The 108,638-nt window shown below is 43.0% G+C and overlaps 4 protein-coding genes across 4 annotated transcripts; 2 read left to right on the forward strand and 2 right to left on the reverse strand.

The window, feature by feature from the left end:
• Positions 1–5,535: 5,535 nt before the first annotated feature.
• Positions 5,536–61,970, reverse strand: LOC124142187 (hemicentin-2-like). Its single transcript, XM_046510492.2, has 38 exons — positions 61,655–61,970; positions 58,266–58,532; positions 57,774–58,064; positions 56,508–56,792; positions 54,604–54,777; positions 54,077–54,187; positions 53,358–53,633; positions 51,767–52,075; positions 49,929–50,225; positions 48,761–48,925; positions 48,044–48,154; positions 46,540–46,797; positions 44,138–44,413; positions 42,290–42,604; positions 40,149–40,415; positions 37,312–37,560; positions 36,160–36,453; positions 34,930–35,178; positions 33,202–33,486; positions 31,844–31,937; positions 30,706–30,926; positions 30,048–30,221; positions 26,493–26,612; positions 24,094–24,369; positions 23,031–23,154; positions 20,991–21,175; positions 20,388–20,494; positions 19,478–19,685; positions 17,594–17,878; positions 16,158–16,454; positions 14,215–15,219; positions 12,471–12,498; positions 12,032–12,159; positions 10,823–11,023; positions 10,356–10,490; positions 8,052–8,246; positions 7,137–7,229; positions 5,536–6,030 (listed from the first exon to the last, which is right to left on the reverse strand). The coding sequence occupies exons 1-38, from the start codon at positions 61,713–61,715 to the stop codon at positions 5,744–5,746; spliced, it is 8,703 nt and encodes a 2,900-aa protein (XP_046366448.2). The 5' UTR covers positions 61,716–61,970; the 3' UTR covers positions 5,536–5,743.
• A 2,354-nt stretch (positions 61,971–64,324) lies between these two features.
• On the reverse strand, positions 64,325–64,798 carry LOC125381954. The gene has a single exon (XM_048399336.1). The coding sequence runs from the start codon at positions 64,796–64,798 to the stop codon at positions 64,325–64,327; it is 474 nt and encodes a 157-aa protein (XP_048255293.1).
• Positions 64,799–67,761: 2,963 nt separating this feature from the next.
• LOC124142188 lies at positions 67,762–72,196 on the forward strand. Its single transcript, XM_046510494.2, has 4 exons — positions 67,762–67,936; positions 70,295–70,409; positions 70,967–71,046; positions 71,959–72,196. Exons 1-4 carry the CDS (start codon positions 67,877–67,879, stop codon positions 72,106–72,108), a joined length of 405 nt encoding a protein of 134 aa, XP_046366450.2. The 5' UTR covers positions 67,762–67,876; the 3' UTR covers positions 72,109–72,196.
• Positions 72,197–81,424: 9,228 nt separating this feature from the next.
• On the forward strand, positions 81,425–102,757 carry LOC124142189 (serine/threonine-protein kinase STK11-like). The gene is made up of 9 exons (XM_046510495.2): positions 81,425–81,876; positions 83,232–83,315; positions 83,795–83,884; positions 94,275–94,407; positions 94,864–95,000; positions 96,104–96,231; positions 97,569–97,626; positions 99,531–99,721; positions 101,133–102,757. Exons 1-9 carry the CDS (start codon positions 81,542–81,544, stop codon positions 101,258–101,260), a joined length of 1,284 nt encoding a protein of 427 aa, XP_046366451.1. The 5' UTR covers positions 81,425–81,541; the 3' UTR covers positions 101,261–102,757.
• Positions 102,758–108,638: the final 5,881 nt, after the last annotated feature.

A 108,638-nucleotide genomic window follows, 5' to 3' on the forward strand; every position in this document is an offset into this window, starting at 1 on the left:
TCCAAATACTGTACCTCCTACTGCTTGGTCTGATCTTACTTTTGTATTTGATGATTCAGCGCAGGTCAAATCAACCACTGTCATCTTTAAAGCCGATGTAGATGAATATGATGATGGTTCAACGACCCTCTGTCAACTTATGACACAGCGTGCTTTGGCTCGAGCCTTGGCTAAGGTCACTGCAGAAATAGTCAGTGTTAAGCGGATGACCAGGGGAGATGTTAGTGCCACAGCCAAAACTGTTGAGGCTGCCAAAACACTTTTGCAGGTCACAGAACTTGATGAACATTTTGTCACCACACACGAACCTGTATCATTAATGAGAACACGTGGAGTCATCTATGGTATTGATCTGGATATTGAGATGAATGAACTTGAGGATGAGTTAAAACCTGTGTTACCATTAATGTGCTCTGCTGTGCGTCTGACTCGTGGGCCTGATAAAGTTCCCACCAAATCTGTTCTTCTTACCTTTACTGGCCAATCTTTACCAGATCATGTTGTCATTTTCTTCCAGAGATTTCCGATCCGGATGTATGTTCCTCCTGCTCTGCGATGCTTCAAGTGTCAGTCCTTTGGGCATGTCTCTGCTAAGTGTAGGAGCACTCATCATGTGTGCGCTAAATGTGGAGGGAAGCACAAATACGAGGAGTGCAATGAAAGTTCCCTTAAATGTAAGAACTGTGGTGGTGCAACACTCTGCGGCTTAAAAGGTTGCATTAAATACCAGGAAGCTGTCGAGATTCAGAAAGTCCGAGTTGAGGGTAAGTTGTCTTATTCTCAGGCTGTTCGACAGGTGCGTGGAGATTTTGATGTCGCTCAGGTTCCAGCAGTCCCTAAACCACCTTCTGCAGCTGAACCACTGTCTCAGGTTGTTACAATTTCGGATGTTGTGTCTTCTCCAGTCATGGTGACTGCTAGTACTCAGACTGAGACTCAGGAAGTTGAATGTCAGACTGATCCTGTTGTTGACATCATGCCTGAATCATCTTGCAAACCTCTATTTAACAATGTCTCTCCTGTTGATTTTCTCAGCTTTGTTATTTGTATAGTTGCTAATCTTGGCACTGCTCGTGCATTCAAGTCTGATGGTCTCCAGACGATAGCGTCAGCTGCCCAGTCCCTCTTGGGGTTAAAATTGTCCCCTGATGATCTGACGAGCATGGTTAAGTGAGTGAATATGGTTTTACGCCGCTTTTAACAATATTCCAGCAATATCACGGCGGGGGACACCAGAAATGGGCTTCACACATTGTACCCATGTCGGGAATCGAACCCGGGTCTTCGGCGTGAAGCATGGTTAAGGGTCAACAATGGAAGTCTTAATCCATCCTTCTTATGGTTTTCTTCATGCTAGATCACTAAGTGCTAACGGTACAGGATTTAAAGTTTGTATTAACAGTCTTGACCCAAAGCCAGATGTTTTGTCTTCAGGGGACATTCTTAACTTCTTACCAGCAATTCCGTTGGGAAGGTTATGTCTGCCTACGTAAAGTTCGTCAGTTTGGTTTTACAGGTGGTAGTGCTAAACTCACTCACTCACTGTCGTTTAGTGAAATAAGGCTCCACCATCCAAATTACAAGGGAATGAAGTCCATATTCATTTGAAGGATAAAAAAATCAGTCTCCATTTGTAATGTCTATAATAATGCTATTGCTATCTATGATGACCATAGGTCTCTGTTGAATATGTCAGCCAATCTTAAAGTAGTGTGTGGTGCTTTTAAAGCGTATGGCAGTTTCACTACTCTATGACCTATCTCGGTAATTAGCAAACCTTTATTATGGGCAAGGTGTAAATGGGCCCAGTTGCCCGAACACCTATAAAACTTTCTAAAAATAAAAGATTAGTTACCTTATTTTTTGTCGGTAGAATACTTTTAGTGTGCTACAAAGATGAGATGTTTATTATATTCCCCTCAAATTGAATTTGGAAATTATGCGGTATATCTAATCTCCTCCGCTCGTTGTCGGATTAAGGCTCGTAATTACACAGCGCAATCCCGTGAGAGAACGTGATACAACCATCATTCCAGTAGTCATAAAAACAGTTTGTGTTTACGTCTATAAATTTGTAAACATTACCTTTGGGAATCATTAAAACAAAATGACGTATGTTGTTTTCTCAACATTGAATTTTGATAGAGTGTGTAAGTCTACGGATGACAGATAAGGCTAATGTTTGTGTGTACATGCGAAACAGTTACGAACCCCCCCCCCCCTGTTATGGAAGTGCATGTCTTGGGAAGACTCCCTGCGTCGCGACTCGTCAGGTGGAGCATATTTAATCGTTTTGGCAACAGAACCTCAGGATTCTTAATGAGTGAGTGAGTTGGGTTTAACGCCGCACTGAACTGTATTCAAGTTATATCACAGTGTACCAACGTAATGTGGGAGAAAGCCCGACGTGATGCAGGTCTCAGACGTTTCCAACTTTAGTGAAACCCACGAGCACGGATGTATTGGGCAGACAAAGCAGGAAACATTATCGGGTCGAACCGGAATTCGAACGGACGATCAAAGGTTTCTGGCGTGCCCATGGGACGTAACTCTACGCAACGAATTGCGGCGCCTTAGACGACTGGTCATACAGTTATATATAACTAAATGCGGCATAAAACCATACTCATTCACAATAACTTTTTACCTATGACATTGCATCGTTCTAAGTACGTACTTAACAGGCAACATTGTATGTACAATGGATTTCATGCGATGCAAAGTACGTGTAACACAACAATGGTACGGTGTTATCATCTATCTGGTCCTGATTTTGCGTTCACATTTCGTACTATGGCATTTTTCAATAGTTTTTCAGCACAATTCGAGACGGTATGTCACTATAGAGTATTTAAGCGCAATCCCTAATTACACAACTATTAACAGCAATATTAAATATACCTTTAGCTACCCTGTGTATCGACGAATGCCTACACTATAGCGGGAATGCATCTTGGTTGGTTGGTTGGTTGGTTGGTTGGTTTGTTGTTTAACGCCGCACTCAGTAATATTCCAGCTATATGACGGCGGTCTGTAAATAATCGAGTCTGGACAAGACAATCCAGTGATTAAGATCATGAACATCGATCCACGCAATTAGGGATCGATGACATGTATCAACCAAATCAGCGAGCCTGACCACGACCGATCCGATCCGGCCCGATCCCGTTAGTCGCCTTTTACGACAAGCATAGTTGCCTTTTACGGCAAGCATGGGTTGCTGAAGACCTTTTCTACCCCGGAATCTTCACGGGTTGGTTGGATAGTATTAGAGTTTCGGGCCAACATGGACGATCAAAGCCTCCAGACACTTGAGAAGGTAAATCAGGAAGGCAATATGACCCACCATTAGGAACCCCGTCCGAATTCGCAGAGGCATCCGCCAAATGTGTGTCAAGTTGTTCAGACCTTGCACGAGACCAATCGCATACACATACCCAACACAATTAGGAACAACATCATTAGCCTAATTCTTGTTGGTTCCAGGTTCCAGTTTCAAATACTATTTGATAGACAGGAGTTCACGACGATGAGTACACGCCAGGCGAGCTAAAACCGGAGTTGTTTCAAAGGCACAACGTACATTCGTTAACTTAGACTGAATTCGGTCAAGTACAGAAAAAGGACATTTTGATGTAGAAATAAATACCCAGCATCCTCAAACCTTGGTCGTATTGTCACTCATTCGTTTTGGCAATTCATGTCAACTGATTTATAGGTGAGGTGAAGTGGGGTTTAACGTCGCGTCCAAGATTACTGCACTTATATAGCGACGTGCATGTACGTGTGTGTGTTTGTGTGACTGCTTGTACTAGTCCGGACTGATGCCGATTTATAGTGCTAGCTCACTGAGATACCATGCCGCAGTTTAACATGAATATCCCACTCAGACACAATATACTGACTCAGAGCCGACCAGTCCTTGTTTTAGCCCCTTAATGCCGAGCGCCAGACAGGGTAACAACAAGTACTATCTTTTAACGTCTTTTGGTATGACGAGGCCGGGGATCGAACCCCGGACCTTCCGCTCTCCGGGCGGACGCTCTCTCACTAGACCACGGAGGCGGTCCTACTGATTTATAGATTTATAGATTTAAATTATTGCTTTATATGTTAACAACAAGATGGGAAAAGCCCATGTTGTAATCTGGTCAAAATAAACGACAAGAAATTTAAATTCGTGTACAATTTTCTATTGTTACGTAACCATGAGTTTACTCCATACTGGACTGTTTTAGGTCGAGTTATCATCATTGCAACGGATTTAGATATACCAATGGAAATTAGTTAAGCAACACCCGTATATTCTCAAACTGATCCTCATTCTTTGGATCAATCTCTGGATTGGATTCTGAGGTATATTGTCCCATTCTGTCCCATTTACGGCCGTCGTGTTCGACAAAGAGACCCACCTGTCTCTCAGACTGCTGCTTTGCATGAGAAATGGGACAAATTCCTCAGAATCAAATCCAGAGATTGATCCAAAGAAGGAGGAGGCGTCTTGAGGCAGTTGTTCGGGCTCAGGGAGGTTACATAAGATACTGATGGAAGTCAATATTTGGACTTGCAGGTCATTGTTCTTCAATTCCGTGAACCACAAGTGTGCATGGTACTTTAGTCTGTGCCACAAACATGATATTCGTAATTATTTGGATGAAATTAAGTCATTTTCCAAATCTGTAACATCTAAACAAAACAAACACATTATTTCATGGTAATCTTGGCTATGATCCTCCTCAACCTTTTCTTTTCACTAAATAATTTATTTGGTATGGACATCCTTTACAAATTTCAAGCATTACTTCATAAAAGTTGCCCGGTCTCAGAACATACGGGTGTTGCTTAACTTATTTCCATGTGTATACATAAAACCCTACTTAGAACACCACACATTAATGATGTTTCGGCAGTTTTGAACTGATTTAGTGACAAACTTGGAATTACCAAACCGTCACCAAACTAACCCATCTTCAACCAACTGCGCGCATGTCATCTCCTCTAGTGGAGTTGTTTGTTTGTTTTTGATATTACACTATAAAGTATCGCCTGAGAATGGATGTTTACGTCAGAGCTACAGTCCAAAATGGCAGCAGAAATGTCAGGTTAAAATGTGGTTTCATATAATTCTTTGAGTTCTTGGATTTCGCTCAGGAAGTTATCAGAGCTACTATTTTCAATTGTTCAGCTGGAGTATTTAACTTGTAGACATGTGGCGTTATATTGCGAGCCTAAAACATGTCATGGGGGTGGGGCGGTCGGGTAGCCCAGTGGTTAAAGCGTTCGCTCGTCACGCTGAAGACCCGGGTTCGATTCCCGCCATGGTTACAATGTGTGAAGCCAATTCCTGGTGCTTAAAGCGTCGTAAAACCACACTCACTTACTGACACGGGGGTACTAAACAATACATCTGATCATATGACGAGTGGTCTCCCTTAGCATGACCACCTGCCGGGGAGATGCGGCAGTCTTGTTTTTGTTTCCATAGAAACGTTTATTGACCGGATACTTTCATTAATATCAACAATACTGAATTACGAGACGTTTGTTTATTATATTATAAACAATTGCACAATTATATACATTACTTATTACACTTGAAGAAAATATATTTCCTTTTACATGAGTTTATTGTCTAAATGTCTTTGAAACCTGACAAGAAAATCATGACAATTTCTAGCACTACCCCTATACACAAACGAACTCGTAGGAATGTCCTTCGAAGAGAGTTATCTCCCTGGAACCATCAGCCTGTCCTGACGGATACCTTCGGGGACCATGGCCCCACCCCCGCCCTATTCCTGGCAGCGATCTGGAAAACGTATTCTGTCCTTGGCTCCACGTTCTGAAGGACGAGACCTGGGTTGCCCACCTGGAAGGTCTGGTCAGATGAGGGGCTGTCAGCAAGGTACACCGTCACGACGTACTCCCCGAGCCGGCCGTTGAGGAGGGCGCGACTAGGGGGGTCCCAGGTCAGCTTTATAGAGGTAGCGTTAGCTGACCCCTCCACGTTCTGGGGGGCGCCCATTGGTACTGAAACATTCATGTTTGTATGTACATACATAGTGTTGTATACACGAGAGGTAATGTTGGAACGGGTGCCGAGTTGTGTCCCCTCCCTGTACATGGATCCGTTGATCATTGTTTCGAAGGCCATCCTCGCCCTGTTTATGTTCCTTGGAATTTTAGCATCACACTAGACTAACATCTAGTCTCTGAGATGAACATAATTTACTGTAAAAACAGTTGTTAAATTATAATTATAACATAGAGTAGATTGGAACCAAGAGACTTTCTTCATTTTCCTGATACTGCAGTAACCTAGACTTGCCAAATATTATAGACTTGCACTGGCTGTATTGGATATATTTCTTTCAGAGTCTAGTTGACAGACTAGCACTAGTCCTTGTTTTCATAACAGTGAAACCTTTTTGGCATCAAACTGACACGCTTTGCTATAACTGAGAGTTAGGCTATTAGTCAGTAATGTTATATAACAGGTAAGGGGACAGCTGAGCACCTTGAGGTCCACTTGTGGTCTCTTTTTAAGGTCCCCCTGTAATGTTTCGCAAAAGGTCTTACCTTAAAATCTAACCTTGAGATCTCATTTGAGATCTAACCTTGAGCGCTAACATTAAATATCACCTTGGTTCTCACCTTAAGATCCACTTGATGATCTCTCTTCACATCTCACCTTGAGGTCTCGTTTGGGACCGCCTTGGGGTCTCACTTAATACATACCATTGAGGTATCACTTAAACTATCACCTTAAGGTCTCAGCTTAAGGTGATTTTGAGGTACTCTCTTAAGATCTCACCTAGAGGTCTCACATGAGGTGTCACCTTGAGTTCTCACCTTAAAACAACATTGAGGTTTTCTCTTAAGATCGCATCTTTAGGTTTTGTTTTTGGAGCACCTTGAGGGCTCACTTGAGATCTCACCTTGAGGTCTCACTTTAAGAGCTCGCTTTTTGACCACCTTTAGGTCACACTTGAGGTCTTAAGGTGCTAATTGGGAGATGTTCCACAGAAATGGTTTCGACATACCAAACGTCTTTTACGACAACCATGGGATACATGAGCACCACGGGGCCTGCGTATTACGGGATTGAACATAGCAATACAACCACGTGATATTACCTCCTTCCGGAATGTCGAGCGCTGCTCTGATTGGCTCACTCATCCCGGCTTGGTTCATAGCTCTCACTTCGAACTCGTAGCGCAAGCCTCGATCTGAAAGATGTTGATGCACTCTATATGTACATGTACCTTAACTGCCATCTTTGCATCTTACTCTACACAGGCGCAACCACTGTCTACAGTCGTCTGTAATAATAGTAGAATATAGTTCTTTCTCTAATACTTCGTTCAAACAGTGCCACACGTTGCAGGGATGACCCAGTGGATTGGAAGCCACAACTCGCTGTGCTGAGATGCGTATTTGCCAGGATCCGCAGACGTTGGGCTTAACTTCTGATTCGCCAAACTATAATCCCTGTTCTGAAGTACGTGTAGGCTTCACCTGAGGGATAAACGCCAACAAGCCTCGTCACCGAAACACGGTTTCTTAACGAGTTGAGCCATTACCAGCTTACAGAACCATGTTTTCATGCACATGTTTGGTGTATGTATTAATTTTCAGAAAAATCCAAATTCTCGTCTGATGATAATAATTTCAAGAGTTCAAGTACGTTTCCTAGTTATTGAAATGCACACTGCACTGCAACAACCACGGAGATGACAAGGAATCTGAGACCTGTGAAGATCCGGGGTAGAATAGGTCTTCAACAGCCCATGCTTGCCTTAAAAGGCGACTATGCTTTTCCTAAGAGACGACTAACGGGATCGGGTGCACGTGGTCAGGCTCGCTGACGTGGTTGATGCATGTCATCGTATCCCAATTGCCTAGATCGATGCTCATGATGTCAATCACTGGATTGTCTGGCCCAGACTCGATTATTTTCAGACCACCGTCACATATCTGGAATATTGCTGAGTGCGGCGTTAAACAAAAAAACAAAAACAAAAAAACCAATGGAGGAGATGCGCACTCACACAAAGCCTTGGTCTCGAAGACAAGCTGGTTTGCCGGCAGCAGTTTCTTGTACGTGTCCCCCGCGCCAGTGGACCATGCAACCTCGTAGCCGGTGATGTCTCCGTTAGGCTTATGGGGTGACATCCAGACGAGGCGGACGCGGTAGGGGGAGCGAGAGACGGGATTCACCGCTAGACGCTGGGGGCTGGACGGGACTGGTAACATAGATAGAGACTCTGGTATAGATATGTCAATCTGGAAACAGCCTACAGTGTATAGCTATGTGTTGTGTGTGAGAGGTGTTCACGCAAATTCATTGCACTCAGACGTATTGCCCCGAGATGACACATCTCTGCATGAAGATATAAAAAACGGCACTTGACCTTATAATCAACCCATCTGCGTTGAAGCTTCTAAATTCACTGTACAAGCGAGCGAAGGATTCAGAGCAGAATATCTTATTTATGTTTCTCGAAAGCGAATACAAACGGGCAGTCCGAGAGGATATTAATAATGACCGCGCTATATATGTTGTAGATATTTATACACAATACCGTTTCTGAGGTAAAGAAATTGACCGAATCGGGTCAGAAAACTGACATCCCATTTGCTAAAGAAACCACTTCATTTCGATTGACGCGACCTGCAAAGGAGTTGACTCAGATCTTCAAGCAGATTGGTATCGTATAGGAGAAAACGATCTGATTTTAATGAGATTATGTGTTTATGTATACGGTCCGTTTAGATCTTTGTAAAGGGTTGTGCCGTACGGTTCAAGTCATGTACATGGCCAGTATGCTGGAGTTGTATTTAAGAAATAATCGACGAGTGGGAGTCGCCCCCCTGGTTTATTCTCCCTTCAGTGTTTAATTGTAAGATAAACAACGACCACGAGTCGTTTATTTCTTATATGAAATATCAACATTCTGTTCAGCCTCTTTAAGGGCGTTTAAAAATATTTACCCATTTTTTTAAAATGATGACTCCCGGAATAGAATCCGACCTCGGAAATGTCGGACAATAATATTTTACGGTGGGTAAAGTTTAGCATACCCCGCATATTCTCACAATCCTCACGTCGATTATCTGTACTTTTTCTCCTAATACCGATTGTCATATCTCTACCACTTTTGGATGCGATCGTTCTGCCATCGCGTTTATCTGCGCATGCGTAGCCCCGCTACAACTATGGGGAAGAACATTCGTCACCACTCGTTTCCGTAACCTGTCCCGGAATAACACGAGTTGGTCACGAATGTGGGGAAGAACTTACTAGACACTTCCCTCTCAAAGACAACGTCGTCCAATATATGACGTCATCAAGTTGCGAGCGCATATTCGAATCTCCCGAAATGACGTCATGATAGAACAATGTTTTATCGTGAAATAAACCACGCTTCGTTCTTCATTGTTCCTTGCGATATATCGCGTAGCTATATTATATTACACAATATCGCAAAGACAAGTTCCCTATGTTCCCTACTGTGACGTATCAATGCGGAAACATATTGCTTTATCGACCCGTGAAGATCCGGGGTAGAATAGGTCTTCAGCATCCCATGCTTGCCATAAAAGGCGACTAACGGGATCGGATGGTCAGACGCGCTGACTTGGTTGATACATGTCATCGTATCCCAATTGCGTGGGTCGATGTGCATGATGTCAATCACTGAATTGTCTGGTCCAGACTTGATTATTTACAGACCACCGTCATATAGCTGGAATATTGCTGAGTGCGGCGTTAAACAACAAACAAACAAACATACTGCTTTATCACCTGTTTGATGTTATTTACCTCTACCTTGTCAATATAAGAATCAGAGTAGTATGTGTATGCAAGGCATTACTGTATGACTTTGATCATGTCTGGAGCGTTCGTTCATGTGGATGTAGGTGTCTGCATGTGCAAGGCGAATATTTTCCTGATGGTTTTTGTTGTGTGTGTAAGTACTAGTAAAGCGTGGGGATATGTTTAAAGAGCACTGCTTGAAATATGTATGCGTGTATCTGAGTAATATAAGGTAGAGTAGGTCTTCAGCAACCCATGCTTGCCGTAAAAGGTGACTATGCTTGTCGTAAAAGGCGACTAACGGGATCGGGTAGTCAGGCTCGCTGACTTGGTTGATGCATGTCATCCTATCCCAATTGCGTGGGTCGATGTTCATGATGTAAATCACTGGATTGTCTGGTCCAGACTCGATTATTTACAGACCGCCGTCATATAGCTGGAATATTGCTGAGTGCGGCGTAAAACAACAAACCAAACCAAACCAAACCAAACCAAACCAAACAAGTTAAGGAAGTTAGATACCGATTTAACATACCTACGTTTCTCGACTCTCCTCTTCTGGACCCAAACCCGGACCCCGGGGCGAGACCTGTGATGACCCGCACACAGGTGCCCCCTGAGGAGACGCTGCTGGTCCTGAGGGTGTTGCACTGGGGGACCAGTTCATCGCCTGGGGGGTAACCAGGACAACTTACTACCATACACCCTTGTGTAGTCGCAAACGTAGTCTTTATGACGGTTCAAATGTAGACCAGTTTGTCCATTATGCTGTTCAGATACTCATAATGCATTATATGTTATATTATGCAGACCTGTTAGAATTCAGCAACCCATGCTTGTCGTAAGAGTGAGTGAGTGAGTTTATGCTTTACTTCACATCGGCATATTTCAGCCATATCGTGACGAGCTTGTCGTAAGAGGCGACTAACGGGATCGGGTGGTCAGGCTCACTGACTTGGTTGATGCATGTCATCGTATCCCAAATGTTTGCCCGATACCTACCGACGAGGGGGTTGGCTCTGACGAGCGCCAACTCATCCCGGCACTGCGAGTCCATGGAGTAGCAGTCCTCCCTGCAGACAGCCCGGGGGGTGGGGACGTTGCCGATCGCTGTACAGGGGGGGAACGCTGTGTAGCACACGGTCTGTAAGGCCAGGTTGGCACACCTCTGATTCAGGCGGTTGCCTATGTATGTCACGGCAGCTGGAAGAGCCAATACAGTGTTCATGATACATCTAGTTAACTATCGCTATTTCAACTTGGTTATCTGGAAATAGTCGCTGACGTCGACTCATGGCGATACTTGCGTAGTTATTAGAACCAGCTGGGCGGAATACTCATCACGGAGTTCAGAATGCAATTAAAATACACACTGATCAGTTTTCAGGGGTTATGATGACATAAGCTTTGAGCATACGTAGATATTGTCATGCGCTCTTAACATACGAGGGGTGGTCATTAAAGATTTCCCCTGACCCACTTCCGATGGACCTAGTGGGATGGAACTTGGCATAGGTATTAGTCTTTCTCCACATAGGAACCACCAAGAGTTACACACTTCTCCCATCGTTTTATGCAACTATGGAGACCTCGCTTGTAAAAGCCCTCATTTTGCGTCTCAAACCAGGACTTGACTTCAGAAATCAGTGTATCATCATCTGTGAAACGTTTTCCCTTCAAAAATTACTTCATGGTTGGAAAGAGGTGGAAGTCAGATGGTGCAAGGTCAGGAGAGTAAGGAGGATGTGAAAGGATTTCATAGCCACAGGACCGCGCTTCTGTCTGGGCAACATGAGAGTTGTGTACTGGAGCATTGTCCTGCAGGAGACGGACATCCTTGGTCAGCATGCCACGCCTCTTAAGCTTGATAGCGTCCCGCAATTTCCGCAGCAGTGAAGCATGATAAGCTCCTGTAACTGTGGTACCCTTTGCCAAGAAATCCATCATCACTACTCCGTGCTGGTCCCAAAACACTCCACATGCTTCCATTGCATCGACTGAACTTTAGTCTCAGGATCATAGTGATGGACTCATGTCGTTCTGACGTGACCCGTAATGGGATGTCCTCAGATCTTTGTTTAGCGGTAGCGAGAACTAAGATCTGATTTTAATGAGTGCCAGACTGCTGTGCTCACTAAAAATGCAAGTCTTTATTTCAGCAAGAGAGTGTAATGGACCTATGCTATAACGGCTACCGACGTTAACTCTTACCTATGACCCGCTCTTCTTTCTGGGACTGCTCGAACCGGGATTTTACGAAGACGCTCTTATTGCGCAGATACCGGGAGCAGATGGTTCCCAGATAGATCTGACAGAAGCCAGTGGCTGGCGGTTGCTCTCTGAAAGAACACGGAAAGGGGACATAACTCTATTGTGTTCGGGTTCACTCGAATCGGATCGGCTCGGTTCGGTAATATCGACCAAACTTGGAGCAGTCAGTATTGAAACGTGTTTCGTGAGACTTAGTTGTGAGATTAATATTGAGATTTAAACAGTTTGCATTTGAATTTTTTCTTAAATTCAAAGTAAATACTTAATTCAGTAATGTACTAATCGGGACAAGTGTAATGATTGAAACACGTCCATAGAATGTCTTCACATTCATTTAAAGACCTTTGACATCGGTATAAAAGTAGGGAATATGATTTACCTTTCCTCTGTTCTACCACGAACTACATCTGGAAATAGATGGTATAACATATATCAAGAAATGCGACAAAGACATGTGCGTGTGATTACCAAAATCATGATGCTTTAATGAATACTTCTTTATTGTTTGGGGGCACGGGTGGCCCAGTCGTCTAAGGCGCCGCGATTCGCTGTGCAGAGTTGCGTCCCTTTGGCACGCCAAGACCTATGATTGTGGGTTCGAATCCCGGTTCGCCCCGATTATGTTTCTAGGTTTGTCAGCACCATATCCGTGCTCGTGGGTTTCACCGAAGTGGTAAACGTCTTAGACCTGCATCACTTCGGGCTTTCCTCCCACATTAAGCTGACACGCCGTGATATAACTGGAATACTGATAAAAGCGGCGTTAAACCCAACTCACTCACTCATTCTTTATTGTTTGTAAGGACGTTACAGGGCTACTTCAAGAGAATACTGAGTAAACATTTTGTTTGTTTGTTGTTTAACGCGGCACTCAGTAATATTCCAGCTATGCGACGGCGGTCTTTAATTAATCGACTCTGGACCAGACAATACAGTGATTGACATCATGAGCATCGATGTAGGCAATTGGGATACGATGATATGCATCAACTACGTCAGCGAACCTGACCACCCGATCCCGTTAGTCGCTTCTTTCGACACCCTATATATATCGAACCCCGTTATCCCGAACCTAGCGGGACCGTGTTGTAACTTAGAGATTCCGGATATTCGAGATAACGAGGCATGAACACGAGGCGGTCTGGGGCGGAGAACAGGTTCGTACGGTGGCCCATAAGGGACATGGAGTCTGTTTTTCAATATTTTGATGTTTAACTTACTTTTATCTTGACCTTTTGCAAATTAACACAATCTGCCATACAAATATGTGATAAATCATGTATAAAAACATCCGAAAACATAGAAAATGTACTTTAAGTAGCTTCTGTGTCGCTGAAATGTGAAGTGAAAATGTCCAAAACTAAAATGGAAATGTCAAAAACCATAACGAAAAGGTCAAAAACTAAAATGAAAATGTCAAAAACACAAAACGAAAATGTCAAAAACTAAAATGAATACACAGAAAACTATTTCCACCGCGGTGTAAATATTATCACCGCGGTGGGAATATTTACACCGCGGTGGAAATAGTTTTCTGTATTTTCATTTTAGTGAAAGGTGAAAACTATTTACATCGCGTTTTGTGTTTTTGACATTTTCATTTTAGTTTTTGACATTTTCGTTTCGTTTTTCAGCGATTCAATATCTTCTTTACACATGATTTATCACATATTTGTAAGACAAATCGTGTTAATTTGCAAAAGGTTACGATAACAGTAAGTGAAATATCAAAATATTGAAAAACAGACTCCGTGTCCCTTATGGGCCACCGTAGGTTCGAGATATCGTTGCATTCGAGATATCGGTACATTCGAGATAACGAAAGGGGTTCGATTTTATATATATTTACAAACTCAATACCTCACTCAGTATTCACCTAATAAAGGGGCAAGAAGCAGCCCTGAAACGTCAATAAACAATAAAGAAGTTATTATTCATAAAAGTGACGCGTCTTTATGTTCTTCTAAATGCCTACAAAGACAAATGTTTACCAGTGCAAGAGATACCAGTTGGAAGACGTCTTCAAGTAATTGAATATTGCAATGTCAGAATAGGAGCATTGTAGAAACAAATTGAATATATTAAAATACTTTAAACTGTGTCTTCGTTAGTCTAAAACTCACTCTCTGTTGTCTCGGTTGTCATAGCCTCGCTCTGAGATCCTTCCCCAGCAGGACCAAATCCAGACACCCGGATGCGGTACTTCCGGTTCCTTTCTAATCCATTTATTGTCAACTGTTGTCCTGCTGGGAGTGCGTTAGTCTCGAATTTAAACTCCGATTTCCACTTCCCTTTATTCAACACTTCGACATACAGATAGTACCCGTGTATGTTGCCGGCGTTAGGCCCAGTGTCTGCGCGGGAAGGCCGCCACTTGACTGAAACGGAAGTGACGTTGATGGCGCTGACTTCATCCATTACAGGAGGACTTGGCAGAGTCACCGATCCGGATCTTTTCGGATTGACCTGACCCATGTTTTCGTCGATCCTCGGCGTTTCCACGACCAGCTGGTCACTCTTTAACCCTTCTCCATTCTCAGAATAGGCGCTGACAGTAACGCGGTACCTTGACTTTGGTTTTAGAGAACTTATTATAAACAGCTGACCCTCTGGGGGAATATTGGTTTGATATCTGGACTCCGGGATCCAGGTGGAGCCTGCCATCCGCTCAATGTACACGTAATACCCCTTGATCTCCCCTTCAGGCATTTCTTCATCTGGAGGCCACCATGTGACGAGGATGGACGTGGCATTCATAGCAGTCACCTCTTCAAGGTACGGGGCGCGGGGGAGGAAGTCAGGAATGGGGGTGGTCACTACCTCCCCTGTAGTGGACCCTGTCATGGGTTCACTCTTTGGTCCCTCCCCGTCGCTGTTGTACCAAGCCACCTCCACGCTGTACTTCGTTCCCGGGGACAGCTGTCCCATGGCGATCTCGTGGTTGGTGCCGGGTCTGACGTCCATGATGTAGCGCACAGTGGAGTCCCAGGGACCAGCTTTGACCTTCTCAATGTACACGAAGTAGCCTTTAGGGTCCACATTACCGGCGAAGGGCGAAGGTCTCCATCGGATGAAAAGGGATGTTTGATTGACGCCGGCAACTTCTTCCAAAATAGGGGCCTGAGAATCTGAAAATGGTCTTTACATAATTCTTCAGAACCTTTTTAAATAATACTAATACTACTACTAATAATAATAATGATGATGATGATGATGATGATGATGATGATAATTATCATAATAGTTTGCTTATGAAGAGCACAGCACCATTCGCAATGTACACTCGAAGCGATGCATTATTACCTGGATCAATGGACCACAGTGCACTCGGTTTTTCATTCTCAGCTCCCTGGGAAGTGTACAACCCTAAATGAGCCTAACTGGTCAATATTGTAAATATCAATTGGTTTTTTTTGTCATGTCATGTTCACACAATTCCCTAGTGAAAATTTCGGGGATGACATTGGCTATGCTAGTGATAAGATCAAATCGAGAATGACGATCGGGTGATTACAATGTGTGCCTGGCCTATTGTGTGTAATCTTTAACTGTAGCCTAGTGGCTAACAACTAGGCTAGGGGTAGCCTCGTGGTTAAAGCGTCCGCTCGTCACGCCGAAGACCCGGGATCGAGTCCCCACATGGACAAAACGTGTGAAACCCATTTCTGGTGTCACCCGCCGTGATATTGCTGGAATATTGCTAAAGGCTGCGTAAAACCAAACTCACTCACTCACCAAACTGTCGTCGTGACAATCCATAATTGGCACCAGTGGTTCTCCTGTGGTTGATTAGTGACAGGCAGTCGAGATAGGACTGAAATATTTCTAAACCGGCGTGGGGGGGCGGTCGGGTAGCCTAGTGGTTAAAGCGTTCGCTCATCACGCCGAATCTCGACATGGGAACAATGTATGAAGCCCATTTCATGTGTCCCCCGCCGTGATATTGCTGGAATATTGCTAAAAGCGGCATAAAACCATACTCACTCACTAACTAAACCGGCGTTAAACAAGATTCACTCACTAACTCACTTAACCGGCGTTAAACAAGACTCACTCACTCACTCACCTCTGGAGTTGGTGGACACAAACAGTGGGTCAGAGCTGGGCCCATCCCCCTGATCTGTGATGCCGGACACCCTGACACTGTACCTGGTGTCCGCTGTCAGCCCCTCCACCACCGCCTGACGGTCGTCACGATCCACACTCACTCGTCGACTCTCGCGACGTCGCTGGTTGTCGACGGACACAACGTACCCCTGAATCAACTGCAGCTGCGGAGATTCAGAAGGAGGGGTTTCCCACGTGACCATGATCGCGGTCGAGTTCAAGGGAGATAAGTCTGTTATAGTTGGAGCCTCTAAAACTGCGATGAAAAATATCAATGAAATGTTAGATATACATGATATAAGATGTTACCGGAAAATGCCGACGGAATCTTGTGTTCTATAATAGTCTCGCGGAACAGTGATCGGACGCTCGTCAGTTTTGGTTTTTTTAATTGTCTCTGATGCTTTCAAATGTTTTATTTGTTTATTTGTTGTTTAACGCCGCACTCAGCACTATTCCAGCTGTATGACAGCGGTCTGTAAATAATGGAGTCTGGACCAGACAATCCAGTGATTGACATCATGAGCATCGATCCACGCAATTTGGATACGATGACATGCATCAACCAAGTCAGCGAGCCTGACCACCCGATCCCGTTAGTCGCCTTTTACGACAAGCACGGGTTGCTGAAGACCTATTCTACCCCGGATCTCCAAGTGGTTGCTACACTTGGTTTGAGACATGTAGTTAAAACAGATAATGTACCGCCAATTAAACAGTAAGAACACAGTGTCCCTTGAGGATATGAAGATTAGTTCTTATCATGAAAGAAATACAAATACTCATGTGTATCGGCACTGGATGCATTGTTCAACTCTTCGACGTTAATTTCAAGCGACACACGAATATAATTATGTTTCAACCTCCTATTTCTAATCAAATAATGATAGAGCTATCATTGCCGTAAATATATACAAATCATTCGACGGTTTCTTGAAACAGGGACCGCCTCCGATGTCTAGTGGTAGAGCGTCCGCCCGAAGAGCGGAAGGTCCGGGGTTCGATCCCCGGCCGCGTCAAACCAAAAGACGTTAAAAGATGACACTTGTTGTTATCCTGTCTTGCGCACGGCATTAAGGGGCTAAAACAAGGACTGGTCGGCTCGGAGTCAGTATACTGTGTGTGAGTGGGGTATTCATGTTAAACTGCGGCATGGTATCTCAGTGAGCTAGCACTATAAATCGGCATCAGTCCGTACTAGTACAAGCAGCCACACAAACACACACGCGTACATGCACGTCGCTATATAAGTGCAATAATCTTGGACGCGACGTTAAACCCCATTTCACCTCACCACCTTGAAACAAGTACAAGCTTGCGCTGAGACAACAGGTTGCAATCGTCTACATCTCAATGACTACTATCGAAATACTCAGGAAATATGATGATGCTTACCGAAGCTGGGGAGTCTGATACTCATGGGTTCGGTTTGTGGTCCCACGCCATACTTGGTCCTACGGGCGATCCTGACGACATACCCGCCCCCAGGTAGGAGGCCACTGAGGACGTAGGAGTTAGCTGCCCCTGTGATGCGGATCTGCTCCTGGTAATCATTGCCGTCGTCGATGGACAACTCGTACCCCTCCGTCGGCTCCACGCTGACCGGGTTCTTCCAGTAGATCTTGACGCTGGACGGGCTGAGTATCTCCCCCTCCAGGTTGCTGACACGGAGCTGGATCTCTGCAACGACAAACATTGATCTTGATAGTCGCGAAACTGTTCACAACATTACGGTGAATTTAAATGATTGTTGTGCAAAACTGTTTTGCGTTACACCGAGCATTTTTCAGCTTTATCATTGCGACATTTAGATGAGTTTCGAGGGGATGTCAGTTGATCCAGGGACGTCAGCAGCTTCTGGCCCCACTTGCACAAAGCGCTAGACCTTAGCGCTAAGATGATCGCAACTCCCATACCTTAACATAGGCTTACGATAGTCTTAGCGCTAAGACCGCTTTGCGCAAGTGGTCCCTGGTCAACACTCAAGACCATGCTCTTAAAAAGAGCATACGTCTGAGCTCTCTTGAGCAGAGTGTGTCTGGATAAGATGCGATATATATATATTTCTTAAATCTATTGATAAAATATCGATTCAGTTTACATATCAAGGATCATAATCAAGTAGAATGCGGCATCACTGTATCCTGGATGCTATTTGACACTGATCTTGTGATTCTCAATCCTAAAGAACATCTGGATAGCTTGGTGTCCATCTTCCCGAGGCAAGAGAGTTCACTGACTATTAATGTCCAGTTTCCACCCTTGCCGAACTAGGATGGAATTATGGAGTTACATTTTGGCTGGACTAACGAGTCTATGCATAGTCCAATCAATATCTCGCAACGAAATCGAAATCCGGTTCGTAAACTGTCGTGCAGATTTCGGTCGATTGCAGGATTTGCAAAGAATGTGAACCGCCAACTCGTTGTCAAAAGATATTTTCCAAACCTTTTCATGTTTATAATCAAGGTGCTCGCGTGATTTGGTGCACTTCGCGATGTAAGACCCGTTTTATAATCATATAGATCTTGACTATCGATCAGATCGTCTTGACTTGGCGCCGCCATTCTGTTTGAAACAAATGCAAGTGATGGAATCTGATTGGTCCATAGGAGAGGTTTAGAAGGGATATAACTCATGTAACAACTGGTGGCGCTACTATCGAGCCCAGGAATTCCAGCCTAGTTCAGCAAGGGTGGAAACTGGACTTTTATTGTCAGATAACTCTCTTGCCTCGGGAAGATGATTGGTGTCCCGTAAAGGGCTCATATGAAACACACTCTGAAGTGAAATATCTCAAGTGATGGAGTGATTACATGACATAGCCAACCAACAAGCAGCTTTCTCGAGCTTTATGACACTGGTTTCAAACACGGGACTTCCGATCCAGACTACGCTTTGAAAATATATCATTCACACTGAACAAAAGAAAATTATGTTTGTCTAATAGATGGCCAAGATTGCATAGGAGGACTTCCAACGGGCTGTGGGAGGTGTCTTCCGTTTCAAATGTTTATCCCATTGAAGCGAGAGATATAATATGATTTTAACGGAATCAATTTACAGCTGATTTTTTCTGAATATCCCGTGTTAACCTTTTCAAATTTGCATAATTAGAAAACATATTCTGACCGTCACTTTTCCGATCTGGTAAACGATGTTCTAATTGTTCAAATCAAAGGTCGTTCTGACCTAACGCGTAATTGGAGGTCCTCAGGTTATTGTTTATCGGTACCAAGAACTAAGACCTGATTTTATTGAGATTAATTGTCTTCCCACCATCAGCTGAAGAATCTTTGATAAACAATTCGATGTCGTTGGATTCAACTCTCTGGCCGTCGTTGTAGGTTGCCTGTATTCTGAAGGTGTACGTAGCGAACTGGCTCAGGCCCCGGATAAGAGCTGATGTCTGGTCACGTGGTACAGACATGTTGTTCCAGTACTGGATAGGAGCGGAAGGGTTGATGGTGTAGAGGACACGGTATTCCTTAAACAGAGGAGAGTTAGTGAGTGAATTGGTTGTTACGCCCACAGTTGGAGTAAGTGAGTGTGTTGGGTTTAACGCCGCTTTTAACAATATTCCAGTTATATCACGGCGTGTCAGCTTAATGTGGGAGGAAAGCCCGAAGTGATGCAGATCTCAGACGTTTAACACTTCGGTGAAACCCACGAGCACGGGTATGGTGCTGACAAACCTAGAGTGAGTGAGTGAGTTGGGTTTAACGCCGATTTTAACAGTATTCCAGTTATATCACGGGTATGGTGCTGACAAACCTAGAAACATAATCGGGGCGAACCGAGATTCGAACCCACAATCATAGGTTTCTGGCATGCCCAAGGGACGCAACTCTGCACAGCGAATCGCGGCGCCTTAGACGACTGGGCCACCCGTGCCCCCACAGTTGGAGGTTTACCAATAGTGAGACGTTACACAAACAGTCAGGTTCCAACTTACCTGTAGAGATTCCACATCATCGATTTCGGCAGGTACCAACTTACCTGTGGAGTGCTGGGGTAGCCGAGTGGTTTAAATGCACGCTCGCCGCTAAACCGGGTTCGATTCCCCACATTGGTACAATGTGTGAAGCCCATTTCTGGTGTCTCCCGTCGTGATATTGCTGGAATATTGCTAAAAACGGCCTAAAACAATACTCATTCCTCCAATATACTACGGCATATTCCAGCTTACCTGTAGCGCTTCTGTATCATCTACTACGGCCGGTTCCGACCAGCTTATCAGACCCCCATCGCGCATCACCAGCCTCGCTTTCACATTATGGGGAGCGGCACGTGAAACTGGAAACGGGAATTTGAAAAGTTCTTGCATACTGATGTACAATAGTCTAGGAAGCACGGGTGGCCCAGTAGTCTAAGGCGCCGCGATTCGCTGTGCAGAGTTGCGTCCCTTGGGCAAGCCAGAAACCTATGATTGTGGGTTCGAATCCCGGCTCGCCCCGATTATGTTTCTAGGTTTGTAAACACAATACCCGTGCTCGTGGGTTTCACCGAAGTGGTAAACGTCTGAGACCTGAATCACTTCGGGCTTTCCTCCCACATTAAGCTGACACGCCGTGATATAACTGGAATACTGTTAAAAGCGGCGTTAAACCCTACTCACTCACTCCCTTACTACAATAGTCTCACAATAAACGAGTCATGAGTATTCATATTACCTGCACATTTATCATGGTAATATTGCATTAGTTAGTTTTCTGTCTGGTCTTGTCATGATACTTGCCACAAAGCATTATATTTTTCAATCTCGACTTAAAAACTCTCGAAAAATCCTTACCCTTCTTCCGAGTGTAGAACTTCTCACTTGGTTCCCCCTCGGGCCCTGCTCCCTGCGAGTTTTTAGCGGTCAGTCTGACCTGGTGGCACGTGCCGGGCTTGAGGCCGCTGACCACTACTTCTTGAACACCGCCACTAACTATGACGTCATGAGCCGTGTTCTCGTGCCAGTCTTTCTTGCACTTCCTGGAACAAAGTCAGTGATAACGTATAACAGCGTGTAGCCCTCGGGAACGTATCAGGGTGATGTTGTACATAACAACCTAAGCGCTATACGACTGTCTATGTAAAAGTATGGGAATTACGATCACCATAGCGCTATACGACTGTCGTAAGTCTATGTTTAAGTATGGGAGTTACGATCGTCTTAGTGCTATACGACTGTCGTAAGTCTATGTTTAAGTATGGGAGTTACGATCGTCTAAGTGCTATACGACTGTAGTAAGTCTGTGTTAAAGTATGGGAGTTACGATCGTCTTAGAGCTGTACGACTGTCGTAAGTCTATGTTAAAGAATGGGAGTTACGATTTCCTTTGTGCTATACGACTGTCGTAAGTCTATGTTAAAGTATGGGAGTTACGAGCACCCTAGCGCTATACGACTGTCGTAAGTCTATGTTAAAGTATGGGAGTTACGAGCACCCTAGCGCTATACGACTGTCGTTAGTCTATGTTAAAGTATGGGAGTTACGATCGTCTTAGCTCTGACAACGGCACCGAGGACATCAACCTGAAGTTTTATAGATTTGGCCATCTCGTCTATCTGTACCTGATCAGTGTGAGTATATCAGTGTGAAACTATCAAGTATATCCCTTTAGTATATCAGGATGTAGTTAAAGAGCTTATCCCTTAAGTATACCAGTGCTCAAAATATTTTTTCTCTATGCATGTAGCTGTTTTTAATATATCAGTAGTATTTCAGCGTGTAGCTATAGAATATATATCACTAGTGTATCAACATGTAGCCGCATAATACATCATTAGTATATCAGCATGTAGCTGTAGAATATATCATTAGTATATCCGCATGTAGCTTTAGAGAATAGCATAAGTATTCCAGCATGTATATATAGAGTATATATCATTTGTGTATCAGCATTTAGCTATAGAATATATATCATAAGTATATCAGCATTTAGCTATAGAATATATATCATTGGTATATCAGCATTTAGCTATAGAATATATATCATTGGTATATCAGCATTTAGCTATAGAATATATATCATTGGTATATCAGCATTTAGCTAAAGAATATATATCATTGGTATATCAGCATTTAGCTATAGAATATATATCATTGGTATATCAGCATTTAGCTATAGAATATATATCATAAGTATATCAGCATGTAGCTATAGGATATATATCATTAGTATATCAGCATGTAGCTATAGAGTATATATCATTAGTATATCAGCATGCAGCTATAGAATATATATCATAAGTATATCAGCATGTAGCTATAGAATATATATCATAATCATATCAGCATGTAACTATAGAATATATATCATAAGTATATCAGCATGTAGCTAAGGAGTATATATCATTAGTATATCGGCATGTAGCTCTAGGGTATATATCATTAGTATATCATCATGTAGCTATAGGGTATATATCATTAGTATATCAGCATGTAGCTATAGAGTTAATATCATTAGTATATCAGCATGTAGCTATCGAATATATCATTAGTATATCAGCAAGTAGCTATAGAATATATCATTAGTATATCAGCATGTAGCTATGGAATATACCATTAGTATATCAGCATGTAGCTATAGAGTTAATATCATTAGTATCAGCAAGTAGCTATAGAAAATATCATTAGTATATCAGCATGTAGCTATAGAGTATATGTCATTAGTATATCAGCAAGTAGCTATAGAAAATATCATTAGTATATCAGCAAGAAGCTAAAGAAAATATCATTAGTATATCAGCAAGTAGCTATAGAAAATATCATGAGTATATCAGCATGTACATGTAGAAATAGAGTTTATAGTGTATCAGCATGCAGCTATGTATGACACAGTACCTGACGTGGATGATGAAAACGGTAATGGGGGAGATGCCCTCTTTGTTTGCGTCCGCCCAGCTCACCGTCGCTGTATCTTGACCGACGTTGGTCACGTTGGGCTGTCCCGGCGCCGCAGGCACCGCTGGTAAAACAAACATAAGAAAAGTACAGGTCATCGACGTGAGGATTATGAGCAGGAAATATTAACCTGTGCATAAAATTGGCTTGTCTGACATTGCCAGGTCGGATTCTATCCCAAAGTGGGAGAGATATCATAATGACAATCGGTATTGGGAGAAAAGGTGCTCATTATCGACGTGAGAAATTGTGAGAATATGCGGGAAATACGATACTTTACCTCTATGTTCATAATATGGAGGTCGGATTCTATTCAGGGAGTCATCATTAATAAAATACGGGTAAATACGTTTAAAGCTTTGATCAACATCCTTAAGGAGGCTGTACAATTTGGCTATCTCATCTAAGAAATATACCACTCGTGGTCGTTGTTTATCGTACAATAAAACACTGCAGGGAGAATAAACCACAAGGGATGCGCCCCTCATGGTTTATTCTCCCTGCAGTGTTTTATTGTACGATAAACAACGACCGCGAGTCGTTTATTTCTTAAATATCTCACAATAGTTCACTATATAGTCTATATCTCACAATACCTCACACTGTCTCACGATCGGTCACAATATATCAGTATTTCAAACATATCGCCAAAAACAAAGTCTACACATTGCCTCAAAACGAAAGGACCCGTGAAGATTCCGGGGTAGAATAGGTCTTCAGTAACCCATGCTTGCCGTAAGAGGCGACTATGCTTGTCGTAAAAGGCGACTAACGGGATCGGGTGGTCAGGCTCGCTGACTTGGTTGATACATGTCATCGATCCAAATTGCGTCGATCGATGCTCATGATATCAATCACTGGATTGTCTGGTCCAGACTAAATTATTTACAGACCGCCGTCATATAGCTGGAATATTGCTGAGTGCGGCGTTAAACAACAAACCAACCAACCAAATCAAAACGAAAGAGCAAAGTCCTCATCTTTAAAGAACACGGGCTCTCACCGTCTGGGTCCTCCACGATCACCCGAGCTGTATATTCGATGTTGCCAAGCAGATTCTCTGCAGTACACACGATATTCGTAGACTGCTGAACGTTCTTCAACCTTATGACGTCACGTCCGTTGGCTGGACCCACCCTGTTGATAGGACGGCCATTTTGGACCCATCGTACCAGAGGTACAGGTGAACCAACCGCAGTACACACCATAGTGACGTCATCGCCTATGCGCACGCGTTTATTTTCTGTAGACCTTGTGAACTGTGGTGGAAACTGTCTTCCTGTGATTGAAACAAGAAAATGTATCACTCACCCGCGAGATCACCACTTTCTTAAAAATACACCATTTCAATTAGAGTGTCACAGCATCACGTGCGGACGGAACTTATTTTGGCATCAGCTAGTCATTCGAATGTGGGCGATTCTTCTAACTTAATGATGTTTATATATAATATTTATGTTATTATGAACATAAGGAGGAGAATTTATGAATGTCAACTGCTTTATTAGGTGTGAGTGAGTGAGTTGTGTTTAACGCCGCTTTTAACAGTATTCCAGTTATATCGCGGCGTGTCAGCTAAATGTGGGAGGAAAGCCCGAAGTCATGCAGGTCTAAGACGTTTACCACTTCGGTGAAACCCACGAGCACGGGTATGGTGCTGACAAACGTTGAAACATAATTGGGGCGAACCGGGATTCGAACCCACAATCATAGGTTTCTGGCGTGCCCAAGGGACGCAGCTCTGCACAGCGAATCGCGGCGCCTTAGACGACTGGGCCACCCGTGCCCCCGCTTTATTATGAGGAACAGACATATATATATATATATATATATATATATATATATATATATATATATATATATATATATATATATATATATCCAACAGATAATTGGCGCTGATAGGTGAATAGCCATAGACAATTGGAAGCCAAAACGTAACAGTAAATTAGCGCTGACAGCTGATAGCGATGGACAACTGGAAGCCAGGACTTTAATACTCGCGTATTGTTCCTTATTATAAAGAAGTTGACGTCCATATATTCTCAGCCATACGTATATCCCTTCTAAATGCCCCTCAAATACGTATCATGAACATGATTTTAGAATCGGTTTCATGGTGTTTCTTGTAACCAATCTCGGAGAGAACACTCTTATGTTGTCGCCATACGCCACCCTTATACCAGCAACGATTTCTTTCAACGTTGAGTTTTCAAGTGGGCAATAAATATATGACTGCTACAAACTCACATTCCATTTAGAAAGTGGTCAAATGTGACAAATGTTATATTTGGGATAACACTGTCTTGGTAAAGTACAGTTTCTCGTACTTTTTCTGGGTTGAGTCCCATCCGTTAGATACGTTTGGGAAAAACTCGTAAAACACGGGCAGTTAGTAATCAAGATGTACCAGCAGTAAATACCTTGGATGATATTAACCAAACAAATAGCAAGTGGTTAGGTCACGAAATAGGGGAGAGAAAAAAGAAAATGTAGATGGGCGAGTCTGATTTATAACAGATTTCACAATTATTTCACATAAAGCCTTGAGAGCTCAATGTGACCCAGGTGATGTACATATGTCGCCTCTGAGAAACCTACGAGATTGGGATAGTGCTGATAGACAAGATTCTTCTCAGGGCGAATCCGTGATTCGAACACATAACCAGCGAATCCTGGCACGGTTAAGGGACGTAACTCGACGAAGACCAGTAGGCTCAAGGACGGATGTATTTTGTTGAGTGAAAGTAGGGATTGTTGTCAGTTTATGTGTAATGATTAGCAGTGGCAGCAGATGATTGAATCACTAGTAAAATGTGCTGTCGTAGACAGATTTTAGCGGCAGCCATCGGTCGGCAGCGAGTAAGTTAGAGTTACTGCCTCTGGGTGTTGTTGACAAACATGGCAGACCTGATCGTTCGAGAAGTTTCGTGATGGGGCAGTTTCTGAAAACTGGCCGTACCTATTTAAGACCGACATGTGGACAATTCGAGGCCTTTTACGATCTGAGTTCAGCCTCATCTTGGAAAGTGTAGATGAGATACACCGAATTCCTGCCAGCTCCCAGCAATATTCCGGATTCGGGAACAACCAGCCAAGTTTTTCGACAGTGAAAAATCTGGACATTTCTGACAACACTGGCATATATTCTAGGTCATGCTGCTTCTTGCTTATTTTTCTTGCCATTTTTTTAAAAACATTTTTAGGATTACGGATTTTTCAGCCCAAAGTCCAGGGTTGGAGGAGGGGAAAAAAGCCAGATGCATTTTTTGTAATGCAGAATGTCTCTGGCATACTTTATGAACATATACTGTGCTCAAAAGACCGCCATTTGTGACGATAAAGACAATTTGAGTGTACTGTGATGCTACACAATAAAGATGAAGGCTATGGTGATCTTACCCCGGACGTAGAGGCTGGCCTCTTGGGAGTAGGCTATGCCTGCCTGGTTCTCCACAGAGCACTGGTACACTCCCTCGTCCGTTGTCTCTACACCCGACACATTCAGGGCACTTCTCTGATCTGTAGACAGAGCACAGGGTAGTATATTATACACCAACGGATCTGGTCACCAAGGTAACAAGAAGTGAAAAGCATCGTTATCAGTAGCAGACACTATATATCTATCAACTACCAATGATTGTACGACCAAACCCTATTAATGCGAACGGTGCCGTTTCCAGAACATCGTAAAGATTAGCTAGGTTACGGTTTACGGAATCTTGGTAACGTAGTGATGTGTATGATTATAAAAAGAAGTTCCAAGCAATAGGTATTCGGAAGTGTCCTACTAACCGGGACTGGATGTCCGTGTACATGGATAAAGCGTTCAGATAACTCTCAAGGACATTCCTACAAATCCATGTATACCCATCTTCGACAAGGTGAGGTGAGGTGAAATTGGGTTTAACGTGGCGTCCAAGATTATTCCACTTATATAGCGATGTGCATGCACGTGTATGTGTGTGTGTAGCTGCTTGTACTAGTCCGGACTGATGCCGATTTATAGTGCTAGCTTACTGAGATACCATGCCGCAGTTTAACATGAATACCCCACTCAGACACAGTATACTGACTCCGAGCCGACCAGTCCTTGTTTTAGCCCCTTAATGTCGAGCGCCAGACAGGATAACAACAAGTACAATCTTTTAACGTCTTTTTGTTTGACGCGGCCGGGGATCGAACCCCGGACCTTCCGCTCTCCGGGCGGACGCTCTACCACAAGACCACGGAGGCGGTCTCATCTTCGACAAGACGTAGACAATAACAATGACAGAGCACATGTTTGATAAAATATAGTGGTAATGTTTGTTTGTTGTTTAACGCCGCACTCAGCAATATTCCAGCTATATGACGGCCGTCTGTAAATAATCGAGTCTGGGCCAGAGAATCCAATGATTGACATTATGAGCATCGATACACGCAATTGGGATACGAAGACATGCATCAACCAAGTCAGTGAGCCTGACCATCTGATCCCGTTAGTCGTCTCTTACGACAAGCATAGTCGCCTTTAACGGCAAGCATGGGTTGCTAAAGATTCTAACCTCTAATCTGGATCTTCACGGGTCAGTAGTAATTGTAAGTGCTATCTGACCAATGATACTAGTGTATCGACAGCAACACATCAACGTGACCCCGCTGTGTGGACAATACGTTTACATCCTGTTAAACGACAGTGTATTTTATTGTTAAACAATTATTGTAACTGTATTACATTGTTTCTGTTAAGATTTGATAGAAGCTCATTGTATTTGGACAATGATTAGTTGTCAGGAATGTAGTACTATTGATGTAAGCAGTGGTGAGGCAGTTACTACATTTATGGTTTAATTTTTTAAACATTCTGTCAATATTCTACACCCATACCTTGAATTACTGTTTAATATGATTTTAGAAACATCCTATTTCCCAAAAGAGTGGACTATCGGTGTGATTATTCCACTACATAAATCCGGATCATGTACGGATACAAACAATTATCGAGGAATTACCCTTCTGGGTGTTTTTAGCAAAATATGTGTTTCTATTATCAGTAAAAGGCTCACCTTTTGGTCAAATTCATTAGATAAAATTTCGGAAGAACAAGCAGGTTTTAGACAAGGGTACTCAACTACGGATAATATTTTCGTACTTAATGCGATTATTCACAAATACATGCAGAGAAAAGGTGAAACATTTTATGCTATTTTTTGTAGATTTCAAAAATGCTTTTGACTGTTTTGATTTTTTTCTTGCCCCTTCCTGTTCTGTTTTTTTTTCATCAATGAACTGGCTGCACAAATTACGGCTGGTATACAGCTGTATCCAGATATTGTTTCGATATTTCTGTTGCTTTTTGCTGATGATATAGTTCCGTTCTCTAGTACGATAAAAGGTTTACATAATTTGATAGATCAGCTGGAGCTGTACTGTTCTTATTGTAAACTCCAAGTGAACACTGAGAAAACGAAAGTGTTATTTTTTAAAAAGGGAAATAAACTATCAAATAGGGAAAAATGGTTCTTCAACTCAGAACCGTTACAAATTCTCACTTCTTATAAATATCTGGGGGTAACCTTCACAGGAAGATTATCGTGGAATTACCATACCAGTAATGCAGCAATGCGGGCAAAAATGATGGGAATCATACATAGAATAGAAACTTTCACTGATCTTTCATATGAAACTTTTTTTTAGATATTTGATACGCAAATTACTCCAATTCTTTTATATGGAGCAGAGGTCTGGGATCATGCTGAATACAGAACTATTGAACTGGTCCATCTATATGCTTGTAAACGATTCCTTGGCGTAAAAAACTGTACATCGAGTGTTATGGTATATGGTGAATGTGGACGTGTACCACTTTACATATTTCATCATATTAGAATTATCAAGTATTGATTCAAGATTCTTAAAATGCCTATTGATAGACTATTAGACTATTCCCCAGAATACTATTTGTTTGATATCAATTTTAAAAGGTTCAGAATATATTTAGCACAATTTAGATGCAGCTCTCATAAACTTAGGATCGAAGTAGGCAGACATAGAACAGAGCAAGAGATATGAGAATAAGTGAGCAATATGGTTTAAATGTGATTAGTTTCATTTTCTGTTAGTTTGTCCAAAATACGACCACCTAAGAAGAAAATATATTGATCTGCCTTTTTATGGACATCCCATTCAACAAAAAAATGTATCGATCATGTCAACAATTGATAAAGATACTCTAAAAAAATCTGTCAATGTTCATTTATCATGCTATGTTAATTAGAATATGACCTGTTAAACGGATCTGTAACCACTCCCGAAAACAGAATTGTTCTGTGGGCCTGAGGCCTTTCAGTATGGTATAAAACGTATCCTTGTCCTTATTTTTGATGCTAGTGTAATTGCTAACTTCCAGAATACCGTGGACTGACATAGAACGTTATAGAAATATGTGGAATATTCTGTGATGTGATGGCACTGTGTGGAAATTTCAAGAAGCTAGTTTTGACTGTATAAGGAGAAAAGAGCGTGTCTCTTGTCTCTTTCGCGTTTCATCACATCAAGACCATTGATATCATAGAAACATGTGGAATATTCTGTGATGTGATGGCACTGCGTGGAAGCTAGTTTTGACTGTTGCATCACATCGAGACCAGCTTTCGTGTGAGGATCACTTATCACCCTGGATTCTCCGCCTCGGTCCATCTCGGAGGCTTGACCACTGGGTGATTAATTACATTATTATCACTGACTTTTACTATCACCACTGTTTTTTTATATTTGATACTGACCACTGCCATCATATTGTTGGTTTTTTTTGGGTGTCACACAAAATTCTTTAACATACATATCTGGATTTTACATTTTGTTTCAATTTGGGTATCGACACGAACCAATCCATGCATCGACACCCGCTACTTCACCCCACCTCGACAAATTGACAACTGATGACCCACGACAGTGATGTACACCTAGACCCACCTCCAGGTAATACCGTGTACCGCCCGCCAGTAGAGATGGGGAATTGGTCCTTGTACCAGAGTATGCTGGCGTTTTTCGTGCCTAGAGCCTCGCACTGGAATACAGTGGTCCGCCCTCGCTCCACCGCCCGCAGAGCAGGGTGTTCCGTGATGGCGGGAAAGTCGAACGGGACGGCTGTAACGAAGTGAGAAAGTGGGTTAAACTGTTATGCGAATTGAAAGGTATTTCCCGTTCATATAAACCTTTATTACTTTTATAAAGAAAAAAACCCCTTCAAAACGTGTTATTTCGTCAAGACCTAAGACCCCCTCCGTGGTCTAGTGGATAGAGAGTTTAGACTGGAGAGCGGAAGATCGGTGGTTCGATCCTCTCGGCGCGTCATACAAAATGATGTTTAAAATGTTACTTGTTGTTGCCCTGCCTGGCGCTTTGGAAAAAAGGGATAAAACAAGGAAGGTTGGTCCGGAGTCTTCTATATTCTACAGAATACTGTGTCTCAGAGGGGCATCCATGTTATCTTATCAGCATGTTATCTTAATGGTCTAGTTTTATAAACTGGGCACCCATCAAATTAATGTCCCAAAGGTACATGGAAGTCCGGATCGTTTGACTTAAGGGGTGATGCTCAACAATTTCCCAACCGTAAATTCTCACTCACTGGTATGGTCGTAGATGGTGAGACTGGCGAAGTGGGACTGGGTGGGCCCGCCACTGTCGTCCGCTATACAGGCAACCTGTCCATCGTCCTCACCCAGAACCACAGGGTCGATCTCAAGAACTGACTCATCTCTGTCTCCCCTCACCGAGAAGCGACCCCTGCTTATCACCCTCCGGCCCTTCGTCTCCCAGTGTACCGACAGTGCAGAGGAGCCCGTGGCGCTGTAGGTAGGGTACGTCTAATATGTATATTATGTTCACATTCATCAGATCACACTATTGGAATGTTTTAACCAGCAATATTGTGTTTTATTATTGAGACAGGGATATATATGTTTGTTTGTTTGTTTAACGCCGCACTCAGCAATATTCCACCTATATGACGCGGTCGGTAAATAATCGAGTCTGGACCAGACAACCAGTGATTGACATCATGAGCATCGATCCACGCAATTGGGACACGAAGACATGCATCAGCCAAGTCAGCGGGCCTGTCCACCGATCACGTTAGTCGCCTCTTACGACAAGCATGGTCGCCTTTTATGGCAAGCATGGGTTGCTGAAGACCAACCCTTACCTGTCTTCACGGAGACAACGAAACCAAAAGTTGTATTTCACTTTGGTTCATGATGAATAACAGTATAAATAACACAACGCAGCGATGCTGTCACGTTCTAACATTTGCTAACGTTCGAATTATGAAGGAGATACACATTCGACTCTGTCAGGGCAATTATGAACTTAAAAAAAAGGATGAGACAACTGAGAAATCGTCACATCAGATTTCGACATAACAGTGTTCAATTGTACCTCAGTGAAGCCTATACAACCGTATAGACGAGTCCTACTACGTACCCGTGAAGATCCAGGGTAGAATAGGTCTTCAGCAACCCATGCTTGCTGTAGTAGGCGACTATGCTTGTCGTAAAAGGTGACTTACGGGATCGGGTGGTCAGGCTCGCTGACTTCGTTGATGCATGTAATCGTATCCCAATTGCGTAGATCGATGCTCATGATATCAATCACTGGATTGTCTGTTCCAGACTCATATACAGACCGCCGTCATATAGCTGGAATATTGCTTAGTGCGACGTTAAACAACAAACAAATAAAGTGCTGCTACAAAACTGTATACTCACCCGCAATAGAATCTGACAACGGCTCCATCTTCAACGCTCTTGTCCTTGGGTGGTACCGTTATCCTCGTCCCTGCCTGGCCCTTCTCTTTCGACACTGCATGGGAACATATACCATTACAGGCCTTCCAGGAATGAATTGCATTTGATATATTAAAAGAGGTATTTATTTTCATTGCCGTTGATGAATGCATCGAACGTTGGCAAATTTAAAATCCAAAGATATCTGTCAACAGAAAATAGGTCCAAAGAGCCCCTACACGAAATAGACGAATGATGGGGTGCATCAGTACAAGAATGGGGTGTATCAGTACAAGAATGGGGTGCATCAGTACAAGAATGGGGTGTATCAGTACAAGAATGGGGTGCATCAGTACAAGAATGGGGTGCATCAGTACAAGAATGGGGTGTATCAGTACAAGAATGGGGTGCATCAGTACAAGAATGGGGTGCATCAGTACAAGAGGATTCTGTTCGTGAGTGAGTGAGTGAGTGAGTGAGTGAGTGAGTGTGTGTGTGTGTGTGAGAATGGTTTTACACCGCTTTTAGCAATATTTCAGCAATATTACGGAGGACACCAGAAATAAAATTCACACATTGTACACATGTCGGGAATCGAACCCGGGCCTTCGGCGTGACGAGCGAGCGCTTTAACCACTAGGCTAACCAACCGCCCCAATATGTTTGAATATATGTGAACACAATGTAGTGCTTAGGCGACTGTCCTATATCGGAAAATGAATTTAACACACATAAAAACTCTCAGCAAAGTATAATCATTGGTAACTTCAGGGAAGTTTTGTCTCGCGTAGGGTGTGACTTGAAGAGCAAATTTAAATCTTGCACGAGATACTACTACTTGGATGACCATTTCAAGTGAGTGAGTATGGTTTTACGCCGCTTTTAGCAATGTTCCAGCAATATCACGAAGGACACCAGAAATAAAATTCACACATTGTACCAATGTCGGGAATCGAACCCGGGCCTTCGGCGTGACGAGCGAGCGCTTTAACCACTAGGCTACCCCAACTCCTGACCACTTCAGAGGGTAAACAGAAGACCCCAAGTGGTGATAAACTGCATACTTGAGAGTTAAAGTGAGTGAGTGAGTGAGTTGGGTTTAACGCGGCCTTTAACAGTGTTCCAGTTATATCACGGCGTGTCAGCATATTGTGGGAGGAAAGCCTGAGAGAGTTAAAGAATAGAAGCACATAGTTTGTTGACACCTATCCGCCGACACACGTATAACACTTCAACCACTGCGGGTTTTAAGATCTACACGATAGTGGTCAGTACGTAGTTTTTTTCGGCAGACCCTTCCTAGCCCTTGCTTTCTTAAATAAGTCTCCTTATTGAATCACCTTCTTTGACCTTGACCTGGAAGGTTGACGAGTCTCCGAGCGTGCTCTGACATACGTATGTTCCACTGTCCGTTGTCTGGCTGTTGGTCACTTCAAGTAAGGCATATAGCGTCAGGTCATCCGGGCCAATAAGCTTTGTCTTGATGACAGTCTCCGATTCGTGAAGTTCTTCCCCGTCCTTGAGCCAGACAACGTCACTGGGAGCCGACGTTCTGCCCGTAGCGTTGCAATGTAGTCTGACGGTGGCACCAACAGTGATAGACTGCGGACCGCTGATTGTTACACCTGTTCACGTCACATGACAAGTCATTATCCTCTACATGTCAATGTTATAGTCTTTATCGCATGAGTGTAAGTGAGTGAGTTGGGTTTAACGCCGCTTTTAACAGTATCACAGTTATATCTCGGCGTGTCAGCTTAATGTGGGAGGAAAGCCGGAAGTGATGCAGGTCTCAGACGTTTACCACTTCGGCGAAACCCACGATCACGGGGGTGGTGCTGACAAACCTTGAAACATAATCGGGGCGAACCGGATTCGAACCCACAATCATAGGTTTCTGGCGTGGCCAAGGGACGCAACTTTGCACAGCGAATCGCGGCGCCTTAGAAGACTGTGCCACCCGTACCCCCTTTAATTGCATGAAATAGTGGACAAAATTAATATACCTCATGAATATACCCGAAGTAGCTAATTCGAATATGACCTGTACACAATATGTAGTAATTATTTAGTGAATCTTATTTCTTGTGGATATGAATTGGTTTTTTAACACAATTGGAAATTATTATTCTTTAATTGATTAACAGTTCAGAGTGAGTGAGTGAGTGAGTTGGGTTTAACGCCGCTTTTAACATTATTCCAGTTATATCACGGCGTGTCAGCTTAATGTGGGAGGAGAGCCCGAAGTGATGCAGGTCTCAGACGTTTACCACTTCGGTGAAACCCACGAGCACGGATATGGTGCTGACAAACCTAGAAACATAATCGGGTCGAACCGGGATTCGAACCCACAATCATATGTTTCTGGCGTGCCCAAGGGACGCAACTCTGCACAGCGAATCGCGGCGCCTTAGACGACTGGGCCCCCCCATGCCCCCTTCACAGTTCAGATGTTAACAGCATACGTTTATCACCTTTTAATGACAAATAATATGTATATGCCAATCTTAAACTTCAGAACATGTAACAATAATTTACCAATTGAAACCGGTCGCTGGAATAACATAAAGCTAGAAGATTATGCATGTGAACTGTGCAACTCTCCTTCAGAATTTTCATTATCTGTTTAGAAACCAGGTTTTGTCATAACATAGACCTGTATACGTACCAATTGCTTACCAAAATAAATTTGTCTAATTTGTAAACATTTAAGAGGTTATTGTCCAGTCAAAACACTAGAGATCTTATCGCGATTTATTGATAAAATATTTAAAGTAGTACGAACACACAAAACAGAAAGATATAATATATCCATGCATGACTTACTGTCACCTTGTCACATATTAATACTTCATGTGTACATGCTTATTATTGTGTACTCTTTTGTACCACCGCGACTGGTTTGGAGAATAATAAACTGTTCCGTTCCGATCCGATCCGTTCCGTTCTGTTCTGGTCTGTTTTGTTCTGGTCTGTTCTGGTCTGGTCTGGTCTGGTCAGGTCTGGTCTGACTATGCATGCACACGTCGTGGTTTGGAGTGTGTGTGTGTCGGTGTGAAAGTACGTACCTGCCCTGCCTTCCACGATGACCATGAAGGTTGCTTTGGAAGCACCTGCCGATCCCTGGGAGATGCAAGTGTAATTAGATGACTTCTGAATCTTGTTCAGGGAGAAGAATGACTCCGTTCGACCTTTGATGTAAGCGCCATTCTTCTGCCATACGTACATACTTGTTCTTGAACCCGGGGTCACACAGGTCAAGTTCACGTAGTCGCCCTTGACAACCCGCAATTGCTTCACGTGGGGCGTGACATCATCTGATGCATATCGAATATTTGCACACTTGTGGGAGGATCTATGTTTTTAATAAATAAATCTTCTAGTTCTAGCCTCGCATCTAAAAATAGTTCATGACGCTTCTTGGGAAGTAAGGATATGAACAGAGAGGCATAATTACAGATGAAGACACACGCTTTATCTGAAAGGCAGCTGTACTCGTGTTTGCAATGTTAATAGTGTAATGCAATGTTGATGATGTCTGACTGACTGACTGAGTTGGGTTTAACGCCGCTTTTAACAGTATTCCAGTTATATCACGGCGTGTCAGCTTTAATGTGGGAGGAAAGCCCGAAGTCATGCAGGTCTCAGACGTTTACCACTTCGGTGAAACCCACGATCACGGGTATGGTGCTGACAAACCTAGAAACATAATTGGGGCGAACCGGGATTCGAACCCACAATCATAGGTTTCTGGCGTGCACAAGGGACGCAACTCTGCACAGCGAATCGCGGCGCCTTAGACGACTGGGCCACCCGTGCCCCTGATGATGTCAAAAGTGTATTAAGGTGGCAACAACCAAACACAATATGACAAACTACATTTGTTACTCAAATACTTAGGACATGAAACAGCAAAACAGTTTTAAAACAGGTGGCCCTGAATATGGACAGCTGTCATATTATGTCTTTGGCTGGAGCTCTTTAAGTGCCCCACGACCCGTGAAGATCCGGGTAGAATAGGTCTTCAGCAACCCATTCTTGCCGTAAAAGGCGACTACGCTTGTCGTAAGAGGCGACTAACGGGATTCGATGGTCAGGCTCGCTGACTTGATTGATGCATGTCATTGTATTCGAATTGCGTGGATCGATGCCCATGATACCAATCACTGGATTGTCTGGTCCAGACTCGATTATTTACAGACCGCCGTCATACAGCTGGAATATTGGTGTGTGCGGCGTTGAACAACACACAAACAAACAAAACGTAAGTATATGATCTCAGGGTTGTGGAAATGTACCTCTGAAAACAAACACGTCCATACTCCGCAGGTGTCCGCTGTTCGGAGTTCGACAGGCGTACACTCCCGTGTCCCTCTTCCGGCTGCGAATAATGGTGAGTCTGCTGGTGAGAAGATCGTGATCGCGGAGCCTGATCTTGACGATGTGGATCTCAGGGTCAGATTCGGCGTCTAGTCGGGACCCGTCCTTAAACCACTCAAGATCTGTGACGTCAGCATATTCCCCGGTTGCGTTGCAGGTGAGTGACAGAGTGTCCAACTCCTCGACATATTCAGTCCCCCCGATCACAAGAGCTGCAGGCAGAGGACGTATCATAAAGAAGTCATCTCCGCATCTTACTTTTAATCATGTTTTGTTTTTTCATTATCTATACAAGATGAAGCAGTAAATCCCAAACCGCAATGAAGAACGAAGCGTAATAATCTCACAATATCTCACTAAATAATTTGCATCTCACAATATGTCACATTATATCGCTATATCTCGCTTTATTTCACAATGTCTCACTGTATCTCACAATATCTCACTATAACAGACAGCTACGCGATACAACGCAAAGAACAATGAAGAATGAAGCGTGGTTTATTTCATGATAAAAACTTGTTCTATTATGACGTCATTTCTGGAGATGCTAACATGAGCTCGCAACTTGATGATGTCGTCATATTTTGGACGACGCTATTTGTGAGAGGGGAGTTTCTAGTGAGTTGTTCCCCATAGATGTAGATGTGGTACGCAGATAAACGCAGTGTCCGAACGATCGCATCCAAGATCAGGAGAGATATGACAATCGGTAATAGGAGTATAGGTACAGATAATCGACGTGAGGATCGTGAGAATATGCGGGAAATGCCAAAATTAACCCACCTGTTCATAAAATGGACTTGTCCGACATTTTCGAGGTCGAATTCTATTCAGGAAGTCATCGTTATTAAAATTAAGGTAATTTAAAGCTTATCAACATCACCAAAGAGGTTGTACATAATGTTGATATCTCATATATAAGAAATAAACGACTCGAGGTCGTTGTTTGTCGTACAATACAAAACTGCCGTGAGAATAATTCATGAGGGCTACAGTGTTTTATTGTACGATAAAGAACGACCACGAGTCGTTTATTTCTTAAATAATCAAGAAAAGCTGTCTCTCACCATGTTCCGCCTCCATGACAACCATGAACGTCGCCTCCGACCTCTTGTTGGGGCTCTCCGCTCTGCACGTGTAGTTGACGGACATCCGCACGTTTGGTAGTGCGAGCACAGCCCCGAAAACCGGAATGTCCTCCCCATCAGTTGACCAGGAATAGATAGTGTTCTGTGGGTCCTCGGTCACGCAGGTCAGATTTACAAACGACCCGGGAACAACCTTAATCTCCTTAACCTTTGCCTTCTTTCTGGTCTCTGAAAGGTTTGAAGAAATGTATGATCAGGTGCCCAACCTCGCGGAGCACAACTACATGTAGTTCAATCAGTGAAAAACAACTGGTATACTTAAGTGCAGCAAAAACAGTTTCTCTTTGATCATGGGGGTAGTGGTGAGTTGGTTTAACGCCGCTTTGAACATTATTACACTCAGTTATATCACGGCGTGTCAGATTAATGTGGGAGGAAAGCCCGAAGTGATGAAGTCTTGGACGTTTACCACTTCGGTGAAACCCACGAGCACGGGTATTGTGCTGACAAACCTAGAAACATAATCGGGGCGAACCGGGATTCGAACCCATAATCATAGGTTTCTGGCGCGCTCAAGGGACGCAACTCTGCACAGCGAATTGCGCCTTATAGACGACTGGGCCACCCGTGACCCTCGTTTGTCATGTATGAGTGAGTGAGAGAGATTTTACGCCGCTTTTAGCAATATTCCAGCAATATCACGGCGGGGAACACCAGAAATGGCTTCACACATTGTACACATGTCGGGAATTGAACTCGGGTCTTCGGCCTGACGAGCGTACGTTTTAACCACTAGGCTACCCGACCGCCCCAATATCATGTATGATGAAGATTGAGAGCTGGTACTTGCACACGTGATGTTTACATTGACAAAGAGAAAACACAACGCGCCCCATTATGATTAAGTCGGTTTACTTCTCGTCATTATGGTTATGCATTTCACATAGTTAAATAGCATTGAAACGGGCGTAACTTGGAGTGAAATTCCACTGAAAGATGTATAACCTACGATGTGCTCCTCTACATTGCCAGGCACGTTTTTGAGCGAGCAATAGCTGTGAGGAGCTGGTAGAGTAAAAGAGCGGTAGGAGCTTATTCTGGACTCGTTTGTTTAAAGAGGTAAGGTGAAATGGGGATTAATGTCGCTTCCAAGATTATTCCACTTTTATACCGACGTCCATGCACATGTGTGTGTGTGTTTGTGTGTGCTTGTGTGTGTGTGCGTGCGTGCGTGCGTGCGTGCGTGTGTGTGTGTGTGTGTGTGTGTGTGTGCGTGTGTGCGTGTGTGCGTGTGCGCGTGTGTGTGGCTGCTTGTACCAATCCACGCCGATTTTATAGTGCTAGCCCACTGAGATACAATGCCGCAGTTTACATGAATATCACTCAGACACAGAATACAGACTCCGAGCCGACCAGTCTTTGTTTTAGCCCCTTAATGCTGAGCGCCAGGCAGGGTAACAACAAGTACAATCTTTTAACGTCTTTGGTGTGACGGGGATCGAACCAGGGACCTTCAGCTATCCGGGCGTACGTTCTGTACCAATCCACGCCGATTTTATAGTGCTAGCCCACTGAGATACCATGCCGCAGTTTACATGAATATCACTCAGACACAGAATACAGACTCCGAGCCGACCAGTCTTTGTTTTAGCCCCTTAATGCTAAGCGCCAGGCAGGGTAACAACAAGTACCATCTTTTAACGTATTTTGGTGTGACGGGGATCGAACCAGGGACCTTCAGCTATCCGGGCGTACGTTCTACCGCTCTCTTCAAATAGTGAGTGAGTGAGTGAGTATGGTTTTACGCCGCTTTTAGCAATATTCCAGCAATATCACGGCGGGGGACACCAGAAATGGCCTTCACACATTGTACCCATGTCGGGAATCGAACCCGGGTCTTCGGCGTGACGAGCGAACGCTTTAACCACTAGGCTACCTGACCGCCCCCTCTTCAAATAGAACATGGAGGTTCAGGTGATGAATGTGTGAGTTGGATCGTTTGAACACTATTTCAGTTATGTATGCACGACAATGTAGGACGACAGTCCGAAATGACAAAGTACGTTTACGTTTTCCATCTTGGGTCTGTTGCTGACCATAGCATCACAATGTACAATATTAAGGATTCAAATCAACATTTAGCGGATCCTGACGGAGAAAGGTGTCGCAACTTTTAATGAATTGCAGGCCTAATCCACTTGGCCCCTTGTACCTACCCGCTAACATAATTACCGTATCCGTCATAATAAGCGCCCCGCTCTAATAAGCGCCCATGGCGATATTTGCTAATATATTGGCTAGTGAACAATCCCAATTAGCACCCTTCCGATTGATTAATGTACACAAGACTTATTTATTCGTGTATAATACACACTCGTGTGTTGTATGCATCCTTAATTATGGGCAATTAAATTCTCGAAAATATATCTATCGTGTATAATACACACACATTCTTCTTTTATATCATTTCAGGCTGTCAGCATAAACCACAAAATTTACAATCTTTCTACTCTGTCTTTTCTCTCACCAAATAAATATTCTAATAAGAGCCCCCTATTTCTAATTTTGAGAGCGCCCTGGGCGCTTATTACGTCGAATACGGTAATATAAGGATTGTAGACCTTTTCGAAACCAATTTCGTTACAAACAATTGATAAAGCAGGGAGATGCCCGTCCTTCTGTTATGACAACTAATCAAGCAGCCGCACACCGTTAGAGCATATGAAAAAAATGTTTTAAGAGTCTGTTAATACATTCTTACACGATATCAGGTTCGTTTTAATAATATTGAATTTTTAGAAACCATGATTATTTACCTTCGTAGCCTCCGACCCACACCGGAAACACTGCCTGTGTTCTGCCCACTGTATTGTGGGCCACGCAAGTATAGTTGGCTGACCTCTTTACGTTGCGCAGAATCAGAACGTTACTTCCGGCTCGTGAGGCGGCTTCCTGCAAGTCCTGGTTGTTGAGCCGCCATGTTATCAGCGGCTGAGGAGGCCCAACCGCCGTGCACGTCAAGTTCACACTACCGTCTCGCCTGATCTTCACTGGTTTGGGTTGGGTGGTGATTCGTGGGACGGCTGTAGCAACAGATTCAAGAGGGACTAGCGTCGGGAGTTTGACAGTCTTAACTTGCTCCATTTAAGTCATTCAAAACCCACCTTGTCAGCGACACAGGAACTCGATGATAGCGTGTATAACATAATATATTAATCGTATAGAGAAAACAATCACAACCCTCTATATACATATACACAAGGAGTGACACACGCCATCTTGGTTCTTTTTCAAGATTTCGCACTCAGTTCGAATCACAGCTCGATATCGCATGAAATATGAATGTCACTTATTTCAACCTATTGGAACTTGCTAAACAAACCATAGGCTACACAATCGTGTTAATCTGTGGTCACCCTACCTCGTATTTATTTTAAAACAACCATCAAATATCAGCTCTGTGCTGCGCCGCTGAGGTAAACAAGAAAAAGGTGGACGGAACTTACGGCGTTACACGGGCTTGAACACGGCAAACGTTTCTGATTGGTTAAAATGTGTATCATAATATTAGCACATGGTGAGGGGAGGGAAATTCAAGACGTCAATGATAATCTGCTTCGAAATATTTAATTTTGCTGCAGATTTCCTTGTCAACCGCAACATCTTGCAAGCAGGCTTGCCATTGGCGGTTTTGAATTTCCCTCCCTTCACTGTGTGCTAATATTTAGATCCACTATTTTTTTATTTTAGCCAATCAGAAACGTTTGCCGTGTTTAACCACTAGCCTAGCCCACCACCCCATGGTGACAGGTGAGCAGGTAAATCAACGGATCTGACCACCCGATCACCTTTAGGCATCCCCGTACACCACTCGGGGCCACTTCTGTTGTTCTTCTATCCTGACGTTCTTGGCGCACACACACACATACACACACACACGCACGCACGCACGCACGCACGCACGCACGCACACACACACACACGTACACACACACACACATATATGTTAGTTAATGTATGGAGAATTATTCATATTCAAGAGACCTCAGATTGGTTCGATGCACAAACGAACATACAGTTGTGTGAATCGAAGCTTATGAGCGCATCACATGTGACGTCATAGATCCATGACTTGAGATGCTTCATTTGTCTCGAGCAGAATTAGCGTGTAAAGTTTGGAAATAACGTGCAGCATATCGTGATAAGAATAAAGACACTCGGTGGTAACACTTGGCTGATTGTTAGTTTGGTCATTAATTGCTACACATTGGAAACATATCTTCTTAACGTAGACACTTCTCTGTACGTTCGATGGTTCGCGTTTCTTTTGGCGGTGAGTATATTTCATTCTGACAATCAACTCACAGCACACATTTACACAGAGGCATTGTCAGACGTTCACAATACAACTCCCTGGTGGTGTTTCCGGGTTGGAATTGACCCCAAGCAGCCGATCGTAACAGGTGAGTGAGTGAGTTTGGTTTAACGCCACTTTTAACTGTATTCCAGTTATATCGCGGCGTGTCAGCTTAATGTGGGAGGAAAGCCCAAAGTGATGCAGGTCTCAGACGTTTACCACTCCGGTGAAAACCACGAGCACGGGTATGGTGCTGACAAACCCAGAAACATAATCGGGGCGAACCGGGATTCGAACCCACAATCATAGGTTTCTGGCGTGGCCAAGGGGCGCAACTCTGCACAGACGGCAAACAAAAAGGTCAGAAGTCAGACCTCTACTTAATCAAGCGTAAGTAAAACGTAGAATTCAGTCTTTAATACATCTTTTAAAAAATGGACAAGTCATGCTCATGATGTCAGTCACTGGATTGTCTGGTCCAGACTCGATTATTTACAGACCGCCGTCATACAACTGGAATATTGTTGATTGTGGCATTAAACAACAAACAAACAAACGTATGATATGACAAAGGGATCTCAATATCTACAAAGCACATACCGGCTATCTGTAAAGTGGCGTATTTGCTGATGGTGCTGCCGAAGACGTTTGTAGCATTGCAGTAGTAGACACCAGCGTCCGACACCTTCTCATTGTGGAAGACCCGTAGAAAGAAGAGCTTCCCTCCCAGAAGAATTACCTTTGGGGAGAGGGGGTCTTCCCGAGTCGTCAGGACTTTCTTCCCGTCCTTGTACCACGTGACGATAGGGGCAGGGTCGCCTTCAGCGTGACAATCAAGTGTCGCGGGCTGCTTTGCGAAGGCGAAGACGTCCGTGGGGTTAGTGACAATGATGGGCTTGTTGGGGTTAGTTTCTCCTGCAAAAGTGAGTGAGTGAGTTGAGTTTAAGGCCGCTTTTAACAGTATTCCAGTGACATCGCGGCGTGTCAGCGTAATGTGGGAGGAAAGCCCGAAGTGATGCAGGTCTCAGACGTTCACCACTTCGGTGAAACCCACGAGCACGGGTATGGTTCTGACAAACCTAGAAACATAATCGGGGCGAGCCGGGATTCGAACCCACAATCATAGGTTTCTGGCGTGGCCAAGGGACGCAACTCTGCACAACGAATCGCGGCGCCTTAGACGACTGAGCCACCCGCGCCCCCTCTCCTGCAGAAGAGTCCTCCAGTCTTACATATAGCGCCCTATTGCGGAACCTCTATTATATTATGAGGGGATCACTACTGGTACAGTACTTCTCTCAGTGTTCACCTCAAAAGCATATCCGGACGTATCCTATTTACGAACAGTTAAGATGGCACTGCTGATGGCACTGCTGATGTTTTCAACAATAGAATTCAGCTACTTTCCGGAAGAAGGAAAAGTCCTGGATAAAAGGCGTGTAGATAACTACACAAAAAGTATAATAAATACGATATTCTATGTATCACGTTAAATATCATGTTTCTCTAATCGATTGACGGGGAAAAGAGATATTTCCCCCGTCACTCGATAAGAGAAACATAATATTTCACTCGACACATGAAATATCCTCTATTTATTAAAGCCAATACAATCACTGGTGTAATTTTGATACAGTTAAGTTTAACAAAAGTTTCAAATGGGTATCCAGTAGCATCATAAAGGCAACTTGTGGTTGCCCACATACCTTTTATCGACAAACAATTACATCATAGATATGTCTTTTATATGCGAAACCAGTGCAGGGTACCCTCCCCAAAAACTAAAGCTATAAATAAACCATATAACGACTTCATCTGGGGACATGTTTTCAACAAAACACTACGTTTGCCGTAAACTGCTTCACGAATGTCATGCAATCATCTAGCATGTTGTTTCGTAATGCACTCTTCATTATTCTGAAAGTCTGTATTCGTGATAGCAAAAACCTAATTATAATATGCCAATTACATTTAACGGTCAGTGCATTTTAAACATAGTCAGTACTTCCCCAAGCAAAATGTCAGTTTAAACTTTACGTACCTCCATGTAACTCTTATAGTTTGTTGGGTTGGGTTTTTTTAACGCCGCACTCAGCAATATTCCAGCTGTATGACGGCGGTGTGTAAATAATCGAGTCTGGACCAGACAATCCAGTGATTGGCATCATGGGCATCGATCCACGCAATTGGGATACGATGACATGCATCAACCAAGTCAGCGAGCCTGACCACCCGATCCCGATACTCGCCTGTAACGACAAGCATAGTCGCCTTTTACGGCAAGCATGGGTTGCTGAAGACCTATTCTACCCTTGATCTTGATGGGTATGTAACTCTCATAACCGGTATCACCATCAACCCTACCTACAACTTGTAGGACGGTCACGTACTCAGAAAGAGACCTCTTATGTCACGTGTAATAATCAATCTGCCACCAATGTCACGTACCTCCAACTACGACCACCTGGAAAACTACCTCGGCGTTTTCCCTGGCGCCGACAGCAACACACGTGTAGTTCTTGTCGTGCCTGACGTTGGTGAGGTAGAGGACGCTGCTGTTGATGTTCTCCCCGCGGTTGTCCTGGAAGATGACTTCTCCACCCACCAGCCACTTGAAGTAGAGCACTGGCACCCCACCGGTGCCGCACGTCAGATTCAGCCCCAGCCCCGATCTCACCTCCACACGGTTCGTGTCGGTCACAATCACTGGCTTGCCCTGGGCAACTGCACACAACACACAGAGTTTATGTCAATCTCATTAAAATCAGATCCTAGTTCTCGCTACCGGTAAACAAAGATCAGAGGACATCCCATTGCGGGTCATGTCAGAACGACCTTTTATCTGACCAATCGCTTATCAGATCATGAAAGTGACAGTTAGAATGTGATTTTTGATCGTGTTCCGAATAACAGTTATGGGCATTATGTCTGTATTCATACAATCTAAACCACCCATTAGCCATTCCAGAATGTTCTTTTGTTCAGTTTTTATTTTTATGCCCATTGATGGATTACCTAGAAATATAATATAATATGATGTTATTGTATGAAAAACACGGAATTTGCAATTGGGTAGATGATTTTAAGTCGTTATTAAATGAATGCGGCTATTGGTATGTTTTGCATAATCAATGTGCACCTAACAATCCAGTTTCGTTTTTTAGCGTCTATACACTAAAAACTTCAGGATAGTAATCTACTTACAAAAATGATCATCGCATGTTTTAAGTTCAGAAAAATGCAATTATTACATGCTTTTAAAGACAAATATTTCCCAGAATACTATTTGTTTGATATCAATTTTAAAAGATTTAGCCAAATTTAGATGCATCTCTCATAGACTCAGAATCGAAGAAGGCAGACACGGAAACATAGCGAGAGAATTGAGAATATGTGAGCAATTTGATTAATATATGATTGAAGATGAGTTTCATTTTCTGTTAGTCTGTCCAAAATACGACTATCTAAGAAGTAAATATTTAAAACTCCCTTTTTATATACAGGCCACTCAAAATTCTCCGATCATGTCAGCAACTGATTAAGATACCCTTAAAAACTCTAAATATTCATTTATCATGCTATGGTAATTAGAATATGACCTGTTAAACATATCTGCAACCACTCCCAAATAGAATTGGACCTGAGGCCTTTCAGTGTGGAATAAAACTTATCCTATCCATACAGAGTATAAGGCCAAGCATGTTATCCTGTAGGTCTCAACTTGCAACCTGAATTGTGGCGCCAAAGATAGTTTTGCAACCTGTGGCTCCCACAGTTGAGCTGCGAATGTGGCTAATCTATACCCAAAAGCAAAAGTTATTTGATTGCTTAAACTTACAAACCTATTAATCCCATGTATTTTTAGGAAATAACCAATATTCGGGGTGGGGGGTTGTTTCAAAACCATACCATTTCCAATGAAAGAGGGGCGGTCAGGTAGCCTAGTGGTTAAAGCGTTTGCTCGTCACGCCGAAGACCCGGGTTCGATTCCCGACATGGGTACAATGTGTGAAGCCCATTTCTGGTGTCCCCCGCCGTAATATTGCTGGAATATTGCTAAAAGCGGCGTAAAACCATACTCACTCACTCCAATGAAAGAAATCGTCGGAAGTGCATGCAACCACCAAGAGAAAATAAATGACAGATGGCCTTGGACGACTGGGCCACCCGTGCCCCCTCTTATGGCAGTAAATCATTTCAACCGATTCTCCTTGTTTTTGTAATGCCACAATAATGTTTGCTTTTGAGTATATATTTTGCCATCTTCCCAAGGCAAGGGAGTTAACTGACTTTAAAAGTCCAGTTTCCACCCTTGCCGAACGAGGCTGGAATTTCTGGTCCAAATCCTAGCGCCACCAGTGGCTATTATGAGTTATGTCCCTTCTATGTCCCCCCTACTGAACAATCAGATTTCACCTCTCATATCACTTGAATTTTTATTTCAAATAAATTGGCGGCCCCCAGTCAAGTTGATGTCACCAAAAATAAAAATCTTGTAATAAAACGGATTTTATCTCGCGAAGTGCATGACATCACTTGAGCACATTGATTAAAAACAAGAAAAGATTTGGAAAATACGTGTCGAAGCCCAGTTAAAAGTACACATGCAGTGCAAATCCTGGAATCGAAAGAATTCGGCACGGCAGTTACCATGGTGTTTATGAACCGGATGTCGATATCGTGGGGTTATGGGATTTTGATTTGACTATGCAGAGATACGTTAGCCCAGCCAATATAAAACTCCATAATTCCAGCCTAGTTCGTCAAGGGTGTAAACTGAACTATTATAGTCAGTTAACTCACTCGACTCGGGAAGATTATTATTTTTCATCAGCATACGTCTATCTTACCCCTACTCTTTCCTTCCACAGTGAGGACAAAAGTGGCAGGGCTTTCCCCCCATTCAGTGCGGGCCACGCACGTGTAGTTGCGAGATTCCCGGATCTCCATCACCTGCAGCACGGGACTGCCTCCATTGTCGATCTCCTCCCCGTCGTACATCCACGTGACCTGGGGGAGGGGCTTCCCCACCCCAGCACACGTTAGGTTAACGTTTGATCCCGGGTTAAGACGAACATACTTCACTGACGGGCGGTTAGAGGCTGGAGCTGGAAAATTGGACAAATAAGTTGGATGTGACACACTGGATCAGACTCATGCCTTATCTCAAAGCCGATATACAGTACGATCTAATTCGTTCTGGAGGGTATATATGTATAGTTCATAGGGCATTACTCCCGACAGTGTTACGTTCTGGAGGGTATATATAGTTCAAAGGGGTATTAGCCCCAACAGTGTTACGTTCTGGGGGGTATATATAGTTCACAGGCGCATTACTCCCAACAGTGTTACGTTCTGGAGGATATATATAGTTCACAGGGGCATTAGCCCCAACAGTGTTACGTTCTGGAGGGTATATATAGTTCACAGGGGCATTACTCCCAACAGTGTTACGTTCTGGAGGGTATATATAGTTCATAGGGGCATTACTCCCAACAGTGTTACGTTCTGGAGGGTATATATAGTTCATAGGGGCATTACTCCCAACAGTGTTACGTTCTGGAGAGTATATATAGTTCATAGGGGCATTACTCCCAACAGTGTTACGTTCTGGAGGGTATATATAGTTCACAGGGGCATTACTCCCAACAGTGTTACGTTCTGGAGGGTATATATAGTTCATAGGGGCATTACTCCCAACAGTGTTACGTTCTGGAGGGTATGTGTAGTTTAAAGGGGCATTACTCGCAACAGTGTTACGTTCTGGAGGGTATATACAGTTCATAGGGGCATTACTCCCAACAGTGTTACGTTCTGGAGGGTATGTGTAGTTTAAAGGGGCATTACTCCCAACAGTGTTACGTTCTGGAGGCATTACTCCCAACAGTGTTACGTTCTGGAGGGTATATATACTTTATAGGGCATTACTCCCAACAGTGTTACGTTCTGGAGGCATTACTCCCAACAGTGTTACGTTCTGGAGGCATTACTCCCAACAGTGTTACGTTCTGGAGGCATTACTCCGAACAGTGTTACGTTCTGGAGGCATTACTCCCAACAGTGTTACGTTCTGGAGGCATTACTCCCAACAGTGTTACGTTCTGGAGGCATTACTCCCAACAGTGTTACGTTCTGGAGGCATTACTCCCAACAGTGTTACGTTCTGGAGGGTATATATAGTTCCTAGGGGCATTACTCCCAACATTCATTCTTTAGTCTAACTAGTCGTTTATCTGAATTATTTTACAGTAACGATACGATTCAGATAAATGGGTCTTCTCTGTCCTCTTGATATGATACCGAGATAATGATACTGTCAAAATGAGGTCATCGTTGCTATGGAAATAAGCTTACCCCTCTTTGTGACTTCTAGGTTGGGGGAGAAAACATCCCCCTGTTCGTTTGAGCCGCGACACTGGTACTCGCCTTCATCTACTCGAGACAACGAGTTGAAATAGAGTCGTCCTGAAAACATACATACACCATAGATTTTAAAACAGGGGAAACAGTAGTCTACGTCTTATGATTAAATGTATATGAAACCAGCTACGTCACAAGAGTTACGTCCCTTAAACGTGCCAGGAACCTATGATCGATGGCTCGCGTATCGGTTCGTCCTGATTGTGTTTCACCAACGTGGTAAACATCTACGACCTGCATCAATTCATGCTTTCCCGTTTAATGTTAACACGCCGCACTCAGCAATATTCCAGCTATATGACGGCGGTCTGTAAATTATCGAGCCTGGACCAGACAATCCAGTGATTGATATCATGAGCACGATCCACGCATTTGGGATCGATGACATGTATCAACCAAGTCAGCGAGCCCGACCACCCGATCCGTTAGTCGCCTCTTACGACAAGCATAGTGTCCTCTTACGGCATGCATGGGTTGCTGAAGACCTATTCTACCCCGGATCTTCCCGGGACCGCCGTGATATAACTGAAATACAGTTCAAAGCTGTGATAAACCAAACTCACTCACAAACCATAAAAGATGACATAGCTTTATGTGGTTACTTGATCTATTCACGCTATCTGAGCTGCAAGGGGCTGTGTCTGTACAAACCTTGTTCTTGGAGTATCCTGGAGGAGTCTAGAACTGGATAGGAGTCCTTGTACCACGTGATGTTCACATCCGGGTAGCCCTCAACAACACACTGCAGAAACTGTTGGCCACTCACGTTCATCTGGCGTGGACCGCCCGAGATCTCGGGGAACCCTTCAGGTAGATCTACATTTAAAAAACAAAATATGAAGCCATCTTTCTCTTTTCTTCTCCAGCACTGGGACAATAGCTTGGATGGATTGTTTGTTACTTCCATGTATCTAATTTAGTATTTGCGAAATGAGGCCTGCGCACTGGCCCTATTGTTAATCGACACAGACTGTCTGGAATGTTCTGAAGTGTATAATAGATGTCATAGATGAATGTCTTGGTTGCTGTGTGTGTTCTTGTTTAACGCCACACTCCAACTGTGTGACGGCGGCCTATAAATATCCAGGCAATCCAGTGATCAATATTGTGAGCACCGATCCACGCCGTCGGGACACAAACACGCAACCAAGTCACCCAGACCAACCACCCGATCCATTTGAGCATCTCTTACTACCAGCATAGGATGCTTGGGACCTAGTTTAATACGTAATTCCCACGGGGAGGTGAGGTGAGGTGAAATTGGGTTTAAGGTCTCGTCCAAGATTATTGAACTTATATAGCGAATTGCATGCACGTGTGTCTGTGTGGCTGCTTGTACTAGTTCGGACTGATGCCGATTTTTTGGTGCTAGCTTACTGAGCTTCCACACCGCAGTTTGATATGAATACCCAACTCAGACACAATATACTGACTCTGAGCCGACCAGTACTTGTTTTAGCCCTGTATTGCCGAGCGCGAGACAGGGTAACAACAAGTACCATCTTTTAACGTCTTTTGGTATGACGGAGGCGGTTAATTCCCACGCAAGATATTATATCATATTATAGAGTGTTTGACGGAATGTTGTTTTACGACGCAATTCGAGTCCCTCAGAGAGACCAGTGGTTGATAGAATGAACAATGGGGCACGATGACGCCCACATTGTGACCTGATTTCCGATAAGCCGGTTTTTATACAGCATGGGGTACATGAAGCCTATTCTGCCCAGGAATCTCAATATGTACAGAGCGGAGAAGCGTTCCAATCATATTGGGTTTTAGTCGTCCTGAAAGATATATATAAAACTGTTTGTGAGACCTTCTCTTGGTAGTACTTCTAGGGTAGCTGCTTGTGACACGCTGAGTCTCAGGATGTTGTTGGCGGCGATGCAGGTGTATGTGCCGGAGTCTGCAGGTACAGCGCCGTCGACCCGCAGCATACTGTAGCCATCCTTCACCTTCATTTTGAAGCGGAAGTTGTCATAGTTTATACGATTGCCTCCCTTTGTCCAGTACAGGAGAGGAATTGGCTTCCCGGATGCTTTACAGTGGAAAATGGCACTGCTTCCATTGGAGATGGTGAGAGGCTGAGGAGAAATGACAATCTCGGGCTGACCTGAAGCAAGGAAGGGGCATTTTCCACATTCTGATATAATTAAACGTTTAATATAGATACATCTTTTCTCCTCTGCACTCATTCCTGACATATTTCAGGAAAAGTCGTCTGCTCCATAATCAAGGGAGATAACTCTTATTTGCACATTCTTAAATTGAAGAAGAGTTGCTTCCCTTTGACCATACCTCAATTTTAAACACTTGTCAATATTGATATTTTATGTATGCTTTCTTGAATATGACATTAAAATTCTCAATAATTTTGAACCAGACAATACATCTTTCATATGCAGCCTATATCCATCTTCCCGAGGCAAGGAGGTTAACTGACTATAAGAGTCCAGTTTCACCCTTGCCGAACTAAGTTGGAATTCTTGAGTTACTTTTAGGCTTGACTTACTAATCTACGCAAAGCCCTATCAAAATCGCGTGACGAACTAGACATATTGTTCCAAAACAACATGGGTTTTAACGTGCAGATTTCGGTACACTGCAGGCTTTGAAAGCATGTGTTCCCCCAAACTTAGCGTCGACAGATATCTTTTCATGTGTTTAATCCAGGCGCGCAAGTGATTTGATGCACTTCGCGGAGTAAGACCCGTTTTATTACAATATGGATCTTGATTATCGATCAGATCGTCTTGACTGGGCGCCGGAATTTTGTTTGAAGCAAATGCAAGCGATAATAGCGAGGGTCATGGAAGGGACGTAACTCGTAATAGCCACTGGTGGCGCTACGATCGAGCCGGGAATTTCCAGCCTAGTTCGGCAAGGGTGAAAACTGGACTTTCATGGTCAGTTAACGCCTTTGCCTCGGGAAGATGCCCATATCAGGAATCTCATCCCCATGTATTTTTGAATATATCATCACGGGCCGACACAAGTACTACCTATACTGTCTTCGGTAGTTGATACTTTTGACATGACTGACACGAGAGTTATAATTAATTATCCAGCATCACACTTTATCATTGATTTAACAGACACTATTTAGGCTTGATGGGGAAGATGCTTTCATAGACGATGCTGACGCGTAAGGACGCTTCATGGAGAATGAACTCTAACCACATGCAACCTATAACGTTGTTTTGCTGTGACGTTCCAGCAATGGACCTTTGTCTTTGCACGCATTAAAGTTCTCCTTCCGAATACTATTTTGAAGGATACCTCGCTACACTGTCAGTAAAAACGGATTTTTTTAATTTCTGAAAGAGAATCTCTCCTCATTGTAATTTGAACACGTACCCTAACGCATAATGTGTCAATCAATGATCAGGAAAGGTAACTTCACCATAGATATCACCTGATCTAAATTTTCGATATCTCCAATGGGTGTGCACTGGATAATTAATGTTTGTTTGTTTGTTTGTTGTTTGACGACGCACTCAGCAATATTCCAGCTACTTGACGGTGGTCTGTAAATAATCGAATCTGGACCGGACAATCCAGTGATTGACAGCATGAGCATCGGATTATTGGTGCATCTCACGGTTTGTGTAATGCTTACGAATAATGCTGCTGGGAAATGGCGTAGGCTCTCACCGACTGCTGGTATAAAGGCTGGCTCACTGGGAGGCCCCGACCCTGCCTGGCCTTCAGCCTGAACCATGACCTTGTACCGATAGCCCCCTTGTAACCATGGCATCAGGTCTTTCCTGTCGGAGGCATCATGGGACACTGAATGTTTCGGGGCATCGATGACCCTGTCGGACGCGTCTACGGGGGAGTAGTTGACGGTGAAGCCCGTGATTCCGGGGTAGCTGCCCTGCTCCTCCTCCGCTGCTCGCCACCGGATGAAGCCCGCTCCCCCATCCAGCCTCTGTGACGTGAAGATGACAGGCTGCGGTAGGGCTGAGATATCACGATAAGTTATTACGATATCAAGATAACACGTTACGACATCACGATCACAAATTAAGATATCAATATCACACATTAAAATATCACGATCCCATATTGATATAACAAGATCACACATTAAAATATCACGATCACACATAAAGATATTAAGTCCACACATAATGAAATCACGATCACACATTAAAATATCACGATCACGCTTTAAGATATTAAGTCCACACATTATGAAATCACGATCACACATTAAATATCACGATCACACATAAAGATATTAAGTCCACACATAATGAAATCACAATCACACATTAAAATATCACGATCACACTTTAAGATATTAAGTCCACACATTATGAAATCACGATCACACATTAAATATCACGATCACACATAAAGATATTAAGTCCACACATAATGAAATCACGATCACACATTAAAATATCACGATCACACTTTCAGATATTAAGTTCACACATAATGAAATCATGATCACACATTAAAATATCAAGTTCACACATTATGAAATCACAATCACACATTATCAAAGCACGATCACACATTTTGATGTTTATGTCCCATATTAAGATTTCACGATCACACATTAAGATATCATGATCACATATTAAGATATCACGATCAAACTATAATTATAATTCACAGTAAATGGATTTAGCTGATCTCTTTAGGCATATTTTTAATTATCTGATGTACTGGTGATCTGGTCATTTATGCTCAGAGAATGCTGTGTAACCTTAAAGACCGAAAAGACATAACCATATGAATGGTAAACATTTATTAATAATATAATAATATAATTGTTGGGTAGTTTAAACAAAGAAAAGGCGAGACAAAAGAAAGACGTAAAAAGTGTATTTTCAACTCAAGACAAATGGCTTCTTCCGTTTGAACCTACTTTGAATTATTTTCGCCAGAAAGAAAAGAAGACTTTATTTTTGTTCAATATTTGTGAAACTTAAGGTCGCCGGATCTGTAAACCAAGTAATTTAAATTAAATCGGCCTACTTAAGACGTTGAAGTTGTATTTAAAATAATTTTCAGCAGTATTCCAGCAATATCACTGAGGGTGCTGTTTTGGGTGTTGTTTAACGCCGCCCGCAGCAATTCTCCAGCTATATGACGATCGGTAAATAATCGAGTCTGAACTAGACAATCCAGGGATTGCCACCATGAGCATCGACCTAACGACAAGCATCAAATGCTGTTCTACATAAGGACTTTGAAATTTTATGAGGGCTTCAGTTGTATTTATTTTTACCCGGAAGGTCAACGATGACTTCATAGTTCTGTGTGATGGTATCTTCTCCACTCGAGGCCAGACATTGGTAACTTCCAGACGTGTGGACATTGGTCAAGGCCAGAACATATCGACCCTGGCGTTCTGTTGTTGTCGTCTGCTCGTTCACCAGAATCCACTTGACAAACGGCACGGGATCTCCGCTTGCCTCGCACGTGAGGTTCACAGCGCCACCATACGGTACACGCAGAACTAACTCAGCGGCCTTGAAAGATGCCGGCTCGATTATCGAACGATCTGTTCGGACAAAAAAGAAACTGATCATGACAACACAAAACAATGACACGTACCATAACGTCTATTGTCATCCCAAACTGACTCCCACGGGAGATATCGCTTGGGTGAGATCAATGAAATTGCATCACAATGCTTAACAGACCATTGTGACGTCATTGTTACCATAACGTTACAATCAAATGACATCACTAATGGCTCTGCTACTGAAGCTGTTAGCAGTACTTTTTACGCTTAAGCCTTATTACTGTCTAATAACTGAAAATGCACGAATGATGTTGGATGATAAATATCTCGTGTTGATATATATTTGATATCAAAAGACACTCGGGTGAGATTCTCTATTTATTGTGACAATATCCCAAAGGACATATCAAGAGAGTCAGATAGTGAGTTTTAGAGCGTTACGTCATGCACATAACTGACCTGTATCAACACAATCTTACCTATTACCTGGAGATTTGCTTCCATGGAGTACACAGAACCCATGTTATTGGCCGACTCACAGATGTAGTCCCCGCTGTCGTTTTTCGTCAGTCTGTATATGGTCAAATATCCTGGAACACGACGCCAATACAAGTCAATCGGCACTATATACAATGTACATTCTTGGTTACTTTGGAACTTACTTATCTTGCAAGGTACTGTGTTGTGTGGAGCTGCACCGCTAAGGTGTGATAGATTCCTTCCTAGACGGTAGTGGGTTCATATCCTGGAGTCGCCCTCATCTGTGGTTTGTCTGCACCATGTCCGTGCTTGTGGGTTTGCCACAGTGGTAAACGTTAACTGCATCTCGGACTGTGATGTTTTTGAGATATACTCTTCAAAGCTGCGTTAACGCTCGCTCGCTCCCTCCCTCCCTCACTCACTCACTCACTCACTCACCCAATCACCCACACACCCACCCACCCACCCACTCACTCACTCACTCACTCACACACTCACTCACTCACTCACTCACTCACTCACTCACCTGATGAGTCAACGACGTATCGAGGCATTTCGGTGACTGGGAATCCATCTCTGTACCACGTGTATCGCATCTTACCGCGACCTTGACCTCTGCAGTTGAAGGTCATGTTCTCTCCTTCCTCAAATTCTGATGACTCAGGTTGCAATGTTATCTGCGGGTATCCTTTCCTTTTACCTGAACGTAAAAAAATAAGACAAAATTAGAGAGCCCGAAGAGGATATGACGTAGTGCTAAACTGATTATATTAATTCAGTTAGTCCTGGGAATACATCTATAGACATTTACTTGACGCGAACCGTGCACCCATTACGCATACATACTGAAAACTAACTATATTCACGTATGTATGTTTTCAAATTAATGTTTCTATTTCATAATTTGGTACCAATTAAAACTAATGTCCCTACGTTATCATTTAAAAAATACAATGCACAACCGAAAGCTTAGCGACCTTCTAACACAAGGTCCGTTTCAGTTGTGAAACTCCAAATCTGAAGAACGACCTCTGAGTTTGTACAATCTTAGTGACGTCACTTGCAGTAAAGTGCTATATCCAGAGTGCTACAAATTTTGTAGCTTTGGACATCCATATTTTAACATTGGATCTAAAACAGAAGGCTTTAATTCCCCTAGACCCCAAACTAAATACCTCAGTTAGATACCCGCATAAAGTGGCATGTACGTCTCGGGTGATCAGAAGTCTGTTCCTAATGGTGTCCCCTTGATACATACATACCCTTTATACATTTCAGCATGTAAGTGAGTGAGTAAATATGGTTTTACGCCGCTTTTAGCAATATTCCAGCAATATCACGGCGGGGGACACTAGAAATGGGCTTCACACATTGTACCCATGTCGGGAATCGAACCCGGGTCTTCGGCGTGACGAGCGAACGCTTTACCCACTAGGCTACCCGACCGCCCCTTCAGCATGTAAGTGTTGTATTACCTATTGGTGTAAGATTATAGCTATGCCTAGTAGTCGTTACCCCAAAAAGAGCTATATTCTGTTGTTTAAGAAACTGTAAATGGCAAGATTAATTGGGTATCCAAGGTTAAGAAATACCTTATGTAAATATGGTTACGGCTATGTTTGGGAAAACCAATCAGTCCCTCATCCAAAAACTATTTGTATTTGAATATGTGTTTGTTTGTTTGTTTGTTGTTTAACGCCGCACTCAGCAATATTCCAGCTATATGACGGCGGTCTGTAAATAATCGAGTCTGTACCAGACAATCCAGTGACTAACATCATGAACATCGATCCACGCAATTGGGATACGATTACATGCTTCAACCACGTCAGCGAGTCTGACCACCCGATCCCGTTAGTCGCCTCTTTCGACAAGCATAGTCGCTTTTACGGCAAGCATTGGTTGCTGAAGATCTCTTCTACCCCGGATCTTCACAAGAATGGCATTCTGATATTGCTAGTAATTCTAACATGCATTCCTATTCTTTATTTTAATTACTTTTTGTGTTGAACCGTATCTTTTAAATATCAATATTAATAAATGTCGGACTGCACTCTCCCGCTATCGTTGTAGTTCGCATACACTTAAAGTGAGTAGAAATCCCAACGTCCCAAGAGCCAAAAGAGTTTGTAACCTCTGTAACATTGGTCTTATCGAAAACGAATACCATTTTCCTTTAATTTGTAAAACATACAACAATCTTAGACATAAATATAATTCGGGAAAATATCATGTCCATCCTACATTACAAAAATTTAACATATTGTTGTCATCATGTCATGCTGAAACCTTGAAAAACCTCTCATTATATATATTCCATGCCATGGATATTAGAAGCTCGTTAATGTCCATTGTGGACCTGACTATCTAAATGTACAACGGGCCGATGGCCTACGGTGAGACACGAATAAAGAATAAAGATGTACTTACCTACTACTTTGAGAACAGCCCTTGCCTTAATGGATCTGCCGACTTTGTTGTTGACGAGACAGACGTAGGGGCCTCTGTCCTCCGGCAGGACATGGTGTATCCGCAGCGTGGACGCCCCAGGAGACTCCGCCACCGAGAAACGCTTCTTGTCGAAGTTGACCGTGCGGCCCGATCTGCGCCACGTGATCGTCGGGACGGGGTCAGCGATGGCCGCACACGTGATCATCACCATACTCCCCGCAACTACCTTCTTGGTGCCTGGTTTAGCTTTCATCTGAGGGTTAACTTTAATCAAAAAACAAAATATGTCTGAAACATCAACAGTATGAGATGAAACTAGTATATTATCAATCTCATCGAAATCAGATCTTAGTTCTCGCTACCGCTAAACAAAGATCTGAGGACTTCGTATTGCGGGTCATGTCAGGACGACCTTTCATCTGACCAATCAGAGCGTCGCTTATCAGATCATGAAAGTGGAATGTGATTTTTGATCGTGCAACACACTGGGTACTACAGTTGTGGGCTTTATGTCTGTATTCATACAATCTAGACCATCTATTGGCCATCCCAGAATGTTCTTTTGTTCAGTTTTTAATTTTTTGATCGAGTATATGTAAAAATATGTTTCGAAGCGTAGTCGCCAGTTTGAAACTCGTGCCGAAAAGCTCGATTAAGCTGCCTTCTGATTGGCTATAGTCGATCGACTTCTTGTTAGTCATTCCATTGGTCGGTCAAAGTTCGCGAAAGGTCGGTCTGACGCGACCCGTAATGGGATGTCCTCATATCTTTGTTTAGCGATAGCGAGAACTAAGATCTGATTTTAACGAAATTGGTATATTATGCATTTACCATAATATTCATCCTTAGTGATGAGCAAAACCAGGCTACCCTACGAGTATGTTTCTTACTGAAATATTAAGACTGTTTTGTTTGTTTTGTTTGTTTTGTTTGTTTCATGTTTAACGCCGAGCTCAGCAATGTTCCAGCTATATGTCTGGACCAGGCAATCCAGTGATTGATACCATGAGCATAGATCTCCGCAATTGGGATACGATGACATGCATCAACCAAGTCAGCAAGCTTGATGACCGATCCCGTTAGTCGCCTCTTACGACAAGCATGGGTTGCCGAAGGCCAAGTCTAACCCGGAGCTTCACGGAGGGAGACAAGCATGGGTTTCTCAAGGCCAAGTCTAACCCTGATATTCATGGAAAAGATGCGCGGCGATTACGTTGCCTGATACAACAATAACTATGCACTTACCTGGCAGTTTCTCCCCGATGAAAGTAGGTAAGCTGAAGTCCCCCACACCATAACGGGTCCGATATCGTACCTGCACCTTGTAACGCGCCCCATTCTCAAAGTCGAGCACCACTTCTGGTTTTCCGAATACTGATTTGCGAGCCACAGGTTCCACAGCTACGTTGTCGCTGTCGACTTGGACGTAAGACACGACGTAACCAAGCACATCCTTGTTATCTGCCGCTGACCAGTTGACCTTGACGCCGCTTCTCACCTTGCTGACCGTCACATTGGACGGCTTGCGAGAACTTGCTAAAATAAATGAGTCATTTTTATATTGTTTAGGCTCTAACGCGTAATGAAAGAGATGATTTGAAGTTTAAACTTAATTTGAAACTAAATGCAGATGCATACTATCATTATATCAAAATGGCTGTCTAAATAACAACTGCACTTCATTTAAGGACACTATTTCAATACAGTCGTCAGCTTAAGGGTTAAAATTAACGTTACCATAAGGAGGAGTCTTGACATGCGTAACAGCCGTGACCTTCTCATTTCCCAATTGACCTTGCGCCCGGAAGTAATAGAGCTCCCCAGGGTCAAGGTCCATGACCCGGAAGCCTCTGATGCCAGGGAACACGCTGAGCAGTAGCCATGGGTCGCTCTGGCTGGTTGTGAAGGACAACCGGAAGTCCTGCAGCTCTTGGTCCCCCAGGGTGTCCCATGAGACGTACACCTCACCCTCGGAGATGGCGTCGGCGCTGATACTGAGCTGACCTGAACACAGAATGAGTGAGGCAAATCTGAGCAGCTTTCAACAGTAGTAAGGGCGGTCGGGTAGCCTAGTGGTTAAAGCGTTCGCTCATCACGCCGAAGACCCGGGTTCGATTCCCGACATGGATACAATGTGTGAAGCCCATATATTGCTGTTATGGAATGTTATTGGAATATTGCTAAAAGCGGCGTAAAACCATACTCACTCAATTGAACAGTATTATTCCAACGGTCGTGTTATTTGGGCATAAACTAATTTATCTTCCTGAGTTATTTTAGGTTGGGAATGTGATTTCACGCTATCGTAAGAAATACCATCTCTATTTATCTAAGGGGAAGTAGGGTAGCCTAGTGGTTAAAGCGTTCGCTCGTCACGACGAAGACCCGGGTTCGATTCCCGACATGGGTACAATGTGTGAAGCCCATTTCTAGTATTTCCCGCCGTGATATTGCTGGAATATTGCTAAAAGCGGCGTAAAACCAAACTCACTCACTCACTATCTATCTAATTGATAAGAAGACGTGCTGCTCCACTGAAGCGTTTTTTTTAATCTTTAAGATAGATATGTTTTTTGTTTATAGAATGAATATACTCTTTTTTAGATGTTTCGAATGAACATTATGTGTTTCTAAGTGTCATGGTGGCGGGATTAAAACGTACATTATAAGAAATCAATGGTATTCTTTATGGAATATTGCACAGTCAGAAATGAGTGTGGACGTTGAATCGTGGGCTCTGTAGCCCTAAGTGTCTTCTTAAGTATGGAGGGCGGTTTGGTAGCCTAGTGGTTAAAGCGTTCGCTCGTCACGCCGAAGACCCGGGTTCGATTCCCGACATGGGCCCAATTCTGGTGTCCCCCGCCGTGATATTGCTGGAATATTGCTAAAAGCGGCGTAAAACCATACTCACTCACTCTTAAGTATGGAGGGCGGTTGGGTAGCCTAGTGGTTAAAGCGTTCGCTCATCACGCCGAAGACCCGGGTTCGATTCCTGTACAATGTACAATGTGTGAAGCCCATTTCTGGTGTCCCCCGCCGTGATATTGCTGGAATATTGCTAAAAGCGGCGTAAAACCAAACTCACTCTTAAGTATGTAGACGTACGATATTAATTACGCATTGTTCTAAAAGTTACGAACACATTGATTTGTGAATGCTTTGTCGTGTAGAATGGATGGTTTTTGACTACATGACAACATATGAGCTGAACATCAATACATGTGATGTATAAACATTCACAAGTCTTATGACAAATCCGCATACTTGGTGCATATCAATATCACAATGATACAAGCATTGCTACATTAAGGGTTGTAACAAAGCATTGACAGAATGTGAAAGGGTAAACGTTTATAAAACAGATGCAGTGGCTATGCCACTGATGGGCACGTGTAGCCACAGTTTTAGCTTCCATAACCTGGTGGTTTCAGAGGAAAGAAGTAAAAAATGAAATAAACCTAGATCAGTTGTTGGTAATTTGAGGAGAATAGTTACAACCACGCCAAAACCACAACATACGGTTATCTTGCAAACGCCCTGACCAGTTATCCTTCACAACGGCACAGGGATAATGCTTGCCAGATATGGCATTGTCAGTACCATTCAATATTCCAAATTAAACCCCAGAGAAAAATGTTGAAATCACATACACACAAAACATATTGTAGCGGCCATAAAATTTCCGAGTCCCTTGATGGGATTCGACCCACGGACATTCTGACACAGGTTGGACGCATTGTCCACATGACCAAAGAGGTTAACCCCGTCAGTAAGCTGACAAGGTTGGGATGCCATCTGTGGGATGACTCCACACCCAGCTACAATTTTACCTACATACCTGGGGCGGTCGGGTAGCCTAGTGGTTAAAGCGTTAGTTCGTCACGCCGAAGACCCGTCTTAGACGTTAACCATGCTTGAGGTATCATGACACAGAGAAACCAATGATCACAGTCCTGGATTAGAATCCCCATACACTTATCTTTCTACGACTTTCTGACTTTCTCGTCACGCCGAAGACCCGGGTTCGATTCCCGACATCGGCACAATGTGTGAAGCTTATTTCTGGTGTCCCCCGCCGTGATATTGCTGTAATATTGCTAAAAGCGGCGTAAAACCATGCTCACTCACTCACTCACCTACATACATACATACATCGAATTCAGTTATGTAAATACAGTAAAGTTCAGTCTTATTGGCTATATGCAGGTCAAACTACGCCCAAATGTTACTCGTCTAATTACGAATACCACGTGTTTGCTGAATGTCAGTTAAAATAAAACACGCAGACTGGCTGAACAAAAAATAACGACTCTTCAACATGGCTGACAAAAACGTGGCTTGACATTTCAGAAGAGATTATAGAAGATTGAAAAAGATAGAACACACAACAATTTGAACGTTAGTTCGGGAGGGCTTTACAACATTACAACATCTTTACAACATCATTTTATTGACTATACATCTGCAAAAATTCGAAACATGAACATGCATATTTTAAATAAAAGAAGATTCCGTGAGATGAGCTATATCTTCTCGTTACACTGTGAGAAGAGCTGGCTACTAATGATTGACATGTCAAATGCTCGTCTAGTCGGAACTCAGAGCATATGATTGCACCTACTGCCACGTGTTGTCCGGAGCCAATAATTGAAATCTATAGCTATTATACATAATTATCTGCATCAGGCGAACCGGAAACACGACAGTTGACAACCCGGAAGTGACGTTTGACAGCTATATCCCGCGACGCCATCTTGGCGTATTTGAGGTTCAGAGGAAGATTAACGTTCTTGGCAGAAAATCAATACATACAATGTCGCTGAAAAGACAATAGACAAACAGTGATACTTTTTTTCTATTTCCTGCCAGGAATTAATATGATAGGTTGTAAACTAAACGTAATTGCTTCAAATGGTGTCGATTTCGTGACATTCTCACAAGCCACAATCTAACCACATCCGACAAAGTTAAACGAGTCTGTCTTCTGAAAGGTTATAACGCAATATATACTATAAACGTTTACATTTTGGATCTTGGTTGTTTGCATGAAACTAAAAGTGGATTTGTGATTCATAAAGAATATAATCCACGAAATGTCCAGTATTGTCATGCAGCCTCGGTCTTACCTTGACAGGATCCTATTGACCAGCTCACAGCAATAAATGTCAGACAAACTGCCCACTGCATAATGGAAGTGAATCCTCTGGTGTGATTGAAAGATTTTACACTAAAACATTCAATCCTCGTCAGTTAGAACCCGACATTCTTGCAATATATTCCATCAGTATTGTGCATTGATGAACCTAACTTGACGGATTTGTCATGAGCAAAATCCCATCACCGCCAGGCGCTCAGGGAAATAGAACTGACCAGTGTTAAACACTAATGCAAAGACGTATACATCCCAGGCTTGCAATGTCAGGGTCAACTCTGTCTTTCTGAGGGCAACCGCCAAGAGGTCTGTCTCGAGATTTCCTGTGCGTTCTCTTGGTAACACAAGCATCGCTACTTGAACTTGGAGAGCTTCACGAAGAAACGTGACCCTTCCGTCCGGCGCAGCTCCCGACTTAAAGTTAGTCGTGGTAAAAGTATGCCATTTTCTTAAATGTTTTCATGATCGTGTACCTACAGGCAGAATTATATATGGATCAGAAACATTTGGCTGCAGCTTCTTAACCATTACACTATATGTAGTTCCTAACATCGTTCATTGTGGGTCAGTCTAAATTGATCGGAAGGTCAGGCTTGGGGATTGGGTCAGTCCATGTCATCGTACCCCGAGGGCGTAGGTCGTTGTTCATAATATCAATCACTGGATTGTCTCGATTATATACAGGCCTCCGTCACACAACTGGATTATTGCTGAGTGCGACATTAAACAACAAACAGACAAACAAAACAATGTGGGTAACAAATTAAGTTATGATCCGTGTACTATTGGAAATCGCGCAAGGCAACAGTGTGCTACCACATACAGACAAAGCACTAAGTCGGCTCAAGAAGCTCAAACGCGCAGTGTAGGTGAGGCTATGTGTGTTGTGTGTAGCGGTATAGTGAGTGTGTTTCATGTGCTGGGAGCTCGGCGTCGTGTGCCCGACGTAACATGGCGGTATAGTGAGTGTGTGTCACGTGCTAGTGACTCCGTGCAGTGTGTCCCACATAGCATGGCGGTATAGTGTGTGTATGTCATGTGCTGAGAGCTCCATGAAGTGTCCCACATAACATAGCGGTATAGTGAGTGTGTGTCACGTGCTAGTGACTCCGTGCAGTGTGTCCCACATAGCATAGTGGTATAGTGAGTGTGTGTCATGTGCTGAGAGCTCCATGCAGTGTCCCACATAACATAGCGGTGTAGTGAGTGAGTGTCACGTTCTGAGAGCTTCGTGGAGGGTGTCCCACATAACATAGCGTTGTAGTGACTGTGTGTCGTGTCCTGAGAGATCCATGCAGTGTCCCACATAACATAGCGGGGTAGTGAGTGAGTGTCACGTACTGACAGCTCCGTGCAGGGTGTCCCACATAACATAGCGTTGTAGTGACTGTGTGTCGTGTCCTGAGAGCTCCGTGCAGTGTGTCCAACATAACATCGTGGTATAGTGAGTGTGTGTCATGTGCTAAGAGCTCCGTGCAGGGTGTCCCACATAACATAGCGTTGTAGTGACTGTGTGTCGTGTCCTGAGAGCTCCGTGCAGTGTGTCCAACATAACATCGTGGTATAGTGGGTGATTGTCCAAACCAAATCTTGAAAAAAATGTTAATGCTTCAGATTGTTGAAAAAAAATGTATCTGCCTCAAAAAAAGACATTGTAGCAAGGTGTTTTCGTAAAAAAATATTCATGCTTTAGTTTCAATTAGAAGAAAATATCTGGTTTTGTATCCTAGGCCTCACAGAATGTGATTTTAAAATGTTTGAAATAAAGAAGTTGTATGTCTTGCATCAATGTTGGGGAAAATATTGTGTCTCTATCAAAAATCACTCTCATAGTATGAAAACATAAACAGTATATCAACACATCATATAACCTTTCTATTACATTTTGTATTTTGTATTTTGAAAGTAGATTTTGACTTCAAGTGGTTTACTTAGATCCGTAACGCAATCATATTGAGCTGTCGGACACAATTGTCCCATCATGATAAGCATCTGTGACATACATAACATCCGGTTGCTCCCTCTCTTGTTGCATCAGCAGCCCTGTGTCACACAGTATTCTCTACGTTAGCTTTATAATTGACCAGGAATGCATGGAGATGAATTACGCTCCCAAATAATGCTTATGACAAAATAGCGGTTAGGGATATACTTGTTTAAAATCTGTTTCTGGACATGTTGGACGTCTGTTTTGAAGGTGAGGTTGAGGGGAGCTGACTGTTAACCACTAGGTTTGGGGCGTTTGATGGCACCATTGTGGTTGGTGAGGGACATGTAGGTCATTTGGTTTGTTGGAAGGAGGATGTGTAATTTCGTTTTGGGTTGTCAGATGTTGAGTTGTCAAAGTCTCATAGGGATCACTGGGTATGGGAAGTTAGTGTGGGTCAGTGGGTGTGGGAAGTTAGTGTGGGTCACTGGGTATGGGAAGTCAGTGTGAGTCACTGGGTATGGGAAGTCAGTGTGGGTCACTGGGTGTTGTTAGTCAGAGTTGGTCCCTGGGTATGGGAAGTCAGTGTGAGTCATTGGGTGTGGAAAGTCAGTGTGAGTCACTTGGTGTGGAAAGTCATTGTGAGTCACTGGGTGTTGGAAGTCAGTGTGAGTCACTGGGTGTGGGAAGTCAGTGTGAGTCACGGGGTGTGGGAAGTCAGTGTGGAGTCACTGGGTGTCGGAAGTCAGTGTGAGTCATTGGGTGTTGGAAGTCATTGTGAGTCACTGGGTATGGGAAGTCAGTGTGAGTCATTGGGTGTGGGAAGTCAGTCTGGGTCACTGGGTATGGGAAGTCAGTGTGAGTCATTGGGTGTTGGAAGTCATTGTGAGTCACTGGGTATGGGAAGTCAGTGTGAATCACTGGGTGTGGGAAGTCAGTGTGAGCCACTGGGTGTGGGAAGTCAGTGTGAGTCATTGGGTGTTGGAAGTCATTGTGAGTCACTGGGTATGGGAAGTCAGTGTGAATCACTGGGTGTGGGAAGTCAGTGTGAGCCACTGGGTGTCGGAAGTCAGTGTGAGTCATTGGGTGTTGGAAGTCATTGTGAGTCACTGGGTATGGGAAGTCAGTGTGAATCACTGGGTATGGGAAGTCAGTGTGAGCCACTGGGTGTGGGAAGTCAGTGTGAGTCATTGGGTGTTGGAAGTCAGTGTGGGTCACTGGGTATGGGAAGTCAGTGTGGGTCACTGGGTATGGGAAGTCAGTGTGAGTCACTGGGTGTGGGAAGTCAGTGTGAGTCACTGAGTGTGGGAAGTGCGTGTGGGTCACTGGGTGTCGGAAGTCAGTGTGAGCCACGGGGTGTGGGAAGTCACTGTGAGTCACTGGGTATGGAAAATCAGTGTGGGTCACTGGGTATGGGAAGTCAGTGTGGGTCACTGGGTATGGGAAGTTAGTGTGGAGTCACTGGGTATGGAAAATCAGTGTGAGTCACTGGGTATGGGAAGTCAGTGTGGGTCACTGGGTATGGGAAGTTCGTGTGGAGTCACTGGGTATGGAAAGTCAGTGTGAGTCACGGGGTATGGGAAGTCAGAGTTGGTCCCTGGGTATGGGAAGTCAGTGTGAGTCACCGGGTGTGGGAAGTCAGTGTGGGTCACTGGGTATGGGAAATCAGTGTGAGTCACTGGGTGTGGAAAGTCAGTGTGAGTCACTTGGTATGGGATGTCAGTGTGAGTCACTGGGTGTGGGAAGTCAGTGTGAGTGACTGGGTATGGGAAATCAGTGTGAGTGACTGGATGTGGGAAGTCAGTGTGGGTCACTGGATGTGGGAAGTCAGTGTGAGTCACTGAGTGTGGGAAGTCAGTGTGAGTCACTGAGTGTGGGAAGTCAGTGTGAGTCACTGGGTGTGGGAAATCAGTGTGAGTGACTGGGTATGGGAAGTCAGTGTGAGTCACTGGGTGTTAGAAGTCAGTGTGAGTCACTGGGTATGGGAAGTCAGTGTGAATCACTGGGTGTGGGAAGTCAGTGTGAGTCACTGGGTGTGGAAAGTCAGTGTGAGTCACGGGGTATGGGAAGTCAGTGTGAGTCACTGGGTGTGGGAAGTCAGTGTGAGTCACTGGGTATGGGAAGTCAGAGTTGGTCACTGGGTATGGGAAGTCAGTGTGAGTCACTTGGTTTGGGAAGTCAGTGTGAGTCACTGGGTATGGGACGTCAGAGTTGGTCACTGGGTATGGGAAGTCAGTGTGAGTCACTGGGTGTGGGAAGTCAGTGTGAGTCACTGGGTGTGGAAAGTCAGTGTGAGTCACGGGGTATGGGAAGTCAGTGTGAGTCACTGGGTGTGGGAAGTCATTGTGAGTCACTGGGTATGGGAAGCCAGAGTTGGTCACTGGGTATGGGAAGTCAGTGTGAGTCACTGGGTGTGGGAAGTCAATGTGGGTCACTGGATGTGGGAAGTCAGTGTGGGTCACTGGATGTGGGAAGTCAGTGTGAGTCACTGAGTGTGGGAAGTCAGTGTGAGTCACTGGGTGTGGGAAATCAGTGTGAGTGACTGGGTATGGGAAGTCAGTGTGAGCCACTGGGTGTGGAAAGTCAGTGTGAGTCACTTGGTATGGGAAGTCAGTGTGAGTCACTGGGTGTTAGAAGTCAGTGTGAGTCACTGGGTATGGGAAGTCAGTGTGAGTCACTGGGTGTGGGAAGTCAGTGTGAGTCACTGGGTGTGGAAAGTCAGTGTGAGTCACGGGGTATGGGAAGTCAGTGTGAGTCACTGGGTGTGGGAAGTCAGTGTGAGTCACTGGGTATGGGAAGTCAGAGTTGGTCACTGGGTATGGGAAGTCAGTGTGAGTCACTGGGTGTGGGAAGTCAGTGTGAGTCACTGGGTATGGGAAGTCAGAGTTGGTCACTGGGTATGGGAAGTCAGTGTGAGTTACTGGATGTGGGAAGACAGTGTGAGTCACTTGATAGGGGAAGCCAAACCTTATTTGTAATTTTGGGACAGGTCCGACGTCTTTATGGTTTTCAAACTCCAGTTTGATCTATGAGATATGGCAAGTCGACTATCGAGGATTCAGAAGACACGTGAGCTCGTGCTGTTTTGGGCTCTTGGTTTATAAGTCTATGTCAAAGTTTAATGTTTGTGTTGCAACTTTCAGCAATTGGATTTTAAAGATTCGGAATGGATGGTCTTTGGGGGAGGTTGAACTTAAGTCAGATTTGAACCATTGAGGATTTCGATCGTGGACAGGAAGAGATTAGGGAGTCGGGAGTCCACAGTGGCAAGTTTTTGTTTTGTTTGCTTGTTTGTGGTTTAACGCCGCACTCAGCAATTTTCCAGCTATATGGCGCCGGTCTGTAAATAATCGAGTCTGGACCAGACAATCCAGTGGTTGACATCATGAGCATCGATCTACGCAATTGGGATACGATGACATGCATCAACAAATTCAGCGAGCCCGACCATCCGATCCAGTTAGTCGCCGCTTACGACAAGCATAGCCGCCTTTTACGACAAGCATGGGTAGCTGAAGACCTATTCTAACCCGGATATTCACGGGTCCCATAGTGGCAAGCGGAACGTCACTCTGTCTGGCATCGAGAACCTTGTACCGCGCTCATCGACATGACGACCTCCAGGAACAAAAGGTCATGTGAACGAAACGAAACAAAACGTTCCAAGATGTAAATCAAGCACTTTAACTCGTCAAAATAAATTCACGTGACTCATCACGTAACGACCATTATCTAACAGTAAATACGGAATGGCGTCTGATAAATTCAATATCGTCCGCTGTGGCAATGACGTGACACTCATTACAGGTTTAAAAATAACTTTAAGTTTAAACGTCAAACTTATTTGTTAATGTAACATATGTGTTGTAATTTTTTTTTAAATATAAAAAAAAAAAAATTATGTATATTTTTTATATCCTACATCACGATACTGTTACAGAAGTTTCATCATAACGGGACTTGCTGTTCAGAGCGTGGTCGTGTTGTGTGGTGACGGGTCTGACCTTTATGGTCCATCAAAACACGCCCTAATGGCCGCTGTCCGTTATTATCCTTTATTTAATGTAAATTAGACTGATTTCCTATATGTTGATAGGAAGTTGCAAATTATGATTGACGTTGTTGAAACACAAACTAGTCCGTGTGGGCTGTCGTTTATATGTTCAGTCAGACCGGTGTTGGCGAGAACGTGTATTCTGGTAGTGAGTTCTGCTGTAGAGATACGAATACCAAAGTCAGTCGGAGGTGGAGAATATCAAAACTGGAACAATGCTTCAAGTGGCGGTGTTCATCGGTTGTGTTGCTATGGTACTCTGTGACAGTCAACGGGTAGGTTCCAGTTTTTATCATGATGCTTCACCCGGACGATGTGTTTTGGAGACGTTCGACAACCATATGCATTGATTGATTTTTTCGTTGGATTCCTTTGACAAATCTTTTATGTTTTTTTATGACACATCGCTCATACAAATTAAACCAAAAGCCAAGATTCAATGCATTTTACGTGAAAAGGTTTAAAAGGCTCTTTTTAACCAAGGTGCATTCTTGTAACGTCTTCGTAAAGTCACCACCAGAAATAATATATTATATATTTTTTTATAAAGGAAGCCGCAAGTCCAAGTCACGTGGACCTTCAAAACGAAATACCGCATTCGACGTATTAAGCGCGCCGGGGGGGGGGGGGGGGGGGGGCGCTCTCAAAATTAAAAATAGGGGGCTCTTTTATTAGAATATAATTTTGGTGAGAAAAAAAGATTGAGTTGAAAGATTGTAAATTTCGTAGTTTATGCTGACAGCTTGAAATGATGCAAAAGAAAAGTCTGTGTATATTATACACCACAGATATATTTTCCTGAATTTAATTGCCCGTAATTAAGGGTGCATGTAACACACGAGTGCGTATTATACACGAACAAATAAGTCTTGTCTACGTTGATCAATCGGAAGGGGTGCTAATTGGGATTGTTCACTAGCCAATATATTAGCAAATATCGCCGTGGGCGCTTATTAGAGCGGGGCGTTTATTACGTCGAATACGGTAAGGGATCAAATGTTCTTGAAAGATTTAAAACTGGCAATGCTCTCTATCATTATCTAATAAGCAATCAAGTTATTCAGTCTTTAAAATAGTTTCTGAAGAAAGCACTATTTATTTAAAGTCACGGTGAAAACATTTCGAATAGCGTTTGCAATACGCAGATGTAACTCTCACACATTCTTTATCGTGACGGGAAGGCGTGTGGGGATATTAAGAGAACGCAGAATTAGTGATTCACTGTAGAAAATTCATATTTCTCCTTATTAATGTGTCCGTTATTTGCTGATCTCAGAAATCAGGTCATCGTAAAATATTCTATTCGTTATTCCAGTATACAATTCTTGTTTATTATTGTCAAGTAAGCGAGTGAGTTGGGTTTAACGCCGCTTTTAACAGTATTCCAGTTATATCACGGCGTGTCAGCTTAGTGTGGGAGGAAAGCCCGAAGTGATGCAGGTCTCAGACGTTTACCACTTCGGTGAAACCCACGAGCACAGGTATGGTGCTGACAAACCTAGAATCATAATCGGGGCGAACCGGGATTCGAACCCACAATCATAGGTTTCTGGCGTGCCCAAGGGACGCAACTCTGCCCAGCAAATCGCGGCGCCTTAGACAACTAGGCCACCTGTGCCCCCTATTTGTCAAGTAACAATGAAGAAATAACGAAATAACTGTCAATGTACATGTGGTCTGCAATGAAACTAAGAAGTTCCAAATATGCTACTTTATGGTTTTATATGCACACATTACTGTATAGCATATACTTTAGGCCCTTGACCTGTCAGCATTATAAATATATTTATACTTTATATATACTTACTTGACCAAGCATTTAAGGCCCACTTGCATTATCCATGAATGATAGGTGAGTAATCACGTTGACTTACTTTGTAACAAAATAAAGCCAATTTACATTTTTATTTTTTAATAATGATATCCAGGAACACCACGCGTCAAGCATTCACACATGCACATGTGCAGACCCTGGCTTCTCCGTCACCATCGGCAGGAGAAGAAGGAACAAACTGTTGATTAAACGATGCTTTTAAAACCAGGGAGATGGCGCTACGTCCTCTGCCCATATAATGCGCTGACATGGTATCTCATACACGATGTGAATAATTTTCGTAGCTTGTTCAAGTGTATATCTTACGATATCTTTATTGATAAGACTTTGTCATTGTTTAACTGCAATCCAGGGGGTCCCCAATTCCCCTTTTTGTAACCAAATGTAGTATGTTGTAGATAAAGCCATCACACACACCCCACCCCCATGTTCATAACGAACTACGGTTATTACGAACTAAAGTTAGTGATCCCTTTGAGTTCGTTATAACCGTAGTTTACTGTATGCTGTATATATGCTCATAACGAACTACGGTTATTACGAACTAAAGTTAGTGTCCCCTTTGAGCTCGTTATAACCGTAGTTTACTGTAGATGTAATGTGCAATAATGCCATTTAAGTATGACTGATTTATTCAAATTCTGATTACAATCCAATTTGATAATGCTCAATGCCTGTAACTTTTTAATCTCGGTAAAAACTGGTAGTGCACGCGGTACTGCACATCGCCTTTAAACTGAACATTTTTAAATTGTAAATTGGTGTAAACTCAGTCAATGTCCTGTTCTGTTCACTGCAGCTGTCGGACGACGCCAGCATCAACGTACTACGAAGTATCAGACGTCTCAAGACAATACAAAGGAGGAATATGGAACAGCCGTCAGAGGCTCTCAAGCAGAGGAAGGACACCGGCGGTAGGTGTATGGGTGTGGGGGTCACGGGCTGGAGGGAGGAACATGGAACAGTCGTCACAGGCTCTCACACAGAGTTGTGTAGGTGTGGGTTGATTTGAGGGGTGGGGTTGGGGTTGGGGAGGGGGGGGGGGGGGGGGGGGGGTGGATGTGTGTGAGAGTGAGGGTGTGGGTGTGATTGTAGGAGCGGGTGTCTGTGGGGGTGTGAGTGGGGGTGGATGTGTGTGTGGGGTGGGGGTGGGATGGTATGGGTGTGGGTATGAGTGTGGATATGGGTGCACGCAAGGGTGGATGTGCGTATAGGATTGGGTGAGGGTTTGGATGGTAGGGGTTTGGTTGAGGGTGTGGTTGTTAGTGTGGGTGCGCGTGTGGGTGGGTGTGGTAGGGGTTAGGGGTTAAGCGGGTACCATGGCAGCAGTTTACTGAGCAATTACACCATGATGGCGTTGATAGTGGATTGACAGACACTAAAACGGGTCTTTTTGAACACCATGTCGATCCGTGATCACTACACCCACACCAGGTTATATATCCTCAAATCCAGCTGTGCGTTGTTTCAGACCTCCTGACGTGCAACGCCTGTTCCTTCTCGAGCGAAACCAAAAACTGTGTGTACGTGGATGAAGTGTGTTCCCCGGGGGTAAGTACAGGGGGGTGTCAAGCCACACCCCGACTTTATATTCAAGAACCAAACAGATGGTGCATTAACAACCACCTGGCAGTCATTGCACGACTAGGTGTGGGGAACATAGAGACTTGGACGGTGGTTTCACACGTATTGTCAGATCACTGTAATCTGCATGTGAACCTCCTGACACTTTTAAGCATTTCTTGTTTTCTTTAAAATATAAATATTGAATTTAAACTGAAACGTGAATCATTTCTTTCGGAATTGTGGGTTCATACTGTTGAATTTGTAAAATAGTTTATCCTTTAGCCAGCCCGTTGGCTGTTGACCACGTGTCGCCATCACGTTTAAGCCACTGTACCCGCTCCCATGCTGTTCAATGTAATCTGCCGGGCAAAAGTTTGTTTGTTTGTTTGTTTGTTTGTTTGTTTGTTTGTTTGTTTGTTTGTTTTACTCTGCACTCAGCAATATTCAAGTTATATAACGGTGGTTTGTAAATAATCGAGTCTGGACCAGACAATCCAGTCGTTGAAGTCATGAGCATTGATCCACGCAAATGGCATATGGTGGCATGCATCAACCAAGTAAGCGAGCCTGACCATCCGATACCGTTTCTCGCCTCTTACGACAAGCATGGGTTGCTGAAGACCAATTCTTACCCGGATCTTCACGGGTCGCAAAAGAAAGTATACACCCTGCTTGGTGGTGGCTAGAAATGAAACAAACATGAAATAGTTATTCGATGGTGATGTATTTGACACGGGTATCCTAATTGTGTTTTGGACCCCACGCTTGCAGTGTTCCGGTGACTGTTTTCAGCCTAGTAGCGTTTCGATAATGTTTGAAATAGTTGGGTCAAGTCCAGTGTTCAAGTGCATACTTTTCTTAGCCCCACGGTTTATGTGTGTGCTCTGTTCCTCACAGCAAATCTGCGCGGACATCTGGCGGAGTGAAGGCAGGAACAGGAACTACAATGGCTGCATCAACCCCGACCTGTGCGCCATGATCAAAGAGGCCAAGGACACTACCTACGTCAGAGTGTCCTGCTGCCTGACAGACTTGTGTAACTGGTGAAGGGGACAGCCACCTCGCAGAGCAGAGAAATGGTCGTTCGCAGAACATTTTCATGTGACTAAATGTGAATTAAAGAAACTGTCGTCGATCCTTTTTTAATGTATTTTATACGCCACGTGATAGTTGTCGTTATACAAACTTACACATTCATTCCCAGATACACAGATGTGTGATGTGTGTTGTGACACTCGCCAAGGGATACCTGGCCATGTATGATGTCAGTACACCTATTACACTGATTGACTAAATAAGCTTACATTTAATCAGCTCCTAATGTGTAAGGATAAGAAAACCTTATCTTGGTGTATTGTTTATTCTAGAAATGTTCTAGCTAGGAAAACGTTGTTAGTATAATAACGATTACGTCATTTTTTCACTTAAATGTATAATAGTATTTAAATGATTATTATGTGCGTGGGTCTATGACCTTATTTCTAAAACAATAAACTTCTTCGTTTAGTACTCCTTCTGTTGTGCCGACATCACTAGACAAACATAACACACTAATGTACAAATGTAAGCAAAATACATCAGCAACTCTCTCTCCATTAGATATGTGAGAGACACAAGCAACTCTCTCTCCAATAGATATGTAAGAGAGAGACACCGGCAACCCTCTCTCTCCATTAGACAAGTAAGCGAGAAACACCAGCAATTCTCTATTCATGACATATGTAAGACAAACATCAACTCTCTCTTCCTTGGATATGTTACTCATTTTTCGTTACATATGCAAGTGAAAGACATCATCAACTCTCTCCCCATTACATATGTACGCGAGAAACATGAGCAGCTCTCTTCTTTCATCCTCCCCTGTCTTACATACACCTGCCTGTATCCATGATGGTATATACCCTACCCTGACTTGCATACACCTGCCAGTAGCCCTGGTGGGCTATACCCTACCCTGACTTGCATACACCTGCCAGTAGCCCTGGTGGGCTATACCCTACCCTGACTTGCATTCACCTGCCAGTAGCCCTGGTGGGCTATACCCTACCCTGACTTGCATTCACCTGCCAGTAGCCCTGTTGAGCTATACCCTACCCTGACTTGCATACACCTGCCAGTAGCCCTGGTGAGCTATACCCTACCCTGACTTGCATACACCTGCCAGTAGCCCTGGTGGGCTATACCCTACCCTGACTTGCATACACCTGCCAGTAGCCCTGGTGGCATACATCTTACCCTGTCTTACTTACACCTGCCAGTAGCCCTGGTGGAATACATCTTACCCTGTCTTGCATACACCTGCCAGTAGCCCTGGTGGGCTATACCCTACCCTGACTTGCATACACCTGCCTGTAGCCATGGTGGCATACATCTTACCCTGTCTTGCATACACCTGCCAGTAGCCCTGGTGGGCTATACCCTACCCTGACTTGTATTCACCTGCCTGTAGCCCTGGTGGCATACATCTTACCCTGTCTTGCATACACCTGCCAGTAGCCCTGGTGGGCTATACCCTACCCTGACTTGCATACACCTGCCTGTAGCCATGGTGGCATACATCTTACCCTGTCTTGCATACACCTGCCAGCAGCCCCGGTGGGCTATACCCTACCCTGACTTGCATACACCTGCCTGTAGCCCTGGTGGCATACATCTTACCCTGTCTTGCATACACCTGCCAGTAGCCCTGGTGGGCTTTACCCTACCCTGACTTGCATTCACCTGCCTGTAGCCCTGGTGGAATACATCTTACCCTGTCTTGCATACACCTGCCAGTAGCCCTGGTGGGCTATACCCTACCCTGACTTGCATACACCTGCCTGTAGCCATGGTGGCATACATCTTACCCTGTCTTGCATACACCTGCCAGTAGCCCTGGTGGGCTATACCCTACCCTGACTTGCATTCACCTGCCTGTAGCCTTGGTTGCATATATCTTACCCTGTCTTACTTACACCTGCCAGTAGCCCTGGTGGCATACATCCTCCCCTGACTTACATGCCCTTGCCAGTAGCCATGGTGGCATACATCCTCCCCTGTCTTACTTACACCTGCCAGTAGCCCTGGTGGCATACATCTTACCCTGTCTTACTTACACCTGCCTGTAGCCCTGGTGGCATACATCCTCCCCTGTCTTACTTACACCTGCCAGTAGCCCTGGTGGTATACATCTTACCCTGTCTTACTTACACCTGCCTGTAGCCCTGGTGGCATACATCTTACCCTGTCTTACTTACACCTGCCAGTAGCCCTGGTGGCATACATCTTACCCTGTCTTACTGACACCTGCCTGTAGCCCTGGTGGCATACATCTTACCCTGTCTTACTTACACCTGCCTGTAGCCCTGGTGGCATACATCCTCCCCTGACTTACATGCACCTGCCTGTAGCCCTGGTGGCATACATCTTACCCTGTCTTACTTACACCTGCCTGTAGCCCTGGTGGCATACATTTTACCCTGTCTTACTTACACCTGCCTGTAGCCCTGGTGGCATACATCTTACCCTGTCTTACTTACACCTGCCTGTAGCCCTGGTGGAATACATCTTACCCTGACTTGCTTACACCTTGCAGTAGCCCCGATGGTGTACATCCTCCCTGCATACCATCAGGGCTACAGGAAGGTCTATGCAAGAAAGATAGGATTGTACTATCAGGGCTACTGACAGATGTATGCAAGTCAGGGTAGGATATATACCACACAACTTAGTAGGACTTGCATATATGTACTAATAGCTCTGCTGGACTACATGCTGGCTAAACGGACGTACAACTTCATTACAAGTTGCCAAATTGGCACACACATCCCAGCAGGACTTGCGTATACATACCAATAGCTCTGATGGTCTGTATGCTGGCTAGACTTACGACGTTATACGTTGCCCTGATGACACACCCATGCAGCAGGTGGGATATGGTAGATGTGGAGTCGACGTTTTGACATGATGCAAACTGTAACTGGCCTTGCGTTCATGAAATAATGCTCTGTATAAAATGAACTGTTAATGCAGGTATTTGTTTTAAACTTTTACCAACAAATTGGCCACAGCTGGAAACAAGTGAAAGTAATGAGGAAATGTACGGTTATCAAAGTGGTATTTAGCTGGAATATTGGTGAGTATTTCTAGAGCTCGTTGGTGATATCTCGTGAATTTGGACAAGCATGCAAGGTGTCCAGAGTGAGTGAGTGAGTGAGTGAGTGAGTGTTATATTACGGCGTGTCAGATTAATGTAGGAGGAAAGCCCGAAGTGAAGCAGGTCTCTGGCGCTTACCTTACCACGCGCACTGATATGATGCTAACAAACCTAGAAACATAAGCAGGGCGAACCGGGATTCGAACCTACAATCATAGGTTTCTGGCGTACCAAAGGGAATCACGGCGCCTTAGACGACTGGGCCAGCAGTCCACCCTGTCATCATTAAATGAGTTGGTATTGACACTCTTTGAACGGCGTATCAACATGACAAAGGAGAGGAAAGCCTTTGTATATGTATGTGCTACAGGTCTTAGGCTTCAGGTATCATGGCACAAAGAAACCAATGATTACAGTCCTGGATTGGAATCCCGATAAACTTATCTTTCCACGACTAAAGAACTTCCAGACCCAATTTAACTCCTCTTAGACCAAGGGTCAACGAAATAATTAAGATGTTTCTTTGAACACAGTTTCCATGTCTTTTAACATAACAGTGTTTGCAATATTCTCTCAGGAGTAGCATCGTGAATCACGCCGAAGACCCGGGTTCGATTCCCAACATGGGTACAATCTGTGAGGCCCATTTCTGGTGTCCCCCGCCGTGATATTGCTGGAATATTGCTAAAAGCGGCGTAAAATCAAACTCACTCTCAGGAAATGTAATATTTGCTACAATACCTATACGGTAGTATAGTGGGTATGTAGTAGCGGGTATGTAGTAGCGGGTAGTATAGCGGGTATGTAGTAGCGGGTAGTATAGCAGGTATGTAGTAGCGGGTAGTATAGCGGGTATGTAGTAGCGGGTAGTATAGCGGGTATGTAGTAGCGGGTAGTATAGCGGGTATGTAGTAGCGGGTATGTAGTAGCGGGTAGTATAGCGGGTATGTAGTAGCGGGTAGTATAGCGGGTATGTAGTAGCGGGTAGTATAGCGGGTAGTATAGCGGGTATGTAGTAGCGGGTATGTAGTAGCGGGTAGTATAGCGGGTAGTATAGCGGGTATGTAGTAGCGGGTATGTAGTAGCGGGTAGTATAGCGGGTATGTAGTAGCGGGTAGTATAGCGGGTAGTATAGCAGGTATGTAGTAGCGGGTAGTATAGCGGGTATGTAGTAGCGGGTATGTAGTAGCGGGTAGTATAGCGGGTAGTATAGCAGGTATGTAGTAGCAAGGAAGGTCCAGGGTTCGATCCCAGGCCGCGTCATACAAAAAAAAACGTTAAAAGATGGTACTTGTTGTTACCCTGTCTGACGCTCGGCAAGGACTGGTCAGCTCGAGGTCAGTATAATGGGGTATTCATGTTAAACTGCGGCATGGTATCTCAGTGGGTTTGCACTATAAATCGGCATCAGTCCGGACTGGTTTCAATTATAATTTAGTTAAGTAAAGTTTATACTGGTCATACAGCATTTAACTAGATAACATACTGTATGGATGTACTACGATACAGCTTAGATTTAAATGAATAAAATCCACATACAACCAACTGAAAAGATAGTTGAAATACAGTAAACTACGGTTATAACGAACACGCTTATAACGAACTGACGGATATAACGAACTTACTTTTTTAGTCCCGACTATTTGCTGTAGTTATGTTATATATATATGCCTATAACGAACTACGGTTATAACGAACTGAGATTAGTAGTCCCTTTGAGTTTGTTATAACCGTAGTTTACTTACCTACTTTTACTTTAACCAGCAGCTACGTTTAATTATACACTGATGCATTAATCTAACACATCTTAAGAAATACAATATATACAACACTATATATAGTATATGAAATACACAAATCAAATAAACTAACCAGAGCCCCGTTCCACAAAGCGATCGTAACGCTACGAATGTCGTAAGCATTTGGGAACTATGTCGTCTTAGCGCTACGATCGCTTTGTGGAACGGGACCCTGGATTATGAAATCCTCAAAACACAAACACCGAGTTCCAAGAATATACACAGTATTCAACATCCAAAATCAGCAAGGGGATGATTTTAAGGAAAACAGTTACTATCAAAGTGACCTCCTCAAACATATGTGTAAGACTGCCTATTAGATACGCCTGACAGAAACATTTAAAACCGAATACACAATAGATACTTAGCTGACTAGGTCTGTACGGTAGAAGAATTATAAGACTTCATGACAGATGTTTTAAATTACTTGCCTTTGGTGGGGGAGTTTACGGTTCGTAAGCAAAATGGATTTCAACGTGCAGATTTCAGTCGACTGCAGGATTTGCAAAGCATGTGTACTGCCAACTGGGCGTCGACAGATATTTTGCAAATTCTTTCTTTGCTATTAATCAAGATGCTCACGTGATTTAATGCACTTGGCGGGATAAGACCCGTTTATTACAATATAGATCTTGATCATTGAGCAGATCGTCTTGATTGGGCACCGCCATTTTGTTTGAAGCAAATGCAAATGTTAAGATGTGTTAGATTAATGCATCAGTGTATAATTAAACTTATCTAGGCCCGGTTGTTCAGAACCCGGTCAGGTTAACTCCTAACCAGCCGTTAAATATTTAACCACACGTTAGTTAACCAGCCGTTAAATTACTGTTGCAGGATCAATAGATAACCATTAGGTTAGCTAACCACCCGGTTAAATTTTAACATCTTGGTTAAAGCACCGATTAGGTAAATATTATCCCAGAATTCCAAGCGTTAGTACTTCTGTCGCTGTGTCGTATCGAATAATGGCCGAAACAGCGTCAATGACTGAGGAAACTCAAAGGAAAATAAGAAAGAAAAGAAACAGGACTTTTTCTGTGGATGAAGAAAATATCATCCAGTCAATGGTGGAGAGTAATTCACAAGTACTTCATGAAAAACTGAGCAGTGAAGTTACCAATAAGAAAAAGTCTGCTATTTGGATGGCTATCACCAATACAGTTAACATGATCTGTTGATGAGGTGAAGGAGAAATGGAGCAACATGACAAGAAAGGCGAAGAAAACCTTCACCGACTACAGGCTGCAACAGAGGAAGGCCGGAGGGGGACCCCCACCATCCGAACCAAGTCAGGCTACTTCTCGAATTATTGAGATAATGCAAGATTCAGCGGGATATCAGGGGGCTTAGAATCGGAAATTCTTCCAAGTAAGTGCTTGTAACATGGTAACATATTTTATATAAGTTGACAATCTTAAAGCTTTTCTCAGTTAGCTGACTAGAATATCCAATTTGTATTTATTAAGAGTAATGAGAGCATTTACGCAAACCTTTCATTATTTATCTAATTCCGAATCTTTTTAATGCGGAATTTTATAGACCTTGGAAGGGAAGCTACTCTAATTGCAAAAAGGGACGGTACTCTAATCTCACAAGACGTACCTTCGTGGTCACACACTGCCTGTACGTTGATACTGTGGTATCCTTTCCGGTTAACGTAAGCTGGTTCATCTCTGGTCGGTGCCTGAATACGTATGTGAGTACCATCAATGCAACCTAGGACACTCGGAAAACCACCAAGGGCGAAAAATCCATCTTGAACCTGACGTATGTAGCAATCTTGTGTTGGCCATTTTATGAATTCGTTCTTCCTTTTAACCAAGGCATCAGTCACATCTACTATGACACGTGAAACTGTACTTTTGTCCACCCCCATCGTATCACCAACCACTTGAAGGAAACTACCACTTGCGTAAAGACGGAAAGCTATCATCAGTTGTTGATCGACGTTTAGAGCATGGCTAGGTTGTGTAGGGCGCTCCAAATCTTCCCTCGGTATATTGGCGATGTAGTTGATACATTCCCGCCCAAATCTGTACCTATCACGAAGTTCACTGTCTGTGTAGTTTATTAATGCAAAATTAACAGCTCGGAATCACTTCTGTTGCCTCGCATTAACCTCTGGAACCATGAAAGCGGCGCTAGGCCTAACCATGAACGCCATTTTGTTTCAAAGATAACCAAGGTGTTAAGTATTTAACGGAGGTCGGGAGGTGTGTTAACTTTAACATGTTTAACGGGTGTTTAACCAGTCGTTAAAGATAACCATGCTTTGGGAAACAACGGAGAGTTAACACTGACTTAACGGCTGGTTAAGAGTTAACCAGGTTTTGACGTTTTGTTTGTTTGTTTGTTTGTTGTTTAACGCCGCACACCAGCTATATGACGGCGGTCTGTAAATAATCGAGTCTGGACCAGACAATCCAGTGATTAATATCATGAGCATCGATCCATGCAATTGGGTGAGTGAGTGAGATTGGTTTAACGCCGCTTTTAACAGCATTCCGGTTATATCACGGCGTGTCAGCTTAATGTGGGAGGAAAGCCCGGAATGATGCAGGTCATACAGCTGGAATATTGCTGAGTGCGGCGATAAACAACAAACAAACTAACAAACAATGTGTGAAGCCCATTTTTGGTGTCCCTCGCTGTGATAGTAATGGAATATTGCAAAAAGCAGCGTAAAACCGCACCCATTCATTATAAGTTTACGGCCGTGGGATTTACCAGGTCATGGTCTATAAGGCCTACATCACTCCTCACACCTCATGAGGGGGGCACGGGTGGCCCAGTCGTCTAAGGCGCCGCGATTCGCTGTGCAGAGTTGCGTCCCTTGGGCATGCCAGAAACCTATGATTGTGGGTTCAAATCCCGGTTCGCCCCAATTATGTGTCTAGGTTTGTCACCACCATACCCGTGCTCATGGGTTTCACCGTAGTGGTAAATGTCTGAGACCTGCATCACTTCGGGCTTTCCTCCCACATGAAGCTGACACGCTGCGATATAACTGGAATACTGTTAAAAGCGGCGTTAAACCCAACTCACTCACTCACACACCTCTAATGACGTCGTCCCGGGACATTATGAAACCTGTGGGTGAATGTGGGTGGCCCAGCGGGCGAGGTTGACTTCTACCTCGTCAGCGAGGTCCTTGAGTTTTAATTCAAGATTCGCCTGATCAGGTCCCTTGGTTGGTCATCACCAAACCTCTATTACTTTTTTCCTTTAAAACAGTTGCAGTCGAAAGTACAAAATCTTGCTCCCGCCGTTCTCTTAAAAAATGTTTGTTTCTCAAATAAAACCCGTTCTGGTGTATTCATCCGAGGTATGGGGTTGGCATAAAGGGGAGGCATTGAAACAGTTTCATGTAAAATATTTTAAATATGTTCTAGGTGCTGGCAAATCTTCAACTACTGCAGCTACTGAGTTTCACTTTCTCCTGGTATGTCAAGCTTACAGACATTTACGTGATAAATATTTGCCATCTTTCTACTCTGTACACCCGAATGACCATAAGTGTAGATCTTTTAACTTCATCTAATGATACTATGTTATGTAACCTGTCGACATATGTTTATCACGCCATGTCACATAGAAACGGAATTGTTAGTTAACAACCACGTCACCTACATGTAAATACGCATTGTACTATAGGCCTGTGGCCTTTTAAGCACTGAATAAAACTGATTGAGACTGTAGTGTTCCATATCTTTTTTCAAAGTTAAATGAGCATTCAAATTTAGATTTTACTCCACTATAAAGTCAACTTTCGCAATTGAACCATATTTGCTTCAAATACTCCAAAGAAAACAAATGAGATTTCTAACATTATTAAGAATTAGAGAATTACAAATTATGAAAAATATAGGTAGACGGGAGGGTGTACCTGGAAACCTTAGATTTTGTCCTTTTGGTCAAAATATTATAGAAGATACATTTTTTGTTAGTTTGCCCAACTTATGATATTTTAAGACACACAAATTTTTCCAACAATAACTTAAAAAATGAGTACTCCCTCTTAACTACAATACTTCTAACATTGAAACCTTGTCATTATGTGCTAAATATACCCTATCTTTATGTCCACATTATTATAATTCTAATTTGTACATTAACTGCACTCTGTACCTCTTGATACAGTACCACCACTTTGTACATAATTCATGTATTTATATTGTACTTGGGCCTGTGGCCTTTAAACTGAAACAGTGGGTACGAAGTACCCCCCCGCCCCACCCCACCCACCCCCACCCCCAAACACACACACACACAAACACTTTCAATTGTTTGCCTTGTTTCTTTCCCCAGAAATATAATTAATATCAATGCGATATGACGACTCGAACTTGTTTTTTTGTATTTCACATTTGTAAATAAAACGATAACCGTTCGAGCGAAGTTGCTTCCCTTTAGTGATCATGTGACCAAGGAACCTCGATATCATTAGAGTCAATATGGCCGCATTTCCTTTTCAGATCATAGGATTGTTACTCCCAAACATGTAATGAGAATAACAACAAGTGCAAGCACATTTCATTGAACGATGGCTCACCATGAACTTGTCGACACTATTCCTGCGTTCGAAGAGGATTATCGACATAGTGCACTGCACAATATGGATCCTATTGACTTTATCAATGACGATGAACCACTGGATGTATTTTTTCACCGGGTGGATTCAGACCAGATTATATATGAACCTCGACGCAGACGAGCCAAATTGATAGACAAATACCTCATGGGAGACATGCTGGGAGAAGGGTCGTACGGAAAAGTAAAAGAAGTGCTAGATACACACACACTATGTAGGAGGGCTGTGAAAATCTTTAAGAAGAAGAAATTAAGGAAAATCCCAAACGGGGAGCAGAATGTCCAGAGGTAGAAGTATATTGACAGCCTCGATGACACAAGTTATTTAATCAAAATCATAATAATAAGAATTGTTGGTTTTGTTTTGAGGTACTCGTAACCGAGAACTGTTCAGTCACCCAAAATTGAATGTTACATCATATACATGATTTATGTATTGTTTGTTCTCTGTTTTAAGCTGCACTCAGCTATTCATGACGGCTGTATGTCAATAATTGGGTCTGCACCAGACAATCCTGTGGCTGACATCATGACCTTGATCTACGCAGCTGACCACCCATCCCATTAGTCGCCTCTCACTATAATATAAGCATGGCTTGCTGAAGACCAATTCTAACCCGGATCTTCACCGGTCAAATTTATTCATGTTTATGTGCTCTAATAAGTGCTGCTCTTTGAACCCCTACCATATAGAAATACAAAGATAGGAAGTTGATATCTTAACCAAATAGAGATCTTAAAGCAGAAAAGGTACAGGAAAGTACCGGATACCTAAAGGTAATGCATTGCCCAGAGGCTAAATAAATCTGCATGCTGCAGCTTGCCCATCAACTTCATGCTCAAGCGAGAGATCAGTGCAGGCTAAATCAATTTGCTTGACAGTGATGGGCCTGCTAAATGCTCATTTTTCATATGTTACGGACTGACTGAACGGTAGAAAATGCAAACATTCACTCACTCACTCGAAAAATGCAACCAGACAAACTACGCTTTCACATTATTTACAAGTAAAAAATTAATTTTGCTGCAAAATATACGGGGATAATATATCAATGACTATAAAATATCCCTCAAGGAACAGAAGCTGATAGAGGTTTTGACTTGTGGCTTTCCAGATGCCTTAATCTCAGAGAGAATTCACAGTGATAAAAAACTTGATCCATCCTTCCATGTCTAAATTAAACGAGGCAGATTGTGTGGTCAGACTCGCTGACTTGGTTGATACATGTTGTATCCCAATTGCGTAGATTGATGCTCATGATGTCAAACACTAGATTGTCTGATCCAGACAATTATTTACAGACCACTGTCATATAGCTAGAATCTTGCTGAGTTAACAAACAAAATAATGATCATCTACCTCCAATAATTCCTAGATTCACCAGCATGATCATGATCATACTGAATATAGGAAACCACTTGCTGTTGTTTACAATATATCAAATGGTGCAAAACTAATGCTTTTGTTTTAATTTCTGACAAATGAACATAGCTTAGTTTCTATATATATTACAAGGCAATGTATAGAGAGTAAACAGAATATTATGTATCATTAAGTCACATTAATTAAGTCATGAATAATTTTGTGTTTTGTGCTTAGAAAATATTGTGTTGTGTTCTTATTGTTTTTGTAAATGTTTCAGAGAAATCATGCTTTTACGACGACTTCATCACAAAAACATCATTGGCCTGGTGGATGTTTTACAGAATGAAGAAAAACAGAAATTGTATGTAAATCATGTTTCCATTGTTTACATTCATGTAATCATAACTGTATCGCATTAGCGAAACAGGGATACAACTTAATATAAAAACATTATCTAGCCCTTATCATGTTGATAGTGCTAACAACTATGTAACACACCCTGATAAGCCTGAAAATCTACAACTACAAGACCTTAGGATACCTTTAACATTATGCATACTGGCTCTGGCAAGTAAGCTAGAGTGAAGTTGCACCCCTTGACTTTTATAGTTAGTTAACGCCCTTGGCTCTGGAAGATGATCATCTGCTTGACTCCAGGGAGTTTCTGAGGCTTTAATCATGCCCCACACTGAAGCCTAGGTTACAGGTACCTAGTTTTGGAATGCTGTGTCGGAGAGCTGCTTTATTTATATATTGTGTTGCCTTGGTTACAGGTACCTAGTTATGGAATACTGTGTGTGAGAGCTGCAGTATTTATATATTGTGTTGCCTTGGTTACAGGTACCTAGTAATGGAATACTGTGTTGGGGAGCTGCAGGAAATGCTGGAGAAAGCCCCGAAGAAGAAGCTCCCACTCTGGCAAGCACATAGGTGAGAAGTCAGCTTAACTCAGATGATATCAGTTGATAATGTTTAATTTTACTTTATCCTGAATCATACCAATTTGCTTATCTCTTCTTATTCCCGAAATGTAGTGAAAATGTCTTGTGCAGTGTTCCCAATGAACAGAAAGCATCTCACCATGTTCACCCAAACTCACCCCTCTCACCGGAAACCATCTCCCCGAGGCAAGAGAGTAAACTGACTTTAAAGGTCCAGTTTCCACCCTTGGCAAACTATGCTGGAATTCCTGGGCTCAATCGTAGCACCACCAGTGGCAATACAAGTTATGTCCCTTCTATGTCTCTCCTATGGACCAATCAGATTCCACCTCTCGCATCACTTGCATTTGCTTTAAACAAAATGGCGATGCACAGTCAAGACATTCTAATCGCTAATCAAAATCTATATTGTGATAAAACGAGTCTTACATCGTGAAGTGCATCTGATCACGTGAGCATTTAATTAAAAACATGAAAAGATTTAGAAAATATCTGTTGACACATGTTTTGCAAATCCTGCATTTGACCGAAATCTGCATTACAGTTTACGAAGCGGATTTCAATTTCGTTGCGTGATTTTGATTGGACTATGCGTGGACTCGTTAGTCCAGCCAAAATGTAACTCCATTATACCAGCCTACCTGGACTTTTATAGTCAGTTAACTCACTTGCCTCGGGAAGATGACCGGAAACACATGACCAACCAGTCTCATCACTCCCTTATTTTCGCCCCCGCAGGCTGTTTGAGAATTTTCTGTGTTCTTGTAGTCCGATCATCCTAACTCAACTTGGCCTTTCCGATTAACTTTTGGTTCAGATAACCTTTCCAAAACATTCGTTCAACATATTCAACGATTATTTTTGAATTTTGGCAAGGAATTTTTCTCTTTTGGCCTTTTGAATTTTCCTGGGTTTTTTTTCATAATGAAAACATGTGCCGTCTGCATATCTTTATTCGCGATCCACACACCATTTGCCTAACTTGTTCGCATCAAAACTGTACTGCAGACAATGCATGTGACTTCTGCTTCCCCTTTGCTGATGAAGAATTTGTTGAATATATCAAGAGGAAGAAGATAGACAGGAGGAGGAGAGATTCTTCACGCTCCTCTTTATCTAAATTCTAAGGAGAAGAAGAAGAATGAGGAGAAGATGTCATCAGAGCGTCAGACTTCACCATCCCCTACTTCAGATGAAGAAAAGGGTTTTGAATAACAGTTTTGACATAGAAGATTTAGTTGAGATTGATCTTCCCTTGTCACAGACCGCCCCTGTCATCTCAGCCCAGACTTCATCTGTCGGCAGTTGTAGTGTCCACTGTCTACTGAATGGCGTCTTGGATGCTAAGTTGGAAAAGAAGTTTCTGACTTCATCTTCCGACCCTGGCAAGAATCTCCAATTTTTGGCGAAGAAAAGGAAGTCCCCATTTGACCTCCTGGAGTCTCACACCTCCATGATGCCGAAGTTATTGGCCTCCATGAAGCCTTCCCTGTCAAACATATCCGGGAATAAAGACACCTGCGCGTAGTGTGAGACGTTTGTCAAACCCCTGACTTTCGCACAATCTCAACCTTTCACGTAGCCACAGACCTTCGCACAACGGTTTACCTTCATATAACAATCTTAGTTCGCGCAGCCTTCTCTTTTTCCGCAGCACTCTGCATCTGCTTCTTCTTCAACCAGCATGCAACAGCAGCAGCCTCTGAGCATACTCTCGACGCTGTCTTCTCCGTCTTCGGCTTACACTGAAGGGGTTCCCCAGCCGCCACATCGTTCTCTAATTGCAACACTTAATGCCTCCTCCAAGAGGAGGATGTCTTTGAACCTGACTTTAAAGCAAGACACCTCAGTCTGAAGATTTTTCATCCATCTATGAGGATCACTTGATGTTGATGTGGGTTGCTGATGGCCTACCCATTTCGTCACCTCCAGCAATACTCCTACAAGCATGTCGTACTGGATCAAGGTAGATGATATCGACACCTTGACAATTCCACCGATCAAGCATATTCACAGATAGCCAAAAGAATTGATGCTTCTTTTTTCCAAGGCTACCCGTACCCAGGGTTTGCCGACACCAAATTTCAATGCCAAGAAGTTTCCATTATACAGCAGAGCCACCTTCCTGCGGGCCCTGAAGATTGATGAAGACTATTCTTTGATGTCGGCCTCAAGGAGCAAAGGTTACTGCATCGATAGCACCACTTTATACAATGTCGAGACATTCTTTCTTTGGCCTTTCCATGTCCCTGAAAAAACATGTGAAATGATTTACAATCAAGTCAAACGTTTGCGGAGGAACTTACTTGAACGAGCCTCAATACAATCAACATCTATTTGTAGATGCCTCACTCCATGGATGTGGTACCCACCTCGACTCGTCGGGGCTGTGGTCTGCAGAGGAAAAGCTCTTCCACGTCAACCATCTCGAGTTTGAGGCAGTAATTCAAGCAATGTCTTATTGAGAGGCTAGAACTTAATTATAAATTCCGACAACTCAACTGTGACCTTCAACATAAACCTTTCGAATCACAACAAGGTTGGAAACCCTTCTGAGTTGGACATTCCAGCTGTACGAGTTACAGACAGCCTAAATCTGAAAATCAAAGCAAGTCACATCCAAGGAGCGTCCAATGTTCTAGCAGATGCCCTGTCCAAACCATAAGTACCATGGCCAACAGAATGGATGCTCCATCCCAAAGCATTTCGACTGGCGACAAGAGAAGGAGGCTGTCCATCGCGGTGGACCTTGTTGCTACCATGTTCAACAGATTGCTACCTTCGTCTCCCCAGTACCAGACCCTCAGGCTGGTGTGTTGGCAATATCTTGAGAGGGGCTTCGCACTTATGCATTCCCCCACCAGCTCATACCACTGGTTTTGCTGAAGATCATTCAAACAAAGAACCTTCAACTGCTTTGGGTTGCCCCATATGGGCCGGCAAGAACACGGTTCCCAGACCTCGTTGCCACAGCAGGAAAGCCAACTCTTAAGCTCACGATCTGGCCAAATTTGTGTCTTCATCAACACTCAAAACAAGTTTATCTACTGCCGGATCTTTACGAGCTTCACATATGGAGCATATTACGAACTATGTCACAAGACAAGGTTACTCTGTCTGGGCAGCTAAGGCAGTCTTAGTTCCTTAGCACTTTCTAGAACCACAAAGAACTTGTATGATGACAAGTGGAAGAAATTTGACCAGTTCCTTAGAGCAAAAAGTTTCACAGCAGCCAAAGCTACCTCACCACAAGTGGCTGAATTCTTGTGTTCTCTACAGAGCTCAAGATATCTCAAGGGTTCAACCGTAGGAGTTTATCTCGCAGCCATTAGTTCTGTCTTAGCCATGGCTAACGGAGAACAACACGCTGAGGTTTCTGAACTGATAGCCCTAATGTAATCCGACAATGTTGAGGTCCAACAGAAAAAGTTTAGAGCCCCAGCTTGGGATTTAAACAAGGTAACATAGTGCTGCAACATCTAACCAGTGATGTTTATGAACCGCTAGAAAAAGCTGACTTCGATCATCAGACACAAGAAACCTTGTTTCTCCTGGCACTAGCCACAAAAGCCAGAATGTCAGAAGTCAGGACTGTTCATCCTGTTATTGAGAAATGCTTCTTTAGAAATTTCAAGAACAAAGTTTCCTTCAGGATGAGGGAAGTCATTCAAATGCTTACAGGGCATCAGGTCTGGACCCACCAAAAGTGTCCAATCCACATGATTTGTTTGTTTGTTTGTTTGTTTGTTTGTTTGTTGTTTAACACTGACTCAGCAAAATTCCAGCTATATGACAGCAGTCTGTAAATAACCCGAGTCTGGACCAGACAATCCAGTGATCGTCATCATGAGCATCGATCCACACAATTGGGATACGAAGTCAGATATATACAGGGTCTCATATTTTACGACATTTTTTCATTGAAAATCACAGATGACTATTTAGGGCTCAATTTAGCTACAATCAACATGCACCATCACAACCTACTTTTAAGAAGTGCAACCTGATATTTATGTCTACATGCACCAAGCACCAAGTGCATGTAAAACAAATTCAAATTAGTGTCTGACTTATCCTTACTTTATAACTGAACAAAGATTTTTTAACTCATTCAATACCTTTAAGCTTTGTGTACCATACTACACAGCATTAGAAATTGGCTCTAGTCCTGTAGCCCTTGCAAAACTGACCTGTGAAGATCTGGGGTAGAATAGGTCTTCAGCAAACCAAGCTTGCCGTAAAAAGCGACTAGACTTGTCGTAAGATGCGACTAACAGGATCAGGTGGTCAGGTTCGCTGACTTGGTTGATGCATGTCATTGATCCCAATTACATGGATCGATGCTTATGACATCAATCATTGGATTGTCTAGTCCAGACTCGATTACTTACAGACCGCCATCATATAGCTGGAATATTGCTGAGTGCAGCGTTAAACAACAAACCAACCAACCTTGCAAAACTGCCCAATAGTTAAGGTATCATAAGGACTAGTGGAAATTTGCCATTTTTAAGGGTTTTGCTATATGTTGTAAGGGCTACTGCTACACCACTAACCCCTGTGTTTTGTGATCAAACTGTGGGTACGTGCACGTTCCTTTTGTGTTTTGCAGCAATACGTCATTAATTTATTTAAATTGTGATACAGTCGTCAAAGATCTGAGATTTTAAATATTTAGACTAGTTTATGCATCTAAGTTTCAACTTTGATCATGTTGATGAATTTTTGGGTTCCGTCTGGTGCAACTAGGTTTTCTTTTCAACATGCACCTGGTGCAAGTATCATAAGAGCCCTGCTATTTTATTAATGAAACTCACATAAAAGAAATAATAATAGAACTTTGTAAATATTCTGTATGCTTGTATGTTTCATTGTTATATGGTCAGGATTTTCTTGTTATATCTAGTAGTGAAGGTGCGATGCACCAATGCATCGGTGGATCACGATATTTTACTTCCCGATACAAGTATCGATCACAGTTGCACACAAAGTAAAAATTATTGATTCATACCTTAAATGTTTATTTAATGACTGTTACACCAAACACTAATTAGTAGTGAAATTTAGTGGTGAAAAAGTAAATATTTTCAGCAGGGGTCCGGCAAGTTTAAAATCCCAATCGGACATTTGCATTTAGGCCACGCCCCCTGCAAATAGCGTATTTTAGTACAATTTTTCACACACATTACAAGTTGTTATGTATTCATAATATCATGAATTATGAATTGTTTAAATTTAAATTGTTTAATTTACCGGTCAATTATTAACAAATAATATTTTAAAATTACATGGAAAACATACGTTTATTTCTGTTATAATAACGATCTGGTAACGTAGTGAACGGTCTAATTGATATTCATGAGTTGTAACTGCTCAAGTATATGCGTTGTAATATTTGGATCGAGACTATATCCCATATTTGGTTATCACGTGACCTCACGGGAAAAGATGTTTTTTAAAACAAAAGATTTTTCAAAAACAAGACAGATAATGTAATCACAAATACTAAAATATCGTTGATTTTTTAACATCCATTGCACCATACTTGACACTGCCAGCTGTAAATCGTCAGTGTGCCAGGTATTTGACAATCCTGTCCCTTAAAAAGATGGCTTACGCACCACAGATAAGAGCACATACAAGTATCGTGATACGTTTGGATTGTGAACAAGACATCATGATACGTATTGGATCGCACAGTTGGTGTATCGACCCATCCCTAATATCCTGTAAGCTGTCTCCGGTATGTAAACTGTCAACATTTGGTACAAGCAGGGATGGGTACTGGAGGTTTAAAGTGGATCACAATATTTTGCAATACACAAGGCCATATTGAGATATGTGTCACGATATACTGTATAATTCTAAATTAATTTAATTCAGAAGCAATCTGATACATTAAGGTATGAACTAAGTTCATAAACGGAACAAAACAAGATGCTGGTACAACATAATATTTACTCATTAAAAAAATAAGCAGCCATCTTGGGGCCCAGGATGCTTGCACCTTGGCAGCGAAGGCATTTGGCAAGTATTTAACATTAAACACATGATAAAAATCCAAATTTGAAATCACTCGATATATCGAACATGAAAAAATGATATTGTGATATGTATCGAGGAAAGAATGAACCTCAATTTACCGATATACTGGTAATATTTCCCACCCTTACTATTTAGGATCTTACATCTAGCAAAAGGGAAACTATCTATCAGGACGAGAAAAATGGCACATTTCTACTGGTCCTTATGATACCTTAACTATGGGGCAGTTTTACAAAACATTTTGTATGGAATGATTGTTGAGCTATATCTTGTTACGGCATCAATAAGTCATAATCGGTAAATACAATGTTTCATAGGTGTTTGCAATGATCTGTTCTGTTTTGAAAGTGCCAGTGAGAACCACTCAGCTTTGTGGTCAGAAATAATACAGTAGACCCATACTGTCGAATGATTCAATATACTGTCTTTTGGCTGCCAGTGTACTTGTCATAAGCTCCTAAGACAGACGTGACCTTGTCTTAATTTTTATCCAAAACTTAAAATAACTTAGTTCAGTGTCTGAAACTCAGCAGAGGAAACTGAGAGCCTTAATGGCCAGCACATTTAAAAAACTGTAGGCCAAGTCAAAAAACTGTAGGCCCAAACATTTTAGATGAAGCAGGGAGATATACTCTTGCAATATAAAATACAAAACATAACCAGTCAACCAGAAGCTTTTACTGCTATCACACCTAGTCCCCAGACACTCTGTAGTGATAGATGAAGCCTACATTTTATCAAGGAAATTATCACCTTGGAAAAGATCTTTGCTAGACATGTCATACACCATTTGGATGGTCTTATCCTACTGTTTATTAATATAAAAGTTATGTTATCACATTACTTAAATAATGCTTAACAAATAATTACTTAAATAACCTGCTAAGGTCTGCTGAAATTTAAACCTCTCAGCCCGAGAACAAGATTGTTTGCCTCGGGCCTACGGGCCGATGTCTATTTCTAACACTGACTTGGTTTCATTAGCGCTAAGACGGCTTCATGAATAGGCCGCCTAGGGAGTCGGTAATGACTTTGGGGACCCAGACATGATATAATGGATCCCAGGGTAACCATGGTAACTATTTGATACGGTTGCAACCTTTGACTTTCCCGATATCTGTTATTCAGTGTTCTCTCAGACATTGTATGAATAAAAACATTGTATAGTGTTGCTAAAATGTACACACAAAAATGTGATCCAACCTTTTCAAAATGTATTGAAACTTGCAAGTGTAGTTAGTGGGTTCCTGACGTTTATAGGGGCGGTCAGGTAGCTTAGTGGTTCAAGCGTTCACCTACCACGCCGAAGACCCGGGTTCAATTCCCGACATGGGTACAATGTGTGAAGCCTATTTCTTGTGTCCCCCGCCGTGATATTGCTGGAATATTGCTAAAAGCGGCGTAAAACCAAACTCACTCACTCACTCTTGACGTTTCTGTAACATGTTTTGCAATATAATGAATTTGACCTTGATTCAACATTTAAAGCATAATCATGACAATAGTTGGTGTCGGCAGAGTTATAATGCTGTCATGGTTAATAAGAATCATTGTAGTTGCACAGTTTGAAGACCGTATCTTTGACACCACTGGAAACAAGCCTGCCACCATTATCTGCATGCAATGAGACCTGACAAAAAGTAGGCTTTTGCAGTTGATTGCCATGAAAAACCAAACTTGACTTAAAGAAAACTATCAAGCAACATTGGGAGAGGCTGTCGCTATGATAGTCTGAGCAAAGTTTAACCATCCTACACATTTTGATATAGGAAAAATACCAACACAAGTTGAAGCAGACGTGAACTGTCCATGACGACAGATCTGTGTTTTTGACAGTTTGACTAGTTTGTCAGTTACCCCTTGGCTGGTCCTCTCCTTCCGTTGTCATGGCAAGCACTTCAAAGAGCAGTCTCTGTTTGTGTGACAGACTATTTCAGTGCTTCATGACCATGTGACACCCAGTAACCCTGAGACACTGACCTTTGCAGTTGAAATAGCTTTGACCTTTAAGCATGCTCTTTGGTATTGTCTCCTAATGCTGACTGACAAAGCTGAAGTTTGGCATGCAATTTCCTCCTTATGAAGACATTCTATTTTTTTTCAAACGATGTGTGTAAACATATTTAAAAAATCCAATTTTACAGCAAAATATGATTTTGTTCAGAACCACAGAGCACAGGGCTTAAACTTTGTGTGATGGTAAGGACCATAAGAAGATCCATGTCTGTTCATGATGTCACTGTCTGCCCTCGTGGGGGCGGGGTAGCCTTGTGATTAAAGCATTTGCTCGTGTTCTGTGTTCCACCCCACTGCCACTGTATTAACCCCCACTGCCACTGTATTAACCCCTACTGCCACTGTATTAACCCCTAATGCTACTGTGTTAACCCCTACTGCCACTGTATTAACCCCTACTGCCACTGTATTAACCCCTACTGCCACTGTGTTAACCCCTACTGCCACTGTGTTAACTGCTACTGTGTTAACCCCTACTGCTACTGTGTTAACCCCTACTTCTGCAGTGTTAACCCTTACTGCCACTGTATTAACCCCTACTGCCACTGTGTTAACCCCTACTGCTACAGTGTTAACCCCTACTGCTACTGTATAAACCCCTACTGCTGCAGTGTTAACCCCTACTGCCACTGTATTAACCCCTATTGCCACTGTGTTAACCCCTACTGCCACTGTGTTAACCCCTACTGCTACTGTGTTAACCCCTACTGCTGCAGTGTTAACCCCTACTGCCACTGTATTAACCCCCTACTGCCACTGTGTTAAGCCCTACTGCTACTGTGTTAACCCCTACTGCTGCAGTGTTAACCCCTACTGCTACTGTGTTAACCCCTACTTCTGCAGTGTTAACCCCTACTGCCACTGTATTAACCCCTATTGCCACTCTGTTAACCCCTACTGCCACTGTGTTAACCCCTACTCCTACTGTGTTAACCCCTACTGCTGCAGTGTTAACCCCTACTGCCACTGTATTAACCCCTACTGCCACTGTGTTCACCCCTACTGCCACTGTATTAACCCCTACTGCCACTGTGTTAAGCCCTACTGCTACTGTGTTAACCTCTACTGCCACTGTATTAACCCCTACTGCCACTGTGTTAACCCCTACTGCTACTGTGTTAACCCCTACTGCTGCAGTGTTAACCCCTACTGCCACTGTATTAACCCCTACTGCTACTGTGTTAACCCCTACTTCTGCAGTGTTAACCCCTACTGCCACTGTATTAACCCCTACTGCCACTGTGTTAACCCCTACTGCCACTGTGTTAACCCCTACTGCTACTGTGTTAACCCCTACTGCTGCAGTGTTAACCACTACTGCCACTGTATTAACCCCTACTGCCACTGTTTTCACCCCTACTGCCAATGTATTAACCCCTACTGCCACTGTATTAACCCCTACTGCCACTGTGTTAACCCCTACTGCCACTGTGTTAACCCCTACTGCCACTGTATTAACCCCTACTGCTACTGTGTTAACCCCACTGTTACTGTGTTAACCCCTACTGTCACTGTATTAACCCCTACTGCCACTGTGTTAACCCCTACTGCCACTGTGTTAAACCCTACTGCTATTGTGTTAATCCCTACTGCTACTGTGTTAACCCCTGCTGCTACAGTGTTAAACCCTACTGCCACTGTGTTAAACCCTACTGCTATTGTGTTAATTCCTACTGCAACTGTAGTAACCCCTGCTGCTACTGTGTTAATCTCTACTGTCACTGTGTTAACCCCTACTGCTACTGTGTTAAACCCTACTGCTATTGTGTTAAACCCTACTGCTATTGTGTTAATCCCTACTGCTACAGTGTTAACCCCTACTGCTACTGTGTTAAACCCTACTGCTATTGTGTTAAACCCTACTGCTACAGTGTTAACCCCTACTGCCACTGTGTTAACCCCTACTGCCACTGTGTTAACCCCTACTTCTACTGTGTTAACCCTACTGCTACTGTGTTAACTGCTACTGTGTTAAACCCTACTGCTGCTGTGTTAACCCCTACTCTACGGTGTTAAGCCCTTCTGCTACTGTATTAAACCCTACTGCTACTGTGTTAACCCCTACTGCCACTGTGTTAACCCCTACTTCTACTGTGTTAAACCCTACTGCTACTGTGTTGACCCATACTGCTAATGTGTTTAAACCCTACAGCTATTTTGTTAAACCCTGCTTCTACTCTGTCATCCCTACTGCTACAGTGTTAAACCCTACTGCTGCTGTGTTAACCCCTACTGCTATTGTGTTAAACCCTGCTGCTACTGTTAACCCCTACCGCTACTGTGTTAACCCTTACTCCTCCTACTGTGTGATGTTGCAGGTACTTCTGTCAGCTGATGGAGGGTCTGGAGTACCTGCACAGTCAGGGCATCATACACAAGGACATCAAACCAGGAAACCTGCTGCTCACCACTGATGAAACTCTGAAGATCACAGACCTGGGCGTGGCAGAGGTGAGATGCACATTAATGACATACCTATTTGCTGTGTTGGTAACAGAATGACATAATTCAGACTTGTTGCACAAACCTGAAATTTTAGATGAATTATCTTGAATTTGTCAGATAGACCTTTGATTAGACCATTTATATGGGATATGATCACATTGTATGAACATTGACGATTACTCAACAAGGAAAGATAAGGCAAGAGTAAATATTTAAATGATGGCTTCATATTGGCTTGTGACAAACAGCATCTTATTTAATACATGTCATGTGTTTGTTCTTTTCATAAACATATATATAAAGCAATCACAAAAAGGAAGAATTGTCAAAAATACCTGGGTCCACACCTGATTCCCGGATGCAGTGGCTGCCAGATTACAGAAGATGTAGCACACAGTAAAGTTGATATTCTTCGTTGACCCTTTGTGATACATTGTCTAAAGATTTAATTTTCCATTGCAGAAATTAGATGTATTTTCCCAAGATGATACTTGCAAGACAAGTCAAGGTTCGCCAGCATTCCAACCCCCAGAGATAGCTAATGGTGATGATTCCTTTGCTGGCTTCAAGGTGGATGTGTGGTCCTCAGGGGTAACATTGTAAGTTGAACAGTAGTATGCTGGAGCCTCACTGATGTACCCTGTGAGGAGTCCAGGTTAGAAAAGGTCCCCAGCAACCTGTACTGGTCGTCAGAGGTGACCGACCAGTGTCTGAAATAACTACCTGCCCGTGGCTGGTAACTTTTCTGTCGGGCAAGATGAAATTGTCCCCCACCTGCCCGAATTTCTGGCAGATAATTTTAAGACTATTTATATATTCAGTTTTAGCTTAACTCCTTGTAGATTCTCAAGTAATTGTTTGCATTATTTCAACTGAATCAAGATGTAATTTGTCTCTTGTTTTTTTCCGAATTTTCAATATTTATGATGTCTGAACGCGGGCAGGTAACTTTGAAGATGAGCAGGCAACATTTATGAGTCACCTGCCCTACTGTCTTTTGGGGTTTTAAAATAATTCAAACACTGTGACCAACTGGATCTCGGGAGGTCAAAATCAGTGACTTGGTTGATAGCGTGTCATTGTGCCCAGATGGTGTGGCTATTTGCTTACAATATCAATAACTGGATTGCCAGGCCTAGACTTGCTTATTTACACGCTGCCGTTGTATGGCTGGAATATTGCTGAGTGAAGCATTAAATGCAGCAAACAAACCATGACTGATGCCTTGGTAATATTGGAACAATAGGCTCCATCTTCATTTTTTTCCTGCTGCCTCGATGTGGCTGAAATGTTGTTGACTGCCGCGTAAAACAACAATCCCTCACTCATTCTGCGCCTCCATGGTCTAGTGGTAGAGCATCCGCCCAGAGAGTGGAAGGTTTGGGGTCGATCCCTGGCCGCATCATACCAAAAGATGTTAAAAGATAGTACTTGTTGTTACCCTGCCTGGTGCTTCGCATTAAGGGGCTAAAACAAGGAATGGTCAGCTCTGAGTCAGTATACTGTGTCTGAGTGGGGTATCCACGTTGAACTGAGGCATGGTATCTCGGTGGGCTAGCACTATAAAAACTATAAAATCGGCAGGCACACACACACACACCTCATTCTTGTTTAAAGGTTATCATTAAATGCAAACATAATAAATCTGTTTTCTTGTCTTTGTCCGGAAGGATGTTCACTTTCTTGTTGTTTCTTCTTTCAGGTACAACATAACAACAGGATTATATCCATTTGAAGGTGACAATATCTATAAACTGTTCGAGAATATTGGTAAAGGCCAGTTCACAGTTCCTGACACCGTAGACGAGAGTTTAAAGGAACTCCTCAATGGTAGGTGCTTGTGTTTATATGTTACGTCAGACTAATGTCCGATTTGTTATTATTCAGATTTGTCGGCTCTATGTTTAGCGAAAGCTTAACAATTAATATATGGAATTGTTGATTGGAACAATCATTTGCTAGAAAAGCATTTTTTTCATTCTTGTTTTAAATGACTTGTCAAAATAGCTGTTGAATCCAAGAACACTTGTGTGAGTAAACATCTGTGGTCCAAGGGAAGTAACTGTGAGGTGAGAGATGGTGATGCAACTTCCCAAATAAACTAATGGCAGCAACATCCATGAAGATCTGGATTAGAATAAGTCTTCAGCAACCCATGATTGCCGTAAAAGGCGACTATGCTTGTCGTAAGAGGCGACTAAGGGATCAGGTGGACAGACTCACTGTCTTGGTTGATGCATGTCATCGATCCCAACTGCGTGGATCGATGCACATGATGTCACTGGATTGTCTGGTCCAGAGTCGATTATTTACAGATTGACGTCATATAGTTGGAATATTGCTGAGTGCGGCGTTAAACAACAAACAAGCGAACAAACAAACAAGTGGTAGCGAATAGGCTTGAGGTGTTTATCATTACTGAATGGCAATAATCTGACCATGGCGATAATTAAGAATACAAAAGGTTATCCAGTACACTTCACAAAAGTTGGCAACAGAGCAAATAAATTTAAATATTAAATTTGTCATTGCATGCTGGACTAGTGATAAGCATGATGAGGCGTGAAGGTCCCTACAACCAGCCATACCCCTGCTCGTGGCTTTCAGCAAGTGTTTTAGAATCATGGCCGAGGTCACTTTCCTCTCACATTAGGCTGACATGCCATCATGTAACCTGATCACTGAAATACTCTGAGCCCTCCTCACTTTCTGAGGGGTCAGGGGTGGCCCAGTCGTCTTAGGCACTGCGATTCTCTAGGCAGAGTTGCGTCCCCTGGCCACGCCAGAAACCTATGATTGTGGGTTCGAATCCCTGTTTGCTCCAATTATGTTTCTAGGTTTGTCAGCACCATACCCATGCTCATGGGTTTCACCGAAGTGGTAAACATCTGAGACCTGCATCACTTCGGGCTTTCCTCCCACATTAGGCTGACATGCCATGGTATAACTGGAATACTGTTAAAAGCGGCATTAAACCAAACTCACTCACTCCTCACTTTTTGTCCTGTTCAAATTTATTTTGTAAGAGAGTATAGAGAAGTTCATCAGTACCATGATGTGTGTCTGTCATGTTCAGTGACAAATGTGGCAGTGGTAGCTTGTTGTAGGTCAGTGTGTGGGCAATTGTGCTACTTGAAGACTCATGCATTCATTTCATTCTGTTGCAGGAATGTTGGCGTACAAAGCGAGTGATCGCTTCAGTATAGCACAGATCAGGCAACACCAGTAAGTTGAGACCTGCAGTAACTGAACAGTGGCCAGAGAGCTATATCCCTTCTTTATCCTTCCTATTGACCAATGAGATTCCACCACTCATATAAGGCACCGCGATTCGCTGTGCAGAGTTGCGTCTCTTGGCCACGCCAGAAACCTATGATTGTAGGTTCGAATCCCGGTTCCCCCCGATTATGTTTCTAGGTTTGTCAGCACCATATCCGTGCACGAGGGTTGCACCGAAGTGGTAAACGTCTGAGATCTGCATCACTTGGGGCTTTCCTCCCACATGAAGCTGACACGCCATGATATAACTGGAATACTGTTAAAAGCGGCGTAAAACCCAACTCGCTCACTCACTCACTCACTCACTCACTCACTCACTCACTCACTCACTCCACTCATATCACATGCATTTGCTTCAAACAAAATGGTGTCGCCCAGTGAATACGATCTGATTGATAACCAAGATCTATTTTGTAATAGAATGGGTCTTACTTCGCGAAGTGCATCAGATCACGTGAGCACCTTGATTAAAAGCATGAAAAGATTTGGAAAATATCTGTTGATTACTAAGTTGGCAGTACACATGCTTTGCAAATCCTGCAATCAAACAAAATCTGCACGTCAGATTAGACTATACACAGACTCGTTAGTCCAGCCAAAATATAACTAAAAAATTTCAACCTAATTTGGCAAGGGTGGAAACTGGACTTTTATAGTCAGTTAACTCCCTTGCCTCAGGAAGATGCAGTGTCAGCTATATTTTTGCACTTCACATGGTTTGACCCCATTGGGCTTCCAGCTTAGCATAAGTCCTCGGCAACCTAGGTGATTAATGAACAGGGTGGTCAGACTCGTTGATTGGTTGCTTGCATGTTATCGTACCACAATGTCGTGGATTGTTGCTCATAATATTGCTCACTTAATTGTCTGGACTGGGCTTGAGATATTGCTGAGTGTGGCATTAAACAACAAGCAAGCAAAGAAAATATTATGGTTCAATCATTATTCTTCCATGAGTATGAAAGTTATTTGATTCTGATTGGTTAATCAGAGGTTTCAAGTCACAATAAACCATCTCTGAGCAAAACAGACAATTGACGTCAGCATCACCACTGAAGCTTATATTTATTTATAGAATAGTACTTCTTTTTACCTTAGTGTTAATTGGGGACTTTTTTAATAATTATATAGACAATTATAGGTTACAAAATGCAAAGTTGTTTTTACTCCACTATTCAAAGGAAGTGTGGCAACGCATTTTGTGTGGATAACACGATAGAAATCTACAAAGAGAATATATTTCAAGTTTTGGGGACAGCAGAGAGGTTATGCCTGTCATATGTTCATGTGAAGTATTAAAGTGTAAAAGACTGAACATATTTTGTTTAAAAGCTGTTATTCAGATCGACAACCCACTCAAGACATTGGCCTCAACCCATGCCGCTTCAATCAATATATTTGCTGACACCAAAGAGTTCGCATTTTATTTAGTTATGGTAGAAAGGAGATAAACTTGTTGTGTTTTCAATGTAGGGCTAGGTTACCTGTAGATTTAACTGCACTAAATTTGACATTTGAAACCTTGCACTGTGCATGCAGTTCCATTTTCAATTTAGTATGGTTAACTCTACTGATAAACTGGCTCTACTTTAAAAACACAGGGTTAGGGTTAGAGTATAGTTATCTTCTTACTAAGCATACAGAGGATACTTTATATTGAAATCTTTGCACACAAATCAGTAAGAAGGCCATAAAAAAGGAGAATATTAGCATGGTGAGAAACTCCTCCCATCAACAGTTTTAGAAGCATTCTTATAAACTTAATGGTAATGGTTTATCAAGACGGTATTTGTTGATGGAATTTCGTTGTGCTGTGTACCCTTACCATCTGATATCTGGTCTGTTTCCAGGTGGTTCAAGCGGAAACACGCCAAGGTGGAGGATCGCGTGTTTTTATCTGCGTCTTCGGATGGCGACTTAATGAGGAGTATGACTGTGGTGCCATATTTAGAGGATCTCCACTTCGGTACACCAAGTGAGGAAGAAGAGGAGGAAGAACTGGAGAGCGCTGTCACTGTGGCAGGCAATCATCAAGGTCAAGGTCAGTACAGCCAACTTGAAACAGCTCATTAAGGCTAAAAAAATAAAAGTCTTGGTTCTCAGGCACCGCCCGCATCATCAAGTTTGCTGTATGATTCGTTTTATGTCCATTTGAAACAAAAACAAAAAAATCCTTAAATATTCCAAGTCCAACAGTAGTCAAATACTGTATTCCACTATTTTACTCATCAACAAATACATTTATGAAGGGAGCCCTTTCCAAGATTGATTGTACACAATTGTTTATTTTGTTACACAACCGTTACTTGGTTACATATCAGTTTGGTTAACAAAAAAAACAAAAAAACACTGCCCGCCTGCACTATATTTTCAAATACCATTGCCTGAGAACCAATTCTTTTATTTTTTAAGCCTAATAATGGCAATATGATTGCAGGTTGAGATAACTGAAAACAAATATAAAAACTTTATGGCTGTTTAGATATCAAGAGTTATCTTCTATATCTATCTGATAAGTGATAACGATTAGTTTTATTTTATGTAGCAGCTGTTTGTTTTTTACAAACATGATGTAAAACCTCCATTTATGGAGATCACCACTGGGTCGGACTTCAAATATTGCTGATGTATTGAAATAAGACACTTTCGGGGGCCCGATCATTTCAGGTGCCACAACTGGCTATGCAGAGTTGCATCATTTACAGGTGTGCAAGAAACCTTTAATTGTGGGTTTGAATCCCAGATTCACCCAGATTAAGTTTCTAGGTTTGTCAGCACCCTACCCCTGCTCGTGTGTTTTAGAAAGTGGTAAGCGTCTTTGATTTCTATTAGCCCCCTAACTTGAATAATAATGCTTGGGTGTAGAACTGTAAATGAGGCTATGAAATATGAGTTAATATTATTCGTATGTGAACAGGGTTGCTGCAACTTCTATGCTTCACAGTTAACATGCTATGATGTTTATAATGCTGTTGTTACTCACATTTTGCATTCTTTCAAAATGTGGAGATTTTCAGTGATATTATGTAACAGCTTGTTTAACTTGTCTTGAGCATGTTGAGATTGAGAAAATGAGGTCACTTTTCACCTCGTAATTTCTGGCAGCCTATTCAGGAAACTGTCACACCCTTGAAGATCCGGGATAGACTAGGTCTTCAGAACCCATGCTTGCCGTAAAAGGCGACTATGCTTGTTGTAAGAAGCGACTAACGGGATCGGGTGGTCAGTCTCGCTGACTAGGTTGATGCATGTCATCGTATCCCAATTGCATAGATCAATGCTCATGATATCAATCACTGGATTGTCTGGTCCAGATTTTATTATTTAGATACCGCTTTCATGTAGCAAGAATATTGCTGAATGCAGCGTTAAACAACAAACAAACAAAACAAATTCTCATACGAAGTCAAACCTGTCCCTCACTAACATTGTGTCATGTCTTGTCTATGCAGGGGCACTGAATGACAAGCAGGATATGGCAACAAGACAGACAGAGAACTCCAAGTCCAACTCTAAGCCAAAGAAAAGAAAAGGGAAGAGCTCTAGTAAATTTGCATTCGGATCCTGCAAGCAGTCGTGACATCAGCTGTCTTTCTGGGCTGCTTCTGTTAACTGCTTCTGTGACTTTGTGTAGCATTGCTCAGCTCCAACTGCTGATCAGTGCATCAATGCTAGCAGTGTAGACTGAGTCAATGTTCAGTCCTAACATCTGCCTTTACATCAATGCTAGCAGGATAGATCGAGCACAGTTCCAAATTCTCCCTTAAACATCAGTGCTAGCAGGACAGACTGAATCCGTGTTCAGTCCCAGAATGTAGCACTGTAGACTGAACTGGAATAGGTCCCAAGACCTAGCTTTGACACCCATGCCAGCAGAATAGACTGAACACAGTCCTAACATTTCCTTGTCAGTACAAGAAGGATCAACAGAATGATTGTCTGACTTCTGCATCAATGTCAGGATGATAACTGAGACGATGACGCCAGCAGGATAGACTAAATTTGGTGTAAATCAGGAGGGCTGAACATTGTCATTGCTAGCATTATTGTAGGAAGAAAATACTTAGGGCAATGTGAATTAAAATCTTAAATATATACTTATATCAAATCAAAAGATTTGACCACTAGTACATTTTAGTCTGCATATGTCAAAGTTGACATTCATGTAATGTTGCCCCGTGGACCCAGTACGTGTGTGTGTGAGCGAGAGAGAAAGAGAGACAGATGGAGAAATAGATGGAGAGAAAGAGAGTGAACATATCAGGATGATTATATGGTATGTGATAGACAGGACTGAGGCTGAATCTGTCTCTGGACCCACCATGTTATTGTGGAGAGGACTTTTGTGATGATCAATGCTTGTAAGTCAATAAGTGACTGGACTGAATGTGATAAGATACCTCCAAGAATACAGGAGGATGTTGAGGGTAATGTTGGCAAGAACCTCCTCATGGTAATGTCACCAATTTAGGACTACTTGATGACACCCTGGGCTGAATGTGGACTGACCTCTTCCAAGGTCAGGTCGGCAATGTCCCTCATGGTAGAGTTCTGCTGAGCTCACCAAATGCTTCTGTGATGGCATTCTGAGTATTCTGAAAGTTATTCAACCAGACCAGACCAAAAATTCTTGGTAATGTAGCACTTATGTGCAGAGCATCTCTGATAGGTCTTTTAGATCGTCAGAGGCAGTCAGCTGGACTTTGCAGAATTTTTCTTCTCTGATTGAAGAGCCATTAGAGCAGCATGTTCAGGTCACTGAGGCATCAGAGAGACTGAGAAGATTAGGGTGCCATCAGGGCAATATGACAGGGGACATGTTCAGGTCAGGGACATGATCAGGTCAGGGCCATCGTTGGGGGGACAGCCACAGGACCTGTGATGAAGAGATAATGGCATACCTGACTGAAGCTCAGAATCAGAAGCAACAAGCTGGAATAATTTGATGAAGGGAACACAGAAGTTTGTTGTCATTATGTTCTCCTATGTTAACGTTAAGGACAAAAGACTGGGAAATTTTATTTATGGACCAGTCTGTTTTATGAATGAAATTATATCATAAATATATTTAAAACAAGTTATTCTGTGTTTTGGTTTTTGGTCTCAGGGAGTGTCTGGGATGACACTATTGCATTTTTAGAAAGTAGTACATAATCTGTAATAAAGATACAACATACACATACCTAATAATCTTAATGGAAGACATCGATCAAATTATCTGCTCAATGCAGTCTCCAGGCAGTGGACATTGGCGAAGATACAGTGTTGATGATTGATTGAAAAATTGCTAGTTTGTTTGTTTGTTGTTTAATGCCACATTCAGTTATATTCCAGCTATATGACAGTGGTCTGTAAATAATTGAGTCTGGGCGAAGTTTCTGTAAACCCCAAAGTTAAACACACTGGAATTTAATGTAACACAAATATCAAAATAGCACAAGGACAAGATGAAACCTGAACAATTTGAGATTTATGCCACAACAAAGTAATTTCTTGGAGAACTGTGGTCCCTTTTATCAACAATATCTTCCTTATGTTTATCTGTAAAAAATGGAGAGGAGACAAAAATGGCCCACTCTTAAATCACCGCAATCTCCTGTGCAGAGTTGTGCCCCTTTGGCGCCCCAGAAACCTATTATCTTGGGTTCACATCCCAGATTCGCCTGAATCATGTTTCTGGTTTGTCACTACCATATCAGGGCATGCATTTCAACATGGTAAACCATTTTTCTTGAACATCAAGCTCACACGCCATGATACTACTGGAAAACATTCAAAGCAAACTAGCTGCGCCCACCCGGCAGACAGCAGACGAGAAATATTTACATAAGAGAAAAGTTTAAAAATAATTAATTCTTAAATTATTACTGCTGTCATATTTACTTTTGGGGAACACCGTAAGAATACATACTTTGTTGCGTGGCTTTGGTAAAATATATTATTTGCTATTATACCCAGCAAGCATTCAGACATTGGGCCAACGGTGCCTCTTAGGCTGGCCAAACGTTGTTTTGACGTCGGCCCAACGTCTGTTGAATTTGGGCAAAGAAACGTCTTTTTTTTTTTACTCAATACCTCCCTGGCTGCCTTAATATTTCACAAACCAACATGTAAGCACGACGGGTCACACACAAGCATTCCTCTCCTTCAGCATTTCTGGTGTCCCCCGCCGTGATATTGCTTGAATATTGCTAAAAGCGGCGTAAAACCATACTCACTCACTCTCCTTCAGTGTTTTACTGTTACAACATACTGTGACATGACGTCAAACACCAAGTGAACTGCGAATCAACACAGGCGGCCTTGACGCGGAGCTTTATTAATACGGATTTCATATTACTTTGGACCCGCGAAGATCCGGGATAGATCAGGTCTTCAGCAACCCATGTTTGCTGTAAAAAGACAATGTGCTTGTCCTAAGAGGCGACTAACGGGATCGGGTGGTCAGACTCGCTGACTTGGTTGATGCATGTCATCGTATCCCAATTGCGTGGGACCGCCTCCGTGGTCTAGTGGTAGTGCGTCCGCCCGGAGAGCGGAGGGTCCGGGGTTCGGTCCCCGGCCGCGTCATACCAAAAGACGTAAAAAGATGGTACTTGTTGGCTAAACAAGGACTGGTCGGCTCGGAGTCAGTATACTGTGTCTGAGTGGGGTATTCATGTTGAACTGCGGCATGGTATCTCAGTGAGCTAGCACTATAAATCGGCATCAGTCCGGACTAGTACAAGCACCTACCCACACACACGTGCATGCACGTCGTTATATAAGTGCAATAATCTCACCTCACCAATTGCGTGGATCGATGCTCATGATGTCAAGTCACTAGATTGTCTGGTCCAGACTCGATTAGTTACAGACCGCCGTCATGTAGCTGGAATATTGCTCAGTGCGGCGTTAAACAACAAACAAACAAATCATATTTCTTTGTTGTAAACAAGTTAAAACAATAATCACCATGTCGAGTTTTCCTGGTATAAGCAGGAAGTTATGTCCGAAGCACGCCTCGGCTGACCGCAGTAATTCATAAGATGTTACGCATAGATTCCATTGAGATGTCTTTAATCGACACGTAAAAGTCATGAATTAAAAAAGATTAAAACAACTGATGGTGTTGCTATTCATGGTGAGTAAGCTTGGATGTGTGGTTTCATACACGGACATTTCACGCAAAGATGCCATTGACACGACTGTGTCGTAAATAACTGATATTGTTTGTATTCATGGTTAATAAGCATGAATATGTGGTTTCGTTTATACTAAGGGAAAAAGGTAACTGCGTTATATAAAGTTGTGTAAATGTTATGTTTATGAAAATAATATAATATTCGTTCATTCGTCTGATCAATGTTTTATCATTACAAATTCATTGACGAAACCCTCACCTGGTAGATGGAGACAGAGCGACAACCCCAAAAGAGAAGTGGTGTAGCAACTCAATTAACAATGTCAATATCGGATGTGACCACCACTTGCGTTGAAACAGTCGAGGCAGCGGCAGCTCATTGAAGACACCAAATGTTTGAAAGCAGCCTGTGGGGTGTTGTTCCAAAAGCCAACCGAAGATTGGCCCAAATGATCTGGCATTACCAGCAGGTTCCGGTCCTGTCGTAGGCAGCGACCCATCTCATCCCAAGACAGGTTCTGTTGGGGATTCCGTAGATGCACCAACCGAATATGGTTGTCTTGTTGGACGACCGGACCGTGGCATGTCATGGATGTTGCCCTGCTGTAGATAGCGTCTCCAAAAGATTATGTTATGTTTCGATGTATATTAAATGTCTGACAATTTCGTTTTGAGCCATTCCTGTTTGCAGCATATCCACTGCACGTATACATTAATTTCAGCAAGTCGTGGCACTGCGGAAGCGTTATTTATGGTTGAACAAAAGTGTTGTAATGAGCACCTGAAAACTAAACAATAATTGTATGCTGTTCACATTCAGAAAAAAACAGGTGTGTGAGTATCATGCTCCCAACAAACACGAGCAAACATCCGTGCATGAACATGCACATGCAAATTGTGAATCGAAGAGTCGAAGTGATGAATATGTTTTGTAAGGTTATTTAATTTCAGAATATATTTATTTTTATTGAACTTTATCTAAAGCACAGTCACGTTCTTCCATTGGTGTACACGATTTAGACATGGGGAAAACAAGGTGTTCGAAACACCCTTCGAAGGGTTTAAAAGTCATTAATTAAATGTGCGATATTTGAACCTGGTTTCACAAGAGACAAGTCGTCACGGCCCGTGAAGATTCGGGGTAGAATTGCTCTTCAGCAACCCATGCTTGCCGTGAAAGGCGACTATGCTTGTCGTAAGAGGCGACTAACGGGATCGGGTGGTCAGGCTCGCTGACTTGGTTGATGCATGTCATCATATCCCAATTGCGTGGATCGATGCTCATGACATCAATCACTGGATTGTCTGGTCCAGATTCGATTACTTGCAGACCGGCGTCCTATAGCTGGAATATTGCTAAGTGCGGCGTAAAACAACAAACCAACCAACAGGTCGTCACTCATCCCGCATAACGTAATTGTCTTCAAGACCCTACACGCGAAGCAAATCGCAATGTGTTTCCATGCCTACTTTTTTCCGTATAACCCACAAAGGTTAATGTACGCCGATGCCTTTGTCAGCTGTTTATTTGAAAAAAACAAATACCTTATAAAAACAATAAGATGCCTCGCGCCTCAGATGTTTCAAATATTTAGATTCAGGTTTTCAGATAGGCGATCGGGTAGCCTAGTGGATAAAGCGTTCGCTCGTCACGCCGAAGACCCGGGTTCGATTCCCGACATGGGTACAATGTGTGAAGCCAAGTTCTGGGGTCAGGAGGTCAGGTAAAGAGACATGTAACTAGAAGGTCAGATAACCAAACATGTAACAAGAAGGTCAGGTAACCAGACATGTAACAAGAAGGTCAGGTAACCAGACATGTAACAAGAAGGGCAGGTAACCAGACATGTAACTAGGAAGTCAGGTAACCAGACATGTCACTAGGAGGTCAGATAACCAGACATGTAACAAGAAGGTCAGGTGACCAGACATGTCACTAGGAAGTCAGATAACCAGACATGTAACAAGGAGGTCAGGTAACCAGACATGTAACTAGGAGGTCAGGTGACCAGACATGTCACGATGAGGTCAGATAACCAGACATGTAACAAGGAGGTCAGGTAACCAGACATGTAACAAGAAGGTCAGGTGACCAGACATGTCACGATGAGGTCAGATAACCAGACATGTAACAAGGAGGTCAGATAACCAGACATGTAACAAGAAGGTCAGGTAACCAGACATGTAACTAGGAGGTCAGGTGACCAGACATGTCACGATGAGGTCAGATAACCAGACATGTAACAAGGAGGTCAGGTAACCAGACATGTAACAAGAAGGGCAGGTAACCAGACATGTAACTAGGAAGTCAGGTAACCAGACATGTCACTAGGAGGTCAGATAACCAGACATGTAACAAGAAGGTCAGGTGACCAGACATGTCACTAGGAAGTCAGATAACCAGACATGTAACACTAGGAAGTCAGATAACCAGACATGTCACTAGGAAGTCAGATAACCAGACATGTCACTTGGAGGCCAGATAACCAGACATGTAACACTAGGAGGTCAGATAACCAGACATGTCACTAGAAAGTCAGATAACCAGACATGTAACAAGGAGGTCAGATAACCAGACATGTAACACTAGGAGGTCAGATAACCAGACATGTAACACTAGGAAGTCAGATAACCAGACATGTCACTAGGAGGTCAGATAACCAGACATGTCACTAGGAAGTCAGATAACCAGACATGTCACTAGGAAGTCAGATAACCAGACATGTAACACTAGGAGGTCAGATAACCAGACATGTAACAAGGAGGTCAGATAACCAGACATGTAACACTAGGAGGTCAGATAACCAGATATGTCACTTGGAGGCCAGATAACCAGACACGTCAAAAGGAAATCAGATAACCAGACATGTCACTAGGAAGTCAGATAACCAGACATGTAACACTAGGAGGTCAGATAACCAGACATGTCACTTGGTGGCCAGATAACCAGATATGTCACAAGGAGGTCAGATAACCAGACGTGTAACAAGGAGGTCAGATAACCAGATATCTAACTAGGAGGTCAGATAACTAGACACGTGCAAGGAGGTCAGATATCGAGATATCTAACTAGGAGGTCAGATAACCAGACACGTCACAAGGAGGTCAGATAACCAGACATGTCACTACGAAGTCAGATAACCAGACATGTAACACTAGGAGGTCAGATAACCAGACATGTAACAAGGAGGTCAGATAACCAGACATGTAACACTAGGAGGTCAGATAACCAGACATGTAACACTAGGAGGTCAGATAACCAGACGTGTCATAAGGAGGTCAGATAACCAGATATCTAACTAGGAGGTCAGATAACCAGACTATTAACTAGGAGGTCAGATAACCAGACACGTCACAAGAAGGTCAGATAACCAGACACGTCACAAGGAGGTCAGATAACCAGATATCTAACTAGGAGGTCAGATAACCAGACATGTCACAATGAGGTCAGATAACCAGACACGTCACTATGAGGTCAGGTAAGCAGACATGTCACTTGCAGGCCAGGTAAGCAGACATGTAACAAGGAGGTCAGGTAAGCAGACATCTCACAAGGAGGCATGTCACTAGGTCAGATAACCAGACATGTGACTAGGTCAGATAACCAGACATGTCACCAAGAGGTCAGGTGACCAGACACGTCACTTGCAGGCCAGGTAAGCAGACATGTAACAAGGAGGTCAGGTAAGCAGACATGTCACCAAGAAGTCAGGTGACCAGACATGCGATAAGGAGGCCAGATTACCAGACATGTCACTAGGTCAGATAACCAGACATGTCCCTAAGAGGTCAGGTGACCAGACATGCGATTAGGAGGACAGAGAACTACTGGGAA

This window comes from Haliotis rufescens, unplaced genomic scaffold (assembly GCF_023055435.1).
Source record: "Haliotis rufescens isolate VD_foot unplaced genomic scaffold, xgHalRufe1.0.p SCAF_2, whole genome shotgun sequence".
Taxonomy (NCBI): Eukaryota; Metazoa; Mollusca; class Gastropoda; order Lepetellida; family Haliotidae; genus Haliotis; species Haliotis rufescens.

Excerpts from the sequence above, each read along its gene's own strand:
- LOC124142188 (XM_046510494.2), top strand. The coding sequence starts at position 67,877 with ATGCTTCAAGTGGCGGTGTTCATCGGTTGTGTTGCTATGGTACTCTGT. Across the intron at positions 67,937-70,294 it reads TACTCTGTGACAGTCAACGG|CTGTCGGACGACGCCAGCAT; the intron begins GTAGGTTCCAGT and ends TGTTCACTGCAG. Across the intron at positions 70,410-70,966 it reads GCAGAGGAAGGACACCGGCG|ACCTCCTGACGTGCAACGCC; the intron begins GTAGGTGTATGG and ends GCGTTGTTTCAG.
- LOC125381954 (XM_048399336.1), bottom strand. The coding sequence starts at position 64,798 with ATGACTCACACTGACTTCCCACACCCAGTGGCTCACACTGACTTCCCA.
- LOC124142187 (XM_046510492.2), bottom strand. The coding sequence starts at position 61,715 with ATGCAGTGGGCAGTTTGTCTGACATTTATTGCTGTGAGCTGGTCAATA. Across the intron at positions 42,605-44,137 it reads CCAGGTGGTCGTAGTTGGAG|GAGAAACTAACCCCAACAAG; the intron begins GTACGTGACATT and ends TCACTTTTGCAG. Across the intron at positions 30,222-30,705 it reads CACCATCTACGACCATACCA|CCGTCCCGTTCGACTTTCCC; the intron begins GTGAGTGAGAAT and ends ACTTCGTTACAG.
- LOC124142189 (XM_046510495.2), top strand. The coding sequence starts at position 81,542 with ATGGCTCACCATGAACTTGTCGACACTATTCCTGCGTTCGAAGAGGAT. Across the intron at positions 95,001-96,103 it reads TGGTCCTCAGGGGTAACATT|GTACAACATAACAACAGGAT; the intron begins GTAAGTTGAACA and ends TTCTTCTTTCAG. Across the intron at positions 96,232-97,568 it reads TTTAAAGGAACTCCTCAATG|GAATGTTGGCGTACAAAGCG; the intron begins GTAGGTGCTTGT and ends ATTCTGTTGCAG.